General features: G+C 44.0%; 1 protein-coding gene across 1 annotated transcript; it reads left to right on the top strand.

Moving 5' to 3' along the window:
• Positions 1–48,132: 48,132 nt before the first annotated feature.
• On the top strand, positions 48,133–49,867 carry LOC123399426. Its single transcript, XM_045093836.1, has 4 exons — positions 48,133–48,221; positions 48,304–48,367; positions 48,441–48,882; positions 49,348–49,867. Exons 2-4 carry the CDS (start codon positions 48,351–48,353, stop codon positions 49,627–49,629), a joined length of 741 nt encoding a protein of 246 aa, XP_044949771.1. The 5' UTR covers positions 48,133–48,221; positions 48,304–48,350; the 3' UTR covers positions 49,630–49,867.
• The last annotated feature ends 94,312 nt before the right edge of the window (positions 49,868–144,179 follow it).

Below are 144,179 nucleotides of genomic sequence, written 5' to 3'. Positions count from 1 at the left end.
GCAAGGTAACTTCTTTGGAGAAGGGCATGAACCAGATCGTGATGCGCCAGCTGATGAACTGAAGATGTTGCAACTTAATGCTCAAGCCTGCAATATCATCTTCAATTGCCTTTTCCCTGAAGAATTCAACAAAATACATCGTCTTGAGAATGCAAAAGAAATTTGGGATACTTTGGTTGATATGCACGAAGGTACTAATTCTATCAGAGAATCTAAGTTCGATGTGCTTCGAAGTCAGCTTGACAAGTTCAAGATGAAGGATGGTGAAGGAATTGCTGAAATGTACTCTAGGCTAGCTCTCATCGGCAATGAGATTGCCAGCTTAGGAAGCAAAAGGATGACCGACAAATTTGTCATCAAGAATATGTTGGGGAACGTAGCATGGGAAACAAAAAATTTCCTACGCACACAAAGACCTACCATGGCGATGATCATCTACGAGAGGGAGATCGGATCCACATACCCTTGTAGATCGCTAAGAGGAAGCGTTAATAAAGCAGTTGATGTAGTGGTACGTCTTCACGATCCGTCCCACGAACCATCCCACGATCCGTCCCACGAACCGTCTCGTGATCCGTCCTGATCAAGTGCGGAACGGACGACACCTCCGCGTTCCGCACACGTACAGCTCGATGACGATATCCGCCTTCTTGATCCAGAAAGAGAGACGGGGATGTAGATGAGTCCCCCGGCAGCCTGACGGCGCTCCGGTGGTGGTGGTGATCTATTCCTGCAGGGCTCCGTCCGAGCTCCGCAGAAAACTGATCTAGAGGAAGAACTACGAAGTAGAGGTTTAGGGTTGCACATGGAAAAGTTGTGTCTCAAACAGCCCTAAACCTCTAGTATATATAGGAGGAGGGAGGGGGCAGGCCTTGCGCCACAAGGGAGGAGCCCTTGGGTCGGCGAAGTGGAGGAGGGAGGAGTCCTCCTCCAATCCCACTTGGATTAGGAATCCTTCCTTAATTTCCCACCTCTTTTGGATTTTTCACTTTTCCTCATGGGCTTTCCTTGGATGACTTTGTCAGCCCATTATGCCTTATTGCGCATCCAATAAACCCACGTGGACCCCTTGGGGCATGGTGGGCCCACCCAGTGGGCCCCCGGAACCCATTCGTCACTCCCGGTACACTACCGGCAATGCGCGAAAACCTTTCGGAATCGAAATACCAACTTCCTATATATCAATCTTCATTTCCGGACCATTCCGGAACTCCTCGTGACGTCCGAGATTTCATCCGGCACTCCGAACAAAACTTCGGTCACCAACACATATAACTCATCTATGCCGAAACGTCGCTGAACCTTAAGTGTTAGAACCTGCGGGTTCGAGAACTATGCAGGCATGACCTGAGACACTCTTTGGTCATTAAAAAATAGCGGGACCTGGATGTCCATATTGGCTCCCACATATTCTACAAAGATCTCTATCGGTTGAACCTCTATGTTAAGGATTCAGTTAATCCCGTATGTTGTTCCCTTTGTCCTTCGGTATGTTACTTGCCCAAGATTCAATCGTTGATATCTCCCTACCTAGTTCAATCTCGTTACCGGCAAGTCTCTTTACTCGTTCCGTAATACAAGATCCCATAACAAACTCCTTAGTCACATTGCTTGCAAGGCTTGTTGTGATGTTGTATTACCGAGTGGGCCCCGAGATACCTCTCCGTTACACGGAGTGACAAATCCCAGTCTTGATCCATGCCAACCTAACAAACACCTTTGGAGATACTTGTAGAGCACCTTTATAGTCACCCAGTTACGTTGCGACGTTTGATAACCCACAAGGTATTCCTCCAGTGTCCGGGAGTTGCATGATCTCATGGTCATAGGAATAGATACATTGACATGCAGAAAACAGTAGCAATAAAATGACACGATCATACGCTACGTTTATAGTTTGGGTCTTGTCCATCACATCATTCTCCTAATGATGTGATCCCGTTATAAAGTGACAACACTTTTCTATGGTTAGGAAACCTTAACCATCTTTGATCAATGAGCTAGTCAACTAGAGGCTTACTTGGGACAGTGTTATGTCTATGTGTCCACACATGTATTTGTGTTCCAATCAATACAATTATAGCATGGATAATAAAAGATTATGATGAAGAAACAAATATAATAATAACTAATTTATTATTTCCTCTAGGGCATATTTCCAATATAATATACTTAGATATCTTGATGGCAAGTACGACACAGTGTGCACATTGATCCAAATGATGCTAAATTACAAAGATCTCAAGCCAACTGAAGTAATTGGTAGGATTGTTACTCATGAGATGTCACTCAAGGACAAAGATGAGCTGCACAAAAAGTCAAGCGGTGCTTATAAAGCTTCATGTGATGATCCCACTACTTCAAAAGACAATCTTGTCACTGATGAAGAGATAAGCCTCATGGTCAGAAAATTCAACAAGTTCTACAAGAGTATAGGCAAAGATAGAAGCTCAAGTTGAAGACATGACGGGCAGCGTTCATCCAGTCGTGGCCGAAACTGCTACAATTGTGGGAAGCCCGGACACTACTCAAATGAGTGCTCGGCTCCCTACAAAAGAAGAGAAGAGTCGCCTCCAAGACGAAGCTCAAGAGATGAGTCAGCTCACAGAGAGAGAAGGAGTAGAGAATATAACTATGAACGAAGAGACTCGCGAAGAGGCAAGGAATCGGAAAAGAAGGGCAAATACACCAAGAGAAGTTCAATAAGAAGACATCAAGCTCATGTTGGTGAATCACTACAAGGAAAAACCTTATAGGTAGGACCTGAGTAGTAGCGCTGGAAAAAACAAAACTCTGCTGCTAATTAGCAGTAGCGCTGATCCAGTTAAGCGCTACTACTAACACCTTAGCAGTAGCGCTGCTTATCAAAAACGCGCTACTACTATGTGGTACCAGACGATGCCACTGAGGTAGATGTAGTACTAGCATTGCTCAAAATCCAGCGCTACTTCTAAGTGTTTAGCGGTAGCGCTTTGTTTTGCAGCACCACTGCTGCTAGTTGGCCCCACTTAGTAGTAGCACTCGCTGGTATGCAGCGCTACTACTAATAGCATAACATCAGCGCTCTATGGTATCCAGCACTACTGCTAGTTGCGGCTGCCACCTTTTTACCCCCCTCCCCTCCCAACTTTCACCTCTCTCCCCCAGCTCTCCCCTCTCCACACTCTCCACACCATTGTTGCTCTTCTTCTCTCTTCCTCCTACCTCTCTTATCTCCTCATTAATGTCCCCCTCCACCATAACTCTCCTTCATAAATGACTTATCTCACATCTCTCTTTGTCCTACCTCTCTTCCTCTCCCCATTATATTAATTCCCCCTCCACCATAACTCCCTCTCCATTAGTTAGATAGCTAGATTGACCTCTCCTCCCCAACAACTAGATCTAGCTAGCTATTTAGCCATGCACGCATGCTCTTTCGATCGGTCTCTCTCATCATCTCACTCGATCAGTCTCTCTTGGGAGATATATAGGTGGGTAAAAACTTGTTCACTTAAAGAATGGGAATATGTGTTTGAATGAGAATATGTGTGTTTGGGATATATATATGGAGAGTTTTGTGCGAGTGTGACATGCCCTTCGATCGAGTTGCTTATGTTTTGCCAAAATGTCGATTTATTTCCGTTTTGGTGAATTTCGAGCAAACTCAATATGTCCTATTTTTAGGCAAGGTCATGCCAAAATTTTATATGACTTTGAAGCATGCATGCATTATTTATTTTATAACCCTTTTGCTTGTTATACCGTGCAGTCGGTCATGAAGGTGAGTGGATGGAAGGTGGAGCGGTACATGCAATCCGCGGTGATGGACATGCATGCAAATAATCAGACTAGGATTAGATGTCCGTGTGCAAGATGCATGGAAGGAGTCCTTTTTGACCCTTTTGATCGTGGCACTTTGAAGGCACACCTGCTGATGAATGGTTTCATGGATGGCTATACTCGGTGGATAAGTGAAGAAAATGATGATTATGAGGATGTCCAAATGGCAGGGAATAACGACACGGGGCTAGACGAAGAGATGACCGATTGACACGAAGACGATGATGCCAGATATGGCGGCGGGGAGGAGTCCGGAAATGACGACGACGGACAAGATTCCGGACATAGCGAAGAAGAGTCCGGACATGGTGGAGAAGAGGCGGTGGTCATGCTGCAGTCTTCGACGCCACTAAGTGTAGTCGTGTAAGACCCTCATGTTCAAGACCTCCTTCGCAAGAGTACGACTAGCGAGAGAGCTGCTTCTAGAGAGGAGGACAAGCTGGCTCACCTTGAAGTGGACTCGAGTACTCCATTGTATGAAGGTTGCGATCCCGAGGTGACCCGCTTGAGTTTCATGCTCGAACTTCTAAAGACGAAGGCCAAAAACAAATGGACACACAAAAGCCTCGATGAGCATTTGAAGTATCTACATAATAAAGTTCTTCCCGCGGGGAACCTGTGTCCTAGTAGTGTCGACGAGGCCAAAGAAATCGTTTGCCCTTTTGATTTTCCGCACATTAGGTACCACGGATGCATCAACGATTGCATCATTTATTGGGGGGAGCACGCGGAAAAAACCAACTATCCAGTATATGCAATGCTTCTCGATACAAGAAGGCAGGAAAGAAAGATCCTCAGAAAGTTGTATGGTACTTTCCGATCACTCCCCGTCTGCAGCGGTATTTCGTAGATCCTAAGGAAGCAAACCTCATGTGCTGGCACGCGGAGAGGAAGAAGCACGATGGGATGGCCGAAGGAGATGCTCACAACAACGACCGGAGGGAATTGCACGTGGACTACTCGGATCGACGGAACGACTTTGACAGGGCTAACCTAGTAGTGCTACAACACCTAGATGTGGTAGATGATTATGTGGCACGACACAAATAAAGTATCGCAAAGAAGTACCGTGATAAGGGGATGTTCAAGACGGACGACAAAGTTACAGTAGAGCACAACGCTAGTTTCTTGCGTTGGTGCAAACAGCAAGTTCTTGAAAATCCCCCGGAAGAGGCAGTTCGGACAGATTGCTCATACACGCCTTAGCACATGGCCCTGCGCCCAAGCTCCTGACCTATCAGTCCTACGATATCAATGGGTACACGTTCTACACAGAGGCCAAAGACATGGACAGTGATTATCATAACTCTAGGGTGACAATTCCATGCGTGACCGACGCCAACGACACAACTGAAAGATTCTACAAAAGGGCCGAAGAGATCTGGGAGCTTGACTATGCTGGAATGCACGATGCGACGATGTTCCGTGTCCGATGGGCCAAGGACGTCGTAAGAGAAAACAAGTATTTCACCACCATGTCTATACCCACATGAAGAGCACTCCCATGAACGTTAACATCATCGCCAAAAATGAGCCATGGGTACACGTTAATCACGTGACACAATGCTTCTTCATAACCGACCCGGCCAATCCTAGCCGTGTTGTCGTGAGGAGATCCAAAAGGAGCATCGCCGGAATGGATGGATTCGCCATCGAGGAAGACTACGACCAATACGGCAACCCGATGAGGGAAGATGACGATGATGATGACGATGAAGCATACGTGAAAAGAAGAATCAAGACTACATGGCGGCGGAAAGATCATACTCCATGGCTCCGGAAAAGTCACAAGGAGGGCTCAATTACTCGTCAACGAACAAGAAAGGGAAGAAGCTCAATGTGAAACGTCGTGGACGCAGCTGATCAGAAACCTTCATCTATATATTTGTATCTATTTTGTGTATGCACTTAAGTAACCATTGTCGGTCAACTGGTATGTTACCACATGCATGGTTCCGGTGATATTCGCGCATTGAGGGAGAGGGAGACGTCGTCATTCTCGACCGGGAGAAAAACAAATAATAAAAATTAAAGTAAAGTAAACAGAAAAGGAAAGAAAAATGATAAAAAGAAAAGAAAATTAATAAAAATAAAATAATAAAGAAATATAATAAAAATAAAGTAAAGAAAGTTAGCAGTAGCGCTGGGTCGGTACAAGCGCCACTGTTATAGCAGTTAGCAGTAGCGCTCGTACTAAACCAGCGCTACTGCTAACTGCTACAGTAGTAGCGTTGGTACTAAACCAGCACTACCGCTAGTTTGAGTTAACCGCCACGCGTGCTAAGTCAGCAAATCTCCCTGCCACCCATGTTTCTTCCCCAATTCCTCCCCCGTCACCCGTGTCCACCCAGCGTCGCCGTCACCCCCAGCGCCGCCCCTGACTCCTCCCCGCACCGCCCCTGACTCCACCCAGCGTCGCCGTCACCCCAGTGTCGTGCCCTTCATCAGCAGATCCGCCCCGAGGTCTCCCATCGGCATCGCCGCCCCTCCCTATCAGCTAGGGTTGAGGTGAGGCCCCGACAGGTACCCGACCCCACTCTCTCTCTCTCTCTCTCTCTCTCTCTCTTTCTCTCTGACAGTGATCTTCAGCAGCAGGTACCCGACCCCCGGCAAGGTGCTCTTCGGCAGCAGGTGCCCGACCCCCCGGCAAGGTCCAAAGCCTGCTGAACTTCAAATGTTTTGCTTTGGTATGCATGCATATGGCTGATGTGTAGCATTTCTTATCTAGTTATGGTTTCTACAAATTCATTTCAGCAGGCATGTGTTTTGGTAGAAACCGTAGTTTGATACACTAATTTTGAACTAGTGGGCAGAAAGTTTGATGTTTTGAACTAGTGGGCAGAAAATGTGGCAAGAAAATAGTTTTCCCTAGTGAAACAATTTGCCTTTCTCAGATTCGGCATAGGTCATTGCATCCCTTTGCTAGTACTTATTATATCCTCGTGGTGTCCATAGTACTTATTATTTTCTGTTTATATTTGTATAATTAATCTTGTGATGGTGTCAAAAGAATTCCATTTATTATCCTCATGGTATCCCTTCTTGTCATTGATGTTTTGTCGGAATGTACGAGTGGCCTATGTTTTGCCAGAATGTTGATTCATTTCTGTTCCGGCAAACTTTAGGTGCTCCATATGTCCACTTTTTAGCAAAGGTCATGCCAAAATTTTCGGCATGACTTGTGCTAGAAACTAGGACATATGGAGTACCCGGGATGTGCCGGAAGGGGAATGAATCAGCATTCCGACCAAATATAGGCCCCTTTTTCTCTTCATTATATCTTCTATTTACAATTCTTGCATAGGAAACATGTCTACCAACGCCGAAGTCGTGGGTGGTTCTGCTCGCTTCGCACACCCAATGGAGGCAGCAAATCACTATTTCGATTACCTGGACGAACACTAGATGGGGTTGCATGGTGGCGGCAGTTGTCCCAATCTCGACCCCGGCGCAGAGACCGACACCAGCACCGACACCGCCCCCGAGACCGGCAACGATGTAGCCGGTAAAGCACCGAAGAAGAAGAGGACATGAAAACCAAATGAGCTTGGCATCGGACAAATTTTGGTCACGGAGAATCACCCCTTGAAGTTAGAGCCAACAGCGCCAGAGGAAGGGCACAAGTGCTGGGGCAATCAACTTGGATGCATCCTCGGGGAAACCGCCAACATCAACGACGAGAGGTTGAAGCAGATACCACATATGGAGCACATGCTCCTAAATAAGTTGCACAATAGGTTCATGTTCCCTGGCCGGAATGAAAAGGAATATAAAGAGTCGTGGGAAGACCCCGCCATGACAGAGATAAACGAGAAGGCGATGGTGACGTTCACCAACGACTTGTCCTCCTGGAAAGTTCGGGTGAAAAAGGCGGTTGGGAAGAATGAACTGTGGTCCAAAATTCATGCTGATAATCCGACAATAACGGAAGAGGACTTTGCAAAATTCCTGGAGAATTGCAAAAAAGAAGAAGTCAAGGCAATGTCAGAGAAAATGAAGGCGCTGTAGGCTAGGAACACGCCTCCCCACCGCCTCGGAAGCCGTGGTTATGAGGGGAAGAGGCACATATGGGCCAAGGAGGACGCCGAACGTGAAAGTCTCGGGATCCCAGACCCCTTGGCGGAGTTCATCGACCCGCTGGAGCATGACTAGATCAGGGCCCGGTACAAGTTGGACAAAGTCAAATGATCTTTTACACGGACCCGAACACGAGGGAGTTCATGAGACTTCTGGTAATTGTTATATTACCACATTATCATATTAGCTTCCAATCAATTTGACTGCAAGTTTTGTCACATTAGTAAACCATCCACGTTCCTTTTGCAGAAAGAGCAGCACCAAAAGGCAGCCAAAAGCGACGAGTCATCACAGTCGTCGGCGAGGACCAAGTGGGACACCCCATTCAACCGGCCCGTGAACATACTGAAAAAGGTCCCGGTGGACAAGCCGCCGTCCTATGGACGTGTGCACGGCGTCGGAGATGGCGCCTCGTGGAAGACGTGCTACCCCGAGGGGCCACAGGATAGAAGGAAGAGATGGTTGGTCGTCACTCAGGAGAGCATCAACGAGAAGGTCGCGACTGCGGTCAATAAGATCGAAGCTGAGACCAAAGAAGAGTTGGTCGATGTAGTAATTGGGTTGGTCACTAACGCGGTGGCCAACTTGATTCCGACAATTTTCAATTGGTCAAAGAGCAATCCAAATGCATGGCTGGAGGACTACCCAATTCCCAGCTTTGTCGGGAGAAACTCGGCGAACACCATAACAGCAACACCTGCCGAAGCAACCACAAAAGGTCCCGTTCCTGTTCATAGCAGCCCGACCTCCGTCTGTGGCATGCTCGGCGGGCCTTCCTCGCTGGCTGAGCTCGAGGCCCTCACAGTAATTACACGTCATACCCTTTTCACCAGCATGTCTATAGTCGTCCGTTTCAGTTGCCTTTCAGATGTTTGATGTCGCAGACATGTCTCCTTCGTAGGCCGATGACACCCCGTGCACCCTAGTCTACGACATCAAGGGCTAGAAGGTGGCTGTGGGAAAGGCAACCATTGTGAAGCCGTAGGACCACATGTTCCACAACCGACAGATGCCCGATGGCGTCTTCAAGGTTAATGTGGCCAGTGTCTTAGTGGGCTTCGAGCATTTGCCTCCTCCGATACCAGTCGGTGACGACGAGACCCCTATGCTTATTGGCGCATGCAAGAACTGGTTTTGACTTGGCCGAAGTCTCTTCTTCGTCTAGAGGAGCCCAGTATCACGCCAACACCAACTTATCAAGAAGGTATGAACACCACCACACCTACCAAATTACGTGCACCTATTGTGGCGGATGATGGTAGCGTACGACGCGAGGGAGAGCCTCCATTAGTGCCAGATCATGTCGCCCCCGCTATCAAAGAAGCAAACGTTGATGATGACATGGAGGATGATGATGAGGACCCGAACCAGTATTTCAATACCGCCTATGATGGATTGATGGCTGAGGACGACGAATACTCGGGCTATGACCGTGGAGGTGATCACTTAATGCTGCCTGATTTGCCGGAGCTGGAACATCCTAAGGCGGAATGCAAAATGTCTCTCTTCAAGCCATCCTCACAAGAGACGCCTCCAGATGCCGCCTCTATTCAGCAACCCCCCGAGGCCCATCCACTGTTTAGCCCGAGGACACTTGGGGTGGTGGTTAGGGAAGGTATGGTGGGCTCACTACCGCCACCCCCAAGAAGCAAAGGAAGAGACCGACCAAGAGACCTAAAGGCGCCATAGGTGCTTCAAGCAGCCAACCGCCTCTGAAACCCCTCGTGGTAGACAGAATACCTGTCGAAGGTAAGCCGCGTGTCCACATTGCTGGCGAGCAGATCCTACCTGCCAAAGCGCTAGATCACATACTGAACAATGATCTAAAGAGACTCCATGAAGATGTGCTGGCCAGAGAGAAAAACCTTCTGGTCGCGAAACCTCCAGGATACCCGCTCTACGCGGCTCATGTGCCGGGTGGGAAGTTGTACGTCGATACCTGGCCCACGAATCAGTTCCTCCTGTGATTTGACTACATCTACAACATGTTCCACATGACGAATCTGGATTTCCAGTTCATCTGCATGTATGCGCTGTATCTCAACTCCATCATCAATAAGGAGAGGATCAAATATATCTGCATCGCGGACCCATACTATATGCATGAGGGCTTCTTGGAAGTTTGCAAAGAGCACCGTGACTATGCGAGCAAGTACCTCGGTGAATTCATGACCGCTAATAAGGACAAGGAAGCGATTCTCCTGCCTTATCCACTACTAGAAAACAGGCTATTAGTGGCGCACCACTTTTTGCTATTAATGGTGCACCTATGGTGCGCCAATATTACCATGCCACTAGTAACAAATAATAACACCTCTGGTGCGCCATTAGTATTGCAGGTAACAGTGGCGCACCTTGTAGTGTGCCATTACTAGTAACAAATAGCAATGGCACACCTCTGGTGCGCCACTGGTAACTTTTTTTTTTGATTTTTTTTTGAATTTTGAAGGCGGGAAAATAGTAGTGGCGCACCGTCTAACCCCCACCGTGCGCCATTGCTATTTTTGAATATTGAATTTGGATCTGGATCTAGATCTGGCTCATTTTTTTGGCTTGATTTTTTGCTCTTTTTTTTGCTTGAATTTTTTTCAAATATCATTCTCGACTTGGATTTGGTACGTTCTTTGTGTCGGGGGAGCTCCACATGTGGCCGGAAGTAGAGGAGGAGGGAGGAGAGACCGTGAGGAGGAGAGGAGGAAGGAGGAGGTCGCCGAAGAGGAGGGAGGAGGAGGTCGCCGGAGAGGAAGAGGAGGACCGTCAGCAGGAGAGGAAGGAGGAGCACCGTGAGGAGGAGAGGAGGGAGGAGGAGGTCGCCGGAGGAGGAGCACCGTGAGGAGGATAGGAGGAAGGAGGAGCACCATGAGGAGGAGGTCACCGGAGGAGGAGCACCGTGAGGAGGAGGTCGCCGAAGGAGGAGCACCATGAGGAGGAGGTCGCCGGAGGAGGAGCACCGTGAGGAGGAGTTCACCGGAGGAGGAGCACCATGAGGAGGAGGAGGTCGCCGGAGAGGAGGAGATGGAGTGGAGGAGAGGAGGAGAGGTGGAGATGGAGTGAAGGAGAGGAGGAGAAGAATGAAGGTGTAAGTGGCTGGTCGGCCCTTTTAGCCCAACTTAGCAGTGTCGCACCTTGCGCTGGTGCGCCATTTCTATGTTTTTAAATTGTGAAGGCGGGAAAATAGCAGTGGTGCACCTTGCACTTGTGCGCTATTGCTATGTTTTTGAATTGTGAAGGCGGGAAAATAGCAGTGGCGCACCTTGCACTGGTGCGCCATTGCTATGGTACATAGTAGTGGCGCACCTAGGTGTGGTGTGCCATTACTATTTATTTATTTATTTTTATTTTTTTCGATTTTTTTGCCTCCAGATCTTAAAAGCATCATAACTTTTTTTCTGTTAGGTTTTTGGGGATTCTAAAAATCTTCAAAGGGGTGATGATTTTTCATATAAAAAACTTTTTCATTGAAGGTCGTATACAAAAGTTACGGCCATTTTTTTTTAATCTTGTATCATGTTTGTTAATTTTCTGAACAACTAGAACACATAACAAATGGGCATCTATTTTTTTGATTTTTTTTTGAATCTTTTATCATTTTCTTTTATTTTTTAAAAAACCTAAAATGCGATCCACCGGGGGTGTGTGTGTGTGTTTGTGTGTGTGTGACGTCAGTAATGGCGCACCATGCCCAGGCGCGCCACTACTATGTAGCATAGCAGTGGCGCATCTAGGTGTGGTGCGCCATTGCTATGTATGGTGGTGGGGGGATGGACCAAAAAATAGCAATGGCACACCACGCCTAGGTGCGCCATTACTATGTAGCATAGCAGTGGCGCACCTAGGTGTGGTGGGCCATTGCTATATCTGGTGGGGGTGGGGGATGGACCAAAAAATAGCAATGACGCACTCCTCATGTGGTGCGCCATTAGTAAAAACATAGCCATGGCGCACCTGACTCTGGTGCGCCACTTCTATATAGCAGTGGCGCACCACCATCATGGTGCGCCACTAAAAGTGATATTGGGGATAAGCCTTTTTCTAGTAGTGATCATCCCTCGTAAGTCATCCGCGCATATCCTTTCGTACATGTTAATCATTCCTTTGCAAGCATGGAGGCTAATTTGAGGTGTACTTAATTTGCGCAGCGGGGGCGGTGCCGTCCTCATTGTTCTGTACCCGGAATACTCCCATGCTATGTACTTGGACTCGTCGAAGAACCTCAAGAAAAAGGATTACACGCACGTAAAGAGTGTTCTCGACTCTGCCCTATGGACCTTCAACCTGACTGGTGGATATATCAAGGTGAAAAAGTACAGCAATAAAGCACCGGCTTTCGGCCATAAGACCGACTTCTGCTGCATCTAGCAACCGCACAATAGTACGACTGATGGATTCTACCTCATGCATCACCTGATGGAGTTCAGAAGGGATAATCAACGCCTTCGCATATCAGCTACTACCGAATATGTCGAGATTGTCAGCTGGGCCACAAGCATAGGAAATACACCGGATCATCGAATCCGAGCAGAATTTTATGACGTACACTGTGAACTAGCCCAAGTGATCATGAAGCAAGTCCTCGAACCAACGGGGATGTTCTACAATGGGGCAATCACACGGGTTGATGTCCGAGCACTACTAGTCGCTCAGCGTCTGGACATGAAGCCTTTCATGAAGCTCGGGTGCATCCTCCCCGACTATGAAGATTGGAACAATGACTTGAAGGGCTGATTGTCAATGACAATGTGATGTAACTAAACCGTGGTCCTAGACTAGCGTGCCTTATCACTACTGTCTTTCTATGGCAAAACTTTGAAATTATGCATGGCGAAACTATGTGATGTAACTAAACCGTGGTCCTGAACTTGGGTAGATCGCTCTAATTAATTAGTTTGGGTATGAGGAGCTTCGTCATTTATGTTTACTATTGGTTGCTTTTATTTTACTAATCATGCCTCTTTGTTTTCTGAAGTACATTATGTTGCATATTATCGTTCAAATCAACAACTCACGATGCAGGTACCTAGATCAGAGATGGCGTATGACTACTACATTGTGTATGTTGGGAGGGTTCCAAGAGTCTATGACCACTGGCCAGCCGCTCAGGCCCAGGTGCACAGGTACCCGGGTGCTATCCACAGAGGGTTCGACACCAAAGCTGAAGCGGAAAGTAGTTACTTGAGGTGGACACTCCAGCATGAGCAGGGGCGGGACCGCCGGTACTACATAGTCGCGCTGTTCCTCATGCTGATTGCTCCTCTCTTCTACATCATGTTGTAGATAGAGATGATGAAACTTGTGGGTGTGCCATGACCATGCAGTTGCACTTATTCGAGACATGACATGATCGCACTTATGTATCGCTATTTTCGAGATTATGTGATGATATTTTGTGTTGAATGATGATGATGATGATGATGATGGTACGATGAGACTATTGTATGTCTATGATATGTGAGAATGGTGTATGTTTAATATGATGTGATGAAACTATTGTTTAGAATCTCTATAAATACATCACAAATACGTAGAGGGTGCAAAGCTGTGAAAGCAGTAAAAGTTAGTAGTAGCGTTGGTAAATACTTACCAGTAGTGCTGCTTAGCAGCAACGCTTACTATGAGCAAGCGCTACTACTATAGTTAGCAGTAGCACTGGGCAGGGAAGCGCTACTGCTAATACTACTTACCAGTAGTGTTGCCCATACCTGCGCTACTACTAGGGTTTAGCTGTAGCGTGATAGCAGTAGCGCTCGACCCAGCGCTACTGCTACGCATATTTCAACGCTACTACTAGGGTTTTCCCTAGTAGTGAATGGGTGACTGGCTCTGAGTCTGATCACCATTCCGAGAGAAGCTATCACTCCAACTCCGACTATAGTCAAGATGAAGGTGTTGCCGGGATTGCGCTTGTTCCCACCAACTCCTACGACTTATTTGATTCACCAAATGAGGGAGTCAGAAACTTCTTCATGGCTAAAGGCCCCAAGGTATCACATCCTGAGTATCTTGATTTCAATAGTGATGAGGATGAATTGTTAGGAGAAGATGACTTGCTTCTAGATAAAGCTAGTGAATGCACTAAAAATGTACTTGCTATTTATCATGCTAGTCAAGAGAAATAGATTGATGATGATAAGAAAGAAATTGAATGACTAAGCCATAGGAACAGCATACTATTAAAGGGGATCGAGGTAAAACTAAGGAAAGGTTTCCTAGGGATGCTCATCTCAAAGCCTAATACGCAATCCTTCGAGTGAAGCCTTTGGAAATCTTTCATAGTTTAGTCAATTTCTTCAATGATAGAGACGAAGATCTTCTGGTCTCTGAGCAAATTGCATAAACTGAGAAGTTAGGATTTCACCAGTACGAATTACCTACAAGTGTGGAATATGAGAGACATGCAGACTGTTTAGTAGATTCGGGGCAATGGCTAGACAAATGCTATTCTCGATTGCTCAACAATTAGAAATTGTCTTGCCATGACCCACCAGTGCGTGGGATCGAGGCAGTTTTCGAGGGTAGAGTATTCAACCCAAATTTGTTGGTTCGCCATTAGGAAGTGAGAGGATACTCTCAATTATTAGCAGTTGCATGTGTCAGATTCAACCACACCAGAAAGATTAGTATCTGCAAGCAAAGTATCAATAACAAAGTAGTATGATAACAACGGTGTGAGAAACGATCTGTTGAGGCGGACTATTCGTAACGATTGTATCAATGGCGCCAGAAGTTGCCGGTAGACAGGAGATATTCTTTCCCGTCAACGTCTTGCGAACAAGTATTGTAGCAGGTAGCAGCAGTGTAACGAGTAGCAGCAGTGGCAAGGAACAGCAGTAGTGACAGCAGTAGCAAGTAGCAACAGTAGCAAGTAACAGCAGAGCAAGCAAGTAACAGCAGCAGCAACAATAGTAACAGCAGCAGAGCAAAACAAGTAACAACAGTAGAGCAAAACAAGTAACAACAGCAGTGGGACAAACTCGTAGGCTATGGGTCGGTGATTTGTTTGGATAATATTCATCATTAAACAGTTATAACGCGGAGAGATATGTGGCTAGCTCCCGTTCGTCAATGTGATGTAGGCATGCATTCCGTGTGTCGTCATACGTGCTTAGGGAAAAGAACTTGCATGACATCTATTGTCCATCCCTCCCGTGGCAGCGGGGTCCAAAAGGAAACTACGGGATATTAAGGTTCTACTTTTAATAAAGAACCGGACCAACGCATTAGCACTTGGTGAACACATGAACTCCTCAAACTATGGTCATCACCGGGAGTGGTTCCGGTTATTGTCACTCCGGGGTTGCTGGGTCATAACACATAGTAGGTAACTACAACTTGCAAGATCGGATCTAAAACACACATATATTGGTGACAACATAATAATTTCAGATCTAAAATCATGGCACTCGGGCCCTAGTGACAAGCGTTAAGCTTGGCAAAGTAGTAGCAACATCAATCTCATAACATAGTGGATACTAGGGATCAATCCCCGTCAAAACTAACTCGATTACATGATAGATCTCATCCTTCTCATCACCGCCCAGCGAGCCTACGAATAGATTACTCACGAACAATGAAGAGCTTCATGGAATTGGAGGGGGAAGAAGGTTGATGATGACGATGGCGACGATTTCCCCTCTCCGGAGCCCAAAACAGACTCCAGATCTGCCCTCCAGATGAAGAACAGGATGTGGTGGCGCCTCCGTATCGCAAATGCGACGAAATCTTCTCTCTTTATTTTTTCTGGGACAAAAGTGAATTTATAGAGTTGAGTTTGGGGGCGGCAGAGCCACGTGGGCCCCACAAGCTTGCTAGCCGCCACCAGGGGGGTGGCGGCTACAGGGCTTGTGGCCCACTGGCCCATCCCCTGTGGTGGATCTCTATGCAGGTATTTTTCATATTTTCTAGAAATATTCTCTGTAAATTTTCAGGACGTTCCGAGAACTTTCATTTCTGCACAAAAACAACACCAAGGCAATTCTGCTGAAAACGGCGTCAGTCCAGGTTAGTTCCATTCAAATCATGCAAATTAGAGTCCAAAACAAGGGCAAAAGAGTTTGGAAAAGTAGATACAATGGAGACGTATCACGGACTTCAACAGTTTGAAAGTTCCGACCATTGTTGCGCCGCACTCCAGCTGTCCCCAAACCTTATCCACATAACGGTCATATCATTGGGGCATTTATGTCATATCATGTCGGGATTCCTCCCCGGCTATAAATAGCCGCCCCCATAGCCACTAGCTGGTTGGCTGCTCCAAGGGGGAACTTGACACTAATCATTTGAGAGCATCCCATCCTCTGAGGACTTTGAGACAAAATCATGAGTGAGGAAAAACCCAGACACCCAAATCCAAAACCCGAAAACCAAAAGTGATTGAGCATCACTGAAGAGATTGTTCTTGTGTGGAACTGACGCTTGTTACATTTGAAGATTGTCCATCTTCCAGGCGGTTACGCATCACTCGTCTACAACATCCAGCAGTAAATTATGGATTGCCGGGCGACTGAGTTTGTGAGGGTTTGGAAGTTTGCCATAAAGACTTACCTTGAGTGTTGGGTGAGAACTGTGTCCTTAGATTAAGGAGAATACGATAAGGACTTAGTGTCCTGGGATTGTGTGTCCTTTGGTTTAAATACCAAGCCGCTCCAAACCAGACGTATGATGACCCACAAGTGTAGGGGATCTATCGTAGTCCTTTCGATAAGTAAGAGTGTTGAACCCAACGAGGAGCAGAAGGATCTGACAAGTGGTTTTCAGCAAGGTAATCTCTCCAAGCACTGAAATTATCGGTAACAGATAGTTGTGTGATGAGATGATTCATTGCAAGTAAGAAGTAACAATAGTAACAAAGGTGCAGCAAGATGGCCCAATCCCTTTTGTATCAAGGGACAAGCCTGGACAAACTCTTATAGGAGGTAAAGCGCTCCGGAGGACACATGGGAATTTCTGTCAAGCTAGTTTTCATCATGTTCATATGATTCACGTTCGCTACTTTGATAGTTTGATATGTGGGTGGACCGGCGCTTGGGTACTGCCCTTACTTGGACAAGCATCCCACTTATGATTAACCCCTCTTGCAAGAATCCGCAACTACAAAAGAAGAATTAAGACAAAGTCTAACCATAGCATTAAACTAGTGGATCCAAATCAGCCCCTTACGAAGCAACGCATAAACTAGGGTTTAAGATTCTGACACTCTAGCAACCCATCATCTACTTACTACTTCCCAATGCCTTCCCATAGGCCCAAATAATGGTGAAGTGTTATGTAGTCGACGTTCACATAACACCACTAGAGGAAAAACAACATACAACACATCAAAATATCGGACGAATACCAAATTCACATGACTACTTATAGCATGACTTATCCCATGTCCTCAGGAACAAAAGTGACTACTCACAAAGCATAATCATATTCATAACCAGAGAGGTAATGAGTAGCATCAAATATCTGAACATATAATCTTCCACCAAGTAATCCAACTAGCATCAACTACAAAGAGTAATTAACACTACTAGCAACCTTACAAGTACCAATCGGAGTAGGGAGACGGAGATTGGTTATAAGAGATGAACTAGGGTTTGGAGATGAGATGGTTCTCATGAAGATGTTGATGGTGATGAGTCCCCTCCGATGAGAGGAGTGTTGGTGATGACGATGGCGACGAATTCCCCCTCTAGGAGGGAAGTTTCCTCGGCAGGACGATTTATGTCGGAGCTCTAGATTGGTTCTGCTCAAGTTCCGCCTCGTGGCGGCGGCGATTCCTCCCAAAAGCCTCCTCTTGATTTTTTTCGGAACGAAACCCTTCTTGTAGCAAAAGAGGGGGGCCAGAGGGCCACCAGGGTGCCCACAAGCCCCCTAGGCGCGGCCAGGGGGGCGCCTAGCAGGCTTGTGGCCTCCTACTGGCTCCCCTCTGGTACTTCTTTGGCCCAGTATTTTTTATAAATTCCAAAATAAATCCTCGTTGATTTTCACGGCTTTTGGAGTTGCGTAGAATATGTATCTCACACTTGCTCCTTTTTCAGGCCAAAATTCCAGCTGTCGGCATTCTCCCTGTTCATGTAAACCTTGCAAAATAAGAGAGAAAAGGCATAAGTATTGTACCGTGAAGTGTAATAACAGCCCAAAAAGCGATAAATATCAACATGAAAGCATGATGAAAAATGGACATATCAACTCCCCCAAGCTTAGACCTCGCTTGTCCTCAAGCGAAATCCGAGATCAATAAACACGCCCACATGTTTAGAGAGAGAGGTGTCGACAAAACAAAATACGAACATGCACGCATCATGATCATAGTCGGAACAGCAATACCATCATATGAACTCTTATGCTAAAGTGACAATTCCTTCACAAGGTAAAGTATGGATCAAGAGCCTTACTGAGGATTAACAACCGATAGCCTTTAGTCTTTGAAGCAATTGCAATTTATCACAACATCGTAAAGAGTCAAATAAGAGCTTGTAAAGCAAATCCACATACTCAATCATCCTTTCGTCTTCTACAATTGCTACAACTCACATGGTACTCATGAGATCAAAGTTTTAGTTGGACACAGAGAAATACAGGGGCTTATGGTTTTGCCTCCCAACTACTTACCTCAAGGGTAATGTTAACAATAATAATTCATGAATACTTAATTCCAAGTTGACATATCAATATAGATCTTTCCCTAGCATATGACGTTAGCCAAGATAAAGGCGAAATAAGGAATTGGTGTAGATCACCATGACTCTTTCAAGGGTAAAAAGTAAAGGTACAAGAAAGGCCCTTCGCAGAGGGAAGCAGAGGTTGCCATGCGCTTTTGAGGTTTGGATGTGTGTCCTCTTAGTTTGGAGGAAAGTCACTTTATATTGCCTCCTCTGATAAAGAACTTTATTATGCAGTCTATCGCTTTTATGTCTTCCTCATCACAGGTTCGTACAAAGCTTATTTTCCACACACTAATAGAGGGAGCAATTTTTATTGCTTGCATCGATGACAACTTACTTGAGGGATCTTATTCAATCCATAGGTAGGTATGGTGGACTCTCATGGCAAAACTGGGTTAAAGGTTTATGGATGCACAAGTAGTATCTCTACTTAGTGCGGAGGTTTTGGATGATATGAGGTGGAAGCAATCGTCACATGCTAAGGGATATCTAGTCATATAACATTGTTCGGAACCAACAAAAACAATTCATTATGTTGTCTTCCTTGTCCAACATCTACTTCTAAGCATGTAATAGTTTAGTGAGTGTTCACAATCATAGATGGTGTCAAAGATGATATATTTATATGTTAACCTCTCCTTGTTTATCACTTCCTATTAATTGCAACAATGACCAAGGTCTACATTTGTCTACCCTCAACAAGTTTCAATCAACATTCTTTTTATATGTGAAGCCATCACTTCCCATAAGATCATTACATGATCTTTCTTGCTTTTGTTCTTTTATCATTCTTTTCTTTCACATCATGGCACGAGGCAAGGCCCTTAACTATAACTCTCTTTATTATATGGCTCATGAGCTCGAATACATCTGGGTGACACAAAGCAAAACTCAAGCCTAAAACACTAAGAACTTTAATCTACTAGACAAAGATAAAACCACAAAGGAACGAACTAAGAAAAGGTAAAGGCAAAAGATGTGATGGTGATACGATACTGGGGCAACTCCCCCAAGCTTGGCACAAGCCAAGGGGATTGCCCATACCTATGCTTAGTTGTCTTACTTTGGAGGTGAAGGTGGTGGAGTTGTTTTGTCCTTTGATTCCAAGAGAGCCATCAATCTTTGATTTATACCTTGGAGCTCTCTGATATGTTTCTCCAGCAAAACAACTTCACGAGTGAGATAAGTATTACGATCACGAGTTATTTCACATAACCTCAAGAGCTTGATCAAGGATGGAGGTAAAAGGTGGAGGTAAGGTTGAAGAAAATCCTCTTCCTCAGCTTCTTCCTTGTTGAGTACAGATTGCCCTTCGTCCAACGCCGGATTCTTCTCCTTACATTTGCCCTTAGTTTCTTTAGGTAGCCTTTCCTTTGCCTCCATGACCTCCATTCTTTTCAGATCAACATTTACTTCTTCATAGACTTGAGGGAGATCATTCTCCCTCACAGATTCCTGAGATGACATCTTGCTCTAAATCTGCGACAGAAAACAGGCTCGAAGCAAAAATAGAGGAAATTTGCGTGATACGAGGGTCAGACCTTTCGGGAGAATATATAATGATTTTTTTCAACCAGAAGGAGTACTCCGCAAGAAAACAGAATCCGGGAGGCACACGAGGTGGTCACAAGCCCCCCCAGGCGCGGCCAGGGGGAGGCCGCGCTTGGCAGGCTTGTCACCTCCTCGTGCGCTTTCCAGACTGCTTTAAATTTTTCTTTTTTTTCAAAAATTCCAAAATGGAGAAAAATTCCTACTGGAAAAGTTTTGGAGTCGGTTTACTTACCGAATCACATACCTCTTCGTTTTCGGTGTCTGAAACAGGGTGATAAATATCCCTTAGGTACTCCTCGGAGTTACGGTATTGATAATATTGCTTTCAACATTTCTGGGAGTACCTGAGATATAATGCTTGATTCTCTGCCCATTTACCACTCTCGGAAAATTACCTTCCGTGTTGTTGATCTTGATAGCACCAGAACGATATACTTCCTCAACAATGTAAGGACCTTCCCATTTAGAGAGAAGCTTGCCTCCAAAAAATCATAAACGAGAATTATATAGCAAGACATAATCACCTACATTGAACTCACGTTTTTGTATCCTTTTATCATGCCACCTCTTAACCTTTTCTTTGAACAACTTGGCATTTTCATATGCCTGAGCTCTCCATTCATCAAGCGAGCTAATATCAAATAAGCTCTTGTCACCAGCAAGTTTGAAATCAAAGTTGAGCTCTTTGATTGCCCAATAAGCCTTGTGCTCTAGCTCAAGAGGTAAATGACATGCTTTGCCGTAAACCATTTTGTACGGAGACATGCCCATGGGATTCTTATAGGCAGTTCTATAAACCCACAGTGCATCATCGAGCTTCTTAGACCAATTCTTTCTAGACCTATTGACAGTCATTTGCAGAATTAGTTTAATCTCTCTATTGCTTAGCTCTACTTGACCACTCGACTGAGAGTGATAGGGAGATGCAATTCTATGATTGACATCGTACTTAGCAAGCATTTTACGGAAAGCACCATGAATGAAATGTGAACCACCGTTGGTCATTAGATATCTAGGGACTCCAAATCTAGGGAAGATAACTTCTTTAAGCATCCTAATAGAGGTGTTGTGATCAGCACTACTAGTTGGGATAGCTTCTACCCACTTAGTGACGTAATCAACAACAACTAGGATATGAGTATACCCGTTGGGTTTTGGAAAAGGTCCCATATAATCAAAACCCCAAACATCAAATGGTTCAATGACAAGTGAATAATTCTTAGGCATTTCCTGACGTTTACCGGTATTACCTATTCTTTGACATTCGTCACAAGACAGGACAAACTTACGGGCATCCTTGAAGAGAGTGGGCCAATAGAAACCTGATTGCAATACCTTGTGTGCAGTTCTATCTCCCGCATGGTGTCCTCCGCAAGCCTCGGAGTGACACTTCTCTAGGATCTTTCACTGTTCATGTTCAAGTACACAACGTCTAATGACACCATCTACTCCTTCCTTATAAAGGTGAGGATCATCCCAAAAGTAATGTCTCAAATCAAAGAAGAATTTCTTCTTTTGCTGGTATGTGAAACTAGGTGGTATATATTTGGCAACGATATAGTTTGCATAATTAGCATACCACGATGACTACGTGAAGTATTGATGAGATTCAGTTGCTCATCAGGAAATCTATCATCAATAGGTTGTGGGTCATCAAGAACATTCTCCAACCTAGACAAGTTATCTGCTACGGGGTTATCAGCACCCTTCCTATCGACAACATACAAATCAAATTCTTGTAGCAAAAGAACCCATCTGATAAGTCTAGGTTTAGCGTCTTTCTTTTCCATGAGGTACTTAATAGCAGCATGATCAGTGTGAATAGTCACTTTGGAATCAACTATGTAAGATCTGAACCTTTCACATGCAAACACGACTGCTAAAAAATCCTTTTCTGTAGTAGCATAGTTTCTTTGGGAACTGTCTAGAGTTTTGCTAGCATAATGTAGAACATTCAACTTATTATCAACTCTTTGTCCTAGAACAGCGCCAACAACATAATCACTAGCATCACACATGATTTCAAAAGGTAAGTTCCAATTAGGTGGTTGAACAATACGCGCAGTTATCAAGGCCTTCTTAAGTATTTCGAGGGCTTCCTCACAATCATCGTCAAAAACAAAAGGAATATCTTTTTGCAAGATATTGTAAGAGGCCTAGAAATCTTAGAGAAGTCTTTAATGAACCTTCTACAGAAACCAACATGACCAAGGAAACTTCTTATACCTTTGATATCTGTGGGGCATGGAATTTTCTCGATCGCATCAACTTTGGCCTTATCGACTTCAATACCTCTTTCAGAAATTTTATGTCCTAAGACGATGCCTTCATTAACCATAAAGTGGCACTTCTCCTAATTCAAGACAAGATTGGTATCCTTACATCTTTGCAAGACTCGATTAAGGTTGTTGCGGTAATCATCAAAAGAACACCCATAAATGGAGAAGTCATCCATGAAAACCTCAACAATCTTTTCACAAAAGTCAGAGAATATAGCCATCATACATCTTTGAAAGGTAGCAGGTGCATTACATAAGCCAAAAGGCATACGTCTGTAAGCAAAGGTACCGAAAGGGAAGGTGAAAATAGTTTTCTGCTGATCAGATTGTGCAATAGGTATTTGGGAGAAACCAGAATAATCGTCTAGAAAGCAGAAGTGTGTAAGTTTAGACAGTCTTTCTATCATTTGGTCGATAAAAGGAAAAGGGTAATGATCTTTCCTAGTGGCTTTATTCAATTTCCTAAAATGGATCACCTTCCTATAGCTAGTAATAATCCTCTGTGGGATCAATTCATCCTTATCATTAGGGACAACGGTAATACCTCCCTTCTTAGGGACACAATGCACAGGACTTGCCCAATCACTATGACCAACAGGATAAATAATACCTGCTTCCAGGAGCTTTAGTATTTCTTTTGTTACTACCTCTTTCATCTTAGGATTTAATCTCCTTTGATGATCAACAACTGGTTTGGAATCAGGATCGGTTTTAATCTTGTGCTGGCATAGAGTGGGACTAATGCCCTTAAGATCATCAAGAGTATATCCAATAGCAGCACGGTGCTTCCTCAGAGTTTTTAGTAACTACTTTTTCTTCATGCTCTAAGAGGCTAGCACTAATTATAACATGATATATCTCTTTTTCATCAAGATAAGCATACTTAAGAGTGTCAGGCAACTGTTTAAGCTCGAACACAGGATCACCCTTTGGTGGGCGTGGATCTCCAAGCAGTTCAACACGCAAATTATTCTTAAGGATAGGATATTGTTCTAAGACAACTCTATCTATATCATCCCTTTCATCCATATGCATATCGTTTTCATGCTCAAGCAAGTATTTCTCTAAAGGATCAGTAGGAGGCACAACAATAGAAGCTAGGGCAATAATTTCATCCTTACTAGGCAACTCTTTTTCATGAGGTTGTCTACCAAACTTGGAGAAATTGAAGTCATGTGACACACCTTCAAAGCCAAGAGTGACAATTTGCTTCTCACAGTCAATATGAGCGTTGACAGTATTGAGGAAAGATCTGCCAAATATGATGGGACAAAAGCTATCTTGTTTAGTACCAAGAACGAGGAAATCAGCACGATACTTTGTTTTACCACACAAGACTTCAACATCTCTAACAATTCCTAAAGGGCAGATAGTATCTCTATTGGCAAGCTAAATAGTGGCATCAATGGGTTCTATCTCGACAGGTGCACCCACGTCACATAGACAATGGTAACAATGATCTCCTATCTTAACAGAAACAACAGGCGTGCCAACAACAGGCCTATGTTTGTCTCTATCATGAGGTTTAGCAATTCTAGCAGCATCTTCACAAAAGTGAATATCATCGCCATCAACATTGTCGGACATGAGGTATTTGATAATAGAAATGCTAGGTTCAACTCTAATTTTCTCAGGGGGTGTAGATGTTCTAATGTAGCCCCTACGTATCACAGTTGAAGCTTTAGAATGATCCTTTATCCTAACAGGGAAAGGTGGTTTCTCAATGTAAACACTGGGAACAATAGGATCATTATAGGCAATGACTTTCTCTTCAACTGGATTGGGTTTAACTACATTGATTTCTAAGGGAGGATGATATTTAAACCACTTCTCTTTGGGGAGATCAATATGAGCAGCAAATTATTCACACAATGAAGCTACTATCTCAGAGTCAAGTCCATACTTAGCGCTAAAATTACAAAAAGTATTTGTTCCAACAAAGGATTTAACGCAATCAAACTTGAAATTCATACCTGACTCCTTACCTTCATCAAGCTCCCAATCTTCAGAGTTGTGTTTAATTCTTTCCAATAAATTCCATTTGAAGTCAATATCTCTCTCCGTAAAAGAATCGGTACAAGAAGTGTCAAGCATGGTGCGATCATCATGAGAAAGCCGAGCATAGAAGTTTTGAATGATAATTTCTCTCGAGAGCTCATGGTTGGGGAATAAAAAAACATTGATTTAAGCCTCCCCCAAGCTTGAGCGATGCTTTCTCTGTCACGAGGCCAAAAATTATAAATATAATTCCGATCACGATGTACTATATGCATAGGATAAAACTTTTGATGAAATTCCAATTTCAACCAGTTGTAGTTCCATGATCGAGTATCATCACCTAGCCTATACCATGTCAACGCCTTATCCCTAAAAGATAAAGGAAAGACCTTCTTCTTGACCTCATCCTTGGGCAAACCTTCATGCTTAAATAAACCGCAAAATTAATCTACATAAATTAGATGCAAGTTGGGATGTGATGTTCCATCTCCTGTAAAAGGATTAGCAAGCAGTTTCTCAAGCATACCCGAAGAGAAAATATTTTCAGTAGGTGCAGAAGGTTGAGGAGCAACTCCTTGTGCTTCCGTTCGTGGTGAAGATACCCCCGAACAAGCTCCTCAAAGGATTAGTTTCATAGTAACAAGTGAAAATAAATTTCAGCACACTATATAAATGTTTCCTTACCAAATTCCACTTACCAAAGGCGCTTCACTCCCCGGCAACGGCGCTAGAAAAGAGTCTTGATGACCCACAAGTGTCGGGGATCTATCGTAGTCCTTTCGATAAGTAAGAGTGTCGAACCCAATGAGGAGCAGAAGGATCTGACAAGTGGTTTTCAGCAAGGTAATCTCTGCAAGCACTGAAATTATCGGTAACAGATAGTTGTGTGATAAGATGATTCGTAGCAAGTAGCAAGTAACAATAGTAAAAAAGGTGCAGCAAGATGGCCCAATCCCTTTTTATCAAGGGACAAGCGTGGACAAACTCTTATAGGAGGTAAAGCGCACCCGAGGACACATGGAATTTCTGTCAAGCTAGTTTTCATCATGTTCATATGATTCGCGTTCGGTACTTCGATAGTTTGATATGTGGGTGGACCAGCGCTTGGGTACTGCCCTTACTTGGACAAGAATCCCACTTATGATTAACCCCTCTCGCAAGCATCCGCAACTACGAAAGAAGAATTAAGACAAAGTCTAACCATAGCATTAAACTAGTGGATCGAAGTCAGCCCCTTACGAAGCAACACATAAACTAGGGTTTAAGCTTTTGTCACTCTAGCAACCCATCATCTACTTACTACTTCCCAATTCCATCCTCTAGGCCCAAATAATGGTGAAGTGTTATGTAGTCGACGTTCACATAACACCACTAGAGGAAAAACAACATACAACACATCAAAATATCGAACGAATACCAAATTCACATGACTACTTATAGCGTGACTTATCCCATGTCCTCAGGAACAAAAGTGACTACTCACAAAGCATAATAATATTCATGACCAGAGAGGTAATGAGTAGCATCAAAGATCTGAACATATAATCTTCCACCAAGTAATCCAACTAGCATCAACTACAAAGAGTAATTAACACTACTAGCAACCTTACAAGTACCAATCGGAGTAGCGAGATGGAGATTGGTTACAAGAGATGAACTAGGGTTTGGAGATGAGATGGTGCTGATGAATATGTTCCGGGTGATGAGTCCCCTCCGATGAGAGGAGTGTTGGTGATGACGATGGCGATGAATTCCCCCTCCGCGGGGAAGTTTCCCCGGCAGGACGACCCTGCCGGAGCTCTAGATTGGTTCTGCTCAAGTTCCGCCTCGTGGCGGCAGTGATTCCTCCCGAAAGCCTCCTCTTGATTTTTTTCAGAACAAAACCCTTCTTGTAGCAAAAGAGCGGGGCCAGAGGGCCACCAGGGTGCCCACAAGCCCCCTAGGCGCGGCCAGGGGGTGCGCCTAGCAGGCTTGTGGCCTCCTGTTGGATCCCCTCTGGTACATCTTCAGCCCAGTATTTTTTATAAATTCCAAAATAAATCCTCGTTGATTTTCACGGTTTTTGGAGTTGCGCAGAATAGGTATCTCAAACTTGCTCCTTTATCAGGCCAGAATTCCAGCTGCTGGCATTCTCCCTCTTCATGTAAACCTTGCAAAATAAGAGAGAAAAGGCATAAGTATTGTACCGTGAAGTGTAATAACAACCCGAAAAGCGATAAATATCAACATGAAAGCATGATGCAAAATGGACGTATCAATGTACGACTGTCATAGCAGTTGGAACTGGGTCATCAAATAACTGTATTCCCGAGTACCTGGTTCTATTTACTCAACCCTTCTATTTACTGATTTACGTGTTGATGAAATTGATCATTACTATTTGAAGAATTTGAGTGAAGACTTTCTCAATTTCCTCATCTTAAATTCATCACATCACTTCTTCTTCACCAACTTATCCTGATCACGCTACTCGTTCTAAGTGTTTGTTTCATTTCATGATGATGACCATGCTTTTGCCATGTTATGCTTACACCTGAGTACTATTCTGCTGCAAGTTGTTCGTGACTTAGCAATTTCCTCACACTGAAATACCTCAATGACGAATTCATAAAAATCGCCTATTCACCCCCACCCCTCTAGTCGATATAACACACTTTTAGTTGATATTAGAGCAAGGTACTCCCTTGTTCTATGTGATTTTTGGGTTAACCACCTGGTGTTTGAGTTATGTCCACCGCATGTATGATCAAGGTCACTGCGGGTTGTCCTACCTTTGAAGGGACGGACTACCCCTACTGGAAGAATAAGAAGCACAAGCATCTTGAAGCAATTGACAACAATCTCTGGTATGTTGTGGAAAATGGTGTTCCCACTGTCACCCCAACTATCAATGTTGCTTATGTGAAGAGATTCAAGCAACTCAACTATCAAGCAAAGAATATCATTTGTGGCCATGTGATCAAAGGTTAGTATGGCAGAGTGAGTGCCTCGGGATCTGCAAAGCTCATTTGGGACAGGCTATCCAAAGTCAACCAAAGAGTCTCTACTCAACGTGACTCTCGGGTTGATGTTCTTCACAATCTCTTCAACCGCATCAAAAGACTCGATAATGAAAATTGTCAGCAAACCTTCGATCGCCTCATTGATATCTCCAATGAGCTATAGGCTGTTGGGGCCACTGACATCACCGACCATGAGGTGGTGAAGAAATTGCTGAGATCTCGTGATTCTTCATTCGATACGCTAGTTCTGATGATTCAAGAACATGGAGACCACAAGTCACTAGATCCTTCTCATATTCTTGAGAGACCTAATACTCATGAATTCCTCATCTCTATGGACCAAGGTATGGAAGATCTCGTGCGCTGAAGGTGAAAACGATTTCCTCATCTGAAGAAGAAGAATCTGATTGCAGTCTTGGTGGCCCTAAAGAACTTGGTCACGAACTTGCAATGCTTGTGAGGAAATTCCGAAAGTTCTTGAGACGAGGTCAGTTCAGAAAATCATAAAGAAGACATGTGAGGAAATCAGAATCGTCATTTGAGGACTACAAGAAAAGAACCTGTCATAAATGCAAGAAGTCTGGTCACTACATTGCTGATTCTCCTCGCTGGGTAAAGGAATCAAAGAAGAAGAAGTACAAGGATAACAGTTCTGATGACTCGAAGGAAAACAAGAAATCTTCAAAATCCTCATCATCAAAGTCCTCATCGCACAAGAAGAACAGTTTTAGGAAGGCTCGGGCTCTCATTGGCAAGGAAACGGATTTTGTGGAAAATATGAGGAATATCATGAATAGGAAGGATCTGAGGAGGAGGTAGAGTCTGGTGTGGCAAGTCTATCCCTTGCTACCACATTCGTGAGCAAGTCCATCTTCAACCTCGAAGAAAATGACAACATCAACAACCCTGATGACTGTGATGACGACTTTGCTTCCACCTATTGCTTCACTGCAAAAGGTGCCAAGGTACGCAAACACACTTCCTATTCTAACTCAAGTGACAGTGAACCTGATGATTATGATGAACCTTGTTACTTTTAACTTGCTAATATTGCCACTAAGCAAAAAAATGCTCTTGAAAAGCTTCAGAAACTGCTAGACAAAAGCGATGACCTGTTGAACGAGGAAATGGATCTGACTCAAACTCCGACTCACGATATTCATAGTCTTCAGTCTAAGTTTGATAGTCTTCAAAAACGTCATGACACTCTCTTGGCTGATCATGAGAAGTTTTCTTATGAATTTCTTCAAAGAAAGCAAGATCTTGAGAAACTAAGAGCATCTGATGATGATCTTCAAATTGAAAATGATACTTTGCTCGCTCAACAGATCAGTTCCGCTCAGGAAGAATTCATTCCACCATGCATGAAATGCATCGAACGTGAATCTACTAATTCTTCACCTGAAAGTTCAAATGCTTCTATTGCTATACAAATTCTTCAAATGTATCTGTGGTCACAAATTCCCCACTTGAGGAACCCACAAATGGGATTGACAAAAATGCAGGGTTGAAGGAATTGTATGTGACAGGCATATACAAAAGTCTCAAAGGGCATCAAACCCTTTGCTATGTGCACAAAAAGCAGATTTTGGACAGAAGCCCTAGGAAAGAGGGTATTGCATTTGAGAGGTAATTGAATGATGATGGATCATACTGGAAACCTAAGCAGTATCACAAAACCTCATGGGTTGCTGCAAAAGGACCTCGTGTAGATCCATCTACATTATCAAGCTTTGCATGTGAAACTTCATATCCCTCTGATGAGTCATTTGACTCCAACTATAAACTGTTCAAAAATCAAGATGGTGAAGTATTTGCTAGATATGTTGAAACTAACTGTAGGAATGGACCATCCTTGAGTAAAATCTGGATTCCCAGAAGCATCTTGGAAAGTCTTGAGCTGAATGTCCTCGTGACACCGCCCGTGAAGAATAGGAACCCCAGATCAAATTCCTCAAGTAGACCAAAGTATTCACGAGGATCAAATTCCTCGCATGGTCAAAATTCTCCTCATACTCATGCTAATGCTTCTGGTATGCAAGGAAACTACAAGGGTCATGAATATGTGCACTATTCCTCAAACCATTATATTCATAAATCCTCGAAGAATTTCTCTGCATATGCATTCGAGTACACTAACCCCCCTCTTGTGGAACAAAGTGCATTAGCTTCAGTGCCTAAATTCTCATATGGTTCTCACAGGATGATGGACTCTTTCCCATCCGTCCAGATGTGGGTGCTGAAGAAATTGAACTAGCCACTTATGGAGGTCAGGTCTCCAAACGAACTTGATCGTCTAAAGAATTTACTGAAGACCTGAGGAAATTCTTGAAAGGTCGCAAGCTAATCATGATGAAATGATTATCATCTCACACGTCCTCATATTATATTTTCTCTACACTATGTGATGAAATTAAAGTCTGATGAATTTCATATCATATTCTTCACTCTGGAGAATATGAGATGGTAAGTTGTACTAATTCATCTTGACACCCCTGAAGCCATTGAGTGGGTTCTTGAGAGTGGATGTACTAATCATGTGAGTGGTGACAAGAGTCTATTAATGAACATACCATTAACTCTATAACCATTGAAGCATATCACCTACGCTGGCAAAGGAAAATAGCAAGCTATTGGGTCTTTTTTAAGGTTGCTATACCCAAGGACCAATACATGGACAAATTCATGCTTGTCGAATCTGTTGGGTTTAACCTCACATGAGTCTCAATGCTTTTTGATCTTAATTTGTCATCTTTGGCAAATATCGTTGCGTAGTCATCATGGAATCTGACAAATCCAAAGTCTTTGAAGGTTTTAGGAGAGGAGATTTGCACATTCTTGATTTCTCTGCAGGTCCACAGCTGGCACTTGTCTACTTGCAAAACCCTCAAAGGGCTTGCTACGACATCGACGACTTGGTCATGCTAGCATGCGGAATCTACACACCCTTGTGAAGAAGAAGCATATCATTAGCACCGAGGGTGTCAAAGTCCTCAGGGATCATTTGTGCGAGGCTTGTGAGTGTGGAAAGATAACCAGATCCAAGCACCCCTTGAAGACTATCATGACCACCACTCGTGCTTTGAATTGCTTCACATGGACCTCTTTGGACCTACTCATTATGACACACTAACCAATGCACCATCTCTATATGGCTTTGTTATTGTTGATGATTATTCATGATACACTTGGGTGCATATTATTTGTTACAAAACAAAAATGAAGAAAGTCTTCAAACGATTTTCCTCAAGGGCCTCAATGAACTTCCGTGTCAAGATCAAGCACGTCAGGAGTGATAATGGGACAGAGTTCATAAACATTGGTCTTGATGAATATCTTGATAAACTTGGTATTACTCATGAGCTGTTTGTCCCATATACTCCTCGGTAGAGTGGCGTCATGGAGTGCAATAACGGGACTCTTGTTGAGATGGATTGCACTATGCTTGAAGAATATCAGACCCCTCGTCGCTTCTGGCCTGAGGCAATCCACACTACGTGCCACATCATCAATAGGATATATCTTCACAAATTCGTCAAGGAGACCTATGAACTCCTTACTAACAAGAAACCCAATGTAAGTTATTTCAAAGTCTTTGGTGCAAGATGATGGATTACGGATGCTCACCGCAATTCTAAATTTTCACCGAAAGCACATGATGGTTTTATGCTTGGTTACGGAAATGACTTTCATACCTACAAAGTCTTCAACAACTATCACAACAAAGTTGTTGAAACTATAGATGTGCAGTTCGATGAAACTAACGACTCGCAATGGGAGCACCTTCCTCGTGTGCTGGATGAAATGCCTCTTGAGGACTCCATTTGTTTCAAAGCTATTGAAGATAGCATCCCCATTGAAGAACCTGTACCTGTTGAAGAAGTCATCCCAAACAACGAAGAAATTAGGGCTAGTGCACGTGAGGAAGTTGTTGCTGATCAAATTCCTCAACCCGAACAAAGTCATCAACCTATGCATCCAAGGGTTGCAAATGAAGTGCAAATCAACAAAATCCTCGATGACATCAATGCACCAGGTCCCCTCACTCTCTCAAAAGCTTCACATTTAACTAACTTTTGTGGGCACTATTACTTTGTGTCTATCATAGAACCCACAAAGGTTGATGAAGCCTTCATGGAGCCTGAGTGGATTCAAGCAATGCCAGAAGAACAAAATCGATTCAAGCTCAACAATGTGTTGGAACTTGTAAAGCAATCTGATCCTCGCGAGTACAATATCATCGGTACCACGTGGATCTATCAAAACAATCAAGAAGAAGATGGTCAGCTAGTGAGGAACAAGGCATGACTTGTAGCACAAGGTTACACCCAGGTTGAGGGAATTGACTTTGATGAAACTTTTGCACATGTTGCTAGACTTGAAGCTATTCATATATTGCTTTCTTATGCTAACCATCACAATATCACCTTATATCAAATGGATGTGAAAAGTGCATTCCTCAATGGTAAGATTGAGGAAGAAGTATACGTTGCTTAGACCCCAGGTTTTGAAGACCCAAAGCACCCTCACAAAGTCTTCAGACTCAACAAGGCTCTCTATGGCCTCAAGTAGGCCCCTCGGGCGTGGTATGACATGTAGAAGGAATTCCTCTTGAAAAAGGCTTTAAACCCGGTTCAGTTGATCCAACTCTTTTCACAAAATCCTATGACAATGAACTATTCACGTGCCAACTATATGTAGAGGATATTATATTCGATGTACTGACAAACGTTACAATGAAGAATTTGGCTACATGATGGGTGAAGAATATCAAATGTCCATGATGGGGGAGTTGAAATTCTTCCTAGGTCTTCAATTCGTCAACAATGCAATGTCATCTTCATCTCTCAATAGAAAAACCTCAAGGGTGTCCTCAAGAAATTCGGCATGCAAGACTACAAAGGCATCAAGATTCCAATGCCTACCAACGGTCACCTATACACTGATGAAAATGGTAAAAAATTCGTTGAGAACTATACCGCTTAATGATTGGCTCTTTATTGTACCTTTGTGCATCTAGGCCAGATATTATGCTTACTTTTTGCATGTGTGCCCGTTTCCAAGCAACACCGAAGGAATCACACCATAAGGCCGTGAAGCATATTCTTCGATATCTAGTTCACACACCGATGCTTCGATTATGGTACCCCAAGGGCTCAAATATTCATCTTGTTGGATATTCTAATTCTGACTATGTTGGTGACCATGTCGATCGCAACTCAAAATCAGCCACATGCCATTTCCTCGGATGATCGTTAGTCTGTTGGTCCTCGAAGAAATAGAACTGTGTTTCACTCTCCACTGCTGAAGCTGAGTATATTGCTTCTGGTTTGTGTTGTGCTCAACTACTATGGATGAAGCAAACCCTTAAGGACTACAACATCAATGTGAAGAATGTGTCACTCTACTGCGACAATGAGAGTGCAATCAAGATTACGACAATCCAGTACAACACTCATAGACCAAGCACATTCAAATTCGTCATCATTTTCTTCATGATCATGTACTCAAGGGCAACATCTTCCTCGACCACGTGAATACTGTAGAACAACTTGCAGATATCTTCACAAAGCCTTGGATGAAAAGAGATTTTGCAAGTTGCGGTGTGAGATAAATATCTTAGAACCTTAGAATGTTCTGTGAAAGGACACACATCCTAACACTTACACAAAATTGATGAGTTAGATGTGCAACACACGAAATAACAGTTTTCTTCAATCGATGAAGACTAACACGCTAAGTGTCAATAAATTAATGAAGAATTTGATTCTCAGGACCCTACGAAAATTGTACGTGGTGTCTAAAATCATCATTCTTATACGGTGGGTTACACCACCAACCAAAGTTGAAATTCTTCAAAGTTGAGATTTTTGCAAATTCTTCAAATCTTCAAATTTTTCAAACCTTTTCAACATATGTTCTTCATTGACTATATACATATATATTTACGTTTGAGCTTTCAAAGTCCTGAATAGCATTCACTTATTGCTAAGACTTTAAGTTCGTTTTTCCTCTAAGTGAATGTGATCAGACCTGTTCCCATCTATGCTAAGGTTAACCCAGTCTGTTCTAAAATTCTTCATATGCATTCTACTTGAAACCCGTTCAAAGTCTCCACTCGATTCTTGTTAGCTGAAGAATTTGTTAACAAAATATTCAAAAATATCTTATCAAAATTTTGTAGCAACCCTCAAACCGCTCCCTCTCCCCATGTCCGGATAACCCACTATCTACACCTCTTAATAGGTGGGTGACACATCTAGAGTGGAGAGGTACAGTTAGGGGCAGTTTGGTTCAAAATATTTTGGCCGGACCATTTTCACGTGGGCTATAAATACCCTTTCAACCCCTTTAGTAACTTTCTCTTCCTCTCAGTCTCACTTCACCGCTCGAACTTCAGACCTAGCACCGCTGCTGGAAATCATCATCACCGAAGAGGAAGAGCTGCACTGCCTCGACCTCCTCGTCGTCATACTCGTGCCGTGCACGGACATCTTCACTTTGCAGCGTTGTATCTGTCTTCTGTCGCCAAGTTAGGATGTAGAAGATCTAAACTAATGAACTTCTCCTCCACTTCTCTATGTCGCCGTTTTCTTCAGCAAGGGTAATTCAAATCTAATTTTACTACCGTTGTAGATCTTTGTGTTTCCATCAAATCTTCAAAAGGTGTTTATTCCTGAATGGATTCATCATATGAACACTTCCTAAGCTTAGATCACTTGAGCAATTTCACTAAGTTTTATTATTCTTCAAAAGATTCCTCAATTATGTGAATTTTCGGATCTGCACAACTCTGGAACCTAAGTCAAGAAATAGCGAAATTCTTCAAGACATATTTGGTCAAATTCTTCAACTTGATTTACTTTCGAAAATCTTCTGAGAACGCATATGACCTCTTCAAATTCTTCGCACCTATACTCTCTTCACGGGCACAAAATGTCTGCTAGCGAATCTCTAGATTTTCATCAACTTAACTCATTTGCATTCTTATTGAAGTAATACGCCTCCTCAGAATCCTGAAGTGAAAAAAAATGGCTGAAGGGAAGAGACAACATAAAGGAGGAAAGAAGCCAAACACCAGCACTTCCTTTGAAATCCATGAGGAAATATATGATGAATACTGCACAAGAGATGAAGGAGTATATGAAAAGGAAACTAAAGAAAAGCGCAAGACGTGCATACAGAAAATTGAGAGGATATGGGCGAGAGAATGGAATGAGTACAGATATGTGACTCCCAAATACATGAAGTATTTTGCACTGAATCCTCCATGCCCAAGACGTCCTAGTATTGAAGGCCAAGTCGTTGATCCCACTAGCATTATCAATGGTCAGGGATTTCATGTAGAATGGGCTAAGCATCAAGCAAAGCTGCCTAAAATTGCAAAAGAAGCCGTGAGGAAATTCAACTTGGAGACTACTGCTGCAGATACTACTGCAACCTCCTCTTCTGCTGAAGCCTGTGGCACTGAAGCTTCTCCAAAAAGAGATTTGGTGAAGAAATCGTTTGTGAAGACACAATCTTCAACTTCACAATCCTCAGAGCAAATTCCCCATCCACCTCCAACTGTGGCTACAACTTCTTGAGCAACTAGCGCAAAGTCCTCAATACCAGTGCAATTCGAGACAAGTGAGCGAACACTAGGAACGGCAATTCCCCGAGGACCCTCTGCTTCTCGCTCTGCACACACTTCTTCAAGTGCAACCATGAAGGAAAAGATGACCTTTGGGTGAGGAGAAAGACCATGCCCTAAAAAGGAGGTCTTCAATATTCCCTCACGATTTCAAAAAGATGAGTCTAATGATGAAGAATTACCTCAAATCATCAGAAACAAACAAGAGAGGGTTGCTCAGGACAAAGGCCCAAACATTCCTCTCATGATAGATCCGAGGGTGGTGTTAGACTACATCAACCTCTGGTATCAAGATCCCAAGACTCCTATTGATGATTTGGGGCTTCCACCTAGGCCAAGCCACATGTTAGCAACATTGATCACAAAAGATAAATGGAAAGTTGAGAAGGCCTTCCAAAGTAAAACTTCGTCTCTCTGAACCCTCAGCAACTTGTTTCCACACAGACTGAGATCAAAATCCTCGGGGAAGAATACAATTGCTATCATGCGGACTGGAAAGGTGCAACATGGCGACCAAGGCCATCATGGATCACAATGCCAGGGTTCTAGCTCGAACGCAACCGCAAATTCCTCAGGTTAGTTACTCTGCATAGCATGCTGAAGAAATTGTTAGGCCTGAAAAATTCAAGCGCTTGAAGATATTGCACCTGAAGAACCTCTCGGGACAGGTGAAGAAATTGTTGTGCCTAAAGAAAATGATCCTGCTAGGACGATTGCATCAGCCGTGCATGAAGAATTGGCACCAACCACAAAATCTTCAAGAGTGAAGAACGTGACACTTCCTTCTGCATTGGAAGTGAAGAAAACCAAGGCTATTGAAAAGGAAGCCGCTAAGAAGTGGAAAGTGTCAACGAGCACAAATTCCTCAGAAGCCAAATGCTTGAGGACCTTGACAAATTCCTCAATTGCACCAATTGATGCTACTCCAATCAGAACGGTACCCTCTTACAAGATGGTGCCATTTGGTGAAGAACATGTCATCCCTGAAGGGGATGAAGAAATTGAAGACAATCGCACTGCTACTTCCACAGAGCTGATCGATGAAGAAATTGAAGTGGAATCAAATACTTCAACTCCTCAAGTATCATCACCCCTGCCTCAGTTGTATGCTAAAGAGGCGGGTGTTGAAGAAATGGAAGAAGAGGTGGATATTGGCTGCCACACACCTATCATCAATGATGAATATTGAGAAGCAGCTCATCCCAATTCACCGTTGGCCACATCACTACCTCAAAATCCTCAGTCTCTTGCTGTTATTGAGGAAATTCATACTGGGTCTCATGATCGACACACTTCGTTGAAATCCACTACGGAGGAAGTACCGGCTACATCAGCTGAAGTAATTGTGGATCAATCTATGATTGAAGATATTGCTGCATATGATCCTCAACCTACTACCAGCTGGAGTATCATTGAAGAACCTGCTAATTATATTCCTCGAGGTGAAGAAATTGTGGCTGAAGAAACTCCTCCTCAAGATGAGGTTACCACTATTGAGCCTCATGTTCAAAATCCTTAGTCAGCAGTTGTTGTGGCTCAAGCTCCATAGAATGATGAAGAGCTCCGAGGACTTGCGGGAAAATATGAGCCAAATCTTCAACCCAAGACACTTCAACCATTGAGAGGTACAAATAGACCCAAATTCCTAAAGGAGATTTTTTATGAACATCATTTCTTCATAGGTGCAAATCCATATGACTCTCCGAGGATAAGGCACAAGAGGTTCTCGACTGCCACTAAAATGAACTTCTTCATGATGCTGGCCTATTGTCATTCGACATGGATATATGCAATTGGAATGAAGACATAATTCTTCAATTCTATGCCACTTTGCACATTTCTTGTGAAGCACAAGACATTAACGCCTGGGTTCTTGATTGGATGATTGAAGACACACATTACACTACTCCTGCAATAGAATTGCTTCGTGTGGTATCAGTTGGAATTCCCTCAAAAGGAGCCATATGCATCTATGATGAGCCTGAGCTGCCCAATCACCTGATGCAAGTGTTGATGAAGCCTTTGGCTCCTGGCAAGCCACCATGAACCACATTCCTCGTCAAGGACCTGCTATATGTGTCAAGGATAGGGTATCGTATCTTGACCAAAACCCTCAGTCCTATCAAGGGTCACAACTCTGAAGAAGAAGACGTGGTGGGAATCATGAAGTATTTGTTGTTCAACATCATTCATGGGATTCCCATAAATATTCATGATTTCTTCATGAGGACTTTGGCCAATATTGCAATGTTACCTTCTGAACTAAAGCCTTATGCGCCATGGATCACGAAATTCATCAGTGCCAGATCCTCAATTCTTTACGAAGTTGATTTCCAGAATCATTTCACTTATCTGCCCCCACTCGAAGTCCTTAAGAAATACTTCAAACAGATTGAAGGCAAGGGGAAAACTATTATTGATGAAGGATCTCGTCCCCTTGATGGACAATTTTTCAAAGCAACATCCTACTCAACCAATGATGACACTGCATCACAAGACTCCGCTCCTAAAGCCTCAGGTCAAATTCGTCGTGAGTGTGCCCCACGTGTGATGACTGACCGTGAACTTCTGCTTAGTCTTCATTAAAAGGTCGATTGCAATCACAAGTGGGTCAAGCGTCAGTTTGGTGCCATTGTGCATGACGTGACTCTAACGCATAATGTTGTGCGGGAGAATCACTATTATCTTCATGAAATCTTCCATCGCACATAGGCCACTCTGTCTCACCTCAAGACTCGTGAAGAACTCAAGGAGATGGAATTTCAGCAAGACTTTGATTGGTCGTGGTCGTCGAAGAAGAAATTCACGAATGTTAAAGCTCCTCTTCTGGTGACTAGCTCATTTTCTTCATCACGCTCAACTGATGAAGCTGGGGAACTTGATGACACTGTTGTCGGTCCTTCAACGACAAAGGAACCCGACAACGCTGGTGCTCCTCTTCCACCAACAAGTTGAAATTCTTCAGGGGCGCTAGTCCTTAGTTTCGTCCCTTTTTGTCACTTCACAAAGGGGGAGAAATCTCGGTTAGTTTTCGAGCGGGTCTACCTTATGGTCTATATTTTTATTAAGTTGCAAGTCTCGTTCTTCTGAAGTGTTTAGTTGTATGAGTTGTAAACTTAAGTCCGGTGGTGGTCTGACACTTTTGTACCATTTTCTTCGCATGCTTATTCCTCATGTTGATTAATGCATGCATGATGAAATTCGTTAGACATCAACTTCCATCATGCATTTCAATTTCCTCATGATATATGTTAAATGTGTGCATGGATTACAAGATATAGGGGGAGATCTCCATGATATAAACCTACAATGTGCATTTGCAGTCCAAAGCAAATTATTCAAATATGCACATCTTCATGGGGAGTTTCTCTATATCTTGCTATCAAATTCCTCAAACTCTGTACTTGCACTTCATATATTTGTCGCCGTTAAAAACTTAACCTATTTTTCATCAATCACCAAAAAGGGGGAGATTGTAAGTGTGTGTAGTGCCCCTTAGTAATTTTGGTGTACTGAAGACGTAGAGGTTAAAGGACTAATACGTTTGTGAGTGTACACATGCTCTATAAGTTGTCGAGGAGGTTGAGTTAGTCGAAGAATATCGACCCCTAAAAATGAAGTTCTTCAGTTGAAGACTTTGATACTTTCCTCAAGATTTTGAAAGTGAGGAAATTGGTCTGTCCTTGAAGATATTGATGCGACGACTTTGAAGCGTGAAGACTTTTCTTTTTGTAGTTTCATTTCCTTTCTTTTGTAGTTAAAGGGGGTCGAGGTAAAACTAAGGAAAAGTTTCCAAGTGATGCTCATCTCAAATCCTACACATAAGTGAAGCCTTTGGAAATCTTGTACAATTTAGTCAACTTCTTGAGTGTCAGAGACGAACATCTTCTGGTCTCTAAGGAAATTGCTCAAACTGAGAACTTAGGATTTCGCCATTGCGAATTACCTACAAGTGAGGAATATGAGAGACATGAGGACTTTCACATCTTGAAAGTTTCGACCATTGCTACGTCACGCGCCAGATTCCCCAAACCTTATCCACATAACGGTCATATCATTAGGACATTTCTGTCAAATCGTGTCGGGATTGCTCCCCGACTAAAAATAGCCACCCCCATAACCACTAATTGGTTGGATAATCTGAGAGAGAACTTGAAACTAGTCATTTGAGAGCATCCCATCCTATCAGGACATTGAGAGAAAATTATCAGTGTGAAAAACCCGAACACCCAAAACCAAAAACTAAAAACCCAAAGTGATTGAGCATCACTGAAGAGATTGTTACTATGTGGAATCGATGTTGATTACCTTTGAAGACTGTGCATCTTCCTGACGGTTAGGCATCACTGGTCTAGATCATCCAGCCGCAAATTATGGATTGCGAGGTGATCGAGTTTGTGAGGGTTTCGAGTCTGCCCTGAAGACTTACCACGAGTTTTGGTCAAGAACTGTGTCCTTAGTTCAAGGAGAATATGGTAAGGACTTAATGTCCTGGGATTGTGTATTCTTTGGTTTAAATACCAAGACGCTCCAAACGATACGTATGACTGACACAACAGTTGGAACTGGGTCATCAAATCACTGTATTCTCCGAGTACCTGGTTCTATTTACTCAACCCTTCTATTTCCTCATTTACGTGTTGATGAAATTGATCATTACTATTTGAAGAATTTGAGTGAAGACTTTCTCATGTTCCTCATCTTAAATTATTCACATCACTTGTTCTTCACCTACTTATCCTGATCACGCTACTCACGGTAAGTTTTTATTTCATTTCATCATGATGACCATGATTTTGCCATGTTACGCTTACGTCTGAGTACTTTTTCCTCAAAGGGAAATCATTGAGTGACGAATTCACAAAAATCTCATATTCACCCCCCCTCTAGTCGATATAACGCACTTTCAATAAGCATTTCTATGTTGATGTTTGTTAATTTATCGTTTCTCGTATTGACCCCCCTCTAGTCGATCAAACGTGCAATATGCTACATGTTGGGTAGCATGTCACATCAAAAAATCCGTTTTTATCATTTACCTACTCTAGGACGAGCAGGAACTCAGCTTGGGGATGCTGATATGTCTCCACTTATCTATAATTTTTGATTGTTCCATGCTATTAAATTATCATTCTAGGATAATTTTTGGGTATTTATACATCAATTTATATTATTTTTGAGTACTAACCTATTGACCTAGTGCACAATGCCAGTTGTTGTTTCCATTGTGTTTTGAGCTTTTAAGGTTTACAGTACCAAATGAATTCCAATTGCCACGAAACATTTTGGTGATTTTCTCTTGACCAAAAGAAGACTTGGAAGCTTCGGGGGGTCGCGTGAAGCCTCATGAGAGGAGAACCACACAACAGGGCGCGACTGGGGGGGTGGTCGCGCTCTATTGCCTTGTGGTCCCCTCGGTTGCCTCCTGGCGTACCTCTTAGTCCTATAAATTCACACTAATCCAAAAAATCCTAGGGAGCACCCCGAAACACTTTTTCTGCCTCCGCAAGTCTCTGTTCCACCATGAGGCCATCTAGAGCCCTTTTTTGGTGCCTTGCCGATGGGGGAATCAATCACGGAGGACATCTACATCAACCTGGCTGCTCCCATGGTGATCTTTTAGTAGTTCACCATAGAGCTATGGGTCCATATTTAGCACTTAGATGGATATCACTCTCTACCTCTTGATCTTCAATACAATGATCGTCGCATCTTCGCTTTGATCTATCCGATGTAATTCTTTTGTGCGGTGCATTTGTTGAGATCCGATGAATTGTGTGTTTATGTTTAGATTATTCATGATAAATATTTGAATCTTCTTTGTATTCTAAATATGATTCGAATGTGCATGATCATCATTGCTTCGTAAATCTCTCCAATCTATGGATTTGCTTTGGCCAAGTAGACTGATCTTTCTTCCGTGAGAGAGGTGCGTTGTAGTGGGTTCAATCTGACGGGTTTCTATATCCCATTGATGGAAGGGGAGAAGACACGTCTTTCTATTGTTGCCACTAAGGATAAAATGATGGGGTTAATTCATATTAATTGAGTTCTCTTTGTCTATATCATGTCATCGTTCTCGAAGCATTACTCTATTTTTCTTAATACTCTAGATGCACGTTGGGTAGCGCTCGATGGGTGTAGTAATAGTAGTAGCAGCAGGTAGGAGTTGGCCTATTTGCCTACGGACGTGATGCTTATATACACGTGATCATTGCCATGATTATCACATAACTATCCGCCTTTCTATCAACTGTCGAAGACTAATTTTTCTACCCACCGTATGCTTGCTTTCATTAGAGATGCCACTAGGGAACACTATGGCCTCCGGGTCTATTCACTTATAAATTTACAAACACTACAATTTCCTCATTGCCTTTAATTGTTTTTTTACTTTTCACTTCGAGACTTTCAACTGCATACTTACTTACTTGCAAAAAACGAGAAAAGATGATTGACAACCCTCTTGCCCGCGATAGGTGCAAGTGTTTGTTTCTTTTGTGTCTAGTTGCTAAAGATGGGGGTTGGTTGTTACTCCTATTGGTTCGATAAAATTTGGATCTCTACTAAGGGAGATACTTACCTATATTGTGTTGCATCACTCGTTCCTCTTCAAGGAAAACCCAGCGCAGATCATAAGCATCATTAGGTGAGGAGGTGCGAGGAGGTGGTCCCAAGCCATCACAGCGCCCACCCCCCTAGGGAGCGCCCTGTTGGCTTGGCACTGCCCCGTCTAGCTTCAAGACTCCCTAGAAAGCTTCCAGGTCTTATTTTTGTCTAGAAATGTTTTTCAAAAAATTTCGTTGCACTTGGACTTCGTTTGGTACTAATTTCATGAAAAGCCAAAAACATAGAGAAAACGACAACTTGCACAAGGCACTAGGTTAATAGGTTAGTTTCAAAAAATGATATAAATCAGCCTATAAATGCATATAAAGTATCCAAGAATGATAATATAATATGGAATAATCAAAAATTATAAATACATTGGAGAAGTGTCACTTGTCTAGGTCAGATAAAACAAGGGGCCCATAGTATATCTCCGTTGATCGGAGGGGCAAATCCCAGCTTGCTCAACCACGTCTCGTAGCATGGGCCTCGTGTAACACCCTAGATTTTGGCCCTTTCTTGTTCTTTTAAATTTCTTTAAGATTTTATTTCAATTTTTTTTTGTGGCTCTGTGGTTTGGGAACTTGGGAAGATCATCTCTTCCTAGTCTCCAATGTGGCTTGCCATCCTCAAAACCTTCCCAAGACCATGTCATTTGCCATCTTGGACCTATCCTAATATTCTTTTCTTGGGACTACTCTTTTTTATATTAAAGTAATCACCCTATTTGCTCTAGGTTGTGAAGAAACCTATATTTCTATCTCTCGCAAAATTCCCAAATAATTCTCATAAATTGTCTGGGTCATATCTTCCTCAAATATGTCAAAAATCCTTCCTTTTCTAGTTCAAAAATAGTTCAAGGATATTCCTTTTCCTATTTTGCCGTGAATGGCACTTTGTGAAGGGTGTGTCACTTCTATCTTCTTCATTGACCTAAAAAATTTTGTGGACTGTTTCCTATCCATATTAGGGCAACATGCCAAAATTCAACTTCATTTTCCTAATAAATATTTCCCACCTAATCTCCAAAGTTTATGTCCTGAAAGGATCTTTGTGACGGAGGTGCTATCTAGGCATGTCCAAAAGATTTGAAATTTTGAAACAACCTCAATATGCTCAAATTACTACTCTACACAAGATTTGAGCATCAATCCATCATCCATGTGAGGCCACCATCAAATCTTAGTTTCTGGTCAGATTTTCAGTTTGTGTAGCAACTATATTTATATTGCTCTACAATTGCTAAATTTTTCCACGAACTTGTCCTACCTATATAACATCTCTACACCAAATTTGGGATCATTTCGGTGAGCCAATATTTCTCTAGAATTTTTCTTAGTTTATGTCCAAAGAGATGCATTGTGAAGGAAGTATCATTTTGGTGTATCCCAATGGTATGAAATTTCTACAGTGCATCCATATGCCCAAATAGCTCAACTCCTCCAAATTTCAGCTCAACGAAATCAACCATGTGAGTGCTACTTCATATTTTGCATTTCTGTCTAGTGGGGTACATTGTACACCAAGTACTATCTAGCTTAATCCTATAGAGGTGAAAAATTGCATAGATGATCATCTTAGAGATTGATCACTCTCAGCCAAAGATTAGAGTCTCTCCCCAAGCCAATCTTCCTAAGTAAGCAACAACACCTTGTTGTTCTGTTGTCTTCTAGCCAGCCGTGGTCACATCTTGAATCCATGTGCTTGTTCATTTTTAGTTTGGCACTCAATCATGAATGACCAATCGCCCATACAAGGCTTGTTGGATGAGAGCATGTGTCACCGCCGCTTTCACGTGGTTACAACACATCCAACATGCCTGTGTCCGCGCTCTGGCAGTTGGACCCCTCCCCCTCGTCTGTTTCTTCGAGCCTTCGACACCTAGCCATGTCTAGTAGGTACATCTTGGTCTCGCCTTCGCTCTGGACCCCTCGGGGTGCTCTGGCTGCGTTCGTGATCTAGCCACCCTGCCTCCTCCATGGATTGTTTCCCAAGTTGCTCATAGCCTTCCCAAGCTCTCCCTGGTGCTACTTATAGCGTGCCCGAGCTCTGCCGCAGCTCTGCAACCCCTCCCCTAGTCTCTGGAGCTCCCTATTTCCCCCATGGCTGAAGCCCGACCCCATCCTTTCCCCTCCCTCCCTCCGACACCCTTAAGGTCTCGTGGAAGTTTGTTGAGTCGCTACCCTCCGTCCAGCCGGAGGAGTGGTGCCCACCCTGTGAAGCTTCTTCAGTCGTCGGACCCGACTGTGCCGCCAATGCGGCAGGCCGCCCCGAGCACCCCCTTGACTACCAGCAGGTGCAGTGTGGATAGCTGAGCACTTGCGCTCATCGGCCGACCCTCTCGGGCGACAAGGCGACGTCCTAGACCAGTGCACGAAGCCTCCTCTGCCTCCGATCAAGAGGAAGAAGACGAGTGGGAGGAGAGAGGTCCGGTGGGCCCCGTGTGTGAGCGGCTCTTGCGGTGACCGGACCAGCCCGTTGACCGGTAAGTGGAGGCATAATCTATGGGGTGCATTTTTATCTTCGGAAAGTTTATTCTGGTTCTTCGCCCAGGATTATGTTTTCTCTGTCTAAAAGCATAATCTCATAAATGTGCTTTCCATTTTTTCAGCCGCGAGCTAAATCTGTTAAGTTGGGAGCGTTCGTCCATTAACAGCTAAAGTGGACAATTTTTTGTGTGCTTGTGTGCCTAACGAATGAATGGTCATAATTTCACGGCCGTTACTCAAATCATGTGATTCCAAATCCAGCGTTCTCGCCTCGCCGTGCCCGTTCTATTGGTACCATTTTCATTATGTTGTCACATATTTAAAATGAACAATTCACCCTTGCCTCTAATCAGCCCCTTCGAGAGAGAAGTGTTTCCGGTGAATCTTTCCATGAACCTCTCGCACTTCTACTCAGGGAATCATTCATCTCTAGGCAAGCCACGACAGCCACTTGCATGATGACCTCGCAGTAGCCATGGTTTTCTACTTAAATATTTAATAATTGTTTGCTCATCTACTACTAGGATTTTTGTTTCAGTATGCTTGTGGATTCATGTTCATCTTCATCTTCATGCTTGTGCACCCTCTTAGTTATGTGACTACTTGCTAGTTTGATTATCATATGTCATTTTTATTAATATTACAAGTTGGTGATAGTAGTTTTCATCTTAAGCATGATTGTCGTCACTTATGAAAAGTACCTGTGATATGCATAATCATCACTATGACATGTTCATCTGCATCCAGTGGACTAAATGCTTTATTATTGTTGATGCGAATGCTTCAGATGTTAAATGGTCATATTTCCCATCCATGTTTATGCTCATATCATACACATATGCATTGTCATTTCATCTTGTTTTTATTATGACTAAGCTCATTACTTGTCAAGTTTAACCGGATATTAATTGAACTTGAAAACATGTTAGCCGAGTTATAGTGCTATCGAGTTGAGCTCGCGAGTGCAAACACACTTGCGTGTATGGGACGTCCCTAATGCGGTTTACTGTCATGCCTCCCACTAGTGCCTCCAACTAGGGAAGGGTATGTGTCGTGGTTTTGTCACGGCAGATGTCCTCGTGAAAGGACTTGAAGATGGAGCCATCGCACCTTGGTGGCGACTCGAAGGGGGTGAGCGAAAGAGAGACTCAGATTTACCCAGATTCGGCCCCTCGTGAGGAGGTAAAAACCTACGTCATGCTTTGTGTGGATTAATGGTGATTTCGATTATGAGGAGGGCGTAACTCGCCTGACCTAGCTCTCGATTCTCTCTAACAAGCCTGACCTTTCCTCGGGACTTGCCTTTATATACAGGTCGAGGCCCTAGGGTTTACAAAAGTCCTGCCATGCTACTCCTTGTGGCTTTCCCTATCTCTAAGTCGCTGTCCTCTCCACGATTGGGAACTCCCTTGGTAATCTACCATCTGCATGACCTCTCGAACCGCCATCCAGCTTCTTGGCCACGAGACATGCTTTGAATGGTAAGTCGCCCCTTTGATGACCCGGCCCACTAAGGGCGGGTTATCGACAGGTAATATCCCCAACATTAGGCCCCAAATTGTATTGAATACATTCATGTGAATAAAACTTCACCAATTTGGGGGGACTCTTACCATTTCTATCTTTCGACGAACGTTAAGTCGCCACTCGTTGTAATTTTATCTGACCCGTCATGTAATCTTCCATGACATGACCTTATCCCCTTAATTCCGGGGTTTTTCATACCGAAACCATCCAACGGATCTTTCGCTCCATATTCACTTATCCCGAAAATCTAGGCACCATCATCGCAGTTTCTGACTTGTCGCCTCGATCTCCGCCTTCACAGCCTCGATTCCCGTTCTGGCCCTTTAAATAACCGCAAGAGAAATGGGGGGGGGGGAAGCTCCGTCACCTACCTCCATCTCTTCCCTCGTCTTCCTCACGCTCTTCCTCTTCCTGTGCCAGCACCCCGGCGTCGTCACCGGCTCCTCAAGCTCCTCCGTTGACCGTGGTCTTTCGGGCGCCTTCAAGTCAACAAGAAGCACGAAGTTCTCTGCTTTCGTCCCCGGCACCGGCCTCCTTTCCTCAGGTACACACATTCCCTTATTAGGGTTAAGCCGAGAATGCCATGGCCATTGTTCCCGTGAGCTAGCTCCGTGACATGACAAATGTCCTTTCCTGCTTTAGATCCGCTTTATATCTTCGTAATAGACTCAGGCAATAGCAAACCATGGCCACTTTATCGCGTCCTTTTGTTATCTTAAGCCTTCACGCCGTGGATCCAATACTGTCGCTGCCTTATGCTCATAGCCTTTCACCATTTTTCCGACCAGTATTCCATTATTTTGATCCACTCGTAGATCCATAGTTTACTGCTTGTTTTTAGAAACATGTTTGTTCGTCTCCCGAGAACATTCGTAAGGAAAAAGGACCTCTGAGAGTCGCCGTTTAGCTCCTGCTTCCATAGCGACTTAAATTTATCACCATAGCTATGCCCCCTTCCTTTCCAATTGAAAAGCGAGTTACAATACTTCAAAGATACTTCCATGAATCGCCCGAGTAGCGAGTTATGATGTACATCACCCATTGGAGAGTCACCAAATCCTTTTTGAACATATTGTAGACCCATACTGGTGAGTTAGAACACTTCATAGTTTTTGCGGAATCGCCTTGTTCCCCTCTCTTTTGTAGTCATGGATATTTTGAAGTGCAATTGGTTACCAAGAAAAATAAATGATGCTACTCTCGAGAAGTTTGTTAAGGCGGGTCTTCTTGACAACAAGGAAACCATTGGTTGGAGAACCGCCCCGGGCGAGTTGATTCCCAATCCTGCTGCAGGAGAAGTAGTCATCTTTACCGATTACCTTGAACGAGGTTTTAAACCGCCCGGGTCAAAGTTTTTTCGAGACGTCTTGCATTTCCTTAACGTTCATCCTCAAGACCCTGGGACCCAACTCCATCAGCAACCTTTGCCAGTCCCAGGTCTTTTGTGAGGTATATTTGCAGAGAGAGCCCATAGTTCCTTTATTTTGGAACTTCTACCATTTGAATTGCCAGACCGAGTTTCCCAACAGTCCCCACCATGAACTTGGAGGAGTCAACATTCAAAGACGTCGCGAGCGTGGATTTCCATCAGTCCTTCTGCCCAGCCATCCCAAGGGCTGGGCCGAGTCATGGTTTTATTGCCGGGACACCTCTCCACCTAGAGAAAACCCACTCCCGGGTTTCCGAGTAGATCGCCTGCCTATGGACTTCAAACTGCCCGAGAAACTCACAGAAGAGGAAGAGTCGAAATTTATCCCCATTTTCTCCGAGTTAAAGTCTTTGACCAACAACGGGCTCATCAGGATTGATTGTTCCGCTGCTGGGTGGAGTGGAATATTCTTCTCTTGAGTCGCCGAGATGGGCTAATGTATGAATATGATGGTACGGTAAACCATCCGAAGTGCGGCCACCACAAAAGACTCTCAGAGAGTGAAATTGTTGAATCATCAAGAAGCTAACCGGTGAGCCTTTGGAAGAATGTGCCAAGATTGGACTCAAGGCCTTCTGCCGCTCCAACCCGGTGCCGCGAGTAAGAATCCAAGCAGCCTTTCGTTTCTTTATACTTACCGACGCTCTTGGTTTGAAATTCACTTCTATTCATCAGAAAAGTGTTCCATTTTGGCGAAGGGGCCCCAAAGTGACTGCCCAAAAGACCACCAAGCCGCCAACAAAGAAGAAGAAGAAAACAAGCAAAGGTAAAGGTGCCTCCAAAGATTCATCTATTGTCGTCGAGTCACGAGCTGACGAAGAACACTCACAGGTAAGACTTCCCCCTCACTCATTACCTGTGTATTCCGACTCATGCTTATACCATGCGTCTTTATGTGTAGGGCGAGGACAATGACAGCCAAGATGATGCGGTCGAGGTAACTTCTATTTCTTCCGACTCACCTTCTCCTTCTCCTAGACGAGCCAGACGGATCTGTGGGAAAGTGCCCATGTCTCACCCATATGCTTATATGGATCCTGATTTCCTTTTGAAGAAAGCAAGATATACCCCCAAGCGCAAAACCCGTAGTCACTCTGGCGACTTAATCTCCGGACTGCCTGAGAAGACAACTGGTCGGAAGCGCACTAGTGAGGTACACTTTTGTTTTATCATACCCTTCCTTGTGTAAAATATGACTCGCAACTTCTTTAAATTTTAAGCCTTTATTCTACCAGACTTCTCCCCTACATCTGGTGACTCGGGAATATCAGCTCTCCCGCCGATGGTTCGTGTGCAAGGGTGAGTCTCTTTGTTAATCCCAATTTCTTCTAAATAAAGATATGTGCTTTTAATCTTGGTGCCTTTATCTCAGAGCACAAGCAAAGAGAAGGAAAACTGGTGACTTATCTTCTGCTCCTAAAACAAATGAAGCCTTAGGCACGAGCACCTCTGTCCTAAAGATTGATGAGGAGCAAGCGGCAACTCATGATATTCCCGATGTCCGGGATGACTCGCCCGTAATTTTGAAGGAAACTGCTGACAAGGTTAACCCGCCAAGCCCTCTCAAGTCGACCGAAGATCCAGATGATGTTGTAGTCACCCGTACTGGCTACTCCACTCCTCTAGTTGCGGTACTGTCCAAGCATAGCTCCAAGGAATCTCGTCCTTCCCCTGATAACGACACCAGTAAATTCAAGCTCCCCCATTATGAGAAGCTGGAATTTGACCAAGTTTGCTCTGGCTTCGTAAGTCACCTAGAGAGGGATTATGAGGTGAACAAAAGCTTGATTCATCTTATGAAGGTTAAGCATGAGGTACGTCTACTTATGTATTCTCTTCCATCCATTAGCCTTCCAAGGGCCGTCTCATGTTTTGAAAGATGAGCCAGGTCTTGAATATAGTTAAAATCTTCAACCTGTAGCCCCCAAGGGCCGGGTCATCTTTTGAAAGATGAGCTGGCTCTTGAATATAGTTAAAATCTCCAACTTGTAGCCCCCAAGGGCCGGGTCATCTTTTGAAAGATGAGCTGGGTCTTGAATATAGTTAAAATCTCCAACCTGTAGCCCCCAAGGGTCGGGTCATCTTTTCAAAGAAGAGCCGGGTCTTGGATATAGTTAAAATCTTCAATCTGTAGCCCCCAAGGGCCGGGTCATCTTTTAAAAGATGAGTCGGGTCTCAAATACAGTATGAATTTGAATAAAATCATACATTAGCCCCCAAGTGTCAGGAGTATTTCTTGAAACAATGTTGAAACTTGGTTCCCCAAATTTTATGTGCAGGAGTCTATGACCCAGACTGAGTCGGCTTTAGCCGACTTAAGGAAGAATCTGGCTGAACAACAAGATGCACAATCTAAGTCGGGGAGGAAATACCGCTTGATTCTGGCTGAGCTGGAGAGGATGAAGGCTGACCATCAAAAACTGGAGAAGAAAGCCAAAGCTGACCTAGCCGCCATCCTTAAGCGTGATGAGCAAGCTGAGGAAAAATTGGAAGCCGCCCAGCAAGAGCTTTCCGGCTTAAAAAAGCACATTTCCGACATGACTGTCGCTATGAAGCATTAACCATTGCCTATTGAAGAAATAATCTGGTCTCCCAAAAAACTATCAAATACTGATGTGTCATTTGTAGGTTCACGAGCCGCCAATCTTCTAGACGACGACATGCTGAAGCTAAATGCTATATATACTTTCACCGAGCAACTATATACCGGGAGCGTGCTGTAAATAGAGGAACTTAAAATATCAGCTGCCCGAAAAGGAGTCCTGAACACCCTGAGTCGGTGTTTAGCCTATGCCCCAGAGCTCAAACCAGAAGAAATAGCCGCTGGCTACCCTGAGCTGAAGGATGACGGGTCAGAGTTCACCGAGGTGGACTACCACCGAGTTATCATAGAATCTCGCTTCTCGGCGACTCAACTGGCAGCCAGCTTGGATTTGAGTAAATACCAAGACGCCTATGACGAGAAGAAAAAGAAGGTGACACCTCCCTTGTACGAAACTGCTAGCTTGGTTCCTCATCGACCCAAGAATCCTTTTGATCTTGATATGGACCTATCCCTCTTCCTTGATGATGAAGATGAGTTCGTTGCCCTATCCAAGTGTAATTGGAAACTGGGCGACTTACAAATCGAAGGCGGAGAGAGCTCAAGGCAAGGTGACTCGGAGACGACTTGATTCGTCCACTGATCCTTTCTTCACTAGGGGATGACACCCGTTTTGGCCATGCGAGCCATGTAATAGCTTGTAGATTTTATGGAACAACAATCAGTCAGTAGTACCTTTTGATGGAACCTTTCCTGAACCACTTTTATTCCTTGAATCTATGCATGAATCGCTTGTAACTTTGATGAACCAGGGAGTGTCATAATTTGACAAAAAAGTCTTCACCTTATGTGTGAGGAAAAACATAAGGTGACTCAGTGAGTGCATGGCAAAGAATAGACCAGCCCCCTGGATTATGGCAAAAAATAGATCAGCCCCCCCCCCGGGTTATGGCAAATAGTGGTTAAAAAATGAGTCAGAGCGAGTTATAACCAAAAGCCAACTCAAAGATATTAGGAAACCTTGTGGTCTTGCCATCAAGAAATAATTTTTTATCGACTCAGTGAGTTACGATAGGATAAGACGAGTTTGCAAAACTCTAGTGTTACCCTTAGAAAGCCTTTGCAAAAAGACTTGTTGTTTTAGACTGGCTGATCAGGCGCAAGTCAAGCTTCCGTGAAGCAGGTTCAATGAACCAATGGTTTCTCTATTTCCCATGTGTGACTCTGGCCGGTACCTTTTATGTTTTAACCAAGGCAAGTTCAGGGTCCACATGACGGATTGACTCGCCCTGAGTACATAGGTCCATGTGGCGACTTGTTCAAAAGATAATCCAGTATAACCATTTGTAATGCGGTAATTTTTCGCTAGCCAAGAGGGTATTCAGACTGAACTCAATGAGTGGAAGCCCCCCAAGTGACCTATGATTCAAGAAAAAGCCGGGCATAGGATCACAGAAGCGTATACGCTCTTACTGCGAAACGACTTGGGGACTAGTAGCCCCCAAGTAAGCCGGCTTAATTCTTGAAACCACATAAGGCGCCTATGTTTGAACCGTGCGACGTGGCAACATTGTTCCTCTTTGGCGTTATCAAGGCCCAGTTTTGAAGTAAGTGCAGCATGGCGACTTATGCTCTTTGACTTTGATAGCGTCCATGTTTGGATGACTTATAGAACAATAAAGACTCATGCTTTCAAAAGCTGAAACGGCAAAGGACCCCGAAATTCGTGGGCGCCGGCTTTATTGCTTTCATAATTCATGGATTACAATTTTCTGAAAACTGGTAAAAAAGGAGCTCATGGCTCTAAGTGTAGTAAGGCCGCAGATGGGCTATGTTCCAGGGGCGAGTTGTCTCAACCTCTGTAGTTGGCGATCCGGGCGAAGATCCACCAAGTAATATGAGTCGTTCCGAAGATTCTTGCTGATGACAAACGATCCTTCCCACTGAGGTGATAGCTTGTGCATACCAGTATGATCTTGAATGAAACGGAGCACCAAGTCGCCTTCTTGGAAAGTCCGGCTCTTGACCCGGTGACTGTGGTAACGTCGCAAGTCTCGTTGGTAAGTCGCCGATCGTGATGCGGCCAAGTCACGTTCCTCCTCCAAGGCGTCCAGCGAGTCTTGTGGCGCCAGCTCGTTGTTCTGTTCCACATAGGCGGCGACTCATGGGGAATCGTGTTTGATGTCACTTGGTAACACCGATTCTGCTCCATAGACTAGAAAGAAAGGAGTAAAACCCGTGGAGCGATTTGGAGTTGTCCTGATACTCCATAGTACTGACGGCAACTCCTCCACCCAACATCCTGGAGTACTTTCCAAAGGTACCATGAGCCGAGGCTTAATCCCCCGCAATATTTCCTGATTCGCCCTCTCCGCCTGCCCATTAGACTGGGGATGTGCAACCGCGGAAACATCAAGCCGGATATGCTCGCATGAACAAAATTCTTGCATTTAACCTTTGGATAGATTAGTACCATTATCAGTAATGATACTATGAGGATATCCGAATCTGAAAATCAGTTTCTTCAAGAATTTGACGGCCATATCTGCATCGCAACTTTTAACAGGTTCCGCCTACACGCACTTGGTAAACTTGTCTACTGCCACCAATAGGTGATTCTTTTTAGTGGAAGACATCTTGAAAGGGCCAACCATATCAATCCTCCAGACTGCAAACGGCCAAGTGATTGGTATCATCCGCAATTCCTGAGCCGGCACGTGCATCTGGCATCCAAATTTTTGGCAGCCATCACATCGGCGAACGATCTCCTCTTAGTCCGCGTGAGCCGTCAGCCAATAGAACCCATGTCTGAAGGCCTTAGAAACCAAGGATCGGGACCCAGCATGATGACCACAATCGCCATCGTGAATCTCATTAAGGATCATACATCCTTCTTCAGGAGATATGCATCTTTGAAATACCCCTGAAGTGCTTTGTTTGTGTAACTCGCCATTGTGTATGACCATGGATTTACACCAACGGATGATTTGGCAAGCTAATAACTTGTCGGCAGGTAAATTGCCTCTAGTGAGATATGCCATGTAAGGGGTCGCCCAGTTTGGAGTAGCATGAAGAGCCGCCACGAGTTGAGACTCGGGGTCCGGTACCAATAAATCTGCTTCTGAAGGCAGCTTTACCGAGGGGTTATGCAATACATCCAAAAAGACATTGGAAGGAACTGGCTTACATTGTGAACCGAGACGGGAAAGAGCGTTCGTTGCTTTGTTAAGTCGCCGATCGATGTGATCCACTTGATAAGCATTGAAGTAACCCGCTACATCTGACACAGTCGTCTGTAGGCCGCCATCATAGGGTCTCATGAATCCCACGTGCTAGAAACCTGTTGTGCCACCAGATCTGCATCGCCCAGACACCTGACTCGCATGAGGTTCATATCTTTGGCGAGTCGCAAACCATGGAGCAAGGCCTCGTACTTCGCTGCATTATTGGTACATGGGAACATGAGCCGAAGGACATAGCAAAACTTGTCACCTTGAGGCGAAGTTATCACCACACCAACCCCCAACCCTTCCAATTGCCTGGACCCGTCGAAATAGATGGTCCAATAAGTATGATCGGGCCTCTCCTCCGGGATTTGTAACTCGGTCCAATCATTGATGAAATCCACGAGTGCTTGCGATTTGATGGCTGTCTGAGGCATATACCGCACATGATGGGATACGAGCTCGATGGCCCACTTAGCAATCCATCAAGTGGCCTCTTGATTCTGTATGATGTTGCCAAGGGGGGCGGAACTGACGAGCGTGATCGGGTGTTCCTAGAAGTAGTGTTTCAGCTTCCGACTCGCCATAAACACCCCAAAAACCAGCTTCTGCCAATGTGGGTAATGTTGCTTGGAGAGGGTGAGGACCTCGCTGATGAAATACACCGGTCACTGGACCGGATACTCCTTTCCTTCTTCCTTTCGCCCGACAACTACTGCCACGCTGACTGCTTTGGAATTGGCTGCAATGTACAGGAGCATAGGTTCCTTGTCTGCCGGGGCCACCAACACTGGCGGGTTAACTAATTGTCGCTTCAGGGCTTCAAAAGCTTCGTCGGCTTCGTCCGTCCATATGAAATGATTAGTTTTCTTGAGCAACTGATAGAGAGGGATGGCCTTCTCCCCAAGGCGACTTATAAAACGGCTTAGAGCTGCGATTCCACCCGCCATACGCTGGACCTAGTTAACATTGGCCGGTTTCCCCAACGAGGTAATTGCCGCAATCTTGTCCGGGTTGGCCTCAATGCCACGCTCTGACACCAAGAAACCCAATAACTTCCCCGTAGGGACACCCAAAACACACTTCATGGGGTTAAGCCTCATCTGGTAAACGCGCAGGTTGTCAAAGGTTTCCTTGAGATCCTCCAAGAACGACTCCTTTCGGTGAGACCTGACCATGATGTCATCCACATAAGCATGGACATTATGGCCTATCTGGTTGTGCAAGCAATTTTGGATGCAACGCTGATAAGTCGCCCCGCACTCTTGAGCCCAAACGGCATAGGCACGTAACAGAAGGCTCCAAATGGGGTTATGAAGGATGTCCTCTCCTGATCCGCTACCGCCATCTTGATCTGATGGTATCCCGAATAAGCTTCCAAGAAACACAGACGTTCACAAGCTGCCGTCGAGTCAATAATTTGATCAATGCGGGGAAGGGCGAAGGGATCCTTCGGACAGGCTATGTTGAGGTCAGTGTAGTCGATGCACATGCGGGAAGTGCCATTCTTTTTTAGCAGCAGGACCGGGTTAGCCAGCCATTCAAGATGGAAAACCTAGATGATAAACCCAGCGGCCAGAAGCCGGGATACTTCCTCTCCGATCGCCTTATGACGCTCTTCATTGAACCTACGAAGGTATTGTCGAACATGCTTAACTTTCGGGTCAGTATTAAGATGGTGCTCAGCGAATTCTCTCGGTACACCAGGCATGTTAGAAGGTTTACATGTGAAGATGTCCCGATTCTCAAGGATGAATTCGATGAGCGCGCTTTCCTATTTGGGGTCGAGACCCGCCCAATAGTGAACTGCTTGGTGGATTCGCCAACTGTAAAGTCTACAATCTTGGTGTCATCCGTCGGTTTAAACTTGAGGGGCGGCTCAGAGTCGATGGTTGGCTTCTTGAGCGGTGTCATGTCTGCCGAGTCAACATTAGCTTGGTAAAATTTGAGCTCCTCAGCCGGGCAAGCCGACTCGGCGTAAGCTCCATCTCCTTCTTCACATTCTCGAGATATCTTCCTATCTCCACTGATGGTAATAGGACCCTTAGGGCCGGGCATCTTGAGTTTGATATAGACGTAGCATGGGCGAGCCATGAATCTGGCGCACGCCGGCCGTCCATACAACGCATGATAGGGGCTCTTGAGTTTGACCACTTCGAACAGGAGAGACTCGCTCCTGTAATTTGACTTCGTGCCAAAAGCCACGTTAAGTTTAATCCGTCCAATGGGATACGCCGACTTACCAGGGACGATGCCGTGGAAGACCGTGGATGATGGCATCAGGTCTTTCTCCAAGAGGTTCATCCGTCGGAAAGTATCAAAGTATAAGATGTTGATGCTGCTGCCTCCATCCATGAGGACCTTGGAAAGGGTGTACCCTCCAACTTGGGGGGCCACAACCAAAGCCAAGTTTCTAGGGTTGTCCACTCGGGGGGGATGGTCTTCCCAGCTCCAGGTTATGGGCTGTTCAGACCAATGAAGGTATCGAGGGAGCGCCGGCTCAGCTATGCTGAAGGTTCTATGTTTCACCTTATGATCCCACTTGCAGGTGCTGGTGGTGAACACGTGATACTGCCCGCTGTTCAATTGTTTGGGGTTATTCTGAAACCCGCCATGTTCTTCCTGTCATTGGGGATCCCCTTGCGCGGGGGAGGGGGGTTGCTGCAACACTCCCGGTGGGTGGTATTGCTGATTGTGAACTTGGTACTGCCCAGCGTTGGGCTGTGACCCGCCATGTGGTCCCGGGTTAGGAAAACCACCGAACGGGACCTGGCATGACCCTCATGTGCCGGGTTGTTCCTGTCGCTGGCCTTGTTCACCACCTTGACCTCTTCTGAGCGCCTCGGCCTGGAATTCCTGCATCACATAGCAATCCTCCCAAGAGTGAGTCGCCGGTCCCTCTGCCGTGGCATGCTGCGGACAAGAGCCTTTGAGAATTTCGTGATAATTGCGCGGTTTCTTCCCACTAAAGCCCCGTTTCTTCTGGCGCGGGTTTCCGTTGCCGGTATTAGTATTAGCGAAAAATTCTGTAGGACCTTCCCGTTGTCTCTTTTTGCTGTGCACACCGGAGTGGTGGTTGCCCCGGCCCTAAAACTTAGAATGGCCCTTGTGTAACTCGCCTTTCTGGTAGTACTAACTTTGTCGTCGTCCTCCCCGGGATCCTTGTTGTCGTCCGACTCAGCATACCTAGTAAGGGTATCCATTAATTCGCCCATGTCCTGTACTTTCCGCTTAAGTCGCCCTAGCTTTAGTACCAGAGGTTCGTAATGGCAGTTCTTCTCCAGGATCAACACTGCCTGAGCCGCGGAGATTCCTTATGATGAATGAATAACTTCCGCGACTCGCCGGGTCCAATGGTGGGCCGACTCATCTGGCCGCTGAACCTAGTGCTGTAGGTCGACGATGGTCATCGGGCGTTTGCAAGTCCCTCTTAAATTCTTGATAAAGTGCTCTTTTAGCTCCGCCCAGGTGTTGATGGAGTTGGGCGGCAAGTTTTTCAACCACGCACGTGTCGTCCCTTCGAGCATCATAGTGAAGTAATTAGCGCAAACCACCTCATTTACGTCGAGCATGTCCATCGCGAGTTCGTAACTCTCGATCCATGACCTGGTTCGAGATCCGGCGAGTAATTGGGGACCTTCCGGGGCTCTTTGAAGTCCTTTGGCAGTCGCTCGTTGTGCAGAACCGGCGCAAGACACGATACCCCGATGTGCTTGCCTCCAGTTTACAGGGGCGCGAGAGGTGATGACGTGTAAGCCGGGTAGACCTGACCTGTCGCGGCTGATGTCTCTATCTGACGCACAGCCCATGCCGCGTCCATGATATCTTGAGCTCGCGTGTCGGGCATCCCGAGCGGGTTATGTTGAGGGAATCGTCGCGGCCCGCTGGTTACCGCGGGTAAGTCCTCGTGGCGACTCCTGGTGTGGCTCGCCTGAGGCGTGGAGTGCAGTCGATCGAGGCTATGAGAGTACTGCGCGTGCTGGACCACGGCCATCTTTAGCATCTCGATGGCGTTTCTTGGCTCTATATCGGCCGGGGAGTTTCCGTAAATCGGCAGGGACTCCAAGTGGCGGGTTGCCGCCAGCACATTGTCCACGGGATTCGAGAAGTGACCCTGTGGCATCTGGAACCGAGTCGCATGGGCATCCATTGGTTGAGGCGGCGGTGGATTGGGCGGTGGAACCGGACCTCCCCTTGGGTAAGTTTGTAAAGGTCGATCAGGACCCGCCCTGGGGGTGCGCTGGGTGTCGAAAAGGCGAGTTGCATGTAAGTCGACCGGGATACGTCCGTGGTGCCACCTTTGGTGAACGGTGTCGGACGCGTGCTGCTGTCTCTCGAGCCGCCAGCCTTCGGTATTCAACCGCTCCATCTCTGCTGCAATCGCAGCTTGCTGCGTCTCCACCCTGGCGGCTTCTGCTTCCATGTCCCGCTGCGCCTTGGCCATCAGCACCCGTATCTTTGCTAGCTCGGCGTTGATAGACTCCTGATTCTCGGACGTGACAGTGGTTGCCATAAGGCTGGCGACCTCCGCCGCTAGTTCTGCCATGGTTTGTGCTGGGGGTTTGGACGTCCCACCGGTCTCGTTGTTGCCGGTTGGATTTTGCTGAGGCTGCACTGACCCTGCCATGTAGATGGTGATTTGTCGATGAGACCTCTCGAGGAGCTCGGGGTTCATTGCCAACGACAGCCCTCTGAGTTGTCCTTCCTGGAGAGGGTGGATTGAATCTGTCTCACCCATGGATGACTCGCCGTCCGAATTGATGGGGGTGATCTCCCGGACCGCCGCTTCATCTTGTACGTCGTTTCCCTGCGTAAAACTGATGAAAGTCTGGCAACTCTTATTCCGCCGTGTGATGGGGAGGACGTACGTGGCCGGCTCGACGATGTCGGTGGAGGTGTCCGGCTCAGGCACAGGCGTCCCAATCATGCCAATGAAGACGTTGATTTTGTCGAAGGGGACTCGGTATCCAGATTCGACTGAATCGGCTTCCGGCTCCCACAACGAGTTGTCGATATAGTACTTCCCACGACGGCTCTTTATCATGAGGCCGACCACATAGCTTTCTAGCCCTGGTAGGGCTCCCTTCGAGAACTCAACTCCACCGTGCGCTAGCCCCACGGTGCGCGCCAACTATCGTGGTTTTGTCACGGCAGATGTCCTCATGAAAGGACTTGAAGATGGAGCCATCTAACCTTGGTGGCGACTCTAAGGGGGTGAGTGAAAGCGAGACTCAGATTTACCCAGGTTCGGCCCCTCGTGAGGAGGTAAAAACCTACGTCCTGCTTTGTGTGGATTAATGGTGATTTTGATTACAAGGAGGGCGTAACTCGCCTGACCTAGCTCTTGATTCTCTCTAACTCGCCCGACCTTTCCCCGGGACTCGCCTTTATATACAAGTCGAAGCCCTAGGGTTTACAAAAGTCCTGCCATGCTACTCCTTGTGGCTTTCCCTACCTCTAAGTCGCCGTGCTCTCCACGATTGGGAACTCCCTTGGTAATCTACCATCTCCACAACCTCTTGAACCGCCATCCAGCTTCTGGGCCACGAGACACGCTTTGAATGGTAAGTTGCCTCTTTGAGGACCCGGCCCACTAAGGGCGGGTTATCCGCAGGTAATATCCCCAACAGTATGTTTGCGCGCTACCCGTTGTTGTTGTATGTTACCATTGTCCCAGTTTGGGACCATTTTGTTCTGCCACGGCGGTGGCTGTTGGATGTCTAGAGAGCCATCGAGGCCACCCATGACTTCGCCCAAATGGGATTTTGTCGGAGTGGCTGGGAGAGTGTCATGCAATAGATCAGTTTTTTCGGAACACCACTGGTCCACCCGAATGGTAGCAGGAGGCCTTGGGTTCTGTAGTGTGGGTATAGTGAACTAACCTCTACAGAGTGTGTATAATCTATTGATAGTCGCGCCCACGGATATGAGCCCAGTTCGTAGTAGGTCACACTATGGGTCAACAGTAATAATAACCTGGTTAATAAACAACCCTGGTTCGATGAGGAAAGAAGTTTTTTGATCTTTATGATCATGAGAGTATCAAAGTGGTATCATGGATACATAGGGTGGTTAATATTTTGGATACATGTGGTGGTTACAGATGACCCCGATCATAGTAAGTTGAAATATGATAGTTTAAGCATGTTACATGCTAGTATCATCATGTTCATATGTTCATGTCATGCTCATCTCGTACTGTTCTAGGGATATCATGTTCATCAATGATCTGTAACCTGTAAATGCCATGCTATTTTTTGTCTTGATTGCTTTCTTTAATGTGAGATTGCGAGTACATTTAAAGTACTCACCTGGTGGGTCATGCCACTTTGCAGGTCATGCCATTATTGATTGCTTGATGAGTTGGTGAGATAGGATAAGTGTTCCAGCGAGAGTCCCTGCCGAGTGGCATTCATCATTGTCATCGTTGTTCCGCTCCTAGAAGTTATTCTGCTGCTAGCATAGAGCTACCTGAGCACGCGTAGTGCCTCCGTGCTGATGTAATTCCTTGTCATATTGAAACCCTTGCATCCCCGAGTATTTGTAATAAAGAGCTGATTTGTTCTATGCCAAATAGTGTCATATTCTAGAAGACTTAATCTCTGGGATGGAATGCGGGGTGTTTCAATCTCTCTGGGTCGGGGTGCTACAAGATTGGTATCAGAGCAGGTTTGGTTGTAGGAAGTCCTAGCCCGCACGAGCGTTAGAATCGCTAGTCTAGAGTCTAGTCGGTTTGGTCCACTTGATTGCTGCATAGCACGCATATAGATTTTTATCTTATCGCTAATGGTTGATTTTTTGAGTGTAGGTGGCATCGGTTTTGATCTACTACCTGCACCCTCGAGCTTTGCATACCTTCTTTTCGGTGTTTGGCGTCATCTGTGTCGCAGCGAAGTGATGCCATGGCACCTAGTTTTTGAGACACCATTTGCAGGATTGATGCTCACGTATCGCATAGATATATTTTTCGTCAGCCCCACCCATTTTTCGGTGATAGACATGTTTCTATCCTGAATCATGCCATCCAACTCACCATTTTGTCAACCCTTACTGATCTTGGCTATCAGAAAAGGACAATTCCAGCAAGCTCTGTTTTTTTCACCGCTATCCTACCCTGACACCCATTCTTTGGACGTGTACAGCTGCCTCCCGTCCGCTTGATGATGATGTGGTCGTTATATCCGTGCCTTGCTACGTGATCACCAAGTTCTCGTCATCCCTGAGCCCATCCAGATGCAACCAGTGTTAAGCCATCACTAGGTGTAGCTTTGTTTACACCAACCCCTTCACATGGATTCATTTTCGTGCACACCACTGCATCATATTAGATCGTAGAACTAGATTTCTTGTGAGATTTGTGTGCTTAGGCATGCATGCTTATTGTTGTGAATAGCAATAAAAGGTGATGTTGCTTGAATATGATAGTATTTGTATGGCTTTTGTGCTTTTGTTTCATTCGTTTCTTTTTCTTATTTCTTTGGCCCTCGATGTTACCTTATTTTTCCTTATAAAATTTGCTCATCAACCGACACCGGACCCAAAGAATTAGTAAGGAGTTCAAATATTTGGAACCTCGGTTAAACATTATAGAATTCTCGACTGACTCCATTCTATTGGGAATACCTGGTCTTAATACAAATGATATTCTAGGGTGATTATCAGCACCAAGTCTACCTCAGTGTACAATTTTCGCAACAGTAATGATAAAATCAGTCGGAAGACAAATTGTGTGCAAGACAAGTCGTATATTTCGAGTCAAAGGTATGATTCATATACAAGGTTTGGTTCTACTGTGAGTACAATTTGGAACATGTTATATCCCGAAAGCAAGCTAGAATATGATATGAATTCAGTACTCAACAAGAAGGATGCTCAAACAACCTTTTTCATATAAGTATCGGGCAACAGGAATATTAAAGGGTATATATGGCATTGAGTCAATATATCATAGAGATAAGTTTCTAGTATGTCGTGGTTTTGTCACGACAGATGTCCTCGTGAAAGGACTTAGAGATGGAGCCATCGCACCTTGGTGGCGACTCAAAGGGGGTGAGCGAAAGCAAGACTCAGATTTACCCAGGTTCGACCCCTCGTGAGGAGGTAAAAGCCTACGTCCTGCTTTGTGTGGATTAATAATGGTTTCGATTACAAGGAGGGCGTAACTCGCCTGACCTAGCTCTCGATTCTCTATAACTTGCCCGACCTCTCCCTGGAACTCGCCTTTATATACAGGTCGAGGCCCTAGGGTTTAGAAAGTCCTGCCATTGTACTCTTGGTAGCTTTCCTTATCTCTAAGTCGCCGTGTTCCCCACGATCAGGAGATTCCTTGATATTCCATCATCCGCATGATTCTTTTGAACCGCACTTCAGCTCCTGGGCCGTAGAGCGCGTAGCTAATGGTGAGTCGCCCCTTTGGTGACCCGGCCCATTAAGGACGGGTTAGCCACACATAATATCCCCAACATTAGGCCCCAGATTGTCGTGAATTCATTCGTGTCAATAAACTCCCATCAACTTGGGGCGACTCTCCTCATTTCTAACCTTTGGCGAATGTTAAGGCGCCATCCATTGTACTTAACCTGAGTCGCCATGTAGGATTAAATGGCACCACCTCATTCCCTTAGTTCCAGGGCTCCTAACACTGTAACCGTCAATGGATCTTTTGCCCATAATTGCTTATCCCGAAAATCTAGGCGCCATCATCGCGATCTCTGACTTGTCGCGTCGATCTCCTCCTCGACAGCCTCGTTTTCCATTCCTGCCCTTTAAATAACGAGAGAAATGGGGGGAGAGTACCCCATCACCAACCTCCGTTTCGTCCTCGTCTTCCTCGCGCCCTTCGTCTCTGAACACCAGCGCCTCGGCGTCGTCTCCGAGCACCAGCGCCCCGGCGTCGCCTCCGGTTCCTGGAGCTTCTTCATTGACCGCGACCTCCCAGGCGTCAAGAAACACAAAGTATCGATCATTCGTCCCTGACATCGACCCCCTATTCTCAGGTACGCTCCTTCCCACCATTTAGGGTTAGGCCGAGAATGCCATGAATGTAGCCTCTTGCGAGCTAGTTTCTACAATGTGATGAACACCCTGAACTGCTTTAGATCCGTTCCATGTTCCCGTGATAGACCTTAGGGAGTAGCAGGCTTCGGACATTTAATCACGTCCCTTTGCCAGCTTAAATTGCATACTGCTGACCAGCACTGTCGCTGTGTTATATGCATAGTTATCACCATTATTTCAAGCAATATCCTTCTATTTTGACCTATTCGTAGATCCATAATTTACTGCCCATCTTTAGAAACAGGTTTGCTCACCGGTCTCTGAGAGTCGCCGCTTAGCTTCAGTCTTCATAGCGACTTAGTTCCAGTCTTCACAGCGACTTAGTTTCATTACTATAGCCAAGATGCCTTCTCTTCCAGTCTGTAGGGCGAGTTAGAATACCTTTGAATATATACCTGTAGATCGCCCAAATAGCAGGCTATGATGCACGTCAATATTTTGGCGGGTTACCAAATCTTTTACAAACACCTTAGGCCCATACCGGCGGGTTAGAACATCTCCTGGTCTTTTACTAAGTCGCCTCGTTGCCCTCTCTTTTGTAGTCATGGCCATTACGAAGTGTGACTGGTTAGCAACCAAAGTCGACGATGCCACGCTTGAGATGTTCGTCAAGGCGGGTCTCCTTGACAGAAAGGAAACCACCGGTTGGAGAACCGCCCCGGGCGAGTTGACTCCCAACCCCGCTCTAGGAGAAGTGGTAATCTTTACCGATTACCTTGAGCGTGGTTTCAAACCGTCCGGGTCAAAGTTTTTCCGAGACGTCCTGCATTTCCTCAACGTCCATCCTCAAGATTTGGGACCCAATTCCATCAGCAACCTATGCCAGTTCCAGGTCTTCTGCGAAGTATATTTGCAGAGAGAACCCGTGGTACCCTTATTGTGGAACTTTTTCCATCTAAACCGCCAGACCGAGTTTCCCAACGGTCCCAACCATGAGCTTGGAGGATTCAACATCCAAAGACGCCGCGAAAGTGTATTCCCGACAATTCCTTTGCCCAGCCATCCCAAAGGCTGGGCCGAGTCATGGTTCTACTGCCGAGACACTTCTCCACCAGGCGAGAACCCTGTCCCGGGATTTAGAGCAGACCGCCTGCCCATGGACTTCAAATTTCCTGACAAGCTCATAGAAGAGGAAGAGTCGGAGTTTATCCCAATCTTCTCCGAGTTGAAATATCTAAACAACAACGGGCTCATCGGGATCGACCAATTCTGCTGTTGGATAGAATGTAACAACAACGGGCTGATGTATGACTACGACAGCACAATAGACCATCCACAGTGCGCCAGCCGCCACCGGCTCTCAGAAAGCGAAGTTGTCGGAGTCATCAAGAAACTAAATGGCGATACATTGGAAGAATGCGCCAAGATCGGTCTTAAAGCCTTCTGCCGGGCCAACCCGGTGCCACCAGTAAGAATCCAAGCCGCCCTTCATCTTATTTATACTGAACAATGTACGTGTCTTAAGATTTTCCTCCATCAATCAGAAAACCGATGTGTTTTGGCGAAGGGGCCCCAAAACGGCCGCCCCGAAGTCCACCAAGGTGCCACCAAAAAAGTAGAAGATGGTGAGCAAAAAGAAAGCCGCCACAAAAGATTCATCTTTTGTTGGCGACTCACACGTAGATGAGGCACACTCATAGGTTAGGTTTTCCCCTCGCTCCTCATCTATGTGTTCCGACTTAAGTTTACACCATACATCCTTATGTGTAGGGCAACGACGATGAGAGCAAAAATGATGCAGTCGAGGTAATTTCCATTTCTTCCGACTCACCTTCTCCTTCCCCTAGCCAAGCCAAGCGGATCTGCAGAAAAGTGCCCATGTCGCACCCACATGCTTACATGGACCCTAATTTCCTTTTGAAGAAAGCAATATTTACTCCCTCGCGCAAGACCCGTAGTCGCTCTGGCGACTTGATCACCGGACTGCCTAAGAAGACAACTGGTTGGAAATGCACCAGCGAGGTACATTCTTGTTGTATTATACCCTTTGTCATGTGAAATATGACTCGCCACTTTGTAAACTTTAAGCCTTTGTTATATCAGACTTCTCCCCCTACATCTGGCGACTCGGCAATATATGCTAATCCAATTTTTGCTAAACAATGATATGCAAGGGTGAGTTTTCTTTGCTAAGGCAGTTTTGGCTAAACAATGATATGCACTTTTAAGCTTAATGCCTTTGTCGCGGGGCACAGGCAAAGAGAAGAAAAACCGGCGACTCTCCTTCTATTCTCCGAACATCTGATGTTTTAGGCGCGAGCACCTCTGTTCCTGAGACTGATGACGAGCAAACGGCGGCTTGTGATATTCCTGCGGGCGATATTCCCGAAACCCGGGATGACTCACCCGTCATTTTGAAGGAGACTGATGATCCAGACATCAGAGTAACCGGCCAAGCCCTCTAAAGGCGACTGACGATCCAGACGTCGTGGTTATTGGCATTGGCTACTCTACTCCTCCAACTATCGTGCTTTCCAAACATACCTCCAAGGCAACTCGCCTTTCGCCTGATGCAGACACAGAACCCCTCAAGCTCCCCCAATATGAAAAGCTGGAGTTCGACCAGCTTTGCTCCAGCTTCACAAGTCATCTGGAGAGGGATTTCGAACTGAACAAGAGCTTGCTCCATCTTATGAAGACTAAACATGAGGTATGCTTATGTTTTTTCCTGCACCCATTAGCCTTCCAAGGGCCGACTCATCTTTTGAAAAATGAGCCGGGTTTTGTATTAGAAATAATCTCCAAACTGTAGCCACCAAGGGCTAGGTCATCTTTTGGAAGATGAGCCGGGTCTTTTATTTAGAGAAAAAACTACAACTTGTAGCCCCCAAGGGCCGGGTCATCTTTTTGGAAGATGAGTCGGGTCTTTGTAGTAGGGAAAAAGCTTCAACCTGTAGCCCCAAGGGCCGGGTCATCTTTGGAAGATGAGCCAGGTCTTGCATATGGTATCATTTTGATAATAATCATACATTAGCCCCCAAGTATCAGGAATATTGCTTGTAATAATGCTGAAACTTGTCTCCCCAAATTTGATGTGCAGGAGTCTGTGGCACAGACTGAGTCGGCTGTGGACGACTTAAAAAAAATATGGCTGAACAACAGGATGCCCACTCCGAGTTGGAGACGAAATTCCGCTTAGTGCAAACTGAGCTAGAGAAGATGAAGGCTGACCAAAAAAAATTTGAGAAGAAAGCCAAGGCCGATCAAGCTGCCATTCTGAAGCGTGTGGAGCAAGCTGCGGAGAAACTGGAAGCCGCCCAGCAAGAGCTAACCGGCTTAAAAAAGCATGTGCCCAATATGACAGTCGCCATCTTTGGTAAGCGTTATCCTTTAACTGTTTGACTAACTAATCTGGTATCAAAAATTATCCAATACAGATGTACCCTTTGCAGGTGCACGAGCCGCCAATCTTCCAGACGACTGCCTGCTTATGTTGAAAGCCATATATACCTTTGCTGAGCAGCTATACACCGGGGGCTTGCTATCAATCAAGGCAGTGATGGGCAACAAGGGACCAGCGATGACCATCAAGCAGATGCCTGGCTTCTTGTCTACATTGCCTCCTCAGATAGAGGAGTTAAAAAGATCAGCCGCCCGAAAGGGAGTGTTTAACACCCTGAGTCGGTGCTTAGCTTACGCCCCTGAGCTCAAAACCGAAGAAATAGTCACCGGCTACCCCGAGCTGAAAGAGGACGGGTCAGAATTCACTGAGGTGGACTATCACCGAACCATCATAGAATCTCGTTATGCGGGGAATCAACTGGCAGCCAGTTTAGATCTGAACAAATACCAAGCCGCCTATGACGAGAGCAAAAAGAAGGTGACGCCTCCTTCATATGAAACTACTAGCCTGGTTCCTAGTCGTCCCAAGAATCCTTTTGATCTTGACATGGATCTATCTCTCTTCCTTGATGATGAAGACGAGTTCATTGCCTTGTCCAAGTGTAACTGGAAAATGGGCGACTTACGAATCGAAGGCGGGGAGAGCTCAAAGAAAGGCAACTCGGTGGTGGTCTGATGCACCCATGGATCCTTCCTTTACTAGGGGATGACACCCTTTCTGGCCATGCGAGCCATGTAATAGCCTTGGTAGTATGAGTGGAACACCAAGTATGTCGTATTTGTTTTTTTATGGAACCACTGGTAGTCCTTGAATCTAATGTATGACTCTCCTGCACTTTGTTGATAAACCAAGGAATTTCTCAAAGAATTTCCTGGTATGTTAGGAAAAACAGCAGCCGAGTCAGTACGTGCATGGCCAGGAATAAACCAAGGAGATAAATTAGCCCCCGGGATATGGCGAGAAATAAATCAGCCCCCGGGTTACGGCGAGAAATATAAGCCGGGGCGAGTTATAATCAAAGCCGGCTCAAAGTAAAAAAATTATCGACTCAATGAGTTTCGATAGGATAAGACAAGTTTGCAAAACTCTAGTGTTACCCTTATGAAGCTTTTGCAAAAAAGCCTTGTTGTTTTAGGCTGGCTGATCAGGCGCGAGTCAAGCTTCTGTGAAGCAGGTTCAATGAACCAATGGTTTCTCTATTTTCCATGTGTGACTTTGGCCGATACCTTTTATGTTTTTACCAAGGCGAGTTCAGGGTCCAAATAACGGATTGACTCGCCTTGAGTACATAGGTCCATGTGGCAACTTGTCCAACACATAGTCCAGTATAACCATTTGTAATGCGGTAATTTTTCGCTAGCCAAGAGGGTATTCAGGCTGAACTCAATGAGTGGAAGCCCCCAAGTGACTTATGGTTTAGGAAGAAACCAAGCATAGGTTTACACAACCATATACGCTCTTACTGCAAAACGACTTGGGGACTAGTAGCCCCCAAGTAAGCCGGTTTAATTCTCAAAACCATATAAGGCGCCCATATTTGGACCGTGCGATGTGGCAACGTTGGTCCTCTTTGGCGGTTATCAAAGCACAGTTTTGAAGCAAGTGCAGAATGGCGACTTATCCTCTTTGACTTTGATAGCTCCATGTTTGGGCGACTTATAGAACAATAAAGACTCATGCTTTCAAAAGCTGAAACGGCAAAGGACCCCGAAATTCGTGGGTGCCGACTTTATTGCTTTCATAATTAATGGATTACAAAAACTAATAAAGAAACGGTCCTTCCCATGGAGGTGATAGCTTGTGCATACCAGTATGATCTTGAATCAAACGAAGCACTAAGTCGCCTTCTTGGAAAGCTCGGCTCTTGACCCGGTGACTATGGTAACATCGCAAGTCCTGTTGGTAAATCGCCGACCGTGACGCGGCCAAGTCACGTTCCACCTCCAAAGCATCCAGCGAGTTTTGTCGCGCCAAATCGTTATCCTGCTCCACGTAGGTGACGACTCGTGGGGAATCATGTTTGATGTCACTTGGTAACACCGCTTCTGCCCCGTAGACCAGAAAGAAAGGAGTAAAACCCGTGGAGCGGTTTGGAGTCGTCCTGATACTCCATAGTAATGATGGCAACTCCTTGACCCAACATCCTGGTGTGCGTTCCAAAGGTACAATGAGCCGAGGCTTAATCCCCCGCAATATTTCCTGATTCGCCCTCTCTACCTGTCCATTGGACTGGGGATGTGCAACCACGGAAACATCAAGCCGGATATGTTCTCATGAACAGAACTCTTGCATTGCTCCTTTGGATAGGTTAGTAACATTGTCAGTAATGATACTATGTGGATATCCGAACCTGAAAATCAGCTTCTTCAAGAATTTGACGGCCGTATCAGCGTCACAACTGGTAACAGGTTCTGCCTCTACCCATTTGGTAAATTTGTCAACCTCTACCAACAGATGAGTTTTTTGGTGTAAGACATTTTGAAGGGACCGATCATATCAAGCCCCAAGACTGCAAACGGCCAAGTGATTGGTATCATCCGCAATTCCTGAGCCGGTACATGCATCTGGCGTCCAAACTTTTGGTATCCATTACATCGGCGAACGATCTCCTCTGCGTCTGCGTGAGCCGTCAACCAATAAAACCCATGGTTGAAGGCTTTAGAAACCAAGGATCGGGACCCAGCATGATGACCACAGTCGCCCCCGTGAATTTCATTGAGAACCATACATCCTTCTTCAGAAGAAACACATCGTTGAAATACCCTTGAGGTGCTTCGTTTGTGTAACTCGCCATTGTGTATGACCATGGATTTGCACCGACGAACAATTTGGCAAGCTAGCAACTCGTCGGCAGGTAACTCGCCTCTGGTTAGATACTCCATGTAGGGAATCGCCCAGTCTGGAGTAGCGTGGAGAGCCGCCACGAGTTGAGAATCGGGGTCTGGTAGCGCTAGATGTTCCTCCGAAGGCAGTTTCACTAAAGGGTTATGGAACATATCCAAAAAGACATTGGGAGGAACCGGCTTACGCTGCGAACCAAGGCGGGAAAGAGCGTACGCAGCTTCGTTAAGCCGTGGTCGATGTGATCCACTTGATAGCCATTGAAATGACCCGCCACATCTGACACAGCTCGTCTGTAAGCCGCCATCAGAGGGTCTCGTGAATCCCAGGTGCCGGAAACCTGCTGCGCCACCAGATCGGAATCGCCCAAACATCTCACTTGCGTGAGGTTCATCTCCTTGGCGAGTCGCAAACCATGGAGCAAAGCTTCGTATTCTGCTGCATTATTGGTACATGGGAACATGAGCCGGAGGACATAGCAAAACTTGTCACCTCGAGTCAAAGTTATCACCACACCATCCCCCGAGCCTTCCAACTGTCTGGACCCATCGAAATAGATGGTCCAATATGTAAGATCTGGTCTTTCCTCGGGGATTTGTCACTCGGTCCAATCATTGATGAAGTCCACGAGCGCTTGAGATTTGATAGCTGTCCGAGGCATATATCGCACCTGATGGGGCCCAAGCTCGATGGCCCACTTGGCAATCCGTCCAGTAGCCTCTCAGTTCTGTATAATGTCGGTGAGGGGGCGGAGCTGACAACCGTGATCGGGTGTTCCTAGAAGTAACGTTTCAGCTTTCGACTCGCCATGAACAGCCCAAAAACCAACTTTTGCCAATGTGGGTAGCATTGCTTGGAGAGGGTGAGGACCTCGCTGATGAAATACACCGGTCGCTAGACGGGGTATTCCTTTCCTTCTTCCTTTCGCTCGAGAACTACTGCCACGCTGACTGCTTTGGAATTGGCTGCAATGTACAGGAGCATAGGTTCCTAGTCTACCGGAGCCGCCAACACTAGCGGGTTAGCTAATTGCCGCTTCAAGGCTTCGAAGGTTTCGTTGGCCTCGTCTATCCATACGAAATGATCGGTTTTCTTGAGCAGCTGGTAGAGGGCGATGGCCTTCTCCCCAAGGCGACTAATGAAACGGCAAAAAGCCACGATTCGACCCGCCATGCGCTGCACCTGGTTAACGTTGGCTAGTTTCCCAAGTGAAATAATTGCCTCAATCTTGTCCGGGTTGGCCTCGATGCCACGTTCTGATACCAAGAAACCCAATAACTTCCCCACAGGGACACCAAAAACACACTTGGTGGGGTTAAGCCTCATCTGGTAAACACGCAGGTCGAAGGTTTCTTTGAGATCCTCCAAGAGCGACTCCTTGCGGTGAGATCTGACCACGATGTCGTCCACATAAGCATGGACGTTACGGCCTATCTGGCTGTGTAAGCAGTTTTCGATGCAGCGCTGGTAAGTCGCCCCCCACTCTTGAGCCCAAACGGCAAGGACACGTAACAGAAAGCTCTGAACGGGGTTATGAAGGATGTCTTCTCCTGATCCGCCACCGCCATCTTTATCTGCTGGTATCCCGAATAAGCGTCCAAGAAACACAGACATTCGCAACCCGCCGTCGAATCAATAATTTGATCAATGCGGGGAAGGGCAAACGGATCCTTTGGGCAGACTCTGTTAAGGTCAGTGTAATCAATGCACATGCGGAAAGTGATGTTCTTCTTGAGCACCAGGACTGGGTTAGCCAACCATTCTAGTTGGAAAACCTCGATGATGAACCCGGCGGCAAGGAGCCGGGCTACTTCTTCTCCAATCGCCATACGACATTCTTCATAAAATCTGCGAAGGTACTGCCGCACTGGCTTAGCTTTAGGGTCAGTATTAAGATGGTGCTCAGCGAATTCTCTCGGTACACCCGGCATGTCAGAAGGTTTCCATGCAAAGATGTCCCGATTTTCACGGATGAATTCGATGAGTGTGCTTTCCTATTTGGGGTCGAGACCCGCCCCAATAGTCAACTGCTTGGTGGAGTCGCCTGGCGTAAAGTCGATAACCTTGGTGTCGTCCGTTGGTTTAAACTTGAGAGGAGGCTCAGAATCGATAGTCAGCCTTTTGAGCGGCGTCATGTCCGCCGGGTCGACATGGGATTGGTGAAATTTGATCTCCTCGGCCGCGCAAGCCGACTCGGCATAAGTCGCATCTCCTTCTTCACACTCTTGGGCTATCTTCCGGTCGTCGTGGACGGTAATGGGACCCTTGGGTCCAGGCATCTTGAGCTTGAGATAAATATAGCATGGGCGGGCCATGAACTTGGCGTCCGCCGGCCGTCCAAACAACGCATGATAGGGGCTCTTGATTTTGACTACCTCGAACAAGAGGGACTCGCTCATGTAGTTTGACTCCGTGCCAAAAGCCACATTAAGCTTAACCCGCCCAATCAGGTACGCTGACTTACTAGGGACAATATCGTGGAAGACCGTGGCTGATGGCATCAGGCCCTTCTCTAAGAGGTTCATCTGCCGGAAAGTGTTGAAATATAGGATGTTGATGCTGCTGCCCCCGTCCATGAGGACCTTGGAGAGGGTGTATCCCGAGACTTGGGGAGCCACGACCAGGGCTAAGTCGTCGGGGTTGTCGACTTGGGGTGGATGGTCTTCCCGGCTCCATGTTATGGGTTGCTCTAACCAGTGAAGGTATCGGGGGAGCACCGGCTCAGCTACGAAAGTTCTATGCTTCACCTTATGATCCCGTTTATAGGTGTTGGTGGTGAACACGTGGTACTGCCCGCTGTTCAACTGTTTGGGGTTATTTTGGAACCCGCCCCGATCCTCCTGCCGCTGGGGATCTCCTTGCGGGGGGGGGGGGGGTGGAACATTCCCGGTGGCTGGTACTGCTGGTTATGAATTTGGTATGGGACAACATTGTGCTACGACCCGCCCTGTGGTCCTTGGTTAGGGAAACCTCCGAACGTGACCTGTCGTGACCCGGATGCGTCGGGTTGCTCCTGCCGCTGGCCCTGCTCGCCGCCTTGATTTCTTTTGAGCACCACGGCCCGAAATTCTTGCATCACGTAGCAATCTTCCCACGAGTGAGTCGCCCGTCCTTCGGCCGTGGCGTGCTGCGGGCACGCGGGCCTTTAAGCATTTCATTGTAGTTACGTGGTTTCTTCCCACTAAAGCCCCACTTCTTCTGACGTGGGTTGGTGTTGCCGGTATTAGTATTAGCAACGAATTCCATAGGACCCTCCTGTTGCCGCTTCTTGGCATGCCCTCCATGGTGGTTATTGGCCCGGTTCTGAAACTGGGATTGGCCCTTATGTAACGCGCCCTTCCGGGAGGCACCAGTTTTGTCGTCGCCCTCTCCAGGATCCTTGGTGTCGTCCGACTCAGCGTACCTGGTAAGGGCGTCCATTAGCTCGCCCATGTCATGTACCTTTCGCTTAAGTCTCCCTAGCTTAAGTACCAGAGGCTCGTAATGGCAATTCTTCTCCAGGATCAACACCGCCTGAGCCGCCGAAATGCCTTCCGATGAATGAATAACTTCCGCAAGCCGCCGGGTCCAATGGTGGGCCGACTCATCCGACCGCTGGATGCAGTGCTGTAAGTCGACGATAGTCACTGGGCGCTTGCAGGTCCCTCTGAAGTTCTTGATGAAGTGCTCCTTCAGCTCCGCCCAAGTGTTGATGGAGTTGGGCGGCAGGTTTTTCAGCCACATGCGTGCCGTCCCTTCAAGCATCATAGTGAAGTATTTAGCGCAGATCGCCTCGCTTACGTCAAGCATATCCATCGCGAGTTCATAGCTCTCGATCCATGACCAGGGTTCGAGATCCGGCGAGTAATTGGCAACCTTCCTGGGCCCTTTGAAGTCCTTTGGCATGCGCTCGTTGTGCAAAGCCGGCGCGAGGCACGATACCCCAATGTGCTTGCCACCACCGTCGAGGGGCGCAGGCGGTGACGGTATGTAAGTCGGGTAGGACTGATCCGCCACGGCCGTTGGCTCTATGTGCTGCACGGCTCGCGCTGCATCCACAATATCCTGGGCTCGTGTGTTGGGCATCCCGAGCGGATCATGGAGTGGAGCCGATCATGGCTATGGCATCCACAATATCCTGGTTACTGCGGGGAGGTCCTCATGGCGACTCCTGGTGTGACTTGCCTAAGGCGTGGAGTGGAGCCGATCAAGGCTATGGGAATACTGCGCATGCTAAACCACGACCGTTTTTAGCATCTCGATGGCGTTTCTGTCTTCTATCTCGGTCGGGGAGTTTCCGTAGATCGGAAGGGACTCCAGGTGGCGGGTCGCTGCCAGCACATTGTCGACGGGATTTGAGAAGTGACCCCGCGGTGTCTGGAATCGAGTCGCATGGGCATCCATTGGCTAAGTCGGCGGCGGATTGGGCGGTGGAGCCGCCCCTCCCCTCGGGACGGTTTGTAAAGGCCGATCAGGACCCACCCAGGGGGTGCACGGAGTATCGAAGAGGCGAGTTGGGTGTAAGTCGGCCGGTACGTGCCCATTGTGCCTCCTTTGATGGACGGCGTCGGACGAATGCTGCTGTATCTCGAGCCGCCAGCCTTCGGTGTTCAGCCGCTCCGTCTCTGCTGCGACCGCGGCTCGCTGTGTCTCGATCCTGGCGGCTTCTGCTCCCATGTCGCGCTGTGCCTTGGCCATCGCCTCCCGCAATTTAGTTAGCTCAGCGTTGACCGACCCCTGATTTTCAGACGTGATCGCGGTGGCCATGTGGTTGGCTATCTCCGCCGCTAGCTCCGTCATGGTTTGCGCTGGGGGCTTGGATGTTCCCCCGGTCTCGTTGTTGCCAGTTGGATTCTGATGATGCCGGGCTGACCCCGCCATGTAGATGGCGATTTCCCGGCAAGACCTCTCGAAGACTTCGGGATCCATTGCCAACAGTAGCCCCCCGAGTTGTCCTTCCTTAAGAGGGTGGATCAATTCCGTCTCACCCATGGATGACTTGCCATCGGAATTGACAGGGGTGATCTCCTGGCCCGCCACTTCGTCTTGCGCATCGTCTCCCTGCATAAAACCGACGAAAACATGGCGACTCTTGTTCCGCCGTGTAACGGGGAGGACGTACCTGGCCGGCTCGGCGATGTCGGTGGAGATGTCCAGCTCAGGAACAGGCGTCCCGATCATGCCGATGAAGACGTTGATCTTGCGGAAGGGGACTCGGTAGCCAGATTCGACGGAATTGGCCTCCGACTCCCATAGCGAGTTTTCAATGTAGTACTTCCCGCGGCGGCTCTTAGTCGTGATGCCGAGCGCATAGCTTTCTAACCCTGGTAGGGCTCCGTTTGAGAACTCAACTCCACCGTGCGCTAGCCCCACGGTGGGCGCCAACTATCGTGGTTTTGTCACGACAGATGTCCTCGTGAAAGGACTTAGAGATGGAGCCATCGCACCTTGGTGGCGACTCAAAGGGGGTGAGCGAAAGCGAGACTCTGATTTACCCAGGTTCGGCCCCTCGTGAGGAGATAAAAGCCTACGTCCTGCTTTGTGTGGATTAATAATGATTTCTATTACAAGGAGGGCGTAACTCACCTTACCTAGCTCTCGATTCTCTATAACTCGCCCGACCTCTCCCTCAAACTCGCCTTTATATACAGGTTGAGGCCCTAGGTTTTACAAAGTCCTGCCATTCTACTCTTGGTAGCTTTCCTTATCTCTAAGTCGGTGTGTTCCCCATGATCAGGAGCTTCCTTGATATTCCATCATCCGCACAATCCTTTTGAACCGCCCTTCAGTTCCTGGGCCGTAGAGCGCGTACCTAATGGTGAGTCGCCCCTTTGGTGACCCGGCCCATTAAGGACGGGTTACCCACAGATAATATCCCCGACATAGTATGAGGAACTCCAGTTTTCCTCTGCAAGCTACCAGAGAAGCTTATGGTGCAAGATTCATTGGTCTCCATCAAGTACGATATGTGGATGACTTTCCGTGCAAGATACTCAGGCTTCTTTAGTAAGCTATCGCAAAATCTTTGGGGATAAGGTACTAAGTTTTCCCTAGCAAGCCATTAAGGGGGGATGATTTTGAAGTACGGTACCTAGTCTTCCTCGACAAGCTACATGACAAAAGCATTGAGCGCCAGCTATTCACTCTTCCCCAGCACTATACTCTCGATTGTTTCCAACACAAGCTGTCTAATCTTCCTCAATACGACACTGGTGCAAGATATTACATAGCGAGATGGAAGTATATGGTAGTGCATCCCAAGAATCAGGTCCACAATAGTTTTGTCAGAAGCAAGAATCAGTCGGAACACAAGTCTACCTCAGGAATCGATACTTCCATATACAGTGTGAGCATGCTACCAAATTCATGCAAGTCACTCGTACGATGATGAAATCACGTGCTTATCCAAGCCAGCTTCCTCACACCCGACAAGGTGATATCGTTAACCCTTGTCACCAGCTTGTATGATGGACGACAACAATGAGCTTCGTACAAGCACAGGAGAATCTAGCATATATCCTATGACCCGAGTCATGAACAAGGCCAAGGTACGTTAGCCAAAATATTGCATATATACATATATATATATAGGAAAAATATATCCTACCACTCAGGGGTAGTTACCCCACATGTTCCATATACTATCATGCAGTAGTATATATACTAATTTATCATTTTAATTATGTTTATATACTACATATAATTTTTTTCAAAGTGAGTTACATGAAAAAATTACAAGTTGATCCATAGTTTTTATTATATTTCTGAAATACGTATATATTTCTATGTAAAAAAAGCATACACAAAATATGATACACACTACCAAATAAATAGTATATATACTACATAAACATTATTATATACTACATACTACGCGTATATACACTCCAATTTGATAGATACTACATACATCATACAAAACGCAAGTGGTGGTAACTACCACCGGTGGTAGATAAAATTTGTCCTCTCTCTCTCTCTCTCTATATATATATATATATATATATATATATATATATATATATATATATAGGAAAAATACATCCTACCACTCAGGGGTAGTTACCCCACTTGTTCAATATACTACCATGCGGGAGTATATATACTAATTTATCATTTTAATTATGTTCATATACTATATACAAGATTTTTGAAAGTGAGTTACATGAAAAAATTACAAGTTGACACATTGTTTTTATTATATTTGTGAAATACATATATATTTGTATGTAAAAAAGAGCATACACAAAATACGATACATACTACCAAAAAAACAGTATATATACTACCTAAACATGATTATATACTACATACTACGCATACATACTCTTCAATTTGATACATACTCCATACAACATACAAAACGCAAGTGGTGGTAACTACCACCGGTGGTAGATAAAATTTGTCCTACATATACATATATATATACATATACATATATATATACATATATATACATATGGACAAGTTCTTTCAGCAAAGGATCCCGACAAGGAAAACAATAATGAAGGAGAAAGACCGACAATACATGTATGGTACTTGTTGCATGACCAACATGGTACATATACCCAAGATAGTATGATGGAGTATCGATCACCATGAATATACACTTACGGGGGGTCTACTCCATTTTGATAAGGACCCCATATCAAGGCAACCCGCTCAGGCAACTGTTATGCTGAGAATTGCGAGTATCGACTATCCAAGTCTGTCACGACAGAGAAAGGACAACTCAACAGATTGACTTCAGTCACCGTGTTAAAGAATCACACACCCTATTATCCACATGGATATACCTATAGAATGAGAAAGTAGAATGTTGAACAACAGTCTTGAAGCATGTGCCCTCACATAAGGGAATCAGTTAGAGGATATCCTGTCATACACAAGATTTATCTAACATAACCACCATGAGTCAAGTATGTGGATCCTATCTTTACAAGGTCGTACCCCTTTAAGCTGGTCACGGCAGATGATAGTCAACTCTTTGGCATAGATCTGATACTCAAGATAGTGGATCCATCCAAGATCATTCAGCAATCCTTGCGAGAAGTCAGACTCTGCGAGGAGAATGTTTATGATTCCCAACACTTTTTTGAACTCGAAGGACATGCATCTATTTGAGTGACCCAATTGAAGGAATAAAAGATTTGGTGTCCACCGACAAAATTTGTTCACAACTCCATGGAATGTTGTTAGTGTTGGATGCCACGTCTATTGAAAATTCACTCTCCCACTTGTGAGAAGGAGATATATCTCAGTCACAATAATCTATCACACTCAGCTAAGCCGACAAGAATTGGAGGCAGTGTAAGCAGGAACATGTGAGGTAATACGTGTTAGAATGAGGATACAGTAAAACAAACCACCCTGGAGCGATATAGTCAGTCATATGAAGAACTCTATGGGAACATTATATAAGGAAAAGGATATGTGAGTTGGAAATAGTTTCCTTAAGTCGGAATACTCATACTTGTTCCTCAGCAACCAATTCTCGAGGACGAGATTTCTTTAAGGGGGGAGGTTTGTACACCGTAGATTTTTGCCCTTTCTTTTTCTTTTGAATTTGTTTAAGATTTTATTTGAAATTGCTTTTCTATGCCTCTCTGGTCTGCGAACTTGGGAAGATCATCTCTTCCTAGTCTCCGAAGTGTCTTGCCATCCTCAAAACCTTCCCAAGCCCATGTCATTTCCCATCTTGAACCTATCCTAATATTATTTTTCTTGGGAATACTCCTTTTCTATTAAAGGAATCACCCTATTTGCTCTAGATTGTGAAGCAACCTATATTTCTCTCTCTCTCCCAAAATCCCCAAATAATTATCATAAGTTGTTTGGGTCATATCTTCCTCAAATATGTCAAAATCCTTCCTTGTCTAGTTCAAAAATAATTCAAGGATATTCATTTTCCTATTATGCCCTGAATGACACTTTGTGAAGGAAGTGTCACTTCGATCTTCTTGATTGCCCTCAAAATTTTTGTGTACTCTTTCCTATCCATATTAGAGCATCATGCCAAAATTCTACCTCATTTGCCTAATAAATATTTCCCGGGTAATTTCCAAAGTTTCAGTCCTGAAAGGAACTTTGTGAAAGAGGTACAATCTAGGCATATCCAAATGATTTGGAATTTTGAAATGACCTCAGTATGCTCAAATTACCAGATTTGAGCATCACTCCATCATTCATTTGAATCCAACATGAAATCTTAGTTTCTGGTCAGATTTTCAGTTTGTGAAGCAACGATATTTTATATTGCTCTATAATTGCTAAACTTTACGAAGAACTTCTCCTACCTATATAACATGTCTACACCAAATTTGGGATCATTTCTGTGAGCCAATATTTCTCTAGAATTATTTTTATTTCTGTCTAGAGAGATGCATTGTGAAGGAAGTACCATTTTGGTGTATCCCAATGGTATGAACTTCTACAGTGCATCCATATGACCAAATAGCTCGTCTCCTCCAAATTTCAGCTCAACAAAATCTAGCATGTGAGTGCTACTTCATATTTTGCATTTATGTCTAGTGGGGTACATGATACACCAAGTGATATCTAGCTTCATCCTATAGAGCTAAAAAAATTCATAGATGATCATCTTAGAGATTGATCACTCTCAGCTAAATATCACAGTCTCTCCCAGACCAATTTTCCTCAGTAAGCAAAAAACACCTTGATGTTCACTTGTCTTCTAGCAAGATGTGGTCACACCTTGAGTCCCTGTGTTTGTTCATTTGCATTTTGGCACTCAATAGTGAATGACCAATCCCCAGACAAGGTTTGCCTGATCAGAGTGTGTGTCACTGTCGCGTTCATGCGGGGACTATACATCCGGCATGCCCGTGTCCGTGCTCTGGCAGTTGGACCCCTCCCCCTCGTATGTTTCTTCGAGCCCTCAACACCTAGCCATGTCTAGGAGCTCCATCTTGGCCTCGCCTTCGCTCTGGACCCCTCTCCCCCTCTCAGGTCACCTCCTACGCGGTGCTCTAGCTACACCCGTGACCTGGCCGCCCTGCCTCCTCCATGGATGGTTGCCCAAGTTGCCCAGAGCCTTATTGATCTCTCCCCGATGCTATTTGTAGCATCCCCGAGCTTTCCTGCAAATCTGCATCCCCGCCCCTAGTCTCTGGAGCTCCCCATTGCCCCCATGGCCGAAGCTCTCACCGCCGATCCGCATGACTGAAGCCCGACCCCAGCCTTTCCCCCTTCCTCCTACACCAATGAGATCCCCTCAAAGCTCGTGGAGCCGCCACCCTCAGTCTAGTTGGAGGAGTCCTGCTGGCTCCCGTACCCCCTCGGCCTCAAGCATGTGCGGCATGGAGAGGTCAAGCACCTATGCTCGACACCGGCCCTCTCAGACGACGAGGCATCATCCTGGACTGGCTTTTGAAGCCTCCTCTACCTCCGGTCGAGAGGAAGAAGACGACCGGGACGAGACAGTCATGGTGGGACCCGCGTATCAGCGGCTCGAGCGCTGACCGGACCGGCCCGTTGATCGGTAAGTGGAGGCGTAATCTCTGGAGTCCGTTTTTATCTTCGGAAAGCGTATTCTGGTTCTTATTCGGCAAGGATTACATTTTCTGTGCCTAAAAGCATAATTTCATAAATGTGCTTTCTGTTTTTTCACACGCCAGCAAAATCTATTAAGTTGCGAGCGTTCGTTCGTTAAGAACTAAAGTGGACAGGTTTTTGTGTGCTTCTGTGCCTAACGAACGAATGGTCATAACTTCGCGGCCGTTACGCCGAATCAGGTGATTCCAAATCCAGCATTCTCGTCTCGCCGTGCCCGTTCTATTGGTACCATCTTCATTATGTTGTCACACATTGAAAATGTCAATTTTTTCCGTGCCTCTAATAAGCCCCCTTAGAGAGAGAAATGTTTTCGGCGAATCTTTCCGCGAGCCTCTCGCAGTTCTACCCGGTGAGTCCTTCATCCCCAGGAAAGCCACAACAGCCACTTGCATGATGGCCTTGCAGTAGCCAAGGTTTTCTACTTAAATATTTAATAATCGTTTGATCATCTACTACTCAGATTTCTGTTTCAGTATGCATGTGGATTCATGTTCATCTTCATCTTCATGCGTGTGCACCCTGTTAGTTATGTGACTACTTGCTAGTTTTATTCTCATATGTGATGTTTGTTATTATTACATGCTGGTGATAGTAGTGTTCATCTGATGCATGATTATCGTCAATTATGAAAAGTACCTATGATATGCATGATCATTGCTATGCCATGTTCATTTGCATCGAGTAGACGAAGTGCTTTATTATTGTTGATGATAATGCTTCACATGTTAAATGGTTATACTTCCCATCCATGTTTATGCAGATATCATACACATATGCATTGTTATTTCATCTTGTTATTTTTATTATGAAAACTCATTACTTTTCAAGTTTAACCGGATATTAATTGAGCTTGAACACATGTTGGCTGAGTCATAGTGCCACCGAGTCGAGCTGACCAATGCAACCACACTTTCCTGTAAGGGAAGGACCTAATGCGGTTTATTGTCTTTCCCCCAACGGTGCCTCCAACTAAGGAAGGTTATGTGCACACGCTACCCTGATCTGGTAGGCGGGCATAAGCCTTGTGTGCCCGTTGTTGTTGTATGGTACCATTGTCCCCATTTGGGACCCTTTTGTTTTGCCAAGATGGTGGTTGTTGGATGTTTAGAGTGGCATAGGAGCCACCCATGACTTAGCCCAAAGGGGAGTTTGTCGGAGTGGCCGGGAGAGTGTCATGCAATAGATCGGTTTTGTCAGAATGTACTAACCTCTACAGAGTGGGAGCACGAGGCCTTGGGTCCCATAGTGTGGGTTTAGTGTACTAACCTCTACAAAGTGTGGATTATCAATCGATAGTCGCGCCCACGGATATGGGCCCAGTTCGTAGTAGGTCACACTATGGGTGAACATTAATAATAACCTGCATAATAAACAACCCTGGTTCGATGAGGAAAGAAGTCGGTTGACCTGTATGATCATGATAGGATCAAAGTGGTATCATGGATACCGAGGTTAGTTAATATTTTGGATACATGTGGTGGTTACGATATAAATCCGATAACAATATGTTGAAATATGATAGTTTAAACATGTTGAAGGCTAGTATAATCATGTTCATATGTTCTTGCCAAGCTCATCTCGTATTGTTCTAGCGATATCATGTTCATTGATTTGTAACCTGTAAATGTCTTGCTATTGTCTATCTTGATTGCTTTGGTTGATGTGAGCTTGCATATACATTCAAAGTACTCACCTGACGTGTCATGCTAGGTTGCATGACATGCCATGATTGATTGCTTGATGAGTTGGCGAGGTAGGCTAAGCGTTCTAGCCACAGTCCCTACGGAGTGGCGTTCATCATTGTCATTGTTGTTCCGCTGCTAGAAGTTATTTTGTTGCTTCGATGTGTTCTGCTGCTAGCATAGAGCTACCTAAGCAGGTGTAGTGCCGCCATGCCAATCTAATAAAGATATGATTTGTTCTATAACAAGTAGTGGCTTATTCCAGAAGACTTAATCTCGGGGATGGAATACGGGATGTTCACGTCTCTTTGAGTCGTGGTGCCACATGTGGACAACGCCGAAACAAACCTTTATAACTACCCAGTTACAGAGTAGTGTTTTGTCGACCCAAAGCAGGCTTGTCACCATCCCAAGTTCATGAGTCAGCTCAGGTCTTAGGACACAGAATGTATGTTTTACTAGAGACTCATAATGACCTCATCTCGTTACATGTGATAGTTGGTTTGTTCGACTCAGACCTTATTTGGGCTCGGATCCGACTACGTCGAATCCGACCAGATCTTTTCGAGTCCATATTATCCAGCTAGCGTTCAATGCTACATGGTTAGTGAGACCTGACCATCCATCATTTTGTATTCTAATCTAGTTGGATGTGCGACCACATAGCCCTTTTGACTACGGACCATTTAGGACAGTCGTCATACAATGCATAGTCACGTACTTGCTGATACACATCATTGATAATGTTCAGGGACTATCTTTATTCCTACACACATAGGAAATATCATCATAAATGATTGCCTCTAGGGCATACCTCCAACACTCCCTGTTGGGGATAAACCCCACATGATGACCTGTGAGGATGATGACCCGGCTATTAAGGCAATGAGTGGTGTGGTCATAAGCAAGAGCCAAGAAAAGCCTAGATGCACAAGGCCCAAGAGGCCACCCATTGAAGGTCGGCTCGCAGGCCAGTACTTGGCAGGCCAGCTCATAGAAGGAAGGCGCAAGGTGTTTCCATACATGAGATAAGTAAGAGTTATAATAGGAGGCGAGTTGCGGTACTACCCAGACTCTGTTGTAATCTCGGGGCCTAGACCTATATATAAAGGAGAGCTCCTGAGATAGAGGGGACAAGTAAGAAATCTTTGAGATCTAGGTTAGCGATTCCGCACCCTTGTAGTCGAGATCATCATCAATAACACTAAAAGCATGATGTAAGCTTTTACCTCCATCAGAGGGGCCGAACCTGGGTAAACTCTGGTCTCCCATTCCCGGTCAACCCCGTCCAGGAAACCACCTAATTGTGATGGCTCCCAGACTTAGTCCTACAGCTAGGACATCTGCCGTGGCAAAACCACGACTGTTGGCCCCACCATGGGGCCATCACACGGTGGTGTTGATTTCTTGGAGGGAGATCCCCTAAGTATCAAGGGATACGAAATCAGCCAGATGACCAAGGGCCGCTGCGACAAGCTCTACATCGATGATTGAGGCTGGGGCCCCGAGGCCGGCTCAATCGAGTACGGATGTTGGGTCCCCTACTAAAAGATCCCCGTGTTCATCGGTAAGATCGGCGAGTCAGGACTCGAGCAGGACATTTCCAACGACATCGTCGAGCTGGCTTAGCACACACAACCCAGCCGGATACAAGCCGACCAGAGGCATGTCTTCGTTGGCTTCACTCAAGGGATTGATCTGGCGGACCACGAAGACACTCTCGTCTACTCTCACGGCTAGTCATCTGTTGGAAACACCGAGTTAATATGTCTACTTTTTCATGGTAGTCTTGGGGGCTATCCTAATAGTGAGGCTGACCTGGAGTCCCTCGAGACACCTCGACAGGCCGTCATTTACATGGCAGGTACCATGACGGCTCACAACTCCATGACGGCTGGAGCGTCTAATAGATCCGGAGACTCGACACCAGCTCCAAATGCCGCTGGTTCAAGCAAGACGTCGGCTCAAGCCATGGCCGACTTGATGGCAGAGATGACGAAGCTCTTAGAGACACGAGTAAATCCAAAAAATTAGGAGGAGCCTAATACAAAGTTAATCAAACTTTGCGGGCAGATGACTAATGTTCATGATGAGAGAAACACTCATAATACCCGCATGGCAGATTAACAAACTCACATCCACAGCGAGGCTGGACACTTGAAGGGAGAAGCTTGGCAACTAGGTCTTCATTGAGACGCCTTGGAGGCAGTTCATCGGAGGAGGCACGAGAGTCGCCTGTCCCTTAATCTCAAGTCCACAGTCCATAGAGCATGCCACAGACTGGATAACCATGGGAGGATCAACCTCGCCAATCGGCACAACAGCGCCACAGAATCCAACCACCGTCGGCTCAATCACCGCCCCGATGCTTCCAAACACCGGTGGGTCCTTCTCCAATCTGGTGGACACATTGCTGGCAGAGACTCGTAATTTTGAAGCACTCTAGATCACCGGAAATACTCCAATTGAAGTTGAAGCCAGGAACGCTTTTGAGATGTTGAGGACTGGAATCCCTCAACACACACGGTATTCCTTTAATTGATATTGGGTTCATTCCACTCCTTACGCAAGTTGCAACTAGAGTCAACATGCAGAGTTTCCTGTGGTTTCTAGAAGTGGTCGCATGCAACATGCTCGTAATTCCCCAAACAGCCTATGGTTTCAGATGCGCAAGCAATTATTGATGTAGCTCGGGCTTTACCTGAAGTAGAAGCGGCAGCCGAAGTGGCGGGTCAAGTGCCACCCTTCACACCCCAGCTAGTCTCCTCGGGGGCAGGTCTAATTAGCATGACAATTGTCATACCCTGCCTTGTGCTAGCTCCATGCAATTAGCGTATGCCCAAGGATTTTAAGGGTCCTCGCAAGGTCTCAAATTACATAGGTCATCTCGAGCCATCTACGTGGATAGAAAGCTACAAGGTAGCTATGTATATGTTGGATGTCATCGATGTAGTTTGCGCCATGTACCTAACCATGATGTTGGAAGGATCGACTCGTACATGGTTGAAAAACCTCCCCTCGAGTTCAATTAATACTTGGACAGAGTTGAAGGAACTCTTCATCATAAAATTTCAAGGAACCTACAAACGTCAATGATGACTGTTGACTTACAACATTGTATTCAATGGATGAGTGAATATTCCCACTACTAGACTCGTCGGGTAGCAGCGATCATTCACTCTTGGACAATATAATAACTGCCGAGGTTGTTTTGACTCTGGAGAAGAATTGCCACTTGCAACCTCCTGTCCCTAAGCTTGGGTGCCTCAAGCGAAAGGTTCAAGATATGGGAGACCTCATGGATGTCTTTACTAGATATGATGAGTCAGACAACATGAAAGTTCCTCGTTCATCTGGTGTTAAGTCTCGCAAGGGAAATAATCAAGATAGTAGTAAGGGTCACCAGTGATGCTTGTGATCTGCATTGGGTTTTCCGTGAAGAGGAATCGGTTATCACACGACAATGCAGATAACTATTTACCTCGATTAAGAAACCAAGGTTTATCGAGTTAATAGGAATATCAATCCTCAACCGTCTTGAGCGGCTGCAAACAAAAGACCAAACAACTTGCACCCAACGAGGGCAAGAGGGTTGTCAATCCCCTTGATCTTGTTATTTGCTAGTGAATAAGGTGTGTAGATAATTGTAGATAGTTGTCACTTGCAAAATAAAATAATAGTAAAATAATAATTGCAAGGAAATTATAATTTTTCTGAATATATAAGTGGATAGACCCGAGGGCCGTAGTGTTCTCTAGTGGCATCTCCCATGAAAGCAACATATAATGCCTAAATAAATTACTATTGGGCAATTGATAGAATAGCAGATAGTTATGTAATTTTCACGGTAATGATCAGGTGTATATAGGCATCACGTCCATAAACAAATAGGCCGACTCCTGTGTGCACCTACTACTATTACTCCACCCATCGACCGCTATCCATCATGCATCTAGAGTATTAAGTAAATAAGAGGAATGCTTGGATAACAATGACATGATGTAGACAAAGTAAACTCAAACAATATGAATAAACCCCATTATTTTATCCTTAGTGGCAGCAGCACAAAGACGCATCTTGTCCCCTTCTGTCATTGGGATATAGAAATTCGCCAGGTTGAACCCACTACAACACACATCTACCAGTAAAGAAAGATCAAACAACTTGGCCAAAGCAATTCAGACGATCCGATAGATTTACGAACATATGATGATCATGAAAATAAGAATCATAACACTCAGAGAAGATTCAAATACTTTTCGTGAATAATCTGAACATAAACCCACGATTCATCGGATCCCAACAAATACACCATAGAAAAGAATTACATCGGATAGGCTAAAGCGAAGATGCAATGATCATTGTATTGAAGATCAAGAGAGAGAGAGGGAGAGAGAGAGATGTCCATCTAGATACTAACTATGGACCCACAGGTATGTGGTGAACTACTCACACATCATCATGAGGTCGCCAAGGTTGATTAAGAGGCCCTCCGTGATCGAGACCCCTACGACAGGGTGCCGGAACAGAGCTCCGGATCGGGTCACCATGGATATCTCTAGGGTTTCTAGAATATTTGGGAATTTATAGGCCAAAGGATGAGGCATCAGGGACCATAGGGACGCGACGGGGCATCAGGGCGCAACCACCCCATGTTTCGTTAGGTGCTCCTCATGTGGCTTCAGGTCTCCTCCCAAAGCTTCCGGGTCTACTTGTAGTCCAAAAAATTATAAAAAACGGTGTCAATTGGACTTCATTCGGTACTGAAAACTTGAAAAACAAAAAACACGGAGAAAACAACAACTAGCAATAGGCACTGGGTTAATAGGTTAGTGCTCAAAAATAATATAAATTGGTGCATTATGACCCAAAAAGTATCTTAAGGTGATAATATAACAGCATGGAACAATAAAAAGTTATAGATATGTTGGAGACATATCAAGCAACCCCAAGCTTAATTCCTGCTCGTCCTCGAGTTGGTAAATGATAAAAACAGATTTTTTTACGGGGCATGCTATCCAATATGTAATCTTTCGCATGTATGCTCATTAAGAAATGATGAATTAAAAAACATCAACGTAGTAATAATTATAAGCACAAGCAACAAAATCATCAATCTTTCAAAGTATACGATCCTAAAAGAATGTTTTATCCCCTTTAATCTTTATATTAGCAAAGGATGGCTCCGTCTTCACCATATTAATACAAATGTTAAGCATCACGGTTTCAAGTCAGGAAATTGGATCATACTTTTTCAAAGTGAATCAACGTTTTATTCTTCACACAATACACAGGAGTTAGCCATGGACATATCATAAGGTGGAATAGAATATGGTGGTAGGTATCAAAGGGGTAAAAGTGGAGAAGATAGTCTTACATCAACTAGGCATACCAATGGGCTATGGATATGCCCATCGGTTGATGTCAATGCAAAGAGTAGAGATTGCCATGCAAATGCTGCACTAGAGCTATGTAGCTCAAGTGAATCTCAGTGGGTTGTGCATCCAACCTGCTTGCTCATGAAGACCTCGGGCATTTGAGGAGCCCATCATCGGAATATGCAAGCCAACTTTCTAGCGATGATAATATGATTCCCACTAGTATATGAAAATGATATATAACGAGACTTTCTACATGAGGAATATGGTGCCACTTTGAGGCACAAGTGTGGTAAATAATAGTAGCAAAGTCCCTTCTCTCTTTTTCCCTCATCCATTTTTTATGATGGGACCATTTGGCCTCCCCCAATGTTTCATTTTTTGTCCGGAGTCTCTTCCCGACTTGTTGGGGAAACATAGTATCCATCATCCTTTCCCCAGTGGGACAATGCTCTAATAATGATAATCATCACACTTTTATTTACTTACAACTCATTAGAGCTCGATATGATTCAATATGAATGCCTCTGGGAATCTACCATGATGTGCAATGATCTAGCATGACATGTATCAGCAATATAATGAATAATGGCTTTGCCACAAATGCTATGTCAACTCTATATGATCATGGAAAGCAATATGATGATGAATGAACTATTCATATGATGTAACGGTGAAATTTGCATGGCAATATAAGTCGGAATGGCAATGGAAATGCCATGATAGGAAGGTATGGTGGGATTTTTGAGGGATACAGAGAAAGGTTTATGTGTGATAGATCACATCGTGCGACAAGGTTTGGATGCACCGGCGAAGTTCGCATCGATCCTCGAGGTGAGAATGGGCAATGCACGTCATTGAAGAGGCTAGCAAAATTTTAGGAGGTGACATTGCGTATGTCCATGGTTTGAAATTAGTCATAAATAACTCATATACTTATTCCAAGGTTTTATTAGTTTCATTGCAAATCAAAGCACTAATCGCATGCACTGAGGGAGATAGTTTGGATAGTTAACCATCGCGCGACTCTCACTCGAAACAACACTAGGATTTTAGCGAGGAATAGAAATGATCACACATCCCTGCCATGCTTTTTTAATATTCAGAGAAACAAGGAATTAACACCTATTAATAATGCTACTTCTACGAATCAACAATGAGGCACTCACGCCTTTCTCATATTCCCACATCAATATCATTAACCCACAATTTCTCGTTATGTGCTACACGATGGTTTTCATTATCATCCATTGGATACTTATTATTTTTTAACTAGCTTTATGACCCCTGCAAATTATTGCAACTTTTTATTAACTCTCAATATAATATAAGTGAATAACGAGATTTCAAATATTTTTATAAAACCTACATGCCACCGTGCTAAAAAAGATATTAGTGAAGTACTAGAGCAATTGTTTATCTCAAAAGATATAAGTGAAGCACGAAGAGTATTCTAACAAATAATGATAAATTTGTATCTCTCTCAGGTTGGTGCGTCCAGAAAAATATGATTGTGGTAAACTAAAAATAAAAATCAAACTAAAGTAAACAATGTTCCAAGCACAACTCGTACCATGTGATAGATAAAAATGTAGCTTCAAGTGACATACCGATGGATTGAGATGAAAGAGGGGATGCCTTTCGGGGCATCCCCAAGCTTAGACACTTGAGTCTTCCTAGAATATTACCTTGAGGTGCCTTGTATATCCCCAAGCATAGGCTCTTCCTGCTCCTTATTCCATTTTTCCATCGTGATAACAACCAAAACTTGAAAACATTAGTCACACAAAACTCAACAAAATTTCATGAGATACGTTAGTATAAGCAACATAAAAAATACTTAGGTATTGTTTTAAATTGATTATTATTTCATTATTGCATATTAGGAACTGTATTCTAACTTCTCCATGACTTATAGCCCCCGAATACAATCCATAGCATCATCAAAACAAGCAAACTATGCAAGTAAAAGACAGAATCTGTCTAAAACAGAATAGTCTGTAGTAATCTATAATGAACTTATACTTATATAACTCCAAAAATTCTGAAAAATTAAGACGCCCTTAGGAATTTGTACATGAATACTGCGTAACATTTCAGCTTAAAAAGACGTTCCGGTGAAATCATAGAAATTCTTCACTCGACGTCAAAGTTTTTGTTTTTGCACGGTATTAGTTATACTTATCATAAAAGTCATGCCAAATGTTTAACTTTGCACAAGCACTCATTTAAACACAAAAACACAATAATTATAGAGGCAATAATCATGTCATCTCACCAAAGCATAAAGTAAAAAATAAAAAAATAAAAATAACTATTATGTTGACTCCCAACAAGCGTTATGGTTTTATGCACCTAGCTAGGCATAACTAGTCGTCAACCCATGCGTTTGCACGGGCTAGTTATTTAGATGATAATTATTAATATACTTTGTATCCAACTCTTGAAAGTCTATTACTGAAGCGGAACAATTTGTTCATGTAACCATTTACCGAGTTAACATCTTTAATTTATTGTATTGTATGATAGTATCGTTTTTATTATCCCGGATAATATGGATAGTTCCTTTTACATGGGTTATGTAGAAATCAAATTGACAAAATTATATTTTCGTAGACTTTTGAAGAAGTTTCTCCATTCGTTAACACTCCCAGGTATATTAAATATATAATGTGTTGTGAAAAATAATAAAATCAAACATTTGGTAATGTTTCCAAACAAAATACAATTGCATGAACATATAATAATCAGATGTTTACTAATAACCACAAATTGAGCTGCACACTACAATCTCAAATATAGGTTATAACTAACGCACGGGCTAGCCTACAATGGTGAGTGTGAGTTAGAATTTTATGTCCTAAGAAATTTAAATTTATTAAGCGGCGTCCTTGGACACCCTAGTTTTTATACTTCCTCTGTTTCAATTTACATTGATATTATATTTTTCCTAATCCAAACATTTATACACAACAATCTGAATGTTTTAAAAATATATGTATAGATGATGTGAAATTATATTCAGTGACGAATCTAAATATTGATATTGGTATTGCAGATGTTATTATAATTTTTTGATAAATATTCTAGGAATAGTACACATATATAATTGTGTGGTAATATTAAAAAATATACAAAGAAACTAATATTCAAAATTTGATAATGATAATAACATACTTGTTAAATATGTGAAACTGTGCAATTGAGCTTTCTAGAAATTTTCAATTGCAAAATCTGTTGTTCTTCTCCAACCCTATGCAAGTTGTCGTGCACATCACTTCTCTCTGCTTTGTATATAAAAATATTTATACATGGAGCAAAATAAGAAAGGTGACTGTAATTGTAATGAATTCATAACATCTATTTTTGATTTCAATGATTCCAGGGATGTCCAAATCCCTCATTAACGTGAACAAATTAAAATCATCTTAATGTTCATCTCTCGAACTTGCGAGAAAATCTTCACCAAATTGGTTAGTCTAATCTTCTCCGTACAGCAGATTCATAACTTAACGCCTCAAATCATGTAAGTTCCATGAATTATAATTGAAGATTTACTAATATATTACCAAAGGTGTAAATCATGTTGAAAATGAAATCTATGAATTTTAACTCCAAAGAACCATGATGGTTACTTGAAAGTTTTGCTGCCAATGAAAAGATTTAGTACGCATTCACTTTTGAACAGAAAGAAAGTAGTTGCCAACAAAATCAAAATATCTTCAATCATGTCTACCATGCATCATTCTTGCATATGTGTCCTAAACATGTCTATCTTGTGCTTTTTATAATGTTGTATATGTTATATATATATATATATATCATGGAGTTTAGTACTCTTGTGATAGTCATATGACGAACCAAGAATATATATGTTAACTATATATACTAATGTTTAGAAACCTTGTTCTCAGTTAACTATATATACTATATATGTTAACTATATATACTATATATGTGAAAATAGACTACTTGTGATGTAGTTGTCAAGCCATGTTCTCTGTTACCTTGTACAGAACATGAAATAGAAGAACGCACAACTTCAATGGTTTACATCTATTTCACTGGTATCTTTTATTCATCCGGTTAAAAAAACTATATGATTTTTTTGTCTAAATGCAACACTGCCCAGATCAAACCTAGTGTATGCAATTGGACAGACACCTTATAGACTCTAACCCATGACTCAACGCACATTGACTATGACAGGGGATTAGATCACGATACGTGAAACAACTGCTTGTGTGTCTTTTCGTACAACTTTTTCTCCTTGTACGTCAAGGTCATAGAAGGTCCGATCATGATCATGCAAGAAAATCAATTGTATGGGGTCATAGAAGGTCCGGTCATGATCATGCTAGCAAATCAATTGTATGGGGTAATATCGTAGAAAACCACATAAGAATTTTGCAAGGTTCAAACATTCGACATGAGAAGAGGAAATAACTTGTGGTAGATCGAATACCGTACAAACATACCAAGTCCAAAGGAGAACATATCATGTTCAAATACTACTTTTCATGTTTAGTTTTTTTATTTAGATAATTCTCTGTGGAAGGAGGAGTACTACGAAGTAGAGTATAGAGATTTTTAGTTTGAAGCAAAGATTGTGATAATTTAATCAGTACATTGCACTGTATCTTTTTTTTAAATGTACCTATTTTAGCCTACCCTTCATAGATCAACGATACATACTTCGGTCCATGCATACATACATGCTTGCAGAAGTGCAGGTATATATGATTGCATACGTCGAAATTGATATGTACATTATGATTGCATACCTCAAGTGCATATATGAAGTCTTGGTTTTGCTGGTCTATTGAACTGGATGGCGACGGGTGTGACTTGCGAAACAACGGGTCTGTCAACACTGCCCTCAACAATCTCATGTTCTCTCACTCCACCGACATCCAGACCGCTCGGCTTCCGATGCTATTGCTTTCTTGGTCTAAAAATTGTTTCATAATGTATACACATTGTGTAAAAAAGCAAGAAACAAAACTACCACTAATAAGCATGCGAAGTGAAACATCTCATACCATCTGGAGCGGTCTCAGTTTTCAAAGCAGATTTTCTCCTCGAATGAGACGATAGGCTGCTCATGTCCATTGCTGACGTGCAGAACATATAACCAAAGCATGCACACCTGGAAATTGGATTCCATAACATACGTTGTTTCGCCAACCATGACAGTGATCCTCTCGTTGAGTCATTCTGCCATGCAGCGACATACAGGGTATAATCTCATCAGTTAGGGCACTTCGACTGAGTTGAACGTGTCTGTGTATGTTTGATTGATCATGGTCATGGGTATCGTCAATCCAATTCCACGCTAGCCTCCCAGCCTTAATCTGATCTGCCATTTGTGTGATCATGGAATAAATTTATTGAGGTAATGAATTTCCGTGTATTGCACATATAGCTGATGAAACCAACTCGATCCAATTACCTTGATTTTTTACAGATAAAGGAAAGTAGAGCACACCAACTTATCTCCCAGCGGATCTCTTTATATTAAGTTAAATACGTCATGCATGCATGCTTTTATCCATCTAATGATCATAGGCAGAGTAAGCTGGGTATAAAGTGGAGGTAAGGATGTGTGGGGAGGAACTGAGGAAACCTTGGTCCTACTGCCGGCAAACCGTGGTGCCATGGGTCTGAACGTCCTCTATGTTGCTGCATGCAGAACACCATGACGTGCTATCATGGATTAGACAAAGAATAGCCGGCCGGTGGTGGCCACGACGGCGTCATGCATGACGCTTGAAGAGCATCTATATGAGGCCATCGTCTCATATATATAAATCATACATGGTAATACTATTAATTAACATGTCTATGGCATAATGCATAATGTGTATTTATATACCAGAACATATTTATATGATGTACCTGCTGGCTAGCTAGCTAGATGAAAAAAGAAAGAGGAAAGAAGCGCATCCATGCCACGGTCTACTTTGATCAATCAATTTTGATGCGTACCTGGCTGGCTAGCTAAATGAAAGAAGACAGGAGATAAAAGAAGGCTCATCCATCCATGCCAAGGCCTACCTTTGACCGATCAAATTTGGTTGGCATTGAGATAGAAGGCTTGAGGCGGCCATGGCGGCGGCGTATATGGGCGTGAGGAGGAGAAGAATCCCTCTAGAACGATCTAATTCATTTGGTTGATTGATACAGAAAAGCTGCGTTGAAACTCAACATATCGTTTGTGAGATCGGAAGTGTTTTTTTTCTTTTGGTGACATAGAGATATTCAGAAAGGGGAGTCTAGAGAGATTAGGAGATAAGTAGTGAGAGATTAGGAGAGAGGGAGAGCGCGTAATCATTTTTTATTAACATCAAAATTTATAGGATAATCTACACCGTAATAACTCGGCCCCACGAGATTAATGTCTCCTAATTAATGATTAACGTCAAAAAAATAGGATTAATCTACACCGTAATAACTTGGCCCCACGAGATTAACGGCTCATAATTACTGATTAACGTGAGAATTTTTGGAGAGTCCATAATTAGTATAGATATAGATGCATATGATCAAGTGTTGTCATCCTTCACACTCAATCTATAAGTAGACCTCATAATAGATTCATAAGCTGGTTTGATTCTCTTTCCAGGGAAGTGTTCCGTTCCTTTCTTAAATGGAAATTGGAACCTTATGTTGCCCTCTTTCATATCAATAATTGCACCTATATTTCGTATGAAAGGTCTTCCAAGTATCATTGGACAAGTAGGATTGCAAGAAATATCAAGCACAATGAAATCTACAGGCACATAATTTTTCTTTTGCAATAATGAGAACATCATTAATTCTACCTAATGGTTTCTTAATGGTAGAATCCGCAAGATGCAAGTTTAGGGAACACTCTTGAATATTAGTGAGACCAAGACATCACATAGAGGTTTAGGTATTGTTGAAACAGTGGCACCAAGGTCACACAAAGCATTGCATTCATATTTATTTATCTTTATTTTGATAGTAGGCTCCCACTCATCCTATGATTTTCTAGGAATAAAAACTTCAAAATCAAGTTTCTCACCAAATGCTTTTATCATAGCATCCACTATATAATTAGTGAAAGCCTTCTTTTGTTCATAAGCATTGGGTGAGATAATAATGGATTACAACAAGGAAATGCATTCTATTAGATAGCAACTTTCATAATTGAAGTCCTTGTAATCCAAGATAGTGGGCACATCACTAGCTAAAGTTTTGACCTCTCCAAACCCACATTTTTCAGTTTTAGAATTAGAATCATCACCCTCCAAGAAAACAGGATGCTCACTAGCTGAAGTTGACTCATATCCAGTACCTTTATCATTAACACTGACAGTAGTAAGTAAATATTCAATAGGAGAAATGTCAATCACTTTAAGATCGTCATCATGGTTTTTGGTAAAAAAACGAGTGGGAGAGCTGTTCCTAGGAACTCCAGCTTAGCTATCAACTTAGCGGTCCTCTCCCGAATTTCATTCATAGATATTTGTTAGACTTAATTGTCTCATTAGAATCATGCTTGGGTGGAAAATCTTTACTTTTAAGAGTTTCTACATCAAGAGCAATTATATCCATGTTCGTACCCAAAGTATCGAGCGTATGCATCTTTTCCTCTACCATAGTATTGAAAACTTTTTGAGAAATAATAAATTATTTAATAGTGTTTTAAGTATCAAAGGAGAATTTATTATTATTGCTAGAAGGATTCCATAAGAATTGCCATAACCACTAGAAGGATTACTAGGTTAAGGCCTATCATTCAAATTACACCAATAGGCATTGTTATTGAAATTATTTAGCAAGATAAAATTCACATCAATGGCATCATCATTTTTATCAATCAAAGTAGACAAAGGCATGTCATTATGATAAACATGAGATTTTTTATTAGCAACCAAATTCGTAAGAGTATCCCCTTTTTTCACTCAAGGTAGCGATTTCCTCAACATAATTTACCTTCTTACCTGTTGGAGCTCTTTCGGTATGCCATTGAGAATAGTTTGCCATGATGTTGTACAGAAGATTGGTGGCCTCTCCTAAATTCACCTCCATGAAGGTACCACCTGCGGCATAATCTAGAAGATTTCTAGATACAAACCATGAGTTCACAAGTTTAAACCATGAGTAGGGCAATTTCTAGTCACTAACTTCTTTCTATTCTAAGCTTCTGCAATATGTTCATGATCTTGCTATTTAAAATTCTTATTTTATTTTTAAGGGAGATCATTTTAGCAGGAGGAAAATACTTGGCAATAAAAGCATCTTTACAGTTATCCCATGTTTCAATACTATTACGTGGTAAATATGGAAACCAAGCCTTAGCTTTATCCCATAGCAAAAATGAAAATAAATTTAATTTAACAATATAATTATCCATGTATTTTTATTTTCCATATCACAAAATTAAACGAAGGTATTAGGATGAGTAGCGGGATCCTCATTAGGACTTCCCAAAAATTGTTCTTTGACGACAAGATTCAACAATACAGCATGAATATCAAAGGCATCCGCACTAGTGGCAGGCGGTATTGCAGTACTAATAAAATAATTATTATTAGTATTTGAGAAGTCACACAACTTAGTGGTATCTTGGGACATGATGACCAAGAAAGCAAAGTAACAAATAGGACAAGCAAACTAGAGGGCGAAGATGCAAACTAGTGACAGGATAAGCAAGCAAAGGTAAAGATTTTGTATTTTTGATTTTTTTAAGAGAAATAAATAAAACAGAAAAAATAATAACCGGTGAATCATAATTTGTCTAAATTTACTTGATAGTTGGTGATGATAGTCCCCGGTAATGGTGCCAGAAATCCTTCCTCATGCTTGTGATCTCCGTTGGGTTTTTCGTGAAGAGGAATAGGTTATCTAGCACAATGCGGGTAAGTATTTCCCACGATTCAGAAACCAAGGTTTATCAAACAAATAGTAATATGAATCATGAGCCATCTTCAATGTCTACACACAAAAGAGCAAACAACTTGCACCGAACGGGGGCAAGAGGGTTGTCAATCCCCTTGATCTTGTTATTTACAAGTGAATAAGGTGTGTAGATAATTGTACGTAGTTGTGACTTGCAAAATAAAATAAAAGAAAAATAATAACAACAAGGAATATAAGTTTTCTGAATATATAAGTGAATAGTCCTGGGGCCATAGTGTTCTCTAGTGGCATCTCTCATGAAAGCAACAAATGGTGGGTAAACAAATTACACATGGTGGATAGTTATGCGATTTTCATGGAAATGATCATGTGTATATAGGCATCACATCCATAAGAAAATAAGCCGACTCCTGCCTACACCTACTACTATCACTCCATCCATCTACTGCTATCAAGCATGCATCTAGAGTATTAAGTAAAACAGAGTAATGCTTGGAGAACAATGACATGATGTAGACAAAGTAAACTCAACCAGTATGAATAAACCCCATCATTTTATCCTTTGTGGCAGCAGCACAAAGATGCATCTTGTCCCCTTCTGTCATTGGGATATAGAAATTCGCCAGGTTGAACCCACTAGAACACACATCTACCAGTAAAGAAAGATCAAACTACTTGGCCAAAGCAATTCAATAGATCCGATGGATTTACGAGGATATGATGATCATGCAAATAAGAATCATAAAACTCATAGAAGATTCAAATACTTTTCATGAATAATCTGAACATAAACCCACGATTCATCGGATCCCAACAAATACACCATACAAAAGAATTACATCGGATAGGCTAAAGCGAAGATGCAATGATCATTGTATTGAAGATCACGAGAGAGAGAGGGAGAGAGAGATGTCCATCTAGATACTAACTATGGACCCACAGGTATGTGGTGAACTACTCACACATCATCACGAGGTCGCCAAGGTTGATGAAGAGGCCCTCCGTGATCGAGACCCTACGACAGGGTGCCGGAACAAAGCTCCGGATGGGGTCGCCATGGATATCTTTAGGGTTTCTAGAATATCTGGGAATTTATAGGCCAAAGGACGAGGCATTAGGGACCATAGGGAGGCGACGGGGCATCAAGGCGCAACCACCCCCTGTTTCCTTAGGTGCTCCTCATGTGGCTTCAGGTCTCCTCCCAAAGCTTCTGGGTCTACTTGTAGTCCAAAAAATTATAAAAAACGGTGTCAATTGTACTTCATTCGGTACTGAAAACTTGAAAAACAAAAAACACGGAGAAAACAGCAACTAGCAATAGGCACTGGGTTAATAGGTTAGTGCTCAAAAATAATATAAATTGGTGCATTATGACCCAAAAAGTATCTTAAGGTGATAATATAATAGCATGGAACAATAAAAAGTTATAGATATGTTGGAGACATATCAAGCAACCCCAAGCTTAATTCCTACTCGTCCTCGAGTTGGTAAATGATAAAAACAGATTTTTTTTACGGGGCATGCTATCCAATATGTAATCTTTTGCATGTATGCTCATTAAGAAATGATGAATTAACAAACATCAACGTAATAATAATTATAAGAACAAGCAACAAAATCATCAATCTTTCAAAGTATACGATCCTAAAAGAATGTTTTATCCCCTTTAATCTTTATATTAGCAAAGCATGGCTCCGTCTTCACCATATTAATACAAATGTTAAGCATCACGGTTTCAAGTAAGGAAATTGGTTAGGTGTATATAGGCATATAGTTATGTAATTTTCACGGTAATAATCAGGTGTATATAGGCATCACGTCCATAAACAAATAGGACGACTCCTGTGTGCACCTGCTACTATTACTCCACCCATCGACCGCTATCCTTCATGCATCTATAGTATTAAGTAAATAAGAGAAATGCTTGGATAACAATGACATGATGTAGACAAAGTAAACTCAAACAATATGAATAAACCCCATCATTTTATCCTTAGTGGCAGCAACACAAAGACGCATCTTGTCCCCTTCTGTCACTGGGATATAGAAATTCGCTAGTTTGAACCCACTACAACGCACATCTACCATTGAAGAAATATAAAATTACTTGGCCAAAGCAATTCAATAGATCAGATAGATTTACGAAGCTATGATGATCATGCAAATAAGAATCATAAAACTCTGAGAAGATTCAAATACTTTTCATAAATAATCTGAAAATCAACCCATAATTCATCGTATCCCAACAACACACCATACAAAAGAATGACATCGGATAGATCAACGTAAAGATGCGACGATCATTGTATAGAAGATGAAGAGAGAGATAGCCATCTAGATACTAACTACGGACCCGTAGGTCTGTGGTGAACTACTCACGCGTCATCATGAGGGCAGCAAGCTTGATGAAGAGGGCCACCGTGATCGATCCCCCCTCTTGCAGGGTGAGGGAACGGAGCTCCACATGGGTTTGCCGGGGAACAGAGACTTCTGGCAACATAAAAAGTAGTTCGTGGATATCTTTAGGTTTTCTGGAATATTTAGGATTTATAGGCCACAGAACAAGGCAAGAGGGCCCACAGGGAGGCCACAAGGCATCAGGGCACAGACACCCCTGTTTGCGCCATATTGCGTTGTGGGCTCTCGTGTGGCTTCAGGTTTCCCCCCGAAGCTTCCAGGTATTTTTCGTGGCGAATGGAGTTCATTTGGTGCTAAAAACCTGAAAAACAAAAACACACAAAAAATATCAACTTGCACTGGGCACTGGGTTAATAGGTTAGTGCTCAAAAATGATATAAATTGGTGCATTATGACCCAAAAAGTATCTTAATATAGTAATATAACAGCATGGAACAATCAAACATTATAGATATGTTGGATACGTATCAATCAGCAACACAGCTCCGAACACAAGGAGAATGATAATATTCAAGGCAATGGTGGAAAACGCAAGCATCCTGATGGCGGGTCAGGTTATGTTGCTAACACCAATACTAGTTTTAAGAATCTATGACGAAGCAACAACTCAAGCAAGGCTTACAATGGGAACAAGCCTCGTAACTATGAAAAAGAACTTAAAGACCCTTGTCTAAAACATAGTTTCCCACATAAGCCGTCCACTCACTCTTGGGAGAATTGTTACATCATGTAGGAGTTCTGCAACCAGGCATATCACAGTCACCATGCCGGTGGTGGTGGCGGCATCCTGGTCGTCCCAACACACGCGTCTGGGGCCGGCTCATCTGGTGGTTTTGCATGTCAAGGTTTCCAAGGAGCAGGCGACTCAGGAGCTGGTTTTCAAAGTCACGAAAACAAGAGTGGGAGTCATCAAAGTTCTGGACAGGGAAATCACGAATAGAACGACCAAGCCGGTTTTCAATGCAATCCAAAGCAATTGAACGGTGGACAATATCATGTGTTCACCATGAGCACTTGCATACGTGATCGCAAGCTTCAACATAGAGCCATCAATATGGTCGATGTCGAGCGGATGAACCTAACAATAGTATCAGGGGTATGAATGGGGGCGGAACCTAGCTATGGCGCATTTGTAACACTCGGATGTATGAGTTCAGGCCCCACTTGGGAGTGGTAAAGACCGTATCGAGCCCGGAGGCTTAGTGTTGCTTATGGGGGTGTGAATACACAGAATGCTTAACCTTGTGTGGGAGCTCAAGGCAGGCTTATATAGAGTGCGCTTGGCCCCGCAGGCTCCACTTCAAGGGCATTTAATGATAATAACTATGGAAGTTACCTAAAACTGCAGCTCTAACTATATGTTACTGGTAAAGTATGGCTTCAAGGCACTTTATGTGAGAGATTAAATCCGTGACTGTTGTAGCCCTTTCGTTGTACGTGTCATCTCTTAGTCTAAGTGTTGGGGAACATTCAACTGGCTGGAGATGGTCTAAGTGACTTTGTATGTCTGAGTGAGACTTAGACTGCATCTGTAACCCTGTGACTTTACATACTGTGTGGGGCCCTAGGTGGGACATGGATAGCAGATCCATGGCCCTGCCCCTAGCGGGCAACCCAACCAGTAGCCCCCGGAACGGTTGAGGTTTGAGTGGCTGAGTGAAAGACACTTTTCAGTGACCTTGGTGTCTGAGAGACACTGGCAAAGTAGCTCGAGGTCGTTCCACACCGGTTCACAGTAAGCCACTATAGATTCAAGAGTGAGATATTTCGAATGATCGGATAGGTTTGCATGCCTCCATTCCGCAGTATTTTCTTATCTCTCGGGGAGATGAATTAATGGCTCGAATGCACGTAAACCCAGAGCTCTGAGTGACCATGGGGAGGTTAGGACGGGTCCTACCCACACCCTGATGAGAGAAACCTGGCTATCTTTGCGTGTACCTGAGTGACTGGAGCCCTCCGAGGGATGAGTCGTTCAGAGGATCGACCCATGTGGTTTTGAGAAAAATGATGCAATATCCATTCGGGATGAAAACTCGGTGGAGTTTCCGCGGTTCTCGAATCTTGGGAGAGCACTTGAGGGAGCGGAAATGGTGGCATCTTGGGGAGTGGGGAAAGTGGCAAGGCACCTTGATCCCTGTGCATGGGATTTCGCCACGTGCAACAGGTGTGCAGTCCAAGGGATTGAAGATCTTCTCCTTGAAGGTTGATTGACGGTCGGAGATCCTCTATCTAATGTGTAAAAGGGGAGTCCAGAGGAGGGGAGAGACACTCCCAGATCTAGCACGATTGTCGTCGGGATGGATCCAGGGCAACTCGCTGGCGTCTCACGTCACCACGACCTGTGTACGGGAGCTGGAGAGCCAGGAGATCGTGGCTCTGGGAAGTTGGCACCTACCGGAGGAGGGCGAGTAGGAGCCCGTGCCATGAGGAGACGAGCGAGTGCTCCTCGTCACTCATGTGGAGCAAGGTTTCTCCATGCCCCGCACCCCTTATTCTGTGTGCTCCTCGACTTTTATGGTGTGCAGCTTCATCATCTTCCCCCCAATGTTGTTTCATACTTGGGTGCTTTTGTGTCATTGTGTGAGAATTTTCTTGGCTGCCACTCACAAACGAGAAAAGAACAACGTCGATCCTTGCTATCCCAGGCTGCCGGCCTGGAACCCATCCTAGATCGATGACGAAGAATAAGAAGAAACTCCAAATGAACAATCATCGCGCTCACGTCAAGAAACCTTTACATGTACCTGCAACTGGTGTTGTAGTAATCTGTGAGCCACAGGGGACTCAACAATATCATTTCCAAAGGTATCACGACTATCAAAGCTTATGGGTGAGGTGTGGTTAAGTAGTGAGGGTGCAGCAAGCGACTAAGCATCTATATGAGGTGGCTAACTTACGAGTACAAGAATAAGAGGGGGATGATCTACGCATAGCGGAAGTGAACTACTGATGATCAAATGAATGATCCTGCACACCGACCTACGTCAGACATAACCCCACCGTGTCCTCGATCGGAGAAGGAGCTCGTGAAAGAGACAGTCACGGTTATGCACTCAGTTGGCATATTTTAATTAAGTCAACTTCAAGTTGTCTAGAACTAGTGTTAAAAAAAGTTTCCACATTGCCACATAACCGCGGGCACAGCTTTCTGAAAGATTTAACCCTGCAGGGGTGCTCCAACAAGTCCATCACAAACTACGACACGCTACGACGGAATGACCTCGATCAGGGAAACCCGTGATCTCCTCGGGTCCCTATTGGAAAACCTCAACCTCGAGTTTAGCTCAAAGCATCCTCGGAATCCCTCGCACGAGATTCTCGATAAAGGTAAAACAAGTCCAGCAAGGCAACAAGTTGCTATGTTTTGGACCAGCACCATCAGCACTGGCGCTCCCTGTATTATGTTGAATTACTCCTCGAGTTCATGACACCCTATGCTTTTCAGTATTAACAGTATTATTATGTTGGGAAAATGTAGTACCAATGTTGGGCCTTTCCAGACAAGCTTTATCCTAAACGAGAATCTAGGGGGTCCCCATAACAACCCCAAATATGTTAGGAGCGCTCATAATGGAACATGACACCGGTAGCCGAAACTAAGGGGGAAAAGGTGGAACAAAACAGCAGGCTAGAAAGGCCGAGCCTTCCACCTTTTACCAAGTATATAGGTGCATTAAATTATTTAGAAATAATATGGTGATATGACAAGGAACCCATGTTATCACATGGAAGCAATTGCACCTGCAATTAGCAACGCTAACACATGGTTAAGCAAGCGGTAACATAGCCAATCAGTGGTTTGCTAAGTTGTGAACAGGTTGAAGGTTTTCATGGCAATGTTGAGAGGCTGATATTTAACAGGTGGTAGGCAGCGAGGCATAATAATAGAAACGGTAAAACTAGCATGGCAATGACAGTAATGGTATCTGGGGAAAAGGTCATCTTGCCTGAGATCCCGCTGAGAAGAAGAACAACTCCGTGAAGCAGACGAACCGATGTAGTCGAACGGGTCCTCACTTTCCGACACGCTTGCGGAACAATCAAGACGAAGCAAACCGGAAACAGGAATCAACACACAATATACACCCCACGATGCACAACACATATGATCCATGAACGGTTGGATATATGCAAGACATGGCATGTCAATTCACAACAATCAACTACTACACATTAAGTAAAGTTCAATATGCAACGAGTTGCATATTGACGAAACTCCAGATGCGAATTATTTAGTTCTATCCCGATTAGGTACACGGCAATATTAACTAGCCATTTTGCTGCTGTCAATATAAACATGGCAAGAGGTGAAGCGTAACTAAGCTATCTATCTAGGCATTTTAAATGAGGTCGGAAACGACATATAGCATCTCCGAGATGACCTCATGCGTTAATTTATAATTCTGTCCAGATCTGAACTAACATGTTTGACTATTTGGTAATCAGCAAAATAAATAGGTTCACGTGCTTCTACGCGTCGTTCCAATCAATTTACACATAAAGGACATCTCCAACGGAGCTACGGTTTAAAAGATACGAACACCGCAAGATGTGATGGCATGAATGCAATATGTGTGCAATGACAGTCACAAGCATTTCAAAACATGCAACCAGCAAGATAATATGAAACTACACGAGATTCTAAGCAAGTTTCATATAGGACACGATCAAAATGGAGCAACAGTTCAACAAATACAAGCTACACAAGAAATACTCATAATCTGCCAAAATCAGCCACATAGCATTTTCTACGCCCTCGAACAACTAGCTACACAAATCCAAAATGCTCAACCAAGGCAAGATACAGTAGAGGGCAAGATGCACTTCAACATACTACAAATAACGTCTAGCATGGAAGCATGGATCACTAGGAAAAGAACTCATAAAATAGCATCCCACACACAGTTTGAGACACTCATAAAATATCAGTTTTTGATAGTGTAGTTTTTGATACTGTAGTTTTCGATCTGAAGGCATATTGAAAGCAGCAAAACTATATGCTACAGGGCACCAAATGGCATGAAAATTCACAGCATGCTAAAGAATCTTAATGACTACAACTAACTCCATTGCACCAACCTCAAAAGAGCTATAGATCACTAGATAAACTCATGGCAATACAGCAACAAAATATAATAGATTTCAGACTTAGTAATATTTCAGCATCTTCAAATCTGCAGTATTTCTAGCATGTGGACAACAAGCAAACAACACCTAATCATGGATTTCTATTGCAACCAAAATTACCAGAGCCTAGCCTACACATCCAAGGGCATATCTCTAGTTGACAACTCCTTCGAATTATGCACGGAATAATTCCCACAAAATAAACAAAAGGGCATCATGGCAAAATATCACGCGCACTAAGTTTCTCAAAAGCTAAAACTAAATGCACAATTAAATTTTATGGATTTTTCTACCCCGAAAACATATATAACATGTGGGGTTGCAAAATAAAAATATCGCCACACGTATATGCGAGAATATGTCCTAAACATGATATAACAAACTAGCGACGAAACCTACATGCGAAAAATGCAAACAACTACTCTCAAATATATGGCAAAAGGCCCCTAATAACATGAGCATTTAAACTACGAGATTTGAGCAATCCGGACACGCACGAAAATAAATGCGAGACAATTTCCTATTAGGACAGCATGCAAAACTAGGCGTACGGTGGTTCAAACCACTTCAAACATGCATGCAAGTTGCAAAATATGAATCTACTCAAAAAACTACACAAGTTACATATTTAAAACATTCCGATCCGATATACTGTTAATTATCAACGGGCATTTTAAAAACTAGCATTTTCTTGAAAATATAAATTCGCAGAAAATCGTAAATACTAAACGGGCCTGATGTGATAGCGCAAATAACTAATTGATGCCCGTGGCCTGGGATAGGGCGCTAGGGACCTCACCTTGGTGGGCCTGGCCCATGCGGTTGAGGAGGCGGCCCGGAGAGGAGGAGCTGGGCCGTCGGCGCGCTGGGCCGTCGGCGCGCTGGGCCGACCGGGCGGCGAGGCAGGCCCGGCGAAATGGAGGGACCGAGCTGGGCCGCGGATGAGGGTTGGGCCGGCTCGAGGCCCAACTGCCTGATCGAGCGGCGCAAGGCACCTCCTCGCTTCCGCTGCGGGGAGGCGAGGCCAACCGCTTGCGGCGGCGGCGGCTCTCCGACGGGAGCCGAGAGGAGGCCGGAGCGCGGGCTGGCGGCGCAACTCGGGGCGATCGGCGGCGGGGATCAGCCGGCAGGGTCCTGACGGGGGGCGAGCCGCCATCAGGAGCTGCAAGGAGGCAGGGCACGAGGCGCGTCGATGAGATGCAGGACCGATGGCGGGAAGGCCGAGGGGCGCCGGATCTGGAGAGGAGGCACGGTGGAGCAGGGGCGGCGGCCGGCCTAGGGCGGCGCGAGGCGGCGCGGCAGGGGCGCGAGGCAGCGCTGCAGGGGCGCGAGGCAAGGAGGCGCTCGGCTCGGGGCCAGGGTGAGTAGGCAGCGGCGCAGATCCGGGCCCAGGGCGGGCCTGGTGTGGGCCTAGCGGGCCCTGGCGGCTGAGGAGAGAGAGGAGGGAGAAGCAGGTGGGAGGTGGCTAGGGTTTGCACGGGAATTGAGGAAGAGAGAAAATGGTTGTCTATTTATAGACATAGGGGCTAGTGTTTGGGTTTTCTGTCCCGATTTCGACCAAGCGATCGAAATCGGACGGCCTCGGATGCGGGGACGGCTGAGTGGCTGTGTAGAGCGGCTTAGGCAGATATAAGAGGGAAGTAGTGCGGCGCGGCAACCGATATAAAATACCGAAAAAACGTGCGACGAATAACCGAATACGGTGACGCTACGGTCGACCGTTCGGGTACCAGACGGACTCCGATTGCGACGAAAATTGGCAAGCGGCCTACCTATAACTGAATAAGACCGTGCGCCAAGTTTCAACACAATCAGAGAAAGTTTTATATACACTTTTAAAAACAAGATTTACACCATGTCGTGGGCGCGTGCGAGTGTGGTTGGGCTTAGAACGAGCAACGACGAGAACCGAGAGAACCGGCAACTAATAACGGATGCAAGTTTCAAAAACTGGCGGCAACGGGATGCCAATGCAATGCAGATGATGCGCATGATGCGATGATGCATGCAGCAAACAAATAATCACAGGGCAACCACAGACTAAAAGGGGAATCTTCTGGAGCATCGGTCTCGGGTTGTCACAACTCTCCTACACTACAAGAGGATCTCGACCCGAGATCCAAGAATGAAAGGGGAAGATAAAGAGCAAAAGCAATAGATAAACTTAGTTGCTTCTGTGACAAATGAGTGAAACCAACGATCCTTGAAGATTGCAAAGATATGAAGAATGACAAGAGAAACAAACAAGAGTTCATAGAAAATTTCGGCAGCACTTCGGTAGAAAAATGGAACAAAAATTCGATAAGATAGGAGAACTAGACAAGATTCACAACAAACAACTAAATTGAACAAGGGAACAATATGATCTTGAAAAGACAAAATGATATATTTAAGAGAGCAACATCACAAAGCCTCCGTTGGAAAGAATAGAAACTAGCTCTTGGCAAGAAAAGAACGAAGAAGAAATTAGCACTACCACCACAAGAATATTGAAGAACACCTTGAGACAAAGAATTGATACCACGAGCCACTCTGGAAGAAGAATTCAGATCACTATGAACAAGAATAAGAATTATGTTATGCTTATCCTTCATCAAGTTTAATTGATGACAAGCAACGGATATAGCGTACCACTTATTCTTCTAGAAATGATTGAGGATATATATGAGCACAAACTTGAAGAAGTCTTGAAGGAGGCACCGGTAAGAATTGGATTGAATGGGGATAAAACAAGAATGAATGGAGATACATGAGAACGAAGAGATCATGAGCCACCTAAGAGGAAAACTTGAACAAGGCACCGGAATAATTGAGAGATGAACGAAGAGACAACAACTGAGAAGAATTGAGGATGAAAGCTGAAAGCTGAGAATGAAGAATCTTCTGAAATGATGGCCTTCGGAGGATCAAGAATGAAAACAACTCACAAATGCACCGGATAGCAAGAAAGGGATTCTCATGATTGGAACAATTCAAGATGATGCTACAAAGCTAAAATGATGACTCTTCAAGAGAATGGACCAAGATTTGAGAGAAACACTCCTTCGGTCTTGAAGCTGAAAATGATGAGGATAACACCACCAAGAATAACTAAGACACTCCGGAATAATGAAGAATGAAAGGTTGAGCCAAATATGAGAATTAATTCAAATAGATCTTGGAGAAGGGATATGACTGATGAAATTCATACTTACGTCATAGTTGAAAAGAATTAGAGAACTCCGGAAAGATTAGAAGAGCCAAATAAGATCCTGGGAAAAGCCTGTGGGTTATGGACCCACTCAAAGAAACCACCATTGAAAAGATTGCTCAAAAGGACAGAGATTGCACTGGTACAAGGAAAACTTGATGAGGTGATACCCTCAAAATAATTGAAAGGACTGAGAACAAGAACCTGTGAAACATCTTCAACATTCCGGCTAGAACAGAGATGGAATAATAACAAGAAAGTCTTGAATAATAATTTCCAATGTGGGAAAGAATTTGAAGGATGAAAAGGATATGATGAACATGGATAACTGAATTGAATTCATCGGAAAAAGCCACAAGAATGAATATAGATGAACATGAAGCTCCCGAGAATCTTCACAATGAATCACTGGATACGACACGGAAGAAAAGATAACAGAAGCAACAATGAAATGAAAAACTCTTGAACGAAAATTAAATCACTGAAGAAAAAGGGTGGGAGGGCGGGGAAAAACAAAGATAACTTGGGACACACGAGACGAATCCGGAATGAAAATAGAGATTGATCTTGAAAAATTGGAGAGGATAGAACTCACTTGAAGAGAAGCACACCGGTTGAAAAGAATTGACATAACAACTCCGGTTGGCAAGAATTGAAAATACAACTTGATTTTCGCAAAAGAATATGCACTCCCATAAAAATATGAGAATACCTCTGAAAAATATGTGAATTCACCACTTGGCATCGAAGCAACTCGAATTAGCATACTTCAACAAAACAAAGGATGAGGCTTATGAAACAAGCGAGAACAAATTCATGAGAGATATTATGTCCGATATTTTCATGGACAGGATCGCACGGGCTCGATCCTTACAGTAGTCATCCTGTGCAAGGCAGTGCACACGACGTACGAAGCGTCCCTGAGTCGTAGCAAGCTACAAGTACTCATTAAGACACAACGAGAACCGTTGTAAGTCGACCATGAACAAACGAATCCACTAGATGTCGAACCCCAACCTAACATCATGCATTTGTTGGAAGATTGCCCTATAAGTAACTACTTGAATTCCCACCTAAGAACTCCCGAAATTTCTGGTCATGCAATCTGGTCCACGGGTACAAGGAGTAATATATGAGTCAACTCCTATACTAACCCGTCTAGTGTATCACATCCGTCAACACATAACCAAAATCTCGGAACCTCATCTATATCACACAGTCGTAATCACAACGATACTAAGTATGACGATACATCCGGAACTCTCTGCACCAGTACTGGTGAAGCCGGACTCCTCTCGCCACTACTAGTATTGAAGCAATTTCGAACATCCTTCGTCCTAAGATACTAAGAAATCTGAATGATAACGATGTGCTCGAGAATCCCCTGGAGCTTAACTCCCCGGAAGAAATCAAGTCAGATAGGAGGCACCAAGACCGAACTCCGTCACATCGACATCATATAGATTCCAAAAATATCCGCGTGATCCTAAAAAAATTGAGCGAGAAGAGGAGTAGAATTAAAATTATTACGTCAAGATTCCGCACCAGAGCATAGAAGAGGAGAAAAAGAATCCTACTCTCCGATATATAACTAGACTCAAAGTAATTTTTCACTAGACTCGACTCGGCCAAGTTCTATCAATCAAAGGGGTTCCTAGGTCGGTACTGCTCTGATACCAACTAGTAACGCCCAAGATGAGATCCTATCCTTATTTTGGCGCGAGGGCCTCGACAGGGATAGAAGCGCATCTCGTCGTTTCACAAGAATGGATATCGTTACAAGTACATGTACTGAAGAGAAGAGTATATGGAAATGGCTTACACTCGCCACATGCAACATCAGAGTCACATCAGTACAATACATAAATTTCACGAAGAAGAGCTGGGTCCGACTAAGGACGAAAAGAAACGAGAAAAGAACGATGTTCATCCTTGCTATCCCGGGCTACCGGCCTGGAACCCATCCTAGATCGATGATGAAAAAGAAGAAGAAACTCCAAATGAACAATCATCGCGCTCACGTCAAGTAACCTTTACATGTACCTGCAACTGGTGTTGTAGTAATCTATGAGCCACAGGGGACTCAACAATCTCATTTCCAAAGGTATCATGACTATCAAAGCTTATGGGTGAGGTATGGTTAAGTGGTGAGGCTGCAGCAAGCGACTAAACATTTATATGAGGTGGCTAACTTACGAGTACAAGAATAAGAGGGGGATGATCTATGCATAGCGGAAGTGAACTACTCATGATCAAATGAATAATCCTGAACACCTACCTACGTCAGACATAACCCCATCGCGTCCTCGATCGGAGAAGGAGCTCGCGCAAGAGACAGTCACGGTTACGCACTCAGTTGGCATATTTTAATTAAGTCAACTTCAAGTTGTCTAGAACCAGTGTTAAACAAAGTTTCAACGTTGCCACATAACCGCGGGGACAGCTTTCCGAAAGATTTAACCCTGCAGGGGTGCTCCAACTAGTCCATCACAAACTACCACACGCTGCGACGGAACGACCTCGATCAGGGAAACCCGTGATCTCCTCGGATCCCTATTGGAAAACCTGAACCTCGAGTTTAGCTCAAAGCATCCTCGGAATCCCTCGCACGAGACGCTCGATAAAGGTAAAACAAATCCAGCAAGGCCGCTCGGCGTGTCAACGATCCCGATAGGAGCCGCGTATCTCGTTCTCAGGACACGACGGATGAGCAATACGTACGATGGCTGGATAGAAATCCCCGAGTTGCCCCGGGTGGCCTGATACGTTTCCAACGTATCTATAATTTTTGAAGGTTCCATGCTATTATCTTGTCAAACTTTGGATATTTTGTATGCCTTTTATATATTTTTTGGGACTAACTTATTAACTCAGTGCCAAGTGCCAGTTCCTGTTTTTTCCATGTTTTTGACCCCTTTCAGAGGAGGATTTTGAATGGAGTCCAAACGGAATAAAACTTCCGAAAAGATTTTTTCTGGAATGGAAGAAGATCGGGAGACTTGAGAGCCAAGGCAGGGGGGTCCTCAGGGACCCCACAAGCCCTCATGGCGTGGCCAGGGGGAGCCCGCGCCGTCCAGGCTTGGGGCTCCCTGGGCCACCTCTGCCCTAGGTTTTGCGCCAATATATTCCGTAAAATCCCAGAAAAATCAGGAGATCATCGAAAGTACTTCTCCGCCGCCGCAAGCTTCTGTCTCCGCAAGATCTCATCTGGGCACGTTCTGGTGCCCTGCCGGAGGGGGATTCGGACATGGAGGGCTTCTTCATCAACACCATGACCTCTCCGATGATGCGTGAGTAGTTCACCATAGACCTACGGGTCCATAGCTAGTAGCTAGATGGCTTCTTCCCTCTCTTGGATCTTCAATACAAAGTTCTCCATGATCTTCATGGAGATCTATCCGATGCAATCTTCTTTTGCAGTGTGTTTGTCGAGATCAGATGAATTGTGGATTTATGATCAGATTATCTATGAAACTTATTTGAGTTTCTTCTCATCTCTCTTATGCATGATTTCATATCCTTGTAATTCTCTTCGAGTTGTGGGTTTTGTTTGGCCAACTAGATCTATGATTCTTGCAATGGGAGAAGTGCTTGGTTTTGGGTTCATACCGTGCGATGACCTCACCCAGTGACACAAGGGGTAGCGAGGCACGCATCGTGTTGTTGCCATCAAGGTAAAACGATGGGGTTTTCATCATTGGTTTGAGATTATCCCTCTACATCATGTCATCTTGCTTAAGGTGTTACTATGTTCGTCATGAACTCAATACACTAGATGCATGTTGGATTGCGGTCGATGTGTGGAGTAATAGTAGTAGATGCAAAAAGTATCGGTCTACTTGTCTCGGACGTGATGCCTATATGTATGATCATTGCCTTAGATATCGTCATGACTTTGCGTGGTTCTATCAATTGCTCAACAGTAATTTGTTCACCCACCGTAATACTTGCTATTTTGAGAGAAGCCTTTAGTGAACACTATGGCCCCCGGGTCTACTCCACACCATATTTTCAGCCTTACACTTTTTACTTCGTTCCACTTTCCACCTTCAGATCTCACTTTGCAAACAATCTTGAAGGGATTGACAACCCCTTTATAGCGTTGGGTGCAAGCTCTTTGTGTTTGTGCAGTTACTCTGGACTTGACGAGATTCTCCTACTGCATTGATACCTTGGTTCTCAAACTGAGGGAAATACTTATTGCTCCTGTGCTGCATCACCCTTTCCTCTTCAAGGGAAAAACCGACGCAATCAAGAGAAGTAGCAAAAAGAATTCCTGGCGTTGCCAGGGAAGGACATTTGTTGCCGTAGCAGAAGAATTTATGGCGCCGTTGCCGGGGAGGATCAAGTCAAGAACTCATCCAAGTAAGTGTCGCAAACTCATCTCTTGCATTTACTTTGTTTGCCAGTTGCCTCTCGTTTTCCTCTCCCCCACTTCACCAATTTGCCTTTTTCGTTTGCCTTTTCTTTCGCTTGCTTTCTGTTTGCTTATGTTGCCATGTGCCTTCAATATGCTTGCATCTTCGCTTGCTAAAAATCTATTGATATGGATCCTCATCCACTTGCTAATCTCTTTAAGAGATCCAATTATGTTGATCCAATTGCTAGTGAGTTGAGTGCACTTGACTTTCTTTATGGAGTTTTGCTTGAGATGCGTGAATATGAAAATTGTGAGGAAGAAATTTATGAAGTGATTCACGAGGGATCCTTGGATGAAAAGCATGATTGCAATGGTTTCACTATAAATTCTATTAGTGACAACCATGCTAAAATTATGCAAAACCCTAAGCTTGGGGATGCTAGTTTTGTTATGTCCTCTACTAAAAGTGGGTTTGGAGAAGTAATGACTTTAGTTGATGATAATCCCACTATTTTTGAAGAGCGTCAACTTTGCATGCATGTGGATCATGAAAATAATATCCTTTGTGATAGCTATATTGTTGAATTTGATTATGATCCCACATGTAATTGCTATGAGAGAGCAAAATATTGTGGTAGAAACTTTCATGTTACCAAATCACCTCTCGTTATGTTGAGATTGATATTGTCTCTTTCTTCTTCCTTGCATATGGTAACTATTGGTTGTCTTGACAATCTGTTTTCCTATAAAAATACCTATGCATAGGAAGTATGTTCGACTTAGATATTTTTGTCACATGTTTCATGATGCTCTCTTCGTGTCTGATTGCTATCTTTTGTGTGAGCATCCTTGAATTATCGATGCCTAGCTAAGGGCGTTAAACAATAGCGCTTGTTGGGAGGCAATCCAATGAATTTATCTTTTTCTTTCTATTTTTTTGCGTCCACACTTTCATGATTCTGTTGTGATTGTGTTTTTGTGTTTCTTTTTGTGTTTGATCCAAGCAAAACCTTTATGATTAGTCTTGGTAATGGTTGTTTGATCCTGCTGGAAAAAGACAGAAATTTTTCGCTCACGAGATGATTTTTCATTTTTATTCAGAAAGAGCTTTTAAGTTGATTCTTTTTGCTGCTAGTTGATATGCCTTTTGCCCAGGCATTTGTAATTTTTCAGAAATTGTGAGGTAACAGAAGTATACGAAGTATACAGATTGCTCCAGACTCGTCTGTTTTTGACAGATTCTGTTTTTGTTGAGTTGGTTGCTTGTTTTGATGAAACTACGGTTAGTATCACGGGGTACTAGTCATGGAAAAGTGAGAATACAGTAGCCCAACACCAATATAGATAGAATTCAAGTTTTCTATAGTACCAAAAGAGGTGGTAGTTTGTTTTCTTGTGCTAATGATATCACGAGTTTCTGTTTAAGTTTTGTGTTGTGAAGTTTTCAAGTCTTGGGTGATGTTCTCATGGACAAAGAGATAAGGAGTGGAAAGAGCTCAAGCTTGGGGATGCCCAAGGCACCCCAAGCCAAATTCAAGGACACAAAAAATCCTAAGCTTGGGGATGCCCCAGGAAGGCATCCCCTCTTTCGTCTTCAATCCATCGGTAACATTACTTGGAGCTATATTTTTATTCACCACATGATATGTGTTTTGCTTGGAGCTTCTTGTATCTTAGGAGTCTTTTCTTTTTGTTGTGTCACAATCATCCTTGCTGCACACCTTTTTGAGAGAGAGATACATGCACTCATCGTGATTTTGCTAGAATGCTCATAGTGCTTCACTTATATCTTTTGAGCGAGATAATTTTGCTCTATGTGCTTCACTTATATCTTTTAGAGCACGGCGGTGCGTGACTTGGTAGTTGGCTTATGCTATGAAAGTAGTTCCAAATGTGATAGGTACCCAAAGAGGATACAAAAACCTCCATCTTCATGTGCATTGAGTAGAAAGAGAAGTTTTGTTTCCTCTCAATTCGTTTTGAGACGTGGATTTGGTAATATTAAGAGTTATGTTAGTAAGGTGTTGTGAATCTAGAAATACTTGTGTTTAAGTTAGTGATTCCTGTAGCATGCACGTATGGTGAACTGCTATGTTAGGAAGTCGGAGCATAATTGATCTATTGATTGTCATCCTTTGTGTTGAGGTCGGGATCGCGCGATGGTTACACCTACCAACCCTTCCCCTCGGAGTATGCGTTTAGCACTTTGTTTCGATTACTAATAAAAACTTTCGCAACAAGTATGTGAGTTCTTCATGACTAACGTGAGTCCATGGTATAGATGCACTTTCACCTTCCACCATTGCTAGCCTCTCTAGTGCCGCACAACTTTCGCCGATACACAAACCCACCATATGCCTTCCTCAAAACAGCCACGATACCTACCTTTTATGGCATTTTCATAGCCATTCCGAGATATTTTGCCATGCAACTCCCATCGTTCCTTCTCATGACATGTGTCGTCACTTTCATATTGCCATTGCATGATTGTAAGATAGCTAGCGAGATGTTTCAACATCATACGCCCAGCTAGATCGTTGCACATCCCGGTACACTGCCGGAGGCATTTCCTATAGAGTCATCATCATTCTAAGCTTTGAGCTGTGAGTAACAAAACTGTGATGATCATCATTATTAGAGCATTGTCCCATGTGAGGAAATAAAAAAAGAGGCCAAAGAGCCCAAAAAAAAGAGAAAAGAGAAAGGAAAAAAAGAGAGGCCTAAGAGCCCAAATAAAAAAAAGAGAAAAAGAGAGAAGGGAAAATGCTACTATCTTTTTCCACACTTGTGCTTCATAATAGCACCATGTTCTTCATGATTAAGAGCTTCTTGCTTTGTCACTACCATATGCTAGTGGGAATCTTTATCATATAACTTGGCTTGTATAGTCCAATGATGGGCTTCCTCAAAATTGCCCTAGGTCTTCGTGACCAAGCAAGTTGGATGCACACCCACTAGTTCTACTTTTGAGCTTTCACACACTTATAGCTCTAGTGCATCCTTTGTATGGCAATCCCTACTCATTCACATTTATATCTATTAATGGGCATCTCCATAGCCTTTGATACGCCGAGTCAATGTGACCATCTCCTACTTTTTGTCTCACAACCACCACCAAACTCTATTCCACCTATGGTGCTATATCCATGGCTCATGCTCATGTATTGCGTGATAGTTTTACAAATTTTTTGAGAAAGTAAGAGTGCGAAAACAATTACTTGACCAATACCGGGGTTGTGCATGATTTACATTAGTTGTGTGAGGATGATGGGGCATAGCCAGACTATATGATTTTGTAGGGATAACTTTCATTGGCCTTGTTATTTCGGAAGTTCATGATTACCTCGCTAGTTTGCTTGAAGTATTATTGTTTTCATGTCAATAGCAAACTATTTTTTTGAATCTTACGGATCTGAACATTCATGTCACGTAAAAGAAGTTGCAAAGGACAACTATACTAGGTAGCATTCCACATCATAAATTCATTTTTATCACTTCCCTACTCGAGGACGAGCAAGACTTAAGCTTGGGGATGCTTGATACGTCTCCAACGTATCTACAATGTTTTATGGTTCCATGCTATTATCTTGTCAAACTTTGGATGTTTTGTCTGCCTTCTATATATTTTTGGGACTAACTTATTAACTTAGTGCCAAGTGCCAGTTCCTATTTTTTCCAAGTTTTTGACCCCTTTCAGAGGAGGATTTTGAACGGAGTCCAAATGGAATAAAACTTCCGAAAAGATTTTTTCCGGAACAGAAGAAGATCGGGAGACTTTAGAGCCAAGGCAGGGGGTCCTCAGGGACCCCACAAGCCCTCATGGCGTGGCCAGGGGGAGCCCGCGCCGTCCAGGCTTGTGGGCTCCCTGGGCCACCTCTGCCCTAGGTTTTGCACCTATATATTCACTAAAATCCCAGAAAAAATCAGGAGATCATCGAAAGTACTATTCCGCCGCCGCAAGCTTCTGTCTCCGCAAGATCCCATCTGGGGCACGTTCTGGTGCCCTGCTGGAGGGGGATTCAGACACGGAGGGCTTCTTCATCAACACCATGACCTCTCTAATGATGCGTGAGTAGTTCACCATAGACCTACGGGTCCATAGCTAGTAGCTAGATGGCTTCTTCTCTCTATTGGATCTTCAATACAAAGTTCTCCATGATCTTCATGGAGATCTATCCGATGTAATCTTCTTTTGCGGTGTGTTTGTCGAGATCCGATAAATTGTGGATTTATGATCAGATTATCTATGAATCTTATTTGAGTTTCTTCTGATCTCTCTTATGCATGATTTCATATCCTTGTAATTCTCTTCGAGTTGTGGGTTTGTTTGGCCAACTAGATCTATGATTCTTGCAATGGGGGAAGTGGTTGGTTTTGGGTTCATACCGTGCGGTGACCTCATCCAGTGACAGAAAGGGTAGCGAGGCACACATCGTGTTGTTGCCATCAAGGTTTAAAAGATGGGGTTTTCATCATTGGTTTGAGATTATCCATCTACATCATGTCATCTTGCTTAAGGCGTTTCTCTGTTCGTCATGAACTCAATACACTAGATGCATGATGTATAGCGGTCAATGTGTGGAGTAATAGTAGTAGATGCAGAAAGTATCAGTCTACTTGTCTCGGACGTGATGCCTATATGTATGATCATTGCCTTAGATATCGTCATGACTTTGCGTGGTTCTATCAATTCCTCGAAAGTAATTTGTTCACCCACCGTAATACTTGCTATTTTGACAGAAGCCTCTAGTGAACACTATGGCCCCCGGGTCTACTCCACACCATATTTTCAGCCTTACACTTTTTACGTCATTGCACTTTCCTCCTTCAGATCTCACTTTGCAAACAATCTTGAAGGGATTGACAACCCCTTTATAGCGTTGGGTGCAAGATCTTTGTGTTTGTGCACGTACTCTGGATTTGACGAGATTCTCCTACTGGATTGATACCTTGGTTCTCAAACTAAGGGAAATACTTACTGCTCCTGTGCTGCATCACCCTTTCCTCTTCAAGGGAAAAACCGACGCAAACAAGAGAAGTAGCAAGAAGAATTCCTGGCATTGCCGGGGAAGGACTTTTGTTGTTGTAGCATTGCCCCGCAAGTGGCTCTGTTTTGGACCAGCACCATCAGCACTGGCCCTCCCTGTATTATGTTGAATTACTCCTCGGGTTCATGACGCCCTATGCTTTTCAGTATTACTAGTATTATTATGTTGGGAAAATGTAGTACCAATGTTGGGCCTTGCCAGACAAGCTATATCCTAAAACGAGAATCTAGGGGGTCCCCATAACAACCCCAAGCATGTTAGGAGCGCTCATTATGGAACATAACACCGGTAGACGAAACTAAGGGGGCAAAGGTGGAACAAAACACCAGGCTAGAAAGGCCGAGCCTGCCACCTTTTACCAAGTATATACGTGCATTAAATAATTTAGCAATAATATGGTGATATGAGAAGGAACCCATGTTATCACATGGAAGCAATTGCACCTGCAACTAGCAACGCTAAGACATGGTTAAGCAAGCGGTAACATAGCCAATCAGTGGTTTGCTAGGTTGTGAACGGGTTGAAGGTTTTCATGGCAATGTTGAGAGGCTGATATTTAACAGGTGGTAGGCAGCGAGGCATAACGATAAAACGGTAAAACTAGCATGGCAATGATAGTAATGGTATCTCGGGAAATGGTCATCTTGCCTGAGATCTCGCTGAGAAGAAGAACAACTCCTGAAGCAGACGAACCGATGTAGTCCAATGGGTCCTCACTTTCTGACACGCTTGCAGAACTGTATCGAGACGAAGCAAACCAGAAACAGGAATCAACACACAATATACACCACACGATGCACAACACATATGATGCATGAATGGTTGGATATATGCAAGACATGGCATCTGAATTCACAACAATTAACTACTACACATTAAGTAAAGTTCAATATGCAATGAGTTGCATATTGACGAAACTCGACATGCGAATTATTTAGTTCTATCCCGATTAGGTACACGACAATATTAATTGTTTATTAAACATGGCAAGAGGTTAAGCGTAACTAAGCTATCTATCTAGGCATTTTAAATGAGGTCGGAAACAACATATAGCATCTCCGAGATGACCTCATGCATTAATTTATAATTCTGTCCAGATCTGAACTAACATGTTTTCTATTTGTTAATCAGAAAAATAAATAGGTTCACGTGATACTACGCGTCATTCCAATCAATTTATACATAAAGAACATCTCCAACGGAGCTACGGTTTAAAAGATACGAACACCTCATGCAACGGTTCAACAAATACAAGCTACACAAGAAATACTCATAATCTGCCAAAATCAGCCACATAGCATTTTCTACGCCCTCGAACAACTAGCTACACAAATCCAAAATGCTCAACCAAGGCATGAGATATTAGAGGGCAAGATGCACTTCAACATACTACAAATAACATCTAGCATGGAAGCATGGATCACTAGGAAAAGAACTCACAAAATAGCAACCCACACACAGTTTCAGACTTTGAGAAAATATCAGTTTTTGACAGTGCAGTTTTCGATCTGAAGGCATATTGACAGCAGCAAAACTATATGCTACAGGGCACCAAATTGCATGAAAATTCACAGCATGCTAGAGAATCTTAATGACTACAACTAACTCCATTGCACCAACCTCAAAAGAGCTATAGATCACCAGATAAACTCATGGCAAGAAAACAATAAAATATAATAGATTTCAGACTTAGTAATATTTCAGCATCTCCAAATAAGCACTATTTCTAGCATGTGGACAACAAGCAAACAACACCTAAACATGGATTTCTATTGCAACCAAAATTAACATAGCCTAGCCTACACATCCAAGGGCATATCTCTAGTTGACAACTCCTTCAAATTATGCATGGAATAAATCCCACAAAATAAACAAAAGGGCATCATGGCAAAATATCATGCGTACTAACTTGCTCAAAAGCTAAAACTAAATGCACAGTTAAATTCTATGGATTTTTCTACTCCAAAAACATATATAACATGTGGGGTTGAAAAATAAAAATATCGCCACACGTATATGCGAGAATATGTCCTAAACATGATATAACAAACTAGCGACGAAACCTACATGCAAAAAATGCAAACAACTATACTAAAATACATGGCAAAAGGCCCCTAATAACATGAGCATTTAAACTACGGGATTTGAGCAATCCGGACACGCACGAAAATAAATGCGGGACAATTCCCTATTAGGACAGCACGCAAAACTAGGCATCGGTGGGTCAAACCACTTCAAACTTGCATGCAAGTTGCAAAATATGAATCTATGCGAAAAACTACACAAGTTACATATTTAAAACGTTCCGATCTGATACACGGTTAATTATCTATGGGCATTTTAAAAACTAGCATTTTCCTGAAAATATAAATTCCTAGAAAATCCAAAATACTAAACGGGCCTGATCTAATAGCGCAAATAACTAATTGACGCGTGTGGCGTGGGATAGGGTGCTGGGGAGCTCACCTTGGTGGGCCTGGCCCATGCAGTTGAGGAGGCAGCCTGGAGAGGAGGAGCTGGGACGGTGGCGCGCTGGGCCGACCGGGGTGGTGTGGCCGATCGGGCAACATGGAGGGACCGAGCTGGGCCGCTGACGAGGGCTGGGCCGGCTCGGGGCCCAGCTGGCTGACCGAGCGGCATGGGGCACCTCCTCACTTCCGATGCAGGGAGGCGAGGCCAACCGCTTGCGGCGGCGGCGGCTCGCCGACGGGAGCCGAGAGGAGGCGGGTTGCACACGCGACGACGGGGACGACTGCTCCGGCCTGGATCTGGCCGGAGCGCCGGCTGGCGGCGCAGCTCTGGGCGATCGGTGGCGGGGATCGCTCGGCACGGTCCTGATGGGGGGGCGAGCCACCATCGGGAGCTGCAAGGCGGCGGGGCACGAGGCGCGACGGCGAGATGTGGGGTGGCGGCGGGAAGGCCGAGGGGCGCCGGATCTGGAGAGGAGGTGAGGTGGAGCAGGGGCGGCAGCTGGCCTAGGGCGGCGCGAGGCGGCGCGGCAGGGGCACGAGCCAAGGAGGCGCTCGGCTCGGGGCGGCTCGGGGCCAGGGCGAGCAGGCGGCGGCGCGGATCCGAGCCCAGGGCGGGCCTGCTGCGGGCCTAGCGGGCCCTGGCGGCTGAGGAGAGAGAGGAGGGAGAGGCATGTGGGAGGTGGCTAGGGTTTGCACGGGAACCGAGGAAGAGAGAGAATGGTTGTCTATTTATAGACACACGGGCTAGGGTTTGGGTTTTCTGCCCCGATTTCGACCACGCGATCGAAATCGGATGGCCTCGGACGCGGGGACGCCTAAGTAGCTATGTACAGCGGCTTAGGCACAGATAAGAGGGAAGTAGTGCAGCACGGCAACCAATTTAAAATACTGGAAAAAAACGTGCAACGAATAACCGAAGACGGTGTCGCTACATTCGACCGTTCGGGTACCAGACGGACTCCGATTGCAACAAAAATTGGCACGCGGCCTATCTATAACTGAATAAGACCGCACGCCAAGCTTCAAATCAATCAGAGAAAGTTTTATATATACTTTTAAAAACAAGATTTAAACGATGTCGCGGGCGCGTGCGAGTGTGGTTGGGCTTAGAACGGGAAACGACGAGAACAGAGAGAACCAGCAACTAATAACGGATGAAAGTTTGAAAAACTGGCGGCAACGGGATGCCGATGCAATGCAGATGATGCGCATGATGCGATGATGCATGCAGCAAACAAATAATCACACAGGAACCACAGACTAAAAGGGGAATCTTCTGGAGCGTCGGTCTCGGGCTGTCACAGAGGTGATGATCACGACGATGAGGAGGAGGAGTCCAAGGAGAGTGACAAGGATGACGAGCACAGGGACAAGGCAGAGTCCTCCCCATGTGGCCAAGTTCCGAACGAGGCTCGTTCCAAGGTGCACTAGGACCCTGGAGTCCGTTCTGGCGGTGCCAAGGCTATGCGTGTCACTAAGATGATTGTTTCGTTTGTGCCGACCCGTATTTCCAAACAGGGACGGAGCAAGCCCACGACATCTCCGGGGAAATCCGCGAAACAACGCAAGACTACGACCTCCCACCCTCGGAAGGCTATTATCCCGCGCATCAAGGTGGACATGCCTATGGCCTCAGCGTAAGTGTTTTCGCCGAATGATGTAATTTTCCGAATGATGTTTTCCGATTGACAGTCGAGTAACATTTGCTTCCGAACGTCTTCGCTGTAGAGTCGATACATCCAGCGCCTTGCTCGAACCTAAGACTTTGGAGAAGGGTTAGGCTAACACCAACACCGCGTGCTCCAAAGGTAGCACTTGAACTCATTCGTACTTCATTCGAGACTTGTGATTTCTCTTTTTAATTAACCTTCGAGTGCCTTTCAATGCTTGTAGAGCCGTTACCGGTATCAAAACCGTCGGATCCCAGGTAGGGGGTCCTAAACTATGGACCTTGGATCGATGGGTTTCAGGAGACGAAGGAGATAGAATTTACCTAGGTTCGGGCCCTCTTGAGGAGGTAAAACCCTATGTCCTACTTGATTATATTGATGGATTATGAGGATTACATAGTTGATCTACCTCGAGATGGTATGAGCTAAACCCTAGATGAATCAACTTTCCTATGCGGATGAAACCCTCTAGTTTACATAGACACCAGGGGTCCCTAGGGTTACATACAACCGACCTCAGCCGGAGGGTAGATGTGCCAATCTAGCCTACACAACTTCAATGACATGTCAGTCTTTGGAGCTTTCCCACTTGTTTACGAGGTCGTCATGTAGTCTAGTCTTCAATAATGTGTCCCACTAGGTCGGCCCATGAACAACAGCCCGACCGCCCAAGGACCCCTTAATCCCGGACTCTCTCGGTAGCCCCTGAACTAGCATCCAATGCCGATGTATATGGTCTTCGGCAGCTCCAGAGTAATGGGCTTGCGAGCGAGTTTCCATCATATTCGGCTGGTTTTAAACTTGGTCATTCGGCGATATCATGCCTTTAAAACAAGCATGTGATAATCATAACGCCAAAAGGCCCGGGTGTGAACAGTTCCTCAACTCACAGCCTTCCAGACAAAAGGTCGCAATAATCAGTTATGATAAAAACTCAACTCGTGGTTTGAGGCTCCTTTCTCACTAGCACGTCATGTCAATCGTCGAGATCGTGCCCCGCGTTTAAGGGGGTATTGGTAATGGTCTAGGAAATCCCACGCATGTTCATCGGCATGGTCGTTTCAGGAAGTGGTCGGGCCTGCGGCACAATAAATAGGAACCCTTGGCTCAGCGCCCCTCATAAAAGGGAAAAGGATCCATAGAGAAGCCACGGGAATTCCATATTCGACCCCTCCCATCCTAGCTTCCAAGAGCTCAGATCCATTTTGCTTTTCGTCCTTTCCCATCCATCCTCCCCCAAACCCAGCCATGGACAGATCAGGTTCTCATGGCAAGTGGGAGATCTCGTGCATCTCCAAGAAAGACATCGACGAGCTGAAGTAAGCCAGCTATCTTTCGTTGGATATAGCTCACCGAGCATCGGAGGAACGTCGGGTGATGCCCACTCCAAGGCTAGGCTAAAGAGTGGTGTTCATCCCCCACTTCATATGGGGACTAGGCTTCCCACTCCACCCCTTCGTCACGGGCTTAATGTTCTACTACGTGTTAGATTTTCATTATCTTCCCCAGAACTCCTTCATGCACATTTCTTCTTTCATCATCGTTTGCGACGCCATCCTGTGGATTTATCTGCACTTCCTCTTATGGTTAAGAGCTTCAATGTCAAACCAAAATCAATCAGTAGCCAAAACATTGACTGCGTCGGAGCTGTGATTAGCAAGCTTCCCTGAGTTGGATGGCGAGAGGGTACTTTCATCAACACCATCAAGGCATAGAAGAAGGAGTGGTTTTACATAACCAAGCCTCGGGAGGCAAGCTGGCTAGCTCCTGCCAAGTTTAGATCCAGACCCCTTGAGAGGCTAACCTCGTGGGTGAAAAGGGGCCTTGATTGAGGATCGTCCTCGGAGGTGAAAGCGTTGCAGAAGTGCATCAAGCAAATGGTGGAGATGAACATCGACCTGACCGACGTAGTTCAAGTTATGCTCTGTCACCGCATCCTTCCCTGCCAGCATCGGGAGACTCCAATGTGGTCCTGCAAGCTCGGCGACCGTGGCAATGTAAACCAGTTCTACCACATCACCCTTGAGAAGTTGTGGAAGGTGTTATTCAAACCTCAACAAGACTGGCCAGCCGAGGAAGAAGACGTCATCTTGGATGCCACTGCTACCTCTTGAGCTTGCGTTGGTTTTTTCCTTGAAGAAAAAAGCGTGATGCAGCACAGTAGAAGTAAGTATTTCCCTCAGTTTGAGAACCAAGGTATCAATGCAGTAGGGGTATCAAGCCAAGTCTCCAAAGTACCTGCGCACAAACAGCAAAATTGCTCCCAATGCTACAAAGGGGTTGTCAATCCCTTCACGATTGATTGCAAGGTGAGATCTGAAGGCGGAAAGTGCAACAAAGTAAAAGTGTAAGGCTGAAAATATGATGTGAAGTAGACCCGGGGGCCATAGTATTCACTAGAGGCTTCTCTCATGATAGCAAATATTATGGTGGGTGAACGAATTACTGTCCAGCAATTGATAGAACCGCGCAAAGTCATGACGATATCTCAGGCAATGATCATACATACAGGCATCACGTCCGAGACAAGTAGACCTGTACTTTCTGCATCTACTACTATTACTCCACACATCGACCGCTATCCAACATGCATCTAGTGTATTGAGTTCATAACAAATAGAGTAACGCCTTAAGCAAGATGACATGATGTAGAGGGATAAATTCATGCAATAGATATAAACCCCATCTTTTTACCCTTGATGGCAACAACATGATGCGTGCCTCGCTACCCCTTCTGTCACTGGGTGAGGTCACCCATAGTATGAACCCAAAACCAAGCACTTCTCCCATTGCAAGAATTATAGATCACGTTGGCCAAACGAAACCCACAACTCGAAGAGAATTACAAGGATATGAAATCATGCAAATAAGAGATCTGAAGAAATTCAAATAAGATTCATAGATAATCTGATCATAAATCCACAATTCATCGGATCTCGACAAATACACCGCAAAAGAAGATTACATCGGATAGATCTCCATGAAGATCATGGACAACTTTGTATTGAAGATCCAAGAGAGAGAATAAGCCATCTAGCTACTAGCTATGGACCCGAAGGTCTGTGGTGAACTATGCACGCATCATCGGAGAAGAAATGGTGTTGATGAAGAAGCCCTCCGTGTCCGAAACCCCCCTACGGCAGGGCACCAGAACATGCCCCAGCTGGGATCTTGCGGAGGCAGAAGCTTGCGGCGGCGGAAAAGTATTTTTGTGGCTCTCTCCCGTGGTTTCAGATTTTTTGGGGATTTATAGGCGGAAGAAGTAGGGCAAAGGAGCCACAGGGGGCCCACAAGCCTGTTAGGCGCCCCCAGGCCGCGGCTAGGGGGCTTCTGGCCTCCCCCGGGAGCCTTTGCCTTGGATCTCAAGCTCCCTACGTATCTTCTATTTTGGAAAAAATCATTTCGGAGGTTTTATTCCGTTTGGACTCCGTTTAATATTCTCCTCTGGAAAAGGTCAAAAACACGGAAAAAACAGGAACTGGCACTTGGCACTGAGTTAATAAGTTAGTCCCAAAAAAGATATAAAATGCATACAAAACATCCAAAGTTTGACAAGATAATAGCATGGAACCATCAAAAATTATAAATACGTTGGAGACGTATCAAGCATCTCCAAGCTTAACTCCTACTCTTCGTCGAGTAGGGAAGTGATAAAGACTGAATTTTTGATGTGTAATACTACCTAGCATATTTGTCCTTTGTAACTTCTTTCATGTGACATGAATGTTCAGATCCGTAAGATTCAAAACAATAGTTTGCTATTGACATGAAAACAATAATACTTCAAGCAAACTAGTAAGGTAATTATGAACTTTCAAAATAACAAGGCCAAAGAAAGTTATCCCTACAAAATCATATAGTCTGGCTATGCTCCATCATCCCCACACAACGAATTTAAATCATGCACAACCCCGGTATTAGCCAAGTAGCTGTTTTCGCACTCTTACTTTCTCAAACGGTTTTCAACTCTCACGCAATACATGAGAGTGAGCTATGGATATAGCACTATATGTGGAATAGAGTGTGGTGGAGGCTGTGAGGCAAAAAGGAGGAGATGGTCACATTGACTCGGCGTATCAAATGGCTATGGAGATGCCCATCAATAGATATCAATGTGAATGAGTAGGGATTACCATGCAACGGATGCACTTCGAGCTATAAGTGTGTGAAAGCTCAAAAGGAGAACTAGTGGGTGTGCATCCAACTTGCTTGCTCACGAAGACCTAGGGAAGTTTTGAGGAAGCCCATCATTGGAATATACAAGCCAAGTTATATAATGAAGATTCCCACTAGTATGTGGTGGTGACAAAACAAGAGACTCTCAATCATGAAGAACATGGTGCTATTGTGAAGCACAAGTGTGGAAAAAGATAGTAGCATTGTCCCTTCTCTCTTTTTCTCTCTCTTTTTTTTTGTTTGGGCTCTTTGGCCTCTTTCCATATTTTTTTTGTGGGCAACTTTGGCCTCTTTTTTTTTATTTCCTCACATGGGACAATGCTCTAATAATGATGATCATCACACTTTTATTTACTCACAGCTCAATGCTTAGAACAATGATGACTCTTATAGGAAATGCCTCCGGCAGTGTACTTGGATATGCAACGATCTAGCTTGGTGTTTGACTCGCTAGCTATCTTACGATCATGCAATGGCAAATATGAAAGTGACGACACATGTCATGAGACGGAACGGTGGGAGTTGCATGGCAATATATCTCGGAATGGCTATGAAAAGGCCATGATAGGTAGGTATGGTGGCTGATTTGAGGAAGGTCTATGGTGGTTTTGTGTACCGGCGAAAGTTGCGCGGCACTAGAGAGGCTAGCAATGGTGGAAGGTGAAAGTGCATCTATACCATGGACTCACATTAGTCATCAAGAACTCACATACTTTTTGCGAAAGTTTTTGTTAGTAATCAAAACAAAGTTCTAAACGCATACTCCTAGGGGAAGGGTTGGTAGGTGTTAACCATCACGCGATCCCGACCGCAACACAAAGGATGACAATCAATAAATCAATTATGCTCTGACTTCCTAACATAGTGGTTCACCATACGTGCATGTTACGGGAATCACTAACTTCAACACAAGTATTTCTAGATTCACAACACTCTACTAACTTGACTCTTAATATTACCAAATCCATGTCTCAAAACTAATTGAGAGGAATCAAACTTCTCTTCCTAATCAATGCACATGAATATGGAAGTTTTATTGTATCCTCTTTGGATGCCTATCATCTTTAGGACTACTTTCATAGCACAAGCCAACTACCAAGTTACTCAGAGAGAGCACTCTCAAAAACATATAAGTGAAGATCGAGAGTTCTTATTTCTCCAAAATATGACACCTCCGTGCTCTAAAAAGATCTAAGTGAAGCACTAGAGCAAAGTTCCCTAACTCAAAAGATATAAGCGAAGCTCAATGAGTATTCTAGCAAATTCACGATGAGTGCATGTCTCTCTCAAAAGGTGCATAGCAAGGATGATTGTGACATAACAAAATAAAAGACTCCTATAATACACGATGCTCCAAGCAAAACACATATCATGAGGTGAATAAAAATATAGCTCCAAGTAATGTTACCTATGGATTGAAGACGAAAGAGGGGATGCCTTCCCGGGGCATCCCCAAGCTTAGGATTTTTGGTGTCCTAGAATTTGGCTTGGATTCCTTGGGCATCCCCAAGATTGAGCTCTTTCCACTCTTTATCCCATTGTCCATGAGAACATCACCCAAAACTTGAAAACTTCACAACACAAAACTTAAACAGAAACTTGTGATATCATTAGCACAAGAAAACGAACTATCACCTCTTTAGGTACTGTAGCAAACTTGATTTCTATTTATATCGGTGTTAGATTACTGTATTATCACTTTTCCATGTCTAGTACCCCCGATACTATCCATAGTTTCATCAAAATAAGCAATCAACACAACAAAAACAGAATCTGTCAAAAACAGACCAGTCTGTAGCAATCTGTATACTTCGTATACTTATGATACCTAAAAAATTCTGAAACATTACGACAATTAGGGAAATTGGTATATAAACCATCAGCAAGAAGAATCAACTCAAAAGCTCTTTCTGGATAAAAATGAAAAATAATTTCGTGAGCGAAACATTTCTGTGTTTTTCCGGCAAGATCAAACAACCATCACCAAAATTAGTCATAAAGGTTTTACTTGGCTCAAACACAAAAAGAAACACAAAAACACAATCATAAAAGAATTATGATGGTGTGGACGCAAAAAAACAGAAAGCAAAGATAAATTCATTGGGTTGCCTCCCAACAAGCGCTATTGTTTAATGCCCTTAGCTAGGCATAAGGCGATAGAATCACATATCGTCATCTTTGGTGCTCAAACCATAAGTAGCCCTCATCATGGATTCATAAGGCAATCTTATTTTCTTCCTAGGAAAATGTTCCATGCCCTTATTTAATGGAAATTTAAATCTAATATTCCCTTCCTTCATATCGATGACAGCACCAATAGTCCTTACGAAAGGTCTACCAAGAATGATAGGACATGTTGGATTGCAATCAATATAAAGCACAATGAAATCGACGGGCACATAGTTCCTATTTGCAATAATAAGAACATCATTGATCCTTCCCATGGTTTTCTTAACAGTGGAATCCGCAAGATGCAAATTAAGAGAGCACTCATCAATCTCATTGAAGCCTAGAACATCACATAAAGACTTTGGAATCGCGGAAACACTAGCACCCTAATCGCACAAATCATCGAATTCATAGTTTTTTATCTTTATTTTGATAGTAGGTTCCCACTCATCATGAAGTTTTCTAGGAATAGAAACTTCCAATTCAAGTTTCTCTTCAAGAGATTTCATCATAGCATCGACGATGTGATCGGTAAAGGCTTTGTTTTGGCTGTAAGCGTGTGGAGAGTTTAGCATGGATTGTATGAAGGAAATACATTCAATCAAAGAGAAACTATCATAATTGAATTCCTTGAAATCCAAAGTAGTAGTTTCATTACTACTCAAAGTTTTGATATCCTCTACTCCACTTTGAATGCTTTTAGCATCAAGATAGATAGACTCCGAATCATTGGGGCGTTTTTCAACCAAAGTGGATTCATATCCAGCCCCATCATCATTAGGTTTGACACTAGAAAACAAGGATTCAATGGGAGTCACACCAAGCACTTTAAGATCTTCATGATTCTCATCACGAGAACAAGCCTTTTTAAGCCATTCATGTCTAGCACGAATTTGGGCGGTTCTTTCTTTAGTCTCATTCATGGAAACACGCATAGCTTTCAAAGTTTCATCCATATTGATCTAGGGAGGAGCACATCTCACTTTCAAAGCATCAATATCAAGATACATTCTATCAATGCTCCTAGCCAAATTCTTGTACATACAGTTTTCATAGTTGCAATACAGAAAATGGCTGTGGGGGGTTTTCCCTACAGTAGCCGGTCAAAAAAAATGCTCCTGGCCAAGTCATCAATTTTGAGCAGTTTTTCTTCTATGGACGCATTGAAAATCTTTTGCGAGTTGATAAACTCTTTAATATTACTCTCAAGATTAGAGCGTAATTTATTGTAATTTCCATGAGCATTGTTGTAGGAATTACCAAAGTTATTAGAGGGATTACTAGGAAAAGGCTTAGGATTAAAGTTACCTCTATAAGCATTGTTGTTGCCAAAATTATTCCTACCAACAAAATTAACATCCAAGCTCTCATTGCTACTCTCAATCAAGGAAGACAAGGGCATATCATTTGGATCTAAAGGAGCACCTTTACTAGCAAACAATTTCATTAGCTCATCCATCTTAGCACTCAAAGAGTTAATTTCTTCTATAGCGTGCACTTTTTTACTAGTAGGTGACCTTTTAGTGTGCCACTGAGAATAGTTTGTCATGATATTGTCTAGGAGTTTTGTGGCTTCTCCTAATGTGATTTCCATGAAAGTTCCACCGGAGGCGGAGTCTAAGATATTTCTAGAAGCAAAATTCAAACCAGCATAGAAGATTTGTATAATCATCCAAAGACTCAAGCCATGAGCAAGACAATTTCTAATCATCAATTTCATTCTCTCCCACGATTGTGCAATGTGTTCATGATCTAGTTGCTTAAAATTCATGATATCATTACGGAGAGAGATAATCTTAGCCGGTGGAAAATACTTGGATATATAAGCATCTTTGCACTTGTTCCAAGAACCAATACTATTTTTGGGCAAAGATGAAAACCAAGTTTTTGCTCGATCTCGCAATGAGAACGAAAATAGCTTCTATTTAATCACATCATTATCCACATCTTTCTTCTTTTGCATATCGCATAACTCAATGAAGGTATTAAGATGGGATGCGGCATCTTCACTAGGAAGGCCGGAGAATTGCTCTTTCATAACAAGATTCAGCAAAGCAACATTGATTTCATATGATTCTGCACTAGTGGCGGGAGCAATCAGAGTACTCATAAAATTATTATTATTAGTATTCGAGAAGTCAAAAAGTTTGGTGTTTTCAGTCATGGTGACTTCAGCAAGCAGACAAGCACACAAGCGAATAGAAAGCAAGCGAAAGAAAAGGGCAAACGAAAAAGGCAAATATTTTTGTAATTTTTTTTCAGAAGTGGGGGAGAGGAAAACAAGAGGCAAAAAAAGTAAATGAAAGAGATGAGTTTGCGACGGTTACTTGGATAAGCTTCACTTAGAATAATCCCCGGTGGCAGAGATTGACACGTTGGAGGAAGACTATTCTTGACTCGATGCTCCCCGACAACGGCGCCAGAAATTCTTCCTGCTACCTCTTGAGCTTGCATTGGTTTTTCCCTTGAAGAGGAAAGGGTGATGCAGTACAGTAGCAGTAAGTATTCCCTTAATTTTGAGAACCAAGGTATCAATCCAGTAGGAGTATCAAGCCAAGTCTCCAAAGTACCTGCGCAAAAACAACAAACTTGCACCCAACGCTACAAAGGGGTTGTCAATCCCTTCACGATTGATTAATTGCAAGGTGAGATCTGAAGGCGGAAAGTGCAACAAAGTAAAATTGTAAGGCTGGAAATATGATGTGAAGTAGATTCGGGGACCATAGTGTTCACTAGAGGCTTCTCTCATGATAGCAAATATTATGGTGGGTGAACGAATTACTGTCGAGCAATTGATAGAACCGCGCAAAGTCATGACGATATCTAAGGCAATGATCATACATTTAGGCATCACGTCCGAGACAAGTAGACCGATACTTTCTGCATCTACTACTATTACTCCACATATCGACCGCTATCCAGCATGCATCTAGTGTATTGAGTTCATAACAAACAGAGTAACGCCTTAAGCAAGATGACATGATGCAGAGGGATAAATTCATGCAATAGATATAAACCCCATCTTTTTACCCTTGATGCCAACAACACGATGCGTGCCTCGCTACCCCTTTTTTACTGGGTGAGGTCACCGCACGGTCTGAACCCAAAACCAAGCTCTTCTCCCATTGCAAGGATTATAGATCAAGTTGGCCAAACGAAACCCACAACTGGAAGAGAATTACAAGGATAGGAAATCATGCATATAAGAGATCAAAAGAAACTCAAATAAGATTCATAGATAATCTGATCATAAATCCACAATTCATCGGATCTCGACAAACACACCGCAAAATAAGATTACATCAGATAGATCTCCATGAAGATCATGGAGAACTTTGTATTGAAGATCCAAGAGAGAGAAGAAGCCATCTAGCTACTAGCTATGGACCCGAAGGTCTGTGGTGAACTACTCGCGCATCATCGGAGAGGCAATGGTGTTGATGAAGAAGCCCTACGTGTCCGAATCCCACCTCCAGTAGGGCACCATAACATGCCCCAGATGGGATCTTGCAGAGGCAGAAACTTGCGGCGGCGGAAAAGTATTTTTGTGGATCTCTCTCGTGGTTTCATATTTTTCGGGGATTTATAGGCGAAAGAAGTAGGGCAAAGGAGCCACAGGGGGCCCACAAGCCTGCTAGGCGCCCCCCCCCCCCCAGGTCGTGGCTAGGGGGCTTGTGGCCTCCCCTGGTTCCCTTTGCCTTGGTTCTCAAGCTCCGTGCGTATCTTCTGTTCCGGAAAAAATCTTTTCGGAGGTTTTATTCCGTTTGGACTCCGTTTAATATTCTCCTCTGAAAAAGGTCAAAAACACGGAAAAAAACAGGAACTGGCACTTGGCAATGATTTAATAAGTTAGTCCCAAAAAATATATATATAATGCATACAAAACATCCAAAGTTTGACAAGATAATAGCATGGAACCATCAAAAATTATAGATACGTTGGAGACGTATCAGCCGCTTGCCCTACTTTGGAGGTATGATCAAGCCTTTTATTCTTTATTAAACCTTTCAATCTTTATTAGGGATCTAATTTTTTTTCCCGTCGTCCTTGCACGGCTGGATGAAAAAGGTCAAGAAAATAAAGGGACCAGCCCCCGTGCTCGAGGACCCAGGTCGCAATTGCTGACCGTGATGCTCGTGGTGACGCCGTAGACGGTGCTAGTTAAGAAGGAGAAGAAGGAAAAGGAGACCTACGGGGGTCTTCGCTCAAGGGGCCTCCCGATACCAAATCCAGAAAACCCATGCCTCTTCCGTCTATGAGGAGGACGAGGAAGAGGATGGAGGGAAAAAAGGTTCCCTCCAAACAAGGAAGAGGGCGGTGCCGAAGGACGCCAAGGAGGGCTTGCCTCACCAGGCCCCAAGGAAACCCTACACAAGCAAGGTGGTCCTGCCCGACGATAGCCTAGATTCTGACGAGGACTCCGAGGCCTTTGATAGGGTTTCCCGAAGGTCCCCCAGGGTCAAGCCCCCGAACCAAAGGTATAGAATCTTACTTGTATTTTTAATGAATTATGCTGAGCTTTCTTTGTTAATCATACATGCTCTTTTCTCCGACACAGCCCTGCGCGAGACCACCCGACGGATAAAGGCTCGGGGGGTTCAATACCGACCGAACTGGGGGAGAGCGGGAATGCATCCCGCACTACTCTCCCTCCACCGTCGGATGAGGCTACGGAGGTGATATCCCACCAAGCCCCTCCGAACACAGGGGATGAGGTTGTGATCGCCGAGGTAAATACTTGTCCACCGAAGATAGAGAGGTCCAAGCCAAGGTTCATGCCTCGGTCATTGGGACCCAGGAGGTTGATCCCCTCTCAATGAGGGGAGAGGGGGACCTAGATTTGTTCGAGCTTCCTTCGAATACAGCTCCAAGGAGCTCTCCTCCTCGGGCGTCTTCACTGTAGCCTCCGACACTACCTGTGACAGAACAGGCCTCGGCCGAATGGCCCACAAGGATGGCGGAGGCCCTATCTGACGCGTCCATCACCGATGAACATCACACCCTTATGGGTGCGATTCTGCAAAGCATTCAATCCGTTGATAGTAGACTAAAGGGATCCTTCAATGGTTTGCTGACATGCTTCGAGGTAAACCGATTAGTGTTTATTTTTATGTATAAGTTTTTTATACGCCTTATAGGTATGATATCCCCCCAAACCATGGGTGAGTTGAAAAGCTTGCCCGTGGCTCGAAAGAACTTATTATCTTTGAGCAAAATCAGTTCAGGGACCCATGAACTATGACAGCTTGTTGACGTGCAACTATTCCTGACTTGATGCCTCCACGACAACGGAACCAGAAAATAGCTGCTTCCAGTTGCTCAACAATTAGAAATTGTCTTGCAATATCCCACCAGTGCATGGGATCGCGACAGTTTTCGAGGGTAGAGTATTCAACACAAATTTGTTGGTTCGCACGACGGGAAGTGAAAGAATATTCTCAAATATTAGCAGCTGAATGTGTCAGATTCAACCACACCTGAAAGATTAGTGTCTGCAAGCAAAGTATCAACAACAAAGTAGTATGATAGCAACGGTGCGAGAAACGATCTGTTGACGGCAGACTATTCCTAATTGTTGTATCAATGGCGCCAGTAAGTTTCCCATGGACGGGAAATATTCTTTCCCGGCAACGATGCTAGAAAAAGTATTGTAGCAGGTGGCAGCAGTGTAACGAGTAACAGCAGTGGCAAGGAATAGCAGTAGTGACAGCAGTAGCAAGTAGCAACAGTAGTGAGTAACAGCAGTAGAAAGTAGCAGCAGTAGCAAGTAACAGCAGCAGCAAGTAGTATCAACAGCAGCAGGACAAAGCAAGTAAAAGTGGCAGCAAGTAACAGGAGCAGCAACAATAGTAACAGCAGCAGAGCAAAACAAGTAACAACAGCAGTGGGACAAACTCGTAGGCAATGGATCGGTGATTTGTCAGATGACATTCATCATGCAACATTTATAACATGGAGAGATATGTGGCTAGCTCCCGTTCGTCAATGTGATGTAGGCATGCATTCCGTGTGTAGTCATACGTGCTTAGGGAAAAGAACTTGCATGGCATCTATTGTCCATCCCTCCCGTGGCAGCGGGGTCCAAATGGATACTATGGGATATTAAGGTTCTCCTTTCAATAAAGAACCGGACCAACGCATTAGCACTTGGTGAACACATGAACTACTCAAACTATGGTCATCACCGGGAGTGGTTCCGGTTATTGTCACTTCGGGGTTGCCGGATGATAAGACATAGTAGGTAACTACAACTTGCAAGATCGGATCTAAAACACACATATATTGGTGACAACATAATAATTTCTGATCTAAAATCATGGCACTCGGGCCCTAGTGACAAGCATTAAGCATGGCAAAGTAGTAGCAACATCAATCTCAGAACATAGTGGATACTACGGATGAATCCCCATCGAAACTAACTCGATTACATGATAGATCTCATCCTACTCATCACTGCCCAGCGAGCCTACGAATAGATTACTCACGAATGTTGAAGAGCTTCATGGAATTGGAGAGGGAAGAAGGTTGATGATGATGATGGCGACGATCTCCTTGATCCGGAGCCCAAAACGGACTCCAGATCTTCCCTCCAGATGAAGAACGGGATGTGGCGGTGCCTCCTTGTCGCAAACGCGATGAAATCTTCTCTCATGATTTTTTCCGGGATGAAAGGGAATAAATAGCGCTGAGTTTGGGGGCGGCAGAGCCACATGGACCCCACAAGCCCTGACACCGCGGCCTGGGGGGTGGCCGCGGCCACAGGGCTTGTGGCCCACTGGCTCACCCCCTCTGATGGATCTTTGCGCAGGTATTTTTCATATTATCCAGAAATATTCTCCGTAAATTTTCTGGACGTTCCGAGAACTTTCATTTCTGCACAAAAACTACACCATGGGAATTTTGCTGAAAACAGCGTTAGTCCGGGTTAGTTCCATTCAAATCATGCAAATTAGAGTCCAAAACAAGGGCAAAAGAGTTTGGAAAAGTAGATACGATGGAGACGTATCAAACTCCCCCAAGCTTAAAACCTTGCTTGTCCTCAAGCAACTCAGTTGACAAACTGAAAGAGAAAGACAAACTCTGTTTGATCTTGTTGTTGCAACTATGTCTAACTCATAACTAGAATTTCAGCAAGATCACAAGTTAACCACATAAGCAAGTGACACAAAGGTCTCACGGTAAACTAATATCAATGGCATAATCAGCTAGCGAGCAAATAATAATGAGTTTCATATACCAACAATTCAATCAAAACAAGCATGAAGCAATATGAATAGGTGGTATCTCGCTAGCTCTTTCTGAGACCGCAAAACATAAATGCACAACACTTTCAAAGATCAAGGGCTGACTAAACATTGTAATTCATAGCAACGAAGATCCAGTCATAGTCATGCTCAATATCAATCAAAAGCAAAGCATAAAAATGACAGAGGTGCTCTCTAATTGGTGCTTATATACGAAGAGGATGACTCAACAGGAAAATAAATAGACAGGCCCTTCGCAGAGGGAAGCATTGATTTGCAGAGGTACCAGAGCTCAAGCTTTGAAAACAGAGATAATAATTTTGGGTGGCATGCTTTCATTGTCAACGCAATGACCAAGAGTTCTCAATATCTTCCATGCTACTCATGCTATAGGCGGTTCCCTAACAGAAAAGTAAAGTTTTAACTCCACCACCACCAATCAATCACACTCCACGGCTAGCCGAAACCTCGTGTACCGTCCATACTAACATTAATCCGGGGGGAAGTCTTGTTTTACAGTTATGTTTTCGATTTAAGCGTGGAACTGGGCATTCCAATTACCGGCCCCTTTCTTGTGAATGACAGTGAATAAACACATGTCGAGGATAACACGCCTAACATGGAAGATACCAATAGCCCCCTGTCAGAACATGAACGGTTCGGGCAAGCAAAACAAATTATTACTTAAAGGTTTAGAGAATGGCACATGCAAATTTACTTGCAACGGCAGGTAGATACCGCAAATAGGTAGGTATGGTGGACTCTTAAGGCACAACTTTGGGTTTATGGAGGTGGATGCACAAGCAGTATTCCCGCTTAGTACAATTGAAGGCTAGCAAAAGACTGGGAAGAGACCAACTAGAGAGCGACAACAGTCATCAAGATGCAATGAGTTTGACTAACATTGAGTGCAAGCATGAGCAGGATATAAATCACCATGAACACGAACATCATAGAGGCTATGTTGATTTTGTTTCAACTACATGCATGAACATGCGCCAAGTCAAGCCACTTGAATCATTCAAAGGAGAATACCATCCTATCATACTACATCATATTCATCTCAAAATCTATGTTGCCTTTCAAGACAAACCATTATAATCTCCTAGCTAAATAAGCATGGCATCAGAAACTATGATCTCTAAGTTGTCATTGCAAACATCGTTCTCTCTCAACAAAGCTGAATCTGGGACAAGAAGCTAGTCATATTTACAAAAACAAAATAGATAGAGTTCATACCAGCTTTTCCACTCTCAGTCATTTCATCATATATCATCATTATTGCCTTTCACTTGCACGATCGAACGATGTGAACAATAATAAGAGTGCTCGTGCATTGGACTAAGCTGAATTTGCAGGCAAACACAAAGGAGAAGACAAAGTAATATGGCTCTTTGAAAGCTAAACAAGTATGCATGCAAGAGCCACTAAACATTGTAACCAATATCTTCTACCTTGACCCAAAGAAAAAGAAAACTATTTACACGGGGATTTTCCCAACAAGCAAAAGAAGAAAGGAAGATCTTTTAGGGTTTTCTCAAAAAGGACACAAAACAAGAAAACAAGAAAATGAAAATAAACTAGCCTGGATAATACAGAGGCAAAGTGTAAACACCACTAACAAAGTGAAAGCATAAGCATGAATGTAAAGTAAGTGAGAACACATACTCCCCCAAGCTTAGGCTTTTGGCCTAGCTTGGTCTACTCCCAAGGACGGTCCTGGCGAAACCCAAAATCACAATCGGGGTTATACGGGAGCGCTGCAGCCACTGCCTAAATAGCTGCCTCACGGAGACAAGCAGTTGTCGCCTCCCTCTCATACTCCTCTGCCTCTCCTCTGGTTATGTAGTATCTCCGTTTTACCTAAAAGTCAAAGAAAGCAGGAGCAGGAAGGGTAATATGGAAAACACGCTGCCGGTTAAATATCAATCGGTATAGGAGGGATTCATCATCCCTCTCAAAGAACTGGTAGCGTGTCATAGCGACGCGATCAAGGAAAGCTGTATGGAGCGGGGGATCTCCTGCGCGGATGGGTACTCCAAGAAAATTTGCTATGCGAGTGGCATAGATGCCGCCAAACAAATCCCCATCAATAGCATTCTTATTTAGCCTCCTTGCTATAATAGCTCCCATGTTGAAGCTTTTGTCACGCGTCATTGCGCTCTTAAGGATACTAAGGTCGGATGCACATAGGTGACAATGTTCAACCTTGTTGTTAATGCATCTACCTATGAAGAGGGCAAAGTAGTGCAAGGCAGGGAAATGAATGCTTCCTATGGTAGCTTGCGTGATGTATCGAGTTTCTCCAACAGTTATACTAGAGACAAAATTTCTAACCGAAGACTTAGCAGGATCATTAAGACTACCCCCGTCAGGTATCTTGCAAATCGTATTGAAATCCTCCAAATCCATGGTGTAGGATTTATCATCCAGATCAAACAGTATGGATGAGTCACGGCCAACTGAAAATTTAAATCTACGCACGAAAGAGGCAGTGAGCATAGCATACTGTTTACATTTATCCGAGAGTAATTCTTCTAACCCGGCATTATGGACAAGTGTATCAAACTCATCCTTGAAGCCTGCTTTGATCATGAACTCATCGGAAGGCCATTCACATGGTTGTACAGGTGTGTCCCTTAGTTGATAAGGATCGGGCTCCCGAATAGAAAGATGGGGAGCCTTCTTACTTGAGGAACCACCATGAAACTTCCTCCTGAACATAATTTCTTTTTGCTGAAATTTTTGAAGTTCAAGAGAAAAGTGAATAAAGACCAACCACACCTTGTAGCAACTACTCCTACAAGTGCCTAGAGACCATATCACGCGCTAAAACTACTTGGGACCAGCTGAAATCAACATTTCAAGCTCAAGAACAGGGTCACCAAGGTAGCAAGAATATGCGAAGGATAAAGCACTGGAGTAGAAACTAATTGGACCAATGGAGGAGTCACTTACCAAGGAGTAATTTCCCCAAAACAGTTCGGAGAATGGTGCTTTGAGCAAGGAGATCGAAAATCACAGCCAAATGAGCAAGAACACGGGTTTGAGCTGCGAAACGATTTTTTCTGGAGGTAGAAGAAGAGGATGGGAGCTGGAATGAGTGGAGGGGGTCCCTGTGGGCCCCACAAGCTTGGTGGCCGCGGCCAAGGGGGAGCCCGCGGCGTCAGGGCTTGTGGCCCACTGGTGTGGCCCCCAGGCCAGTTCTCAGTCCGAGTATTTTTCAAAAAATCCAGAAATATCATATTTGATTTTCAGGACCATCGGAGAACTTCTATTTTCGGGGTACTTTTCTCCGGGACGCTAAAACAGAAAACAGGGAAAACTAAACTAAATCTATCATTTTTCTTCTAAGCAACAGAGAATGAAAGCTTAAAACAGAGGTATGTGACTCTTTGATTCATCCATTTCATGGACATCGAAAGAAATCCGTCAATGGGGTTGATCAAATCCTCATGACAAAACTTTCTTGAATCGCATAAGAGAACGGAATATTTTCGAATAGTCACTAGGTCACCTCAATGGAGATATGTATCTCCCCAACAAGCAAATCATACTTCATCTTGACACGAGGAATAGGGCATTCAAAGCTCCTGATAAGAATCGATGACGTTTTTTTGATAGCATTGATGCAATGTACTTGATATCGTTTCTTCGGAAAGTGCACTGTATCCTCATTACTGTTGACATGGAAAGTGACATTGCCTTTGTTGCAATCTATAACAGCCCCTGCAGTGTTTAAAAAGGGTCTTCCGAGGATGACAGCCATGGCATCGTCCTTGGGAATATCCAAGATAACAAAGTCTGTTAAGATAGTGGTGTTAGCAACCACAACAGGCACATCATCGCAAATGCCGACAGGGAAAGCAGTTGATTTGTTGGCCATTTGCAGAGAAATTTCAGTGGGTGTCAACTTATCTAGTTCAAGTCTACGATAAAGAGAGAGAGGCATAACACTAGCACCGGCTCCAAGGTCACATAAGGCAGTTCTCGCGTAGTTTCCTTTAATGGAGCAAGGTATAGTGGGCACTCCGGGATCAGAAAGTTTCTTAGGAGTTCCACCTTTGAAAGTGTAATTGGCGAGCATGGTGGAGATCTCAAGATCTGGTATCTTCCGTTTATTAGTCACGATATGTTTCATGTACTTGGCATATGGGGACATTTTGAGCATATCAATTAACCGCATCTGCAAAAAGACAGGTCTCAACATTTCAATAAAGCGCTCAAAATCTTCATCATCCTTTTTCTTGGATGGCTTAGGAGGAAAGGGCATATGTATCTGAACCCATGGCTCCCTTTCTTTACCATGCTTCCTAGAAGTGGAGTCATTCTTATCGTATCTTTTAGGTTGTGGGTTATCAGGATTAACCGTAGGTTCAATCTCCACATCCTTATCATTGCTAGGTTGAGCATTATTATGAACATCGTTGTCCATATTATCACCAGGTTCATGTTCATCACCAGATTGTGTTTCTGCATCAGACGCAGAAATATCATTTGGTTCTTCAGGTGTGACAGTATTTAGTGAACTGACATGTAGGTTTCTATCATCCTCCTTCTTCTTAGGATGACTCGGTGTATCAACGTTAATTCCTTGAGAATCTCGATCAATTCTCTTAGGATGGCCTTCAGGATACAAAGGTTCCTGAATCATTTTGCCTCCTCTAGTAATGACTCTGACAGAGTTGTCATTTAATTCACTGAGCAAGTCATTCTGAGCTTTAAGTACTTGTGTTACCTAAGTAGTAATCATAGAGGCATGTTTACTCAGAAGCTTCAGATCATTGACATTTCTATCACAAGAATTTAAATGACTAAGCATACGAGTACTTTGTTCCAAATGTCTGCTAACATAATCATTGAAACTCTGTTGTTTGGCAACAAAGTTGTCAAATTCATCAAAGCATAGGCTAGCAGGTTTGTCAAAAGGAATATCACTCTCATCAAACCTACGCAGAGAATTGATACGTCTCCAACGTATCTACTTTCCCAAACTCTTTTTCCCTTGTTTTGGACTATAATTTGCATGATTTGAATGGAACTAACCTGGACTGACGCTGTTTTCGGCAGAATTGCCTTGGTGTTATTTTTGTGCAAAAATCAAAGTTCTCCAAACGTCCTAAAAATTTACGGGGAGCAGTTTTGGAAAATATCAAAAATATCTGCGCAAAGTTCCACCTCAGGGGGTGGGCCAGTGGGCCACAAGCCCCTGCTCCGCCACCACCCCCCTGGTGGCGGTGGGCAGGCTTGTGGGGCCCACACGCACCTGCCGCCCCCAACTCCAGCTCTATAAGTTGTCTTTCGTCCCAGAAAAAATAAAAAGAGAAGTTTTCGTTGCATTTTCGATACGGAGGCGCCGCCACCTTCTGTTCTTCATGTGGAGGGCAGATCTGGAGTCCATCTTGGGCTCCGGAGAGGGGAAATCGTCGCCATCATCATCATCAACCTTCTTCCCTCTCCAATTCCATGAAGCTCTTCGTCGTTCGTGAGTAATCTATTCGTAGGCTCGTTGGGCGGTGATGAGTAGGATGAGATCTATCATGTAATCGAGTTAGTTTTGATGGGGATTGATCCCTAGTATCCACTATGTTCTGAGATTGATGTTGCTACTACTTTGCCATGCTTAATGATTGTCACTAGGGCCCGAGTGCCATGATTTCAGATCTGAAATTATTAAGTTGTCACCAATATATGTGTGTTTTAGATCCGATCTTGCAAGTTGTAGTTACCTATTATGTGTTATGATCCGCCAACCCCGGAGTGACAATAAACGGAACCACTCCCGGTGATCATCATAGTTTGAGGAGTTCATGTGTTCACCAAGGGCTAATGCGTTGGTCCGGTTCTTTATTAAAAGGAGAACCTTAATATCCCATAGTTTCCTTTTGGACCCCGCTGCCACGGGAGGGATGGACAATAGATGTCATGCAAGTTCTTTTCCCTAAGCACATATGACGACACACGGAATGCATGCCTACATCACATTGATGAACGGGAGCTAGCCACATATATCTTCGTGTTATAGCTGTTGCATGATGAATATCATCCAAACAAATCACCGACCCATTGCCTACGAGTTTGTTCTACTGCTGTTACTTGTCTTGTTCTGCTGCTGCTACTATTGTTTCTACTGTTGTTACTTGTCTTGCTCTACTGCTGCTACTACTGTTGCTACTGCTGTTACTTGTCTTGTTCTGTTGCTGCTGCTACTACTGTTGCTACTACTGTCGCTTGCTACTGTTGCTACTTGCTACTGCTGTCACTAATGTTGTTCCTTGCCACTGCTATTGCTTGTTACACTGCCGTTACTCGCTACTTTGTTGTTACTATTGTGCTTGCAGATACTAATCTTTCAGGTGTGGTTGAATCCGACAAATTCAGCTGCTAATACTCGAGAGTATTCTCTCACCTCCTTCAGGCGATCTACAAATTTGGGTCGAATACTCTACCCTCGAAAACTGCTACGAACCCACGCGCTGGTGGGCCATCAACAACATTCTTCCAGTTTCATTGTCGGGGAGTGCTTTCAGCAGTCTTCTGGTGCCGCTGCAGTAGAAGGTTCGTTGTCATAAGCATTCGTCTTGCTAACGAGAGAGATTGCAGGATCAACCCTTTTCTAGAGCCATTGCCAGGGAAGTACAGCTAACGTCAGCATTTTTCTGGCGCCGTTGCCGGGGAGGTATTGCTATATTCTCTGAATTACTTGGGATTTATATCTGCTGATCACTATGAAGAATCTGAAGGGTCCGAACACCAAAGTCTTGCCCTCAACTACGAGGGGAGGTAAGGAATTGCCATCTAGCTCTGCACTTGATTCACCTTCAGTTATGAGTAAGTTTGCAACATCACGTCCTGCTAGAAATCTTGATATGTCGCTTGTGCTTGATGATGCTTGTGATACTACTGCTAGAGATGCGGCTTTGCCTGATGATACTATGCTTGATACTATGCTTGATACTACTGCTAGAGATACTATGCTTGATATTGTCCCTGATACTGCTAGAGATGCTATGCTTGATACTGCTTTGCCTGATGATGCTAGAGATGCTGCTTTGCCTGATGATGCTATGCTTGATACTGCTAGAGATGCTCCTTTGCCTATTCCACTAGGAGTGTTCCTTGATGCTCATATTGCTAGAGTTACTGCCAATGCCCGTGATGCTTCTGAAACTACCGATACTATTGAGATAGAACCTGCTTTTGCTCCTGCAAGATCTAGCTCTCCTAGATATGAATTGCCTGATATACCTAAGGGTTACGTTATGGAGGGAAAGATAGCTGAGGATTTTCTTGCATGTAAGGATGCCTATGACGCTGAGAAATTAATTCTCAAGTGGAAGGAAAAATCTCGAGATGTTAGGATGAAAAATGACCCGAAGTTTGCCACTTCGCCTATCTTTGTCACCGATAAGGATTATGAATTCTCTGTCGACCCTGAGATAATCTCTCTAGTCGAATCTGATCCTTTTCACGGTTATGAGTCTAAGACAGTCATAGCCCATCTTGCCAAACTATCCGAAATAGCCAACCTTTTCACTAATGAGGAGAAGATCCGCCACTACTATATCCTTAAGTTGTTTCCTTTCTCTCTAAAGGATGATGGTAAAGCCTGGTTCACCTCTCTTGCTCCTGGATGTGTGTGTAGTCCCCAGGAGATGGTCTATTACTTCTGTGAGAAATATTTCTCTGCCCATAAGAAGCAAGCTGCCTTGCAGGAAATATACAACTTTGCTCAACTCCAAGAAGAGAGTCTTCCACAAGCTTGGGGGAGGCTCGTCCAGCTACAAAACGCTTTGCCTGATCACCCTCTCAAGAAGAACGAGATACTTGATATCCTCTATAATGGACTTACCGATGCCTCTAGAGACCACCTAGATAGTTGTGTCGGTTGTGTTTTTAGGGAACGAACTGTAGAACAAGCTGAGACCCTACTTAATAACCTCTTGATCAACGATAATGCTTGGACTATTCCCGAACCACCTCCTAAGCCAACTCCTAAGAAAATAGGTATTATATTCCTCAGTCCCGAAGATATGCAAGAAGCCAAGAAATCTATGCAAGAGAAAGGCATTAGATCTAAAGATGTCAAAAATCTACCACCTATCAAAGAGATCCACGGTCTCGATAACCTCGTACAGGTAGTAGAAGTGAATTCTCTGCGTAGGTTTGATGATAGTGATATTCCTTTTGATAAACCTGCTAGCCTATGCTTTGATGAATTTGACAACTTTGTTGCCAAACAACAGAGTTTCAATGATTATGTTAGCAGACATTTGGAACCAAGTGCTCGTATGCTTAGCCATTTAAGTGCTTGTGTAGACAGAAATGTCAATGCTCTGAAGCTTTTGAGTAAACATGCCTCTATGATTACTACTCAGGTAGAATAAGTACTTAAAGCTCAGAATGACCTTCTCAATGAATTAAATGACAACTCTGTCAGAGTCATTACTAGAGGAGGCAAAATGACTCAGGAACCTTTGTATCCTGAAGGTCATCCTAAGAGAATTGATCAAGATTCTAAAGGAATCAATGCTGATACACCTAGTCATCCTAAGGAGAAGAAGAAAGATGATAGAAACCTGCACGCCAGTTCACCAAATACTATCACACTTGAAGAACCTAATGATATTTCTGCGTCTGATGCAGAAATACAATCAGGTGATGAACATGAACCTGGTGACAATGTGGACAGTGATGTTCATAATAATGCTCAACCTAGACATGATGAGGATGTGGAGATTGAACCCATGGTTAATCCTGATAATCCACAACCTAAGAGATACGACAAGAATGACTTTACTGCTAGGAAGCATGGTAAACAAAGTGAGCCATGGGTTCAGAGACCTATGCCCTTTCCTCCTAAGCCATCCAAGAAAAAGGATGATGAGGATTTTGAGTGCTTCGTTGAGATGATAAGACCCGTCTTTCTGCAGATGCGGTTAACTGATATGCTCAAGATGTCTCCGTATGCCAAGTACATGAAAGATATTGTGACTAATAAACAAAAGATACCAGATCTTGAGATCTCCACCATGCTTGCCAATTATACTTTCAAAGGTGGAACTCCTAAGAAACTTGGTGATCCCGGAGTGCCCACTATACCTTGCTCCATTAAATGAAACTACGTAAGAACTGCCTTATGTGACCTTGGAGCCGATGTTAGTGTTATGTCGCTTTCTCTTTATCGTAGACTTGAGTTGGATAAGTTGACACCCACTGAAATTTCTCTGCAAATGGCCGACAGATCAACTGATTTTCCTATCGGCGTTTGCGAGGATGTGCCTGTTGTGGTTGCTAACACCACTATCTTAACAGACTTTGTTATCTTGGATATTCCTGAGGATGATGCCATGTCTATCATCCTCGGAAGACCCTTTTTAAACACCGCAGGGGCTGTTATAGATTGCAACAAAGGCAATGTCACTTTCCATGTCAACGGTAATGAGCACACAGTGCATTTTCCGAAGAAACGATATCAAGTACATTGCATCAATGCTATCGAAAAGACTTCATCGATTCTCATTGGGAGCTTTGAATGCCCTATTCCTCGTGTCAAGATGAAGTATGATTTGCTTGTTGGGGAGATACATATCCCCATTGAGGTGACTTAGTGGCTATTCGAAAATTCTCCGTTCTCTCTTACGATTCGAGAAGGTTTTGTCATAAGGACTTGATCAACCCCATTGATGGATTTCTTCCGATGACCATGAAACGAATGAATTAGAGAGTCACATACCTCTATTTTGAGTCTTCATTTTTTGTTGCTTAGAAGAAAAATGATGGAATTAGTTTAGCTTTTCCTGTTTTCTGTTTTAGCGTCCCGGAGAAAAATACCTCGAAAATAAAAGTTCTCTGTTTTTGCTCTAGTGCTTTATCCTTCGCGAATTCTTGCTACCTTGGTGACCCTGTTCTTGAGCTAGAAAAGTTTATTTTAGCTGGTCCCAAGTGGTTTTAGCGCGTGATACGGTCTCTAGGCACTAGTAGGAGTAGTTGCTACAAGTTGGGTTAATCCTTATTCACTTTTCTTTCAAAGTCTCTAAAAATTTCAGAATTTTTCAGAGCTAGAAAAAGGAAAAGATGAGGAGGTTCTTGAGAGGCTCTTCAAGCCTTAACCACAAGGAGGATGAGAAGAACCACCCCAAGTACGTAGTCCCTCGAGTCACAGAAGTTCGAGCGTGCGAGTGGCCAAGTGATGAATTTTTGCGCGCCGCCGGACTTTATCAAGACTTTTACTACTTGGTGGAGAACGCAGGTCTTACTGCGTTTGTTGAAGATAAGTTCCCACAATATCTCCTCCTCACCAATATTTTCGTTCAAAGCTTCAACTTTTATCCGAGGAAGAATCCTCCCATGTTTGAGTTCATGATTTACGATATTCCCCAGTGTATGGCGCTGCAGGACTTTTGCAATGTATGCAAATTACCTTATGTTGGGGATATCCGTGACCCTCGTCCATGGGACTTGGAGGATTTCATTGGTTCTATTGCTGTTGGAGAGGAGAGAGGAGTGTCTCGCACTAGAATTGCTAGCATACATTTTCCTGTGCTTCGGTACTTCTCACTATTTGTGGGAAAATGTTTGATTGGCCGTGGGGAGGCTGGATCACTTAGTTCTCCACACCTTGTGGTTTTGCGCGAAGGCCTTTATAACGATAAGACTTATAGCTTGGGCGCTATAGTCGCTCAACGGTTGAACCTGAACCGTTCCAAGGGTGTTGTCTATGGAGGTATCTATGCTACCCGTCTTGCCGGACACTTTGAGATACCCATTAGACTGGGAGAGGAAGGAGAGATGCTTCTCCCTGAGAGATATCTGGATTATGACAGCATGGTTCGCCATGATTTTCTAGATAGAGATGCTAGTAGACGGATGATTTATAACCTGGTGTTTAGTCAGGGTACTCGGGAGACTATTACTTTGTCTGCTCCTTCTTTGTTTGATCTTCTTGCAGGCAGGTACACTATTATGCCCGCGGACATCTACGCATATTGGGGCTTGGCCCAACCACAAGCGTCCGTGCCCGAGCCGCCACTCGAGTACTAGACGCCAGTTTATTAGTAGGATCCAGAGGAGCTCACACAGCAGTGGCATCCACAGTCTGCTCCAGAGTATCCTGGAGCTGGTTATTTCCCACCATGGGAGTAGACCAAGCTAGGCCAAAATCCTAAGCTTGGGGGAGTACGTGTTCTCACCTACTTTACATTCATGCTTATGCTTTCGCTTTGTTAGCTGGTGTATACACTTTGCCACAGTATTATCCATGCTAGTTTCTTTTCGTTTTCTTGTTTTGTGTCCTTTTGAGAAAACCCAAAAAGATTTTTATTTCTTCTTTTGCTTGTTGGGATCTTTCCCATGTAAATAGTTTTGTTTTTCTTTGTGTCAAGGTAGAAGATATTGGTTACAATGCTTAGTGGATCTTACATGCTTACCTGTTTAGCTTTCAAAGAGCCATATTATTTTGTCTTCTCCTTTGTGTTTGCCTGCAGATTCAGCTTAGTCCAATGCGCTTATTATTGTTCACATCACTCGATCGTGCAAATGAAAGGCAACAATGATGATATATGATGAAGTGAGTTAGACTGAAAAGCTAGTATGAACTCTATCTATTTTGTTTTTGTAAATATGACTAGCTTGTCGACCCAGATTTAGCTTTGTTGTGAGAGAACCATGTTTGAATGACAACTTAGAGATCATAGTTTCTGATGCCATGCTTATTTAGCTGAGAGCT

This window comes from Hordeum vulgare, chromosome 5H (assembly GCF_904849725.1).
Source record: "Hordeum vulgare subsp. vulgare chromosome 5H, MorexV3_pseudomolecules_assembly, whole genome shotgun sequence".
NCBI classification, from domain to species: domain Eukaryota; kingdom Viridiplantae; phylum Streptophyta; class Magnoliopsida; order Poales; family Poaceae; genus Hordeum; species Hordeum vulgare.
The sequence above is the reverse complement of the archived record's forward strand: the minus strand, read 5'-3'. Positions and strand labels throughout refer to the sequence as shown.

Bases quoted from the DNA above. Each gene is read 5' to 3' on its own strand.
- LOC123399426 (XM_045093836.1), top strand. The intron at 48,883-49,347 runs GTACGTCTACTT...TTTTATGTGCAG, and splicing joins TTATGAAGGTTAAGCATGAG to GAGTCTATGACCCAGACTGA.